This window comes from Phocoena phocoena, chromosome 2 (genome assembly GCF_963924675.1).
Source record: "Phocoena phocoena chromosome 2, mPhoPho1.1, whole genome shotgun sequence".
Taxonomy (NCBI): Eukaryota; Metazoa; Chordata; class Mammalia; order Artiodactyla; family Phocoenidae; genus Phocoena; species Phocoena phocoena.
The window spans coordinates 36,375,271-36,516,994 of NC_089220.1; the positions used below are offsets into that span (position 1 = coordinate 36,375,271).

General features: G+C 51.0%; 2 protein-coding genes across 3 annotated transcripts; one reads left to right on the forward strand and one right to left on the reverse strand.

Annotated features, from left to right (window-relative positions):
• The first annotated feature begins 8,439 nt into the window (after positions 1 to 8,439).
• SPTB (spectrin beta, erythrocytic) lies at positions 8,440 to 96,470 on the forward strand. 2 transcript variants are annotated; one of them, XM_065871388.1, is made up of 35 exons: positions 31,173 to 31,326; positions 48,932 to 49,083; positions 50,357 to 50,530; positions 51,520 to 51,611; positions 52,010 to 52,090; positions 52,388 to 52,503; positions 52,876 to 52,988; positions 53,805 to 53,992; positions 55,787 to 55,904; positions 56,542 to 56,700; positions 57,618 to 57,920; positions 58,846 to 58,996; positions 59,608 to 60,475; positions 61,536 to 61,673; positions 66,303 to 67,059; positions 67,517 to 67,719; positions 67,810 to 67,900; positions 69,387 to 69,533; positions 70,905 to 71,168; positions 71,534 to 71,740; positions 72,182 to 72,271; positions 75,830 to 76,108; positions 76,685 to 76,815; positions 77,756 to 77,960; positions 78,211 to 78,585; positions 79,986 to 80,230; positions 81,335 to 81,473; positions 81,940 to 82,024; positions 82,791 to 82,987; positions 83,299 to 83,348; positions 83,854 to 83,932; positions 93,428 to 93,690; positions 95,726 to 95,899; positions 96,116 to 96,158; positions 96,303 to 96,470. In XM_065871388.1, the coding sequence occupies exons 1-35, from the start codon at positions 31,179 to 31,181 to the stop codon at positions 96,468 to 96,470; spliced, it is 6,993 nt and encodes a 2,330-aa protein (XP_065727460.1). In that variant the 5' UTR covers positions 31,173 to 31,178. The 2 variants fall into 2 exon arrangements, with proteins under 2 accessions (XP_065727459.1, XP_065727460.1); XM_065871387.1 differs by lacking the exons at positions 93,428 to 93,690; positions 95,726 to 95,899; positions 96,116 to 96,158; positions 96,303 to 96,470 and adding an exon at positions 8,440 to 8,689 and having other exon boundaries at positions 31,128 to 31,326; positions 83,854 to 84,212.
• Positions 96,471 to 101,793: 5,323 nt separating this feature from the next.
• Positions 101,794 to 116,991, reverse strand: PLEKHG3 (pleckstrin homology and RhoGEF domain containing G3). Its single transcript, XM_065872339.1, has 16 exons — positions 116,650 to 116,991; positions 115,387 to 115,484; positions 114,136 to 114,205; positions 113,816 to 113,862; positions 113,558 to 113,708; positions 113,336 to 113,467; positions 112,930 to 113,112; positions 112,626 to 112,718; positions 112,279 to 112,365; positions 112,024 to 112,057; positions 111,584 to 111,676; positions 108,517 to 108,555; positions 108,057 to 108,076; positions 106,489 to 106,602; positions 102,982 to 104,374; positions 101,794 to 102,533 (listed from the first exon to the last, which is right to left on the reverse strand). Exons 1-16 carry the CDS (start codon positions 116,989 to 116,991, stop codon positions 101,794 to 101,796), a joined length of 3,636 nt encoding a protein of 1,211 aa, XP_065728411.1.
• Between the last annotated feature and the right edge of the window lie 24,733 nt (positions 116,992 to 141,724).

The window sequence follows — 141,724 nt, forward strand, 5'->3', positions numbered from 1 at the left end:
TCCCACGTTTCCCCAGGCTAGGTGAGGCTTCCCTGTCAACCTTTGCCTAGTACTCTGCACTTACCTCTGCAGCATTCTGCAATTTGTAAATTATAGATTAATTATTTGTAAGAATTCATTGGCTATTTGCCTCCTCTACTGGACTGAAAGCACCATGAGGCAGAAAGCCTCTCTTATCTTGTTTCATTATCGCATATCCAATACCTAACACCATGGCTAACACAGAATAAGGGCTTGATACGTATTTCTTTCTTATTTATTTATTTTTTGGCTTATTTATTTATTATTGGGTCTTTGTTGCTGCGTGCAGGCTTTCTCTAGTTGCGGTGAGCGGGGTCTACTCTTCGTTGTGGTGCGCGGGCTTCTCATTGCGGTGGCTTCTCTTGCTTTGTGGAGCACGGGCTCTGGGTGAGCAAGCTTCAGTAGTTGCAGCGCGTGGGCTCAGTAGTTGTGGTACATGGGCTTAGTCGCTCTGCGGCATGTGGGATCTCCCCCGACCAGGGCTGGAACCCGTGTCCCCTGCATTGGCAGGCGGATTCTTAACCACTGCACCCCCAGGGAAGCCCCTTGATACGTATTTCTGACCCATTGAAATCTTCACTCCTTGCCCTAAACTTCCTCTTCCTCTTGTGATCACCCTCCTGCTTGATAGACCCACTCTCCACTTAGTCTTTCAAGGTGGAGGAGTCATTCTTGACTCTTTGCTTCTTCTAACTTGTGGTTTCCACTCACCCATCAATATCCTAAATAGCTTTGTAACCTGATCTCTCCTCAGCACCTTGACTACCAAAACCCTAGTTCTTGACCCAAGGCATCTCTTGTCTCAACTGCTGCAGTTAACATCCTAATCACTTTCCCTGCCTGTAATCTTGTCTCTGCCCCTTTAAATCGATCCCTCCATGCACCTACCAAAGGGATCTTTCTAGAAGGCAAATCTAGCCATTCCATCCACTTAGAACCCTTTATTGACTCCCCCGTTACTCAAGTTCCTTAGCATGGCAATAAAGGCCTACAGTGATCGGGCCCTTGTCTGTCTCTCATTCTTCACCAGGCTCCTGGCGGTTTCCCATCAACTCCAGGCTGTTTCTTACTGCCCTCATGCATGGAGTATGTCTTCCTCTTTCTTGGAATGCCTTTGCCTGCCATGCATGACGCTTCTCCATCTCCCTCAACTGTACCTGGATAACTCCTGTTCCTCCTTAAGGATTCAGCTCTGATCCCTACCCACCCACCCTTGCAGAGGCCTCCTGTACGCTTCTACTGTGCTCCCATAAAGCCTTGGGTATTTCTCTCTCTCCACATTATATTAAGACCTAGCCTGTTTTTATGACTGTCTCACATACTCATCTGCCAGCTCCTGAGGGCAAAAACCAGGTATTAATCATCTTTGTAACCTCCATGCCTAGCAAATTGCCTGGCACATAGCATGCCTTTTAAAGAATGAATGAGCTCAAAACAATGGGATTGAGGAACAGACTACTACTGCTACTGTTAATAGGTATTTTTTTACACTCTTTCTAGGTGCCAAGCATTGTTCTAGGTATTTTACGTATTTGAAGTCCTTAATCTTTACAACCACCTCATACAGTAGATAATGTTAGTATCCTCATTTTATAGCTGAAGAAACCAAAGCACAGAGAGGTTACGTTATTTTGTCCACGGTTACACAGCTAATAAGTGGCAGAGCTGGAATTTGAATTCCTGTAGTCTGCTCCAGAGCCCTGGCTCTTAAATCCTGTCCTTGTACTGCCTTTCCACTAGCAGAGATAACATCCATGGACTTTTTAAAACTATGCATCTAACTTGTTGTGTTGCTTGGTGAGTCTGATATGGGTCTCTATCCTTGGAGGGTAAAAAAGAATCCAAAAGGGGCTGACAGGGCAAGTAATGGGTCTCTATGAGCATTTCTTTGAGAAGTGGGAAGTAGTGTCAGGTTAATGAATAGTATGACAGGTAGGTAGACAGGAATCAGACCAGATTGGGCCAGCTTAGACCCACGTTTAGCACTTCTATCTCTCATGTCTCAAAGACCACCTTCGACACTCTGGTGCTCTGTCACCCTGTTGAGTGAGGTTGGGAACACATTAAACTCTGCATGGTCAGTACTGCAGAGCAGAGTCTGAAAAGAGGAAAGGAAAGGAGGAGAGAGAGAAAGAATGATGGCATCATTGGGAAAGGAGTCATGGAGAGTAGGGAAAGCTGAGGTTCCCGTAAAATAAGTTCATTTGCTTCGCAGTTCACACAGACAGGCAACTTAAAGAATGAGAAGAAAATACGAATTGCTGGTGTTCTACCTGTTTGGCTTCCCCCCCAAACTGGAACCTACGTTTAGGGGAGGGGATGCAAGTGCCTTAGCCCAGGTGACAGTGCAGGTCTGGGCTTGTGAGCGGGCCCTGGGTGAGGGGCCTGCAACCTGACGGAGTTTGCCAATGTGTCTATTTTGGTTATTTGGGGGAAATTAAGGGAAAAGTGGGCCTTTTTAAAAACAAAACTGAGGTGGAATCAATTAGTTCTAAAATCCTGCTGGAAAGTTCCAAGGTGGGATTGGAAAGAAATCATCCACAGGTAAATGTGGCCAGGGTCTGGGGCGGCCTTTATCTTGTCACACATCCTTTGCCCTGCCCTCTTCACAGGTGAGAAAGCAGGAGTCGGCAAACTTTTTCTGTAAATGGCAAAAATTTTCTGTAAACATTTTTTACTTTGGGGGCCACATAAGTCTCTGTCGCATACTTTTGTTTGTTTTACAATCCTTTAAAAATGTACAATCTACTCGGTTCATGCGCTGTACAAAAACAGGCTGAGGCTGTCGTTGGATTTCTCCTGTCTAGCGCGTAACTCAGCTGTAGCTTCAGGCTCTGCCACGGGCAGAGTGAGTGCCCCAGAGATCCCAGGATATGCTAAATAAACTTTGTCTTTGAGTAATGAGCCCTCATGGCAGGAGACGGGTTAATACTCTACACCAGGGGTCTGCAAACTCCACACCGTGGGTCCAATCTAGAACTCAGTTAGGGGTTTCTGGTTATTGGTGAAGGTGTGCAGGAGGGTGTTGACCACAAAGCCCCTCTTCCAGGACTCCTGATGACAAGGGCAACAGAGGTGAGTTTTGGTTAAGGAAAAGGGCAAATGTCTGACTCTACTCTGAGGGTGACTTCGTACTAGGAATGGCCCTCATCTTAATGACTATGATGGGAATCCCTGACATTGGAGCTGGAGAAGGATCTGAAATGAGGAAGGTTCCATTCAGTAGCCAACAATGCAAAATGTTCTGCTCTTAGAGAGGAGATGCACAAATACTGCTCTGTCAAGATTGAGTTAGGTTTAAGTGTCCAAGTTTTAATAAAATGGGGCCCCAAATTCCAATTATATTGTTGCCATTGTCCTTATCTTTTTTCAAGGGACTAAGGTAATTTAAATATTGCTGTGACACTCATTCGTCACTTATAGAGTAGATTTTTAGAATTATTGAGAATGAAGAGAGTAACAGGGCTAACCCACCTTTTGCCTAATCCCCCACTCAATGGATGGGGTAACTTTGGTTTCTGTAGTTTTCTTTTTCATGTCAATCTTTGGGTCCATGGCCAACTTATTTGAAGCCGGTAAGAGATATGTATTTGGAATTCAGATTTCTTTTTTATTTTTCTCCTTCTTCCCCTTCCTCTTGCCCTTCCCCTTCCCCTCTCCTTCTCCTCCTCTTTGTTCTTCTTTTTTTTTTTTTACGAGCTATAACCAAGGACTCAATCATGTGGGAAGAAGTATGGTAGAGCCCTTAAGAGCATGGGTTTAGAATTAACCTGGAATTCAGAATTTAGATTTAGAAACATTATACCGTGTGTGGGGTGGCATCCTATAATTGAGCATGTTATTTTGGCAGCAAAACTTATATTTACATGAAAGCAGATAAATAAAGAATATAAATTAGCTGACTTCAGGGCAGATTTTGCCATCAGATGAATGACGAAATTCTTTCTGCTTTCAGAGCTTTTGGAATTTCAGAATTGTTGTGGATGAGGGATTATGATGCGTGTGATGTCTCTTAAGTAAGACTGGAAGCTTTGGGAGTGCAGGGGGTGTGTCCTGGCATGGTGCATGTACATGGTAGGTACTCATTAAAAGTCAGTTGATTTTCTTATTACCATAAGTGTAATGATGTAAGTCAAGAGTGTTATGCTGCTGTTAAACAACCAGCCCTTATTTATTTTTCTAATTTCAAAATGTATTTTCAAAAATGTTGGAATTCCCCTATAAGCTGTAACTAAACTGAAAGCTGCCCTGGGGGATCACAGATTGAAAAGTAGTAAAGTAAAAGCAGTTGGACTCTGTGTGTTGGTGGGTGAGTTGGTGATAGATTGGCTAATTTGTGGAGGTGTCTTGCAGTTTCGTAATTCAGTAACTATAATATGCACAAGAATCGACTTATTAATAGCATTGATGAAAACTGAATATCAGAGAAGGCTTATTGGGCTGTGGCCTTAACTACTTATCTAAACCATGAACTGAAAATGACTGTGATGTACTAACAATACTGAAAAGTTTTCAACAACAGGAGAGGAGCAATGAGGTCGCACGCTCAGAACATCTGGCCAGCTCTTCACACAGGGCTGAGTCTCGTTGGGGAGCTCCTAGTGAGAGAAAAATGGGGGGGGCATTGGAGTGGGTATTAATGAGAGCAAAGAAAATGAATGTGATTTTTAAGGCTCTTCAATTAAAGGTGGAAGGGATTTAGATCATGATATTAGAAAGCAAGCAGAGTGAGAGTGACTTTTCTTTGAATGTGTGTCTATAATCAGATTTCTGTCTCTGTATTGAAGGTAAAATAGGAACCATCATTCGGTTGTTATTTTTTTTAAAGGTAGATTTAAATGGTAGTAAAAGAATTAAAGCAAAGCATAAAACTTATAAATGTGATGGTTGTGAAGCATTAGAAGAGATCATCAAAAAGCATCGTGAAAAAAAAAAAAAAAGCATCGTGGATGCCTCTATTCTCAGAGCATATTTAAGGGTGGCCTTACTATCTTGATCAGGATCAGTAGATGAGAGGGATGACAGCACTTTACAGGGAAAGGCGTGTGTGGTCACCTGGTCAGAAATTAGGGAGGAAGTGGAGGTGTAGGTTTATGTGGAGCGCCTCCTTTTGTCTCACCCACTGACAGGGTGGTGTTGAGGGAAATGGGCAGCTTCTTTTCTTTTTTTTCACTTTTTTATAATTGAAGTGTAGTTGATTTACAATGTTGTGTTAGTTTCTGGTGTACAGAGTGATTCAATTATACATATATATATATATTCTTTTTTATATTTTTTCCATTATGTTTTATTAAGGATACTGAATATAGTTCTCTGTGCTATACAGTAAGACCTTGTTGTTTATCTATTCTATATATAGTAGTTTGTATTTGCTAATCCCAAACTCCTGATTTGTCCCTCCCCCACCCCCTTTCCCCTTTGATAACCATAAGTTTGTTTTCTATGTCAGTGAGTCTGTTTCTGTTTCGTAGATTAGTTCATTTGTATCATATTTTAGATACCACGTGTAAGTGATATCACATGGTATTTGTCTTTGTCTGACTTACTTCACTTAGTGTGATAATCTCTAGGTCTATCCATGTTGCTGCAAATGGCATTATTTCATTCTTTTTTATGGCTGAGTAATATTCCATTGTATGTATATACCACGTCTTCTTTATCCATTCATCTGTCGATGGACATTTAGGTTGTTTCCATGTCTTGGCTATTGTAAATAGCGCAAAGCAGCTTCTTTTCAAGAGTTGGTCTGTGCTGGCCAACACAGCGGCAAACGGTGGATGCCTTGTTATGCATGATCTCCACGGTGAATTTCAAGCGGTTCTAGACTCTGGCTGGAAAAGGAAGGGAATATACTGGTAAGCATTTCCCAACAGCTGGCGTGGTGTCGCATGGTAGTAAATGCTCTCTCTTCAGACTCTGAGTCCTGCGTGCTGTTTTAACTTAGGAGTCCAGTGGTTCCTCCCAGTCCAGGATTTACACTTCTGAGTCGATGTTCTGATTCAAAGCCAGTGTGGCTTGAAGGAGCCAAGCCGCTCTGTCAAGGTAACTGAAGGGTAGATGAATAGGCTTTTCCCTCTCATCCACCCATCCCCCAATGCCCACTGGACCCAGCTTGGAAAAGTCTCCCTAGATGCCCACATGAGGGTCGTCTTAGCCTGAGCTCTGGTCTGTACTTGGAAGAGAGCTGTCTGCAGATATGTTCTGCCCATTCTCCTTCATCTGGATAGACCACACCTTCTTATGTGGCCAGGATTTTGGTCTTTGATGTTTTTTGGGAGAAGACCGGCAGCCATGTTGGGTTCTCTGAACAGGTCTGTTGAATCATTGTTTTCTAGTGAAATTCTATTTCAGTTTCCTGGGGCTCTAAGGACTAAATGCCTATCCAAAAAGTAACTAGGCTTGATGCTGCAAAGCTTGTGGGAAACAGGGGAAATCACACCTTGAGGTGATTCTACACATAGACAAGTGGCTTTTATGGCTGTTAAGACATATGGCGAAGAGGAGCTGCTGATGGATGATGCGCTCCTGGTAGCTGAATGGCCTGCTGCAGACCACCCTGGATCTTGATAGCCATGCTTTCGAGGAGTGCTTCTACACACACACATACATGCACTTCCTCTGCCCAGAGGCTGTGGCCAGAGCTCCTGATGTCCTCTTTCACCTTATCAACAAAACTTGAGCAGATTGGAATTTGATTGTTGAGATGACTTCTTTCTTGCTGTCAGCCATCAAGAATGTGAAGGATCAGTGAGACAAAGGCCTTTTCCGACAGATATTTAGACCCAATTTAAACATACAGTTCTATCATCTCCTTGTCATTGTCTTATTGTAAGGAGATCATCAGTTCCTTGAAGGCAGGAGACACCGTCTTTCTTTCCCCACAGTAAGCTGTCATGAGCCCTGCAGGTGCTCAATAAATATTAATTGAATTAATCAGCTGCCACAACACAGGTGCACACATTTATCTCCTTTGTGCTTTCATTCTGCTACAAATACAACGTGTGCATTCAGCAACCCTAGGAGCATGGGTTCCCCCCAGCCCTGTATCTGCACAGGTTTTCTGCCGCTGGGCATCATCTAGACCCCTGTAGCCAAACATGTTCTACAAAGCGTGAGGCCCCGCCAGTCCTTTTACACACAGCTCGAGTAATACATACACCAGCTTTGAGGGTCTTTACAACTCCCCCTTTTCTCTCCCACCCCCAATGTTTCCTGACCCTTCAAAGGGTTTTAAGGAGAATGAGGTCCACCCCCTACTCCACTTCTGGGACTGAGTTTTTAATTACTGTGTAGGCTTTTGTTCTGTTGTTGCGATCAGGCTTCTCAGTGTAGGGAGAAGGGAATTCCAGTCATCCTGATGCATTATAATCAAATTACTTACCACAAGTCAGGAGTAACAGTTCTCTGCTTTCATTTTGATCACAGCAGGTGATACAGGAACGAAGCATCTCACATTTCACTAGGCGCTTTAGGCTGTGGCTGCAACAGTGCTTTCCGGTGGTGGTTTCTTTTAAGAACCATGCAGCTAGTAAACATTTTATCTCAACTCCATGATCTACCAACTTTATGCATAAAATGCAGTCTGTATTTAAAAAAAATCAGTACTGGCCCCAAATACCTGACCACGAAATATACTTAACAAATAACAAGTACACATTGAAAACCAAAATGATAAACTTTAAAAAGAGTCAAAAATAATTTGACTCAGAAATGAAGGGAGTAGATGAGGCTGTCGCTGAGTCATTATTTCCCAATGTTGGAGACACACGTGGGACCCCCTGACCCCTGAGAAGTGATATTTTCATATTGTCAAAGGCTGTTACCTCTTGGCAAGTCTGATGCTGGATGATCCTGCTGTCTGGTGAAACCAGTCACAAAAGGAACAGAGGACAACCTTCTCATCTCTAGAATCCTATAGTTTGGTAAAACTTTCAGTCTGAGAGCACAACACAATGCTCAGAAAATATTTGTGGAACAAATGAATTATTCAGAGAGCTGCAAGTTTTGTTCTTCTCATTTCCTAGTTGATGGGGAAGAGGAGAGTGGCAGGTATTTTGTAATAGGTTGGCAGTTTCCAAAGACACATGGCCACTTGTGCCCTGTAGTGGGTGTCTGTTCTGTATTTGCGAGCTTTATGCACGTGTTCACAATATATGTACCAACAGGTATACAGAGTTATTGATGTTTGGCAGGCTAAACAGCTACTTCTGTTCAAAGGCAAACGCTTGTCATGTGGATATTTTCTGATAAGGATGCCCACATGCAGTGGGTGTAGCAAGCTGTGTAGGCGCGAAGAGAGATAAGTCAGGAGAGCAGGCCAGTTCTGCAAAGCCCCGATAATGGGCCGAGGCTTAGAGGAGTTCATTTTATAAAAGCAGCCCTGGGCTGGTTCGGATACGGACTACTTTGGATCTTTCGTTTTCCAGTAGTTTTGCATGTCTGTCCGTCCCTCTGTGTCTCTCTTGAACAAGGGAGTATAATATGTAGAGAGAACAATAGCTCAAGGACTCTGGACTTCTGGGTCTCATTTCTGGTGGGGTTAGTGACCTGAAATGCTCAGGCCTTTAGAAACAGCAGCGTCCTCGCCATCTCTACAGTGGCATGCTGTGGTCACAAAGGAAACAGGAGCCAGACGGATTTCTAAACACCAAGGGAAGTCTTAGAGCAGGTGGGATCCCTGGAATGTGGTTTGAATGTATTTTGGTAATGTTTGTATATTTTGGGTAGAAATGGGATGCAGCATCTGGGAGGAGAATAGTAAACCTGACTTATACACATAGGAAGTGTTTATGGGGAGCCCTAGCATCATCTTCACGTTTCTTTTCAACTGAAGCCCTGCTAAGTGTTCATATGGATTACTGGACTGTTAACACAGTTAAAACTTACCATTAGCAGCAATTCATCCAAAAGTTATGCTGTCAGACCAGGTGTAGGTTGGACTTCGCCCCTTGCTTCTCACGGTAGTGTGACCGGGGGACGTTCCTAAACTTCTGTAAGCTTCACTTTCTTCCTTTATAAGATGGAGAAAGTGAAAAGCACTCACAGCTCATTTCATTATCAGTACACTCCTGTGTATGCCAGGCACTTAGTATATGCGTCCCGTGTGCTGAGTCCTCGCTGAATACGCTTGTCCTATTTTTGTTATTGTTGCTGTTCTGTGATGATATTCTACAGACGTTTGTTATTGAAGATGCACATTTCTATTGTGTGTTGGGACCTGTTCCCTTCACGTGAGTAGCCAGAGGTCTGGCTGCCTGAAGTGCCGGGAAAGGGTGTGGATGGGAATAGGTGTGGACAGTTCACAACTGAGGGCATTCATTCACTGGTAATCAAGGGTAACTGTAAAAATAAAGGGAGTTCGGGTCTTCTAGCCCATAATTTTTACACGGGGACTCCTGCTAAGCAGATCTTGGGAGGCACAGCTGTCACACATGCGCGTGAGGACGGTCTACTCAGCTTAGGGGCACCATTCTGAGGATGGATAGACTGCTACTGTTGGCTCTCCACTGCAACCTGTTTCGTTGGATTTTCTAAAGGCCTGGAGTACAGCACTTTTATAATTAAAAACAATCTACTAAAACATATTAGGTTGGCTACAAGGAAATACATCCAATTAAGAGTGGTCCCGTCTAGGCTGTTCTGGTTTAGTAAGCTGGTTGCTGGTGGTAGTAGAATGGTTCAGGCCAAGGCACAGGAGCTGATGCTAAGAGAGGAAGGTTAATGTTCATGCTCCCCAAGCCTGCTGACTGACCTGGGGTGGGGAAGCTGCCAAGGTGAGGCAGGCATCGTTCCCCTCTATGCAAACCCACTCTTCTCTCAGAGCTCAGCTCTTCGGGCTGGTTTGACAGCTGATGGCCTTTATCCAGAGAAGGCAGCTTGCGCAAGCCAGAAACCTGTACTAACTCTCAACAGAGTGTCACTCCCATCCCTTTTTCTAGCATGAGAAGTAGGGATTGTGATGGAATGAGGGCATTGTGATGGGGCCATGACCAAGTAGAAATGAGAAAGTAAGGAAGTTACTGCTGGGTTTGTTGTGAAGAATTGTGGCAAATATTCAAGCACTAATTTTATTTTCCCCCAGTGGACTAAAGACATCTTTCTCCTTTCATTAGAGGGAAAGAGGGGGTGTCACATGACAGATCTTGAGTGGCGACAGCATGGCTGCTCTGCATCCTTCCCGTAGCATCTCTTCTGTAGATGAGTCTCTGACAGCATGGGAGATGGCTGCTTCCTCATGTCTGCTCCTGGCACCATAAAAACCTCAAGAAGTGCAAAAGTATAGACAGCTTGTTTTTTTTTTTTTTTTTTGCGGTACGCGGACCTCTCACTGTTGTGGCCTCTCCCATTGCAGAGCACAGGCTCCGGACGCGCAGGCTCAGCGACCATGGCTCACGGGCCCAGCCGCTCCACGGCATGTGGGATCTTCCCGGACCGGGGCACGAACCCATGTCCCCTGCACCAGCAGGTGGACCCTCAACCACTGCGCCACCAGGGAAGCCCTAGACAGCTTGTTTTAATCAGAAATCTGTCATCCAACATTTAGAGGACAGATTCCCAAAAAGGGAGAGATGGCCAATCCCTGAGTAGATGCTGTGTAAACACTGGATAACATTTCTGATGATTAAAGAAACCCTCAACTTCTGCATATCCCCAGCTTTTAAGTGCCATAAACAGAGGAGGGGGGAAGAATAGTTGCTGTTTTATTACTGGAGAAACTGAGGTACAAAGAGGGGCAACAGTTCATTCTTCTGAGTTGTGGGAGCAGCCACAGACCTGGTGCAATATTTAGTGGCCCACACGTATTCAGGGCTGCACTCCGTGCCAGGCATTCTGTGAAGGACTCTTAAATACATCATCTTATCTGATCCAAACATCAGTGCTGTGAGGTGATGACTGGTTCTTTTTGTATATATCATATCACACGATACAGATACTTTATTTTTTTAATTTATTTATTTTTGGCTGCATTGGATCTTTGTTGCTGCATGCGGGCTTTCTGTAGTTGCAGCGAGCGGGGGCTACTCTTCATTGCGGTGCACAGCCTTCTCATTGCGGTGGCTTCTCTTGTTGCGGAGCATGGGCTCTAGGTGCGTGGGCTTCAGTAGTTGTGGCTCGCGGGCTCTAGAGCGCAGGCTCAGTAGTTGTGGCCCATGGGCTTAGTCGCTCTGCAGCACGTGGGATCGTCCCGGACCAGGGATTGAACCTGTGTCCCCTGCATTGGCAGGCGGATTCTTAACACGGGGCCACCAGGGAAGCCCCGGTGATGACTATTAACTCCACCTTATATATAGATGAAGAAACGGAGGCTTAAAGAGTTTAAAGAAATGGCCCAAGGCCACACAGCTAGTGAGTGGCTAAGGCCAGAGTCACCCCGGGGCTGTCTAACTCCAGATGCCCCCAACCACTGCGTGGCACTGCCTGGTTCATGTCCCCAGGTCAAAGTCGCCTTAGTCTACTATTTCTGGCACTAAATCTCTGGTTCTCTCTGGAAGCCTTTGCTGAATGGTCGAGTATTGCTACCATGTACTTGAGAATGTCGAGGCATGGCAAGCTTTCTGGAGTTGCCTGCAGACTGTTTTAGCGATGATCACTCACTTCTCCACACTCTTCAGATGACCTACCGTGGCTTACGTGTCCACCACCCTGGCCACACACACACGCCTCCCTGGGAACGGCAGGCACTTGGCACCTCTGGCTGCCCTGGCCCCGGCCAAGCTATTTGGTGTCAGGCCTCTTTAAGAGAGGAATGTGGTAGCAGTTCCTTTGCAAGCAGCTCAGTCTGATTACAGGGTGAGGCTCTGACATGCTGTCCAGTTCTGGGTAGCCCATTTCCAGTGCTCAGAACCCGGGGTACCGTGGCCTCGGGTGCTTTCAGGTGATAACATTTGCTGCACTCTTTAATAGATAGGCAGAGAGTGTTATCAAACTGTGGCACCTTGGAAAACCTGCAGAAACCCTCCTCTGGTTCCACACATTGGGGTTTCCCTTCTTCTGAAAATAGATGTGTGTTGTGTTAAAGAGGGACCCTAAAAATAGAGTGTGGCTTCAGTGAAGAGCTGGGGGGTTAAACACAGACATTTCCCTTCTGACACTGCCACTTGTTTGTCCTGGGAAAGTTACCCCACCTTGCTTTCCTATCCTCTCGGTGTCTGCGACGACTCTGGAGGAAAAGGTGCTTGGAGATCCTCAGAGGAAATGTGGGTCTGATGCCTGCTAGAGACCCAGTGTATTTGTGTTCTGCAATCTCAGGGTTGGATTAACTGTGACCTTAAAGGGCCTCTTGGCCTCCCAATGTAGATCATCTTTCTTTCCTGTTGCCTTTCTTGATGTTCTTGTTGCCTGGTGTTGAGCTGAATGTGGACGCATCTGTCCCAGATGATTTAAAAACTGTTTATAGGCACCCTGCTCCTTTGATCTCTCATTCTTCCCTGCATAGGGCTCAGGTCAGGCAGGGCTGTGATCACAGTGGTTAAGGGCAGGGGCTCTGAGCCTGACTACCTGAGGTTGAATCCTGACTCCATCACTTACTGGCCAATGGATGGGGCAAATCACCGAACTCTCTAAGCCTCAGTGTCCTCACCTTTAAAATGGGGATAATAAGAGCTATACACAAACGGACGGGGCTTCCCTGGTGACACAGTGGTTGAGAGTCAGCCTGCTGATGCAGGGGACACGGGTTCTTGCCCTGGTCCGGGAAGATCCCACATGCCGCAGAGCGGCTGGGCCCGTGAGCCATGGCCGCTGAGCCTGCGGGTCTGGAGCCTGTGCTCCACAACGGGAGAGGCCACAACAGTGAGAGGCCCGCGTACCGCCAAAAAAAAAAAAAAAACAACGGACCTAAGTAAACTTAAAATCTTTTGCACAGCAAAAGAAACCATTGACAAAACAAAAAGGCAACCTACTGAATGGGAGAAAATTTTGCAAGTGACATGACTGGTAAGGGATTAATATCCAACATATATAAACAGCTCATACAACTCAACATACAAAAAGCAAACAACTCAATTAAAAATTGGGCAGAAGACCTGAATAGACATTTTTCCAAAGAGGACATGCAGATGGCCAACAGGCACATGAAAAGGTGCTCAACGTTGCTAATCATCAGGGAAATGCAAATCAAAACCACAGTGAGATATCACCTCACACCTGTCAGAATGGCCATCATCAATAAACACAAGTAACAAATGTTGGTGAGGATGTGGAAAAAAGGGAACCCTCCTACACTGTTGCTGGGAGTGTAAATTGGTACAGCCACTGTGGAAAACAGTATAGATGTTTCTCAAAAAACTAAAAATATGACCCAGCAGTTCCACTCCTGGGTATATATCCAAAAGAAATAAAAACACTAATTTGAAAAGATACATGTACCCCAATGTTCATAGCAGCATTATTTACAGTTGCCAAAATGTAGGCAACCTAGGTGTCCATCAACAGGTGAATGGGTAAAGAAGATGTGGTGTGTCTACACAATAGACTACTACTCAGCCATAAAAAATGAATGGAATTTTGCCATTTGCAACAACATGGATGACCTTGGAGGGTATTGTGCTAAGTGAAATAAGTCAGACAGAGGATGACAAATACTGTATGATATCACTTATATGTGGAATCTTAAAAATACAGCAAACTAGTGAATATAACAAAAAAGAAACAGAGATGAGAGCAAACCTAGTGGTTACCAGTGGGGAGAGGGAAGGGGGAGGGGCAATATAGGGGTAGGGAAGTGAGAGGTACAAACTATTAGTTATAAAATAAACTACAAGGATATATTGTACAACACGGGGAATATAGCCAATATTTTATAATAACTATAAATGGAGTATAACCTTTAAAAACTGTGAATCACTATATTGTATGCCTGTAACTTATATAATATTGTATACCAACTATGCTTCAATCAGAAAAAGGAGTGGCTGCCTCAAAGGGTTGTTCTGAGGATTTCATGTGATGGTGTTTATAAGGTGCAGTGTGCCATAAATTCTCAGTAAATATTTTTGATGATAACTGCTTAATAGCTGGAGAAATTTACTCCCTAGTATCCAGATGAGAAAACTAGAACTCAGAAAGGAGAAAGAAGTTTCTCCAGTTTTGCCAATGAGAAATGTTTGAATAACCTGCATGACTGTAAGATCCTTGAGGACAGGGACCATCTCATTATGAATACATATATAGTATCCATTCAGGAAATATTTGGTTAAATTAATTTCTGCTCATAATGGCACTGTCTCATTATTTTTTTAAGTTAGCAGTGAACAAAAAGGATTGAGATAGCAGCAGCAAAATGTAGAAGCCATTTACATCTCCGTGGTACTGTTTCTTCCCCAGAGAAATGTGATCGCTAGCCTAGTGGTTGGCATGTAGACAGGCTCCAGAGCAAGGAGCTCAATGTGTGCCAGATAAACTCTCACACGTGTGAAGGAATGACGGATAAGAGGCTCAGCCAGATAAGGCATGTGAACAGGTGTCCTCCTTCAGGTCACAAGAAAGCTTCTTGGAATAGCTTCAGAGTTCTTTGGGGGAGCTGATCCCCTCCAAGAGTAATTTGCCCTATAAGGTCTGGGGTCGCGTCTTAAATAATTTCAGGGTTACGTATATGACCATGCATTCAAAGCAGTCCATATTATCCTTGTAACTTTCAAGGCTTTTGGGTTTTTTAGTATTTATAAAAGATACTTTGAGACTTTTAAACCTTGAGTTTACATGAATGCCACAGAAAGTCTCCCCTCTGCTGGCTCTCATTCCACATGCAGGAAAGACTTAAATAAGCATTTTAGCCTTGTAGGGTGTTCTCAGGGGCCAGAACGGCTAGAAGTAACCCATTCTCTTGGAGAGATCCGAAGGTGGAAATGGCACCATTAGCAGTCACTCTCGATATCATGAGAAGGAAGAGCTTTTCTTCTAGATGGGTGTACCATCTGGGAACAGAGAGTGAACTGAACTCTCAGAAGACCTGAGTTTAAACCTTAGCTTTGCCACCCAAGTGTTGGGCAAGGAACTTGATCTCAAAGTCTTAGTTTGTTTAACTGAAACTGCGATTAATAGTATCTCCCCCACTCCTACCCTGTCTCCCAGGTTGTTAGAAGGATCAAAGATAAATTATGTGAGAAAACTTTCTGATAAACACTGTTTACCTGGACAATAAAATCACCACTTCCTGTCAACAGCACCCAACTCAAATGGCATCTCTTCCGTGAAGCCTTCCCTGGTTTCTCCAACATTCAGTATTCTCTCCTGTTTCTGAATTCCTGTGATATTTTATTTATGTCTCTCTCTTCACACTTACCTAATTCTATCTTGTTGTATCATTACTTATATCCACGTCTTAGGCAACCTGAGGGCAGAATCTCCTCCATTATAGTACCTTGCTGGAGAAAACCCTCTCATTATTTTAAAATAAATTGTAATAATTATTCTATATCACTATTGTGAAAGCAGTTCATAACAATGCACCTGTACATAGTAGATACTCAATAAGTATTTGTTTTTAGTCTTTTTATTTATGTTTATGTTTTTAGTTTCAGTATTTTGTTTTTAAATTTATTGAGGAATAATTTACATACAGTAAAATTTCCACTTTTCAGTGTACGTTATTATAGGTGTTGACAAATACACACAGTGGTATAACCACCACCACAATCACCCTCCAAAATTCCCTCATGCCCCTTTGTTGTCAGCCCCTTTCTTCAACCCTAACCATTGTCAACCACGGGTTTGTTTTCTGTCCTTATAGGTTTGCCTTTTCCAAAACTTCATGTAAACTGAATCATACACTATGCAACTTTTTGTGTAAAGCTTCTTTCACTTAGCATAATGCGTTTGTGATTCATTCATGTTGTGTCTAATTTATCAGTTCTTTTTTTCATCACTGAGTAGTATTTCATTGCGTGGAGGTACCACAGTTGGTTTATCCATTCACCAGTTAATAAACAGGTTGTTTCTAATTTGGGGTCATCATGAGTAAAGCTGCTATACACATTTACACTTTGTGTGAACCTAAGTTTTTAGTTCTCTAGGGTAAAGATACCCAGGAGTAGGATTGCTGGGTCATATGGTAAACGCATGTTTAATTTTGTAAGAAACTGCCGAATTCTTTTCCAGAGTGGCTGTACTATTTTGCATTCCCACCAGCAATGTTTGAGAGTTCTAGTTGCTCTGCATCCTGACCAGCACTTGTCAGTTTTTTTAAAAGCCATTCTAATAGGCACGTAGTGATATCTTATTGTAGTTTTAATTTGCATTTCCCTAATGATGAATGAAATTGAGCTCTTCATGTGCTTATTTGCCATCTGCGTATCTTTTGATGAAACATCTGTATAAAATTTTTGCTCGGGCTTCCCTGGTGGTGCAGTGGTTAAGAATCCGCCTGCCAATGCAGGGGACACGGGTTCAAGCCCTGGTCCAGGAAGATCCCACATGCCGCGGAGCAACTAAGCCCGTGCACCACAATTACTGAGCCTGCACTCTAGAGCCTGCGAGCCACAACTACTGAGCCCCTGTGCCACAACTACTGAAGCCCGCATGCCTAGAGCCTGTGCTCTGCAACAAGAGAAACCACCACAATGAGAAGCCCACACACTGCAACGAAGAGTAGCCCCCGCTCACTGCAACTAGAGAAAGCCCGCACACAGCAACAAAGACCCAACACAGCCAAAGATAAATAAATAAATTTATTTAAAAAAAAAAAAGCTTTTGCTCATTTTTAATTGCGGCTTTTTTAAATTAATGAGTTTTTTCCTTTTTTAAAAAATTAATGAGTTTTGAGGCTTCTTTATATATTCTAGATATAAGTCCTTTATCAGACAAGTGTTTTACAAGTATTTTCTCCCAGTCTATAGCTTGTATTTTAAATATCTTTCAAAGAGCAGACATTTTTATTTTTGGTGGTCAGATTAATCAATATTTTCTTTTCTAATACTCAGTCTTCTATGGATCATACTTTCGGTGCTGTATCTAAAATATTTTGCTTAACCTAACTTTACAAAGATTTTCTTCTGTTTTTTTTTCCTAGAAGTTTCAGGTTTTACATTTAGGTCTATAATCCATTTTAGCTTAAATTCTGTATGTGGTGTAAGGTATAGGTAGAGGTTCACTTTATTTTTCATTTGATGTCTAGTTGTGCAGTACCCATTTGTTGAAAAAACCTACCCTTTCTCTGTTACATTGTTTTTGCATCTTTGACAATAATTGTTTGACTATATATATATATATGTCAGTCTATTTCTGGACTTTAGTCCATTGATCTGTGTGTCTGTCCTTTTGCCATACTATGCTATCATGATGGCTGTAGCTTTGTGGTTAAGTCTTGAAATCAGGTAATGTGAATCCTCCAGTTTTGTTCTTTTTACAAAATGGTTTTGCTATTCTATTTTCTTTGTATTTCAATAGAAAATTTAGAATCAACTTGTTGATTTCTAAAAAAAAAAAAGCCCTGTGGGTATTTTGATTGGCATTGCACTGAATTTGTAGATCAGTTTCAGGAAAATTGACATCTTAATAATATTGAATCTTCCATTCCATGGGCATGGTATATCTCTCCATTTATTAGACTTTCAAATTCTTTCATCAGTGTTTTGTAGTTTTCAGCCTACTGATCTTGGCACATATTTTGTTCTATTTATATCTAAATGTTTCATGAGTTTTGCGGGGGGTGCTTTGTTTAATAAAAAATTGTTGAATTAATGAATAAACAGTGCCAACCTACTTGTGAATGCTTGTCTTGATTCTGTAGTCAGATACAGGGTACTAGAATAATGTTGGAAAATTCATCAAAGTCCTTGGTTATGGTCAGGCCAGCAGGGAGGCTAAGAGGTCTGAGTGTAACTCTAGAAGGCAGGAAATAGGGCCTCATTCTGCACCCTTCTTGCCACATTCTTTAACTTTGGACAGTTCCTTCTCCCACCCAGGGTTTACCTCCTAGCACAGGTTGCACATAAGTTAAGGCTATACTTTTCAGGGGCTCTCTAGGCAAAGTTGGCTTTCCCTGTAGGTGCCATACACAGTTCTCTCCCTCACACAATTTGAACATGCTGAGTAACCTGTCTGACCAACCATTTCCCACCTATTTGTCTGGTTTGGGTCCTACACTGTCTCTTTCGTATCCGTCCTTTGAATAAGGTGATCTATTTCTGTAAGGTGCTTATTAAGATGTGTTCCCTGGGAGAGATACTCTGCCCCTTGGGAAAGTAGATACATCCGTTTCAGCCAATTAACATGTACTAAAATCGAGTCCCTGCAATGTGCAGAGACCTCTGAGGTGAAAATGGCATCCTTCCCTTTGAGGAGTTGACTATGATAGGGAATTAGGTTGTCAAAGTCAATTTTGTTTTGAAGTAAGGATGGAAGTAGGTCTGAAGGAGGAGTCCCACTTGGGTCATTCAACTCAGTGGAGGAACCTGGCATCAAGGGAGGTTGAGAGAGCTTGGATGCTTGAGGCAGGGGTGAAAGGGAAAGACATTTGCAGAAGGGGCAATGGGGTAATGACAGTAGACTCCTTCTACTGTGTGCTTTCCTTTTTGCTGTGAGAGTGTGTGTACTGAGCAGACCCACAAACTTGATACTAAGAAATACTGCATTTTCTTTGTAAATAACTATACCTTGGGGTTATAGGGTACTCTATGGTTTATACATCATTTTCATATAACTTCTTATAATCTGTACACAGCTTTATGTGGTAAGTGGTGGGTGTGTTGATTTCGGTATCCTAACTGCTCTAATAAGGAACTGTCAAATAAATTTTATTTCTGGCTCACATCATAGATGAGTCAATGGGTATAAATTGAGGGGGAGACTTTGTTCCCCACAGTCATCCAGGAAATCAGGTTCCTCTCATCTTGGCCCTTTAGGTCCTAGGAGTTTAGGGGAAAGAATGAGGAATTATGGGGAAGATTTTTATGGCTAAGGCCTCGAAGTGGTGTCCCTTGTGCTCATTCAATCACACAGCCACACCTAACCAGAGGGGTGACTGGAAGATGCCTGCAAGCTGCGTGTAAAAAGAGTAGAATTCGGACATTGGTAGGCCCTATCCTGTGCCGTGGAAGCACAGGGTATTTCCCTCATTTTACAGGTGGAGAAACTGAGGTACAGAGTGGTTGAGTGACTTATAGAAGAGCACACGACTACTAAGTTAAGTACAGGAGTTAGGATTTCAACCCAGGTCTGCTGTTTTGATAGAACAGGGACAATAATACTAACAGCAATAATAACAGGAATAATATCTAATAGTTTGTGAGTATAGGTGTGTGTTAAACGGGGCAATGTATATAACGCTCTTAGTAAATTCCAGGTTCCCTTCCTAGCCTTGGGCTTTGCTCACAGTTGTATAAAGAGCCAAGTCTTTTTCCTGAGGACCGTGGGCGGCAGAGTGACTGCATGAGCCAGCAGCTGGTGCGTCCCCATCAGCAGAGTCCAGGGAAGGAGGCTGAAATGGATTCTAGTGGCCGAGGGGTGCTCTCTGAGCAGACTGGGAGGTTGTGCACAGGCAGACCGGCTCTGCCAAACCTGGAAAGGCTGCATTTGCCTTTGCTGCGAGACTGGAGCCTTGCAGGCAGCTTCCTGTATGTGTCCAGAGGACAGCCCCACTGCGCCGGGCTCATGCCCTGGCCAAAGGTGGGAAAATCCTCCAGCCAGCGCCCATCCCCTCAGGAGTCCTTGTGGGCCTGAGCAACTTTTAAAAGATTAATTTTAACTGAATTATTTTAAAAGCTCTAACATGAATGAATGCTGAATTGGCACCCATAACATATATTATTTATAGGTTCAACTTTTAAAATAGATCTCTTTGTGTAGCGGAGCTGTACAGATAGAAACCGTTCTATGAGTGATGTTTCTGTGACACTTCTCAGCTAAGTGGAGTGGGGCTTCCCTGTCTAGAAGAGTTCTGGGTGAGAACGGCTGCTTTCATCAATGTTTCTGGTGAGAAAATTGAGGTGTGGGTTGAGTCGGAGCTGCTCTGAAAGGTTTCAAGATTGGTTTGTAGGCGTTGGGCCCTGTTGCCACTGCCTGTTCTTTTGCCACCACAGTCCAGCAAAAGAGGAAGAGACGGCGGCAATGTGAGATTAAGGCATAAGGACAACAGCGACACTGTCAGGGCATCGATGACCAGCCGGCATCCACAGCACTCCTGCTACGGGCCATGTTTCAAGCCCCTTCACCACCTTGACCTCCAAATTGGCCTCCAAATAGTGTGTCCTCTGCAGGAGCTGCTCTTGTCCTCTTCAGGGCAGCACTCTGCATTTCTCAGTTCTCACCCATTTGTTCAGTATTTTTTATCCCCATTTCGTGTACCTGGCATTATGCTGGGCAATTGGGACCAAAAAAATGATTAAGGATGTCCCTGGCTTCAAGTAGCTTATGGTCTATTGAGAAAGACAGAAAAATAGATTATTCTCCTATATCGTGGCTAAGTGCTTTGATGACAATGAGCACTGAGTGTGATGGGAGCCTGGAAGAAGTGCTCCCACCTCCCACTGCTGCAGGGGATGGGGGTGAAGATGGGGAGCTTTCTCGAAGAAAGCAAAGGCTAAGACGAGTTCTGAAGGATAAGAAATTATTCTGAAAAAGAGGGAGTGTGTTCCAGGCTTAGGGAACAGCATGTGCAAAGAGCGTGTCCAGAGAGAGCTGGGGACCTGAATAGAGTTCGTTATGGCTGGAAAGTAGGGTTGCGGAAGTAGGGAGGGTTGGATAGAATAGTGTTCAGGGAGGGGATAGATCACAAAGGGCTCTGACTCTGATTTATGATGGGTTTTAAACTTTCTTCTGAGATAGAGAGGAGCTATTAAAGTATAGAAGTGACCTCATATTTATATTCTAAGATGATCTTTCTGGCCACAGTGTAGAGGATAGGTCAGGATGGTAGGCAAAAGAGCAAATATGGGTGCAAAGAAATCAGCAGGAAGCCACTAGACTTGAGATGACAGTGGTGAGAAGTGAAGGGGAGCAGTGGAGACAGAGAAGAATGGAGATTTGAGAGATATCGAGGGGACTGAGTTGATGAGATACTGGGTTCTATCACCCCAGGTTTGGGTTTGGGCCATTGGGATATTAGTGGACTAGGAACATGGCAGGAAGGACTGGGACTGGGTTGGTGATAGAGTCAACTGGGAATAATGCTGAGTGTGAGAGGCCTGTGGGCCTTCCAGGTGGATGTTCAGAAGGCAGTTGGATATGATGGATGGGAGTTGCAGAGAGGTCATGCAAGGTGAAGGTCACGAAGTCATTCACACGAGGTGGTCATTCAGGTCATGGGAGTGCAGGAGATTGTCTAGAAACAGCGAGTAGACAGAGGAAGAATGGAAGGGGCCCAGGACAGAACTCTGGGGAACATCACCATTCAAGGGACAGGTAGAGGAAGAGTAGCCCCCAGAGCAGGCCAAGGAGAAAGGCCAGAGAGTTAAAGGAGAACAAGGAGCATGTCCTGGAAGACAAAGGAAGTGGTTTCAGGAAATGTTGGAATGGCTAACAGAGCTTAAGGCTTCTGAGGAGTCAAGATAAGACCTGAAAAGCATCTGTTGTTTTAAGGAACAAGGAAGGGAGCTGTCAGTGAATAGCTTCAAGAATAGTTCAAGAATAGCCTCATGAACTAATAGGGAAGCCAACTTTCAGTGCAGTAAGGAGTGAGTTGTTATGGGATGAGGAAGTTCTCATGAATATGGTTAAATATACTGTATCTATTTTTACTTTAGGAGCAGAGGCCTCATCATACCTCTCAGTTCATCGTCATCACTTTCTAGGCAGGGCATCTCCCGTGGTTGGTTGGTTGGTTTCCTTTTATCTCCATTTCCCTTTTCCATTTCCCTAAGTCCACCTAGAGACAACCATTTTCATGTGGTTAAGAGTTTTTCTTTTGTTTATATCCTTATAATATGTATACTGTTTTATGTGCATATGTTTTGAAATTATTCAGTGGTGTGTTATAGATCTCATTCTGTTTCTTTATTTTCTCCACTATTTTTTAAGATCCTCCAGTGCTGCCATGTGTCCTGCATGTGTCCATTCACCACATTTTACTGTCCATCTCCCAGCGATGGACACACAGGTTATCTTCACCTCCCCACCACCACAGTCAATGCTGCAGTGAACTTCCTTGCATATGTCCCCTTTTTGACTTGTGTGAGAGTTTCTTTGGTCTGTATGCCTACGAACAGGGTTGTAGATACGTAACCTGCCTGAGAACTGCAGACTGCCTTCCAGAATGGCTGGGCCACTCCGTACTCCCACCAGTACACAAGGTACCCATGCTGCACACCACCATCTACACCTCGTGTTACCCAGCTTGATAATGTTTGCCTCTGATGTCTCCGTATTTTAATCAGCACTTGTTGGTTAGCTAATGAACTGGAGTATCTCTTTTTAGGGTCTTAACCTTTTGGATTTCCTCTTCTGTAAATCACCTGTTCTTATTCTTGGCAACTTTGTCAAGAAATTTGGCTTTGAAAGGGAGGAAGGAGGGGATGGAAAGGAGGAGTTTTACTTAAGATGAGAAAGACTTGAACATATTAAAATGAAGATGGAAGGGAGAAGAAGCTAAAGATTCATCTTCTTCCCAGGATTGGAAGGATGGCCAGAAGGAAGGGTAGTGAGGATCTGGCCCCACCCAGCAATAAACATGAGACTGGGGGAGGGAGCAGGACTGAGGAGGGAGAGTCGGTGCACAGACCATCAGCTTTCCCTGAGCCCACCGTGACTGCCCCCTCCACTTGCTGGTCATAGAAGCAGTGGAGGATCCATGGAGTTGAATAGGAGGGGTAAGGTGATCTCCTTCCTATTCTAGGAAAATGTTATATTGTATTTCTAAATGTTTGAAAGTTATATTTGTTTTAAATTGCAAGGAGAGGTGCCTAAATTTCAGCATACGGGATGTGGCACAAATAAAGTTGTAGAGGCACATGGCACAAAGGTGGGGGGTACAGGACACGTGGACCCTCTTGGTTGGAGCAGAAATGGCGTAAGAGAGAGTATGAACTCAGCACCAACTGGTGTAGGACCCTGGATTAGACTGTGCGTTAGAGAGTTGCTGAAAGCTATGGAGTAGAGGTGAGTCATTAATGAGAAGGGCTGTGTAGGATGGATTGAAGAGGCCCAAAACAGACAAAGTTGGACCATTACCCAAGTCCAGGCGGGAAACGGTAAGGGCCTGGAGTGAAGTGGAAGCCTTAGAACGTAAGGGAGCGATGGATGGAAGACACTTTACAGAGGCTTAATGACTGGCCGTGGTGATGAATCAATATTGAATAAGTGCTCAATGCACATAAGTGGGCTATGTGAATGAGTACTGCATGGATCAAGGAATAAGGTGGGATAGAGGCTCCAGAGTTTGTGCTTAGGTCTCTAGGAGGAGGAGAATATTTACTGAGCACCTGTATGTCCCAAGCACAGTGCTAGGCACTGGAATACAATAATGAATCAGACAGGCTTGCAGCTGCCTGCAAGGAACCTCTACAGTCTAGGCAGGGAGAGGGAAAAACAAAAGTAAACCAACAGATGTATGAGTAATTGCAATTATGATGAGGGCTATGAAGGGGTCAAGCAAAGTGCCTAGACTGAGGATGACAAAGGACTTAGCTTAGATGTGGTACCTGGGGAGGACTTCCACAGGAAGTGATACCTAAGAGGAGACTTGAGGAAGGAGGAGGAGCCAGACATGCAAAGATGCTCCAGGAAGTGTTCCAGGCCAAAGGCACAGTGTGCACAAGAGCCGGGGTGGGGTGAGGAGGGGGCGGCCTGGGGCGTGGATGCTGGTTGAGAACTGAAAGGAGACTTGCAGGATGCACGTAGGGCATGTGGTGAAGGATAAGCTTGGACTGGGAGGAAGAAGCCAGACCATACTAGGCGCTAGGGCCATGGTAACATAACCTCAAAGCCATGATCACACCTAACATAATTGACTATAATTCCTGGTCATTATCCACTATTGAGTCTATAATTCAGATACCACTGGTTGTCTAACAAATGTGTTTTGGTGTTGTTTGATTCAAATTCCAAACAAAATACATGTTACATTCGCTATTATATCTCCTAAGTCTCTTTTCATCTACAGCAGTCCCTACCCTCTGCCTCTTTTTCAGTCTGTTTGTTTTAATGCCGTTGACTTGTTGAAAAAGTGGAGTCGGTTGTCTGCAAAAAGACCCGCCTTCCGGGTCTGCCTCTTTGCTTCCTCATGTTGTCATTTAACTTGTCTGTCAATCTCCTGTAATTCCTGTAAATGGGAACTTAGCTCTACAGACTCGATCAGATTGAGGTTCAACTTTTTTGGCAAGAATGTCATAGGCCATGATGTCCTTCATATTGCATCATATCTGGAGACACACAGTATTTCGTTGTCTTATTCTTAGTGATGCTAAAACTCATCAGTGAATTCAGGTGTTGGGAACTTGATTCCATTGTATAATTCTCCATCAATCTGTTATCTAATGGTTTTATTTTTTGATTATCTTTTCTGAATCAATTGTTTCATGAGAAATATCTCACCTTTTATTTCAAATTAATTATTTCAACCTATTCTTTTTTTAGAATTTATTTTATTGAAGTATAGTTGATTTTACAATGTTGTGTTAGTTTCTGGTGTACAGCGAAGTGATTCCATTATGCATATACATTCTTTTTCATATTCTTTTCCATTATGGTTTATTACAGGATATTGAATACAGTTCTCTGTGCTATACAGTAGGACCTTGTTGTTTACCTATTTTATATATATATATATATATATATATATATATATATATATAGGACCTATATATATATATATATATAGGACCTTGTTGTTTACCTATTTTATATATATAGTTTGTATTTGCTAATCCCAAACTCTTAATTTACCCCTCCCCCACCCCTTTCCCCTTTGATAACCATAAGTTTGTTTTCTATGTCAGTGAGTCTGTTTCTGTTTTGTAGGTAAGTTCATTTGTGTCATATTTTAGACTCCACATATAAGTGATATCATATATTTTTCTCTGTCTAACTTACTTCACTTAGTATGATAATCTCTAGGTCCATCCATGTTGCTGCAAATGGCATTATTTCATTCTTTTTTATGGCTGGGTAATATTCCATTGTATATATGTACCACATCTTCTTTATCCATTCATCTGTCGATGGACAGTTAGGCTGTTTCCATGCCTTGGCTATTGTGAATAGTGCATGCATCTTTTTGAATTATAGCTTTGTCCGGATATATGCCCAGGAGTGGGATTGCTGGATCATATGGCAACTCTATTTTTAGTATTTTGAGGAACTTCCATACTGTTCTCCATAGTGGCTGCACCAATTTACATTCCCAGCAGCAGTGTAGGAAGATTCCCTTTTCTCCACATGCTCTCCGGCATTTGTTATTTGTAGACTTTTTAATGATGGCCATTCTGACTGGTGTGAGGTGATACCTCATTGTAGTTTTGATTTGCATTTCTCTAATAATTAGTGATGTTGAGCATCTTTTCATGCGCCTGTTGGCCATCTGTATGTCTCCTTTGGAGAAATGTCTATTTAGGTCTTTTGTCCATTTTTTGATTGGGTTGTTTGTTTTTTTGTTGTTGAGTTGTATGAGCTGTTTGTATATTTTGAAAATTAAGCCCTTGTCAGTTGCATCATTTGCAAATATTTTCTCCCAGTTCATAGGTGTTTCAGCCTATTCTTGACCACTTCGAATGTTGAGGCCACACTACCTCCCTGTGCAGTTTTCATCAGAGAAGAGAGAGGTAACTGTGGGTGTTCTAGAAAAGTCTTCTTGGAAGAACAGAAATTGGGCATTCAGCTTTTCAATTCAACTATCATAGAATTACTACTTATTTTGGGGGAGGAGGCCAGCGACTATCTTGAAAGAAATGAGTCAGGAGGGATAAGAAGTAGGACTGGGTTGTAATAGCTTTCTGTACGTGTAGCTATGGAGCCCAAGAATCCCAATAGAAGATAATCTTTGAAAATTACATATATTAAGAGGACCATCTCTCCCCTCTCCTTTAATCATTCCCAGTGGACATTTGCCTCTGTGTTGGACGTGAGGTGCTGATAGGTGGTGTTAAGATAGAAGGCTGATGGGCCAATCCCTATATCAGAGCTGAGCAGCACCTGTTCCCCATTCAAATCCCTGTAAGAACTGTCGGGGCCATGATCCCTCCCCTCCTCCCCCATCCAAGCAGCTGCAGCATGACCGAAGCCATTTCTTAGTAGTAGATTTTTCCATGATGAGGGCGGACGAGTTGTGACATGCGGGCCTGAAGTCCCTGCCTGGTGACAGAAACTGGAGCAGAAGGATTAAAATGACCAAAGAGCAGTGGACTAGAACGACCAGGGTGTTGCAGATGTACAGGCATCCTTGATGGTGGCAACCATGGATAGGAATCTTGAGACTTTAAGAACCCCCAAACCGCACCCTCCTAATGATGGACTGGGAGCCAGGCTGGGTCAGAATGGGAACGGTAGAGTGTGGGGAAGCAGAATGTGCTCTGGGGAGAGGCAGCAGCTTGGCCCAGGCACTGCCGGTGATGTCCATCTGCTGGAAAGTTCACCCACAGGTGGTATGCTTGCCCGGGCCTCATTGTCACCCTATGGTCCTGAAGCTCTCCTACTCTGCTGTGCTGGGAGCCGTGTGCTCAGTCTTAGCCGTAATGAGACTGAGCCGTAATTTCTAGGTGGAGACGTCTGCTAGACGGATGGAGGTGCCAGGCTGGAGACGGGGGATGGGGAGGAAGTTGGGGCTGGCTATAGATTTAGAGTACCCTGCACTGGGCAGCTCACTGGTTCTCCTGATGTTTTAGTGAATGTTTAACTATTCTTTAAGGTGGCTGTGAATATGCAATGAGATTATGATCAAAGGGAGTAGAAGAACGTTCTGTTTTGGTAAAAGCATTGGCAGAAAATTTCCAGGGAAACTTCAGGATTTAATCTTTTGACCTGGGTTGCCATAGTACCAAAACATGTTAAAAGCAGGTTTGGGGTAGCACAAAGGGGCAGAACAAAATAGGAAGCAAGTGAGGGGGTCAAACCTTACAACTAAAGAGAAAATAAAGATAGAGAAGGTCTAAATTCTCGGTTTAAGGAAGACTGTATTTAAGCTATTGCAGTAGCCTGCACCAGTGACCCTGCTAAGGAAACACAGCATCAGCCTGTATTTCCCCCATTTCTCACTCCTGGACTTCGTTGCTGCTCACGTTTGTGTGGTACAGGAAAGAGGGGATAGGGTTGGGAGGGAAAGAAAAGAACATCCGTCCTCTGCTGCTCAGCGCTATGGGAAGGGCTGAAGTGAGCTCTACCTAGGACTCTGGCAGCACCCTGCAGGCGGGGAAAGGAGCTGCCACGGCGGCCACCTCCTGGGTTCCTACCCGCCCTGGGAATGAACTGAGCATAGCACATGGGCTTGAAATTCCGAGGCCTAACACCTGATCTCAGAAGCAGACGGGGCCCTGGGCACATGAGCGGAGGGCAGAGCTGTGGGTTGCATCAGTGATGTTGTGAAATCCATTTCCCAGGCAGGCGCTCCTTCTGCAAGTGAGTGCGCTGTGCGATCACATGAGCTTTTCAGCACTGAGCTGTGGGCAAGTCTTCTAGGCACCCATCCCACTCAAAGTGTAACCTGGGGTCAGGGGGCGGCAGAAGCTCGCCGTGTGGGGCTGAGCCTCGGACTGTGCTTTTGGAGACGGGCCTGCCCTGCTCCTGAACAGGCAGGTTGATGGACAGGGAAGGTGGGCTCTCCTGGGCGCGGAGTCCCACAGACCACAGAAGACCCACCTACAGTCTGACGAGGGTCTGGTGGGTTGTGAGAAGGGCTTCTAGGGGGCTTCAGGGTGAACTGGGGAGTAAATGGACATGGAACTTCTTCTTATACCTTTTTTCCTGGGTGGGCTGGCAGGGAAGAGAGGTGCAATTTGGGGCCTATTTTTAGCCATGGAACTGCTGTCTGCCATACTCATGGAGGGCCAGTCTGTCTGCATAGATGACTTATATCCTTAAAAACGTGACTGAATCACCTTGGCTCCAAGTTCCCCTCCAATATCAACTTAAATGTCATTTCCATGACCCCCCCCCATTTGGTTAGGTGTCCCCACCATGTGTCCCCAGCCTATGCTGTTCTTTTCAGTCATGGTGGTTTCTTTATTGCCATGCCTTTGAAGGGCCGTTGTGACAATTATGGGTGACCCTGGGTTGAACCTGGTTTTAGGCATATTTTGTTTTGTTTTATTTTCCTGGAATAACCATCTGTAGCTTTCCTGTTTTCTTATTTTCTTCTCTTCTGCCTCTCACACCTGTTTCTCCCCTTGCCGCTGAGCACACTGGCCCAGCCCCCAGCCCCTTGGCCCTGATGGGATGCCATCTGGGCAGGCTGCTGGGGTGGGCATGGTTGGAGGAGGGGGCAGGAGGAAGAGGGCCTCTCTTTAGTTTCTGAATCTCTTTCCTTGGTGTTTGTCTTCGGGGACCTGACCCTTCTAAAAAAAAAAAAAAGAAAATCACCTCGCGTTGTGTGTTCAGACGCGCACGTGTGCTTTTTTTCACGTTCCGGCACAGCCACTGCCCGGCTGCAGCCTCCTCCGAGCTGCAGTCGCAGGCGGCACGGGCGTTTTTAAGCAGGGTGACTTGCTGTCGAGTGGCTGCTCGTCTGCTCCCGGGGCCATCAGTCTTGTCTTGAACGCCCGGTCCTGCTGGTCTGCCCGCTCAGGCTCATCTTTCTGGGGCAGACTTATTTACGGAGCCGCGGCAAAGGTAATCTCACTCCCTGGGCCCCGCGGCCTGGGCCCCTCTCAGCCACGCTTAAAAATAGCCTGAGACGAGAAGGAGAGCCAGGGTCTGGTTACCTCCTGCACGCACGATCCGATCTCACCTCGCCGTCTGCATCTGGCAGCTCGGCCCTGCTCAGGGGCCAGCGGTCAGCCCGTCAGCCCCTCCCCACTCACAGCTCCAAGCTGGTGGTGGTTTCCCTTAAGGGAAGTAGGGAAGGGCGTGGTGGAGGGGGAAGGGCGTGGTGGAGGGGGGAGGGCCCTCCCAGCCACCTCTGCGGGGCCAGCCGAGTGGGACATCTCAGCCCTGGAAGCAGCGCGTCTGTGCAAGACGACAGGCTGTCAGAAGGGACGAGGGTGTGCTGGGTCCCAGGCCTGGAATCACGCGGGTACCCGGTGGGGTGATGGCTGGCTCCCCTGCCTTCCCCCACCCCACCCCTGCCTGCCGCATGAGTAGCAAACACCTTGGCCAAGCCCTGGAAGCCGGGGAGTGCCCTCTGACCCCGTGTGCCATGTTCGTTCCCCACCTGCTTTCGTAAAGTGGCCTCTTCCCAGTCTGGCCTCTTCCCGGCTGCAGCAGTGATTCCCGAGATGACCTTGGGGAGGCCTCATCCTAGGAGGCCTTGGTTTCCTCCCTTATGCAGTTAGGGTGGATAATTCTGGCTCCTCCTGTCTTACCGCAAAGGCCTGCAGTGGGATTGATTCATCAGATGGGGGGAAAAGAGCCTGAAGTGATTCAGTCTGAAAAATAAGGGCTCTGCGGCTGCAGTCACGCTTGGATTGGTGAACTGGCTTCACTTCTTCCTCAAGCGTGTGCCTGCTTGGGTGGTGAGTGTGTGTGCTGGACTGAGTGCGTGTGTGATGTGCATGTGTATGCACGCGCTCCGGGAGAGAGTGGCTTACCTCACAGCTCACTCGCTGTCGACACTTGTCATTTGTCTGCCTCACATCCTCCCCTACTCCCACTCCTTTTGTTCTCTTGGATAGGAAGGCTCTGGGCTCCCTGTTCTGTGTCGCAGACTTGATCTTGGAGTCCTGTAAGCTCCCTGGGGAGAGGACTGAAGGGCAGATACAGGGGAGGAAGTTAAGACTGAAGGGAAGCCAGTCTTTTTCCAAAGGCCCAGGACATTGAGGACCCAGCCCGGCCTCTCTAGCCTCCTGTCCCGCTTTTCTCTCTGACCTTGCCCTCACCTCCAGTTATATCGTAAGGTTCCTAAGTTTTGCCATGCCCTTTCTTGCCTTCAGAACAGTGCACCTGCTCGTTATTCCTTTTGTTTGGACCCGTTCCTTTCCACCTCTCCCTTTATAGGATGCTTCCAAGCTTCCTCTAGGAATCAGCTCAAACTCTCCTTCCCCGGATACCCAGCCTCTAGCACGAGTCCCTCACGCTCCCTCATCCTTTCCTAGTTGTGGCACAGCATCACACCTTACTGTAACTGCTTCTTCAATCCTCTGTCTTGCTGCCAGAGTAGAAGCTCCACAAGGACAGGGCCCTTCCTGTCTTACTCATAATTGCCTGGCACAGTGCCTGCCACCTCGTAGGGACTTGGCGCATCTTTGAAATAATCATGAATGAATGAGCATCGTGAATGAATGACAGGCAAGTGAGGAACCCAGTGCTCCCGATGCCCATGTTCATGGCACAGATGAACACACACAGCTCCGCTGTCGGTGGGATCCCCTCACCACCGCACACCACCATCATGCCTGGGATGCAACAGGAGAGCTTGTCCAAGCACCTGGGCGTACTTCAGAGAAAGCAAAACCAAGGGCCCAGCTTTCTGAATGTTTGCTGCAGGGAAAGAACTCGGAGGGTTCTTGGGCAGCCACTGGGAGGAGTTAACTTTCCCCAGTACAGCTGCCGGGGCTGGTGGCACCAGTGGCATCTTAAAGCTCATGCTCTCCTCTCTCCCCACTGATTCATGTTTGAGTCAGACTCAGCCAACTCCCAGCTTCTCCCCTCTCCTGCCCTGTCCCCACCTCCCCGCCAGGTTGGGTCCTGGCCCCAGTCCACAGGATGGAGCTGCTATTCCCAGCTCGTCCATGCCATGCCAGCCTCTGACTCCCAGGAGAGCCAGCCCCCTCGGTGGCCGCGGCAGCGGGTTTGGAGGCAGCGGGCCTGCCTGCGACTGACGTCTCCACCTGCTGGCTGTCCTGACCCTCGCTGCCTGCAGCTCTCCGTCCCCGCCACCACTGCCGCCGTTACCATTGCTGCTGCTGCTGCCGCGTTATTTTATACCTGACAACCTGGAGACCCTGGGTAGGAAGCATGGCCAGGCAGAGGGCACCGTGTGCTGCTCCCGCAGGATCTACTCCTGTTGGACGCTCCAAATAAGTTTCCCCTGAGACAAAGTCCAAGGGGGTGGGCACTAACCCTCTGACTATGTTGCTGTCCGCCCCCAGGGACCCTTCCATGAAGACTGAGGCAGGCGTAGCTGCTGAGAGCCTGCTGACATGACATCGGCCACGGAGGTTGAAAACGTGGGCAACCAGCCACCGTACAGCCGGATCAATGCGCGCTGGGATGCCCCGGACGATGAGCTGGATAATGACAACAGCTCAGCCAGGCTCTTTGAGAGGTCCCGGATCAAGGCCTTGGCAGGTACTCTTTGGGGCCGTGGCGGTTAGGGGAGCCGCTCGCCTAATCCCGAGGTTCACTGCCCTTCCCGCCTGTGGTGAATCCTCTGTGTGCGTTGGCGTGAGCCCTAGCAGGGCGGTGATGGAGACATGGCTGCGTGGCTCAGAGGCCAGGGCCCCTCGGGAGGGAGCACAGATCAGGCAGCCTTTCCTCCCACATGTCCCCCACTTCCTCCCAGGTGTGAGGTGCTGCAGGTGGGCCCTTGGCCTCAACCTCTGTCCTGAATGACCTATGTCCAAAGTCAGAAGTAAAAGAAAGTCTGGGCGAAAGAGTGTGTGAGGGACGGGACAGCCGGGCAGGGGTGCGTGGACCTCATTATGTACCTCGATCCCCTGCCTGGTCCTGGCTAGAGGAACTGTCGTCATCTTCTCTGTGGCCCCGAAAGGAAAGGGTGATTCGATAGGAAACTGAGAACAGATAACGTCTTCCCCACACTGCCTCAGAAAGGAGGATTTTCTGGACTAAACCTCTTATCAGACTGGAATTAGATTTTTTTTTAATAAATTTATTTATTTTTGGCTGCGTTGGGTCTTCATTGCTGCGCGTGGGCTTTCTCTACTTGCGGCGCGCGGGCTTCTCGCTATGGTGGCTTCTCTCGTGGAGCACAGGCTCTAGAGCGCAGGCTCAGTAGTTGTGGCGCAAGGGCTTAGTTGCTCCACGGCATGTGGGATCTTCCCGGAGCAGGGTTCGAACCCGTGTCCCCTGCATTGGCAGGCGGATTCTTAACCACTGCGCCACTAGGGAAGTCCCTGGAATTAGATTTTTACTTAGCAGGTTCATAATAGATTTGTGTGTGTGTGTCTGAGAGAGAGAGGGAGAAAGACAGAGAGAGAGGGAGAAAGACAGAGAGTGAGGGAGAGAGAGGGGGAATCTTTAATCTCTAGTGGAAATGGCTTCTCCTCCCCCTGCTGGCTGAGATCTGATTCTTGGGATTTTTCCCCCCTCCAACCCCTGTGACCATTGCCTCCATGGAGCCTTGCCCAGGGTAGCTATGTTCTGACCCTAAGTCCTTGACCAATAAAGGGAGTTTGGGTTACATGGGGCGGTGTATGGGTCTAAACTAGGAAAGGGGTTGGATTCCTTCACCTGCTCCACCAGTGATCGGCCCAGATCAGACTCGTTTCCCCCATCATTGATTGTTCCATCTTCTGCCTTGTTTGAAGGGCACAGCTTTCCCATAAGCACTCTCTGGGATGATTCTCCCACTGCCCCTCGCTCATGGCCCTCTCTGAGGTTCCTTGTGGCCCTCTCTGAGGTTCCTTCCACCTTCTCTCCCTCCACTCTGTTCCCAGGTGCCTGGGTCTCCAACTGACCTTGAGTCATGAGCAGGGCCCCTCTGAGGCCATGATGACATTTCACCCCAGGAGTGTCTGGGTTTCCCATCCCTGTAAAAGGGATGGGGTAGCTCATTCCCTTGCCACGGTGGAGAATCTTTTCAGGTCTCAGCCGTCATCCTTTTGGTCCTTGCTCTTTGCAGGAAACTCCCTTTCTTCTTCCTTCATCTCCTCCTCACCTTCCCTTACCCCACAAAATCCTTCCTTGGTTTTCCTAGGGGATGTATAATGGCACCAACCCCAATGTAATTTTAACCTCTTAAAATAACCAAACTTGGAACCCTTGCCTTTGCCAGTCTGGTGACCTTCTTTGTGTCTCATGCTGGCTGGGTCTGGCTGCAGTGGCCCTGGGATACAGCTGGAGGGAGAGCGGTACTGTGTTCCATAAAGTTTGCCAAAGAACAGCTTGAGGAGTGGGGCTGTCTTTCGTGTTTCATGGGTAACCTGTTTTTTAAGAAATCGAGGTAAATTCCATTTTAACAATTATCAATCACATTCCTACTATGTGTAAAGCTAAACCCCTACCCAGACATGAATGTGGAGAGGAGAGGAGCAAAGAGTTGGATTCAACCTTGTACCTGTCCCTGAGGAGTTTATGATCTATTAGGGAAATGAACAATGTTCATCATTAATTAGCATGAGTAGAATTAGAGAAGAACTGTGGGAAAGACACATAATTAAATAGCAATGAGAGAACAAAGGGGGAGATGCAGGGAGCATCAGGGACTTGTCTATGGAAGAGGTGGCCCTGGGGCCGGAGATGGAAGGGTGTGTGTGGTTCTAACAGGCCGATGGGCTAAGAGTTGGTCCAGTTGGTGGGTCTGTGTGGTAGCCTGGCCTGAGTGATGCGCAGCCTGGGAACTGGTGGAACTGGGTTGAGCAGGAAAGGGCCTCCATCAGCCTTGCCTGTTCCTCACCACGAGTGTGCATCTCATCTATCAAAGCATCTGAAAGCCCCCCAGAAGGAGAGGAACCGCAGAGTGTAGAGCTGCATGCCTGCATCTTAGTCATTTAGAACATCTGGCTAACAAGTAAACATGCAAGTTTGGGGTCCATTCAGGATTTTTTAAAACAAAGAAAACCCTAACCAGTTTACTGAATTTCCTCTCCTGAGAGCCCACTCTGAGTGACCTGTGGGAGGAACTAAAGCTTTGAGAAGGTCCAAAGTAGAGTGGTTGGGTAGGCAGAGCAGAGAAAGGGAGCGTCAGTCTCCCACACCCACCTCCCCACTGGTTTTAACTTCTTGACGTTTTTCTCTTCAGTGCCGTCTTTGGGGCTGCCTTGGCAGTCTAGGCGGGGTCAGCGTTTCCAAAGGGGCTTAGGAGGCAGAGGCTGCCTTTGGTCCCTATTATTCCAGCGTGCTCTGAGGCCACTCCCCCACTCCCAGGAGTACTACGGCAAGGAAGGTGTGCAGCCCTGTATTTCTTAGAAGATGGCGGTGATCTGCTTTGTACGTATACATGGCAGTGTTGGCGATGTTGGCCTGGTCTTTCCCATCTCAAATCGAAGGTCCTGGGGTGAGGAGGAAAATGTCACAAGACCCAGATTGAGATCCTGGTTCCACTGCTAATGCTACTGCCATGGAGGACAGTTCAGTCAATCTCCTGGGTTTTTCTTTTTATAAATTTATTTTATTTTTGGCTGCGTTGGGTCTTCGTTGCTGAATGCGGACTTTCTCTAGTTGCTGCTAGCCGGGGCTACTCTTCGTTGCGGTGCGCGGGCTTCTCATTGCGGTGGCTTCTCTTGTTGGGAGCACTGGCTCTAGGCACGTGGGCTTCAGTAGTTGTGGCACAGGGGCTCAGTAGTTGTGGCTCACGGGCTTAGTTGTTCCGCGGCATGTGGGATCTTCCCGGGCCAGGGCTCAAACCCATGTCCCCTGCATTGGCAGGTGGATTCTTAACCACTGCGCCACCAGGGAAGCCCTCAATCTCCTGTTTTACACAATGAAGACAGTAGTATTTTCCCAAGGTAGTTGTGAAGATCAAGTAAGATAAGGTTTATGAAAGTTATTTTATCAATAATATGCTAGGTGAATGTTAGTATTTATAGGAAATCTTCTTAGGAATGGTATCTTTCTTTTTGTTTTCTTTTTTTTTTTTTTGGCCTTGCAGCTTGTGGGATCTCAGTCCCCCCACCAGGGATCGAACCTGGGCCCTTGGCTGTGGAAGCGCTGAGTCCTAACCACTGGACCGCCAGGGAACTCCCAGGAATAGTATCTTTCTGTCCCTTCTCTTCTCCCAACTTCAGATATTCAAGTTCATCAGCTCAGTCAATGTCCCAGTTACCTTGGCCTGTTCCAGGGCCAGTTTCTTCCCTCTTAACCCCCACCCTCCTTCATCTTAGAAGGCTTGGGTTGGAAAAAAGAGCCAGGGACCAGCGAAATTAGGCTAATGCTTGCACTTCGAGCTCTTGGCTTGGTCCCCAGGGACCCAGGGGCCATGGGGATGAAGCCCACTGCTGTGCAGATCTTTCCAGCCTAGACCCCAGGTGTGTGTCTGCCATCAGCTGGGTGACAGGAAGGCCCAAGAAACCAGAGGACGGTGAGGCCCTGTGAGATGCTCTTCCTAGTGTGGCAGCTCCTCTTGGTCCCTCTCCTTAGTGACCTGTGGTTAGCAGACTTGCATTAGGTTAGCTGGACTCCATCTATTCTGCCTCTTAAGTCGTCTTCCTCTCAGCTCCAAAGGAAGCACTCCCTATTCAGCCTTTCAGACCATTCACGGCTCTTCCACCCAGGGCCGAAATAAACCAGCCATCTGGTTATTCTGCCTGGAAACTGCCACGTTGGTATACAAATACCTGACTCCTCTCCAGAATGAATTACTCTGGGTTCGAAACTGGATCAGCCTGACTAAAGTGAAAGGGGAGGTGGGTAAGAAGACACTGCAGGAGGCTCCTGGATGGGGATGGATTTGACCTTGGCATGCCAAGGGGAGAGTTGGGGGCCCAGCAGGAATATTTGCAGGTAGGTCCCTGGGCAGATGTTGCGCTCAGTGTCAGCCTCTAAAGCTGACAGCGCTTCCTGAGGTTCAGCGGTGGCTAAGTCCTGAGCCTTCTTCCTGAACGGGAGGCCATTCTCTGCTTCGATGACTGCCTCTGGCCCCCTCCTACTTTTCAGACTTTCTTTGAAAGTTAGAGGAAGGGGAGCAGCTGGAAAGCCCAAGTTCCTATCCCTCCAAGAGGTTCCAGCCTTCGCGTTTCAGTAAAAAAAAAAAAAAAGCTCCCAGTGTCTCCTCGAGCCATCCTCATCGTCACTCACCCCGTTTCCTGTCCTTCACACTGGGCGCCATTAGGCAAACATTTGTGGGTCTGAATGAGGGATGAAGCACTGCAGGCTGCGGGGAATTTTCGGCCAGAGCGCCTGCCCTTTGTGCCCTCTTTCCTCATCCCAGAGGAGGCCTCTGCCTGCACACACCCTCGCACCTGGTTGTGTACCCCTGTGATTTGGGTGAGGATACTGCCTCGGGGCAGATGTGGCCACACTGGGCGGGGATGGTGGTGGTGGTGGTGGAGGGTTTGGAGGAAGGCAACAGAAAGATGCCCTGAAAAGAGAAACCTTGTGCGTTAGCCTCCATCGCACATCCCCTGACTGCCTTATGCATGCACACAGCTCAGCCTCCCCGCATCCCAAGTGCTGCCCGCTGCGTGATTTCCAGCTCACTGATGCAGAGGCATCTGGAAGATTGCAGTGCAGAGAGCAGGCTGGGGCCTCCTGAGGAGGCTGTGAGGAGGGGAGGACCCGACACGTCCTTTCTCCCCTTATTTGGCTCATTGAACAATTACTAAGGGACAGACTACACAGAGCCTCCCTTTTAAGACAAAATGCACAAAATTATGTAGCCCACTCTGCTTGTGCCTTTAAATCAGAATCCAAGTCATGTTTCAAACTAGAGACGTGCTTCCTTTCCACATTCTCTCTTTGTAGCCTTCTTACTAGAAATGAGGTGAGGCCAGAGGTGAGGTTGCTTTAGGACATTTCAGAGAACGCAACAGGGCAGCGGGTGCACTGCAGGCCGTGTCCCTGTACCCTGAAGCACATGGTTGCTGCCACTCTGCACCTTGAATGTCTTCCAGACGCACTGTGCCCAGGCCCCAAGGTTAAGTTCTGCGACCGGCAGGCATTCCATCAGAGCTTTAGGACAGTGGTCCTCAGACCTGGCACTCCCTGCCCACCGGCCTGGACCCTCCGGAAACTCCCAGAGAGGGTGGTATGGGCTCCTTCCTGACTCTGGTGGCAAAAAGTGACGCTTAGTCTCACCCCACCTGCACCAGGATTACTCTGAGCCCAGGTGCCCCAGTTGTGTGAGAAGGGCTTTGTGTCTAAAGGGTGAATGATTTCTTTCAGAGAGCAGGATTCCATCACAGTTGTGCCAGGAGGGGTCAGCAGCTTCTTGGCAGCCTGTTAAGTTGACAGTTTCAAAAACAGCTGCTGGAGACCAAGGCATCAGGTGTACATGGCCCAAATGTCTCTCTTAAGCTACCTATGAGAACAAAGATGGTGTCATTAACGAGAAATTTTTAAAATGTTTTCTTCTCGGATTTCAAAACATGGAGTGGAGTTCTATTTAGAGACTAGATATTGGGAAAATGTACTATTCACAGAAATATATTTAATCATCGGCAATCATTTTAATGTGCTGTCAGAAGAAAAAAATAATTGGCTCAGCAGCTCTTGGAGGTCAGCCGTTGTGAGTTCTCCTTCTTCCCCTGAGACAGGCCACTGTGCAGAGAAACCTGCCAGTTACCTGTGTAGACCAACCTACGAGGGAGGCCAGTGTGCCACCTGCACTGTGTGGTCGGGGGCAGTTTCCCCTGCCCAGGACATAACACTTCCTCCCATTGTCCCCTCTTGATAAAAGCTGTTCCTCCTCTTTGAGAATGCTTTGCAGAACCACAGCTGTTCCCCTGTTCTGGGTGACTGCTATCTATCATCATGAAGATGCTTTATCAAATATTAATACACCGAGGTTAATAACGAGACTCTGTTCCCTCCCCATGCGGCGCAGTCTGAGTGAGCCATGTTAATAGCCTCCTCCATCTTTGGGACATTCCTATGGGCTGTCAGCTTCATTCCCAAGGGCAGGTTCTGATACCAGGCCTGGACTGTGCTTTTGGCTCCTGGGAACAGCCAGCACTCCCTCCCTTCTCCCCCCATGGGGTCCCCCCTGCGTGCTGCTTGGCTGAAGAGATGCCAAGAATGTCATTTTCAGAGCATCTGTGGCAATTGTTCATTTTCCCTTTTTATCATGTCACTGAGAAAGAATGACAGGGAGGCTAGTAGCAGCTTAGTCTCTGGGAGAATTTTGCCTCCAAACCCTTTGGCCTTCAGACTCTGGAAACTGGATCAACCAGGGCACCTTGTTCTACAGTCTAGTGAGAAATAGATCAGATAATCACACATGTGTCTTTGTACATATAGACATGTATGTCATGACAAACGATGATAAATGCTATTAACTGGGAACTGTGCGTTTATAACATAACCCACAGCTTATAACTCACCCAAGGATGAGTAGGGGCTTGTTTTAGTGAGAGTGTGGACTGGTGGGTGGAGACAGGAGGGGCAGACAGGAGCCATATCACGGGGGCCTTAAAGGCCATGGGTATCTTGGCCAAGCAGCAGGCAACTCAAAAGCGGTGGCTGAGGAGTTTAATGAGGGGATTATTTGCAAAGGAGTGGCAGAGTTGAAGGGTCAAAGGGTGGGAGCCTTTAGCAGGGAGAGCTATAGGGCCTCAGGACAGGGGCCGTGGCCTTTAGTAAAGGGCTGGATGGATGGCACTGCTCCCAACCCATAAAAGTGCTTTTCACAAAGAAGTGACATGGTTATGTTTAGCTTTGAAAGATCACTCTGGCCTCAATGGGGAGAACAGGTTGCGGAGAGGCTGAACAGAAGTCCAGGAAAGAAAAGGTGGCAATGAGGGTCAGCTTGGTGGCCACAGGGAGCAGAAAGTGGTCCATCCCCACCACGTCATTCTTCTGTCCTCCTGCGGCTATCATGGAGTTTCCCCAGTGAGGTGACCTCGGCCAACTTACTTTTCTGCTCCTCCGGGCCTCAGTTTCCTCACCTGTAACACAAGGGGCTTGACGCGGGAGGTCTTCCCAGCTCATAGACTGGGAAGAAGCTCCCTTGAGGTAGCGCTGACCACATGCTTTTACCCTGAACCGAGGAGCTTCGGTTCCTGGCTTTGGGGAAGGGAATTGATCCTTTTCAGTAAATCAGTGGGTTCTCCAGAAATTCTCTCTGTTTATTAAAGGCTAGGCTGAGGGTGGGTTCCTGGACCATCTTGACTTCGGCAGCCTTGTGTTCTCAGCGAGGGTCATCTCTCCAGGCAGCCACCACCTGTGTGCGTGACAACAATGCAGCCACCACCTGTGTGCGTGACAACAGTGCAGCCACCACCTGTGTGCGTGACAACAGTGCAGCCACCACCTGTGTGCGTGACAACAGTGCTTGGTGTTTGCACAGCTGCTTAGCGTTCTAGGTGCTCTTTAACCAGATGATCTCACTGACCCTTCAGCCACTCTGAAGTAGGCAAGGTATAGCTATCACCGTCCCCTTTATAGATGAGGGAGGTCACGTGGCAGGAAGTGCCAGGACAAGACTGGAATCCCGGGGTGCTAAAATCAGCCCTGTGCCGTTGAGGCTACAGCACTTGAGCTTTCTTGAATGTCCCTCAGACCTGCATGATCTCCCCCTCCACACCCCACCTGATACATCGGAATGGGAAAGTTTTGCTTTCACCAGCAGCCTCTAGAGGCTCTTTGATCAAAACCCTGAACTCATTTTTCCTTCTGTCTTACAGCCTCCAAATGCTGTCACCTGCCAGGGCTAGCTGACCCTTGTTCTGTGATGCTGTCCAGATCAGCTCCTATCATTTCATTTCCATAGTTCACATGTTAGTGGGGCCACGACACCTCAAACAGACTTCTGCAGCCACCTCCAAGCTGGTTTCCTGGGCTCCAGCCTCTCCCCCGTCCAACCCCATTTGTGCAGGGCACTTAGAATCTTTATCCTCCAACAAATTTTTAGTGAAATGTCACTTTATCTGGCTCTTCTTTTCCCAGAGTATAAAGTCCAGATTCCCTAGATTGTCCTTTGACTGCTTTGCTCTGATGCATTAACTGCTTTTCTCCCTCACCCCCAAAACATGTACCCGCATACCTACATGCACACACAAATACACATTTGCCAGTTTCCACCAGAGGCTTTGAACAAGACCCCCTCTCCTTCCCTGCCATTCTAAAACCATTATCATTTTCAAGCCCCAGATCAAAACTAGCCTTCTTCAAAAAAAAATTTTTTTAATTTAAACTGTTCTATGATAACTTCTCTTTTCCTATAATATATAAAAACTATTTTTTTAAAAACTAGGCTGATTGCTTTTGTATCTTTAAGCATTTTAATATACAAGGATATATATTTAGTGTAGAAAAGGTTAGAAAAGCAGATAAAAAAGAGAAAACTAGAGACATTGTTAATATCCCGTATAGATATTGTAATGCCTATGGATATGTGACTGTGCATGTATATGTATAAATATGAACATTATCTATAATCTTAGAATGTTTTTCACTGAGCAATATATTATGCATATTTTTTCATGTCTGTAAACGTGCAGGTTATAATTTTCATGGCTGTATAGTCTTCCTTTGCATTAATGTACCCAGATCTAGTTAACCAGCATCTTAGTGTCCAACTCCGATCGCTTTTAGAGTCAGTCTTGTGTGCTTCATTCTTACACATCAAAGAGTATGTATATATTCAAATATGCATTTGCATATGTAGTAGGCATCTTAAAGTTCTCTCTTAGAATCAACCCTAGTTGGATCTTAAATCCTTATGGGCAGGAGAACTATGTTCTTGCTGTTCGCAATACCAGTGTAATGAAAGTTGATTGGTTGAAAGAAAAATTCCTCTCCAAACTAAACAGGAAGAGTAGAATTTGTGCCAGCATCATCATTTATGATGTGTCCCTGAGGGTCTGCCCCATGCTAAGCTTTATAATGGATTGGCATCTGTATCATTGAGGTTTGTCACAAATTCATGGGAGTTAAAGTATCCCTTGCTCAGGTTCCCTAAGCTCTTGGCTTCCTGACATGAGAAGGAGGGAAATCCCAAGTTGTAAACCTGCAAAGGGCTCAACATTAAATGCTTGTTTCCAGGCCCAGGCTAGTGGTCCATGGCCTCCCATGGTGCCTTTTCTCCCACTTGCCTTTCTGACCACCTAGCTTTACTGATACCTTAAAGCCATGTGCTGGTAAAAATACAGACTTGCTCAAGAAGGATACCTATTTGATTTTCATCAGTCATTTATTCCTCGGGGTTTGAGTTTTATACCCTATTTTTCTTCATGACATCTGTCGTTTCTTACTATAGAAGTAATTCATGTTCATTGCAGATATTTTAGTGAACATAGATAAGCAAAAGAATGTCACCCACAGTCTTAATACCCAGCTATAACATAGCCCAACATTAGCTTTTTTCTATGCATCTATGCATATAGGTTTGCAATATTGGGTTCATATTATGCATGTGGTTTTATAATCTGAATTTTCCCTCAAAATGTATTATAATATCCTTTCTTGCCACTGAAAGGTCTTCTCCCACCTTCTTCATATATAGGCTGCTATTCTCTACTTTTGAGAGCAGATTTTTAACAGAGAAAAGAGGGAGAGGCATGAAACAGTCAAGGAATTTTACAGGAAGCCATGGCAGGAATAAATAGATGGTCCTAGAACTGGGTGACTGTTTCCAAAGATAAGATATTTCAGCTTTACCATTTAGCTCAAGAACAGCCAATGGGTAAAAGGCTCTTATTTTTATAACAGCCCCACTGGGGACTTTTAATGACAAACTTCCAGGATGTCCATGCCTTCAGGAAGTAGAGCAGGTACCAGAGTGGGCGGGGCCAGCAGCTACTGTGCTACTGGCAAGAATGGTGGAGGGAGGTTGAAGGAAGAACCAAGAGGAAGTCTGGAGAAGTGTAACGTAAGAGAAGGAAAGAGCCTTGACCCTAAGGGGAGGTGTGCGCTTTGATACCCTTGTAGGGAATATTCTAGAGGGCAAGTCCTTAGAGTGGCTGTGTGGCCACAGTGGGGCAGAGTGTACCCCGCTGCCCTCAAGACCCACAGACCTCACTCCCAGGCTCTGTCCCAGGGTGGGGAGGGTATCACAGGAGTGTTCTCAGCTCATAAACCTTCTCCCTCTCCCTCCCACCTCTCTCGTGGGCTCAGGTGGTTGACTACGTTTATGAATTTTGTCTGGTGAAAAGTCCCTGACACAGGGGTGCACAAAGGAACTAAACTATCTTGGAGAAGGGGGTGAGAAAAAGTTTAATATTTTCTTTAGAAAAAGAAAAGTGTGGGACTTCCCTGGCGGTCCATTAGCTAGGACTCTGCGCTTCCACTGCAAGGAACCCAGATTCGATCCCCGGTCGGTCGGGGAACTAAGATCCCGCAAGCTGTGCAGTGCAGCCAAAAAAAAAATGATGATTGTTAATATATTTCCATGTGTTCTACAAACAGATAAAGCCTTGGAAACCTGGCTCATTTAAAAAAAAGAAAAGTGTATTTCTGTATTGAATAAGTAATATAGACACCCAGTAGGTAAAACTCAAAAGATACAAAAGGGCAAATAATAAGTTTCATTCCCATCTCAGTCCTCCAGACCCAGTTCTTTTCCCACAGCCAGTGTTACCAGTTTTTCATGTATCTTTCCAGGAATGTTTTATGCATATATTAGCAAGTGGTCTATATTGTTTTTCTCAGCTTTTTTTTTCACCATACATTGTCCCTTATTGTTCTTTTTTCCCCACCCAATGTATCTTTTTTTGGGCTGCATTGGGTCTTCGTTGCTGCGCGCGAGCTTTCTCTAGTTGTGGCAAGCGGGGGCTACTCTTTGTTGCGGTGTGTGGGCTTCTCATTGCAGTGGCTTCTCTTGTTGCATAGCACAGGCTCTAGGCCCGTGGGCTTCAGTAGTTGCAGCACGTGGGCTCAGTAGTTGTGGCTTGCAGGCTGTAGAGGACAGGCTCAGTAGTTGTGGCACACGGGCTTAGTTGCTCCACGGCATATGGGATTTTCCCGGACCAGGGCTTGACCCGTGTCCCCTACATTCTTAACGATTGCGCCACCAGGAAAGTCCCCCCACCCAATGTATCTAGAAGATTGTTTTATATTAGTACACAAGTAGCCTTCTCATTCTTTTTACAGATATAGTATTCCATTGTATGGACATATAATTTTAACTTAACCAGTCCTCTATTGGTGGACATTTAGGCTGTTTTCAATCTCCTGCTATTTCCAAAAATGCAATGAATAAACTCGTATGTAGATCATTTTGTAAATGTATGTCTATCTGAAGGATAAATTCTTAGAAGTGGAATTACTGGGTCTAAAAGTACATATAGTTGTAATTCTGATCCGTCTTGCCAAATTGCCTTTTATACCCTCTCCAGCAACGTGTGAATGTTTTTTCCCCTGCATCCTTGCCAATGTGTTATTTTATCACACTTTTGGATCTTTGTGCATCTGATAAGTGAAACATAGCGTCTTGATGTACTTTCATTTCGCTTTTGGACCTTTAGTATCAAAATTTTAAAACATGCAAGAAAGTAGAGAAAAAGTACAAAGAATCATCACCTTGATTTAACTGTTAATATTTGGCCATATTTGCTTGTCCATTTTGGGGTAGAGGTATTTTTAAAGTAAATTGAAGATTTATCATGACGTTTTACTAGAATACTTAATTTATCAGAATACTTTAGTATGAATATCTGAATAGCAAGAGCATTTCCCACCTAGCTATAATTCTGTTATTACACCTAATATGATTAAGAATTTCATAATATAATTTAATACCCACTTAATATTCAAATTTTCCCAGTTGTCTCAAAGATGTCTTTTATGATTAGTTTGTTCAAACTAATTCAGGACTGTATATTAAGTTTGTGTGTATATGTATACTTGTAATTTGTACTTCTATTATAAATAGCTTGGACAACTTTTTATACATTTAAGAGACTTTTATAATTTTTTTCTATTAACTCTTTGTTCACATTCTTAGTCCATTTTGCTATTGGATTATTGGTCTTTTCCTCATTAATCTGTACATGTTCTTTACATACTAGGTAAGTTAACCCTTTGTGATATGAGTTACAGATAATTTTCCTTGCTTGTTTGACTTTGCTTATGGTGTTTTATCTCACACAGAACTTTTTTTGATGCAGTTGAACTTTGAATCTTTTATTTTATTTTATGGCTTTTGGATTTTGTTTCAGAGTTAGAAGGCCCTTCTCTACACTAACATTATAAAATACGTTCTATCATGATTGATTTTGGTATTTTTATGGTTTTATTTTTTACATTTCTGTTTTTGACCACAGTGAAATTTATCCTGGAGTGTGAGATATGAATTTAACTTAATTTTTCCTGGATGGTCATCTAGTTTTGTCAACACCCTGTACCCAATAATCCATCTTTCCCCTTCATATTTGACATGCCACCTTTATCAGATATTAAATGCCTATATATACTTGGGACTATTTCTCTTCCATTGATGTGTCTATATATTCATATGCTAGTACCACACAGTTTCATCATTATAACTTTTTACTATACTTTAATATTTGTTAGAAAAAACACCTGGGAACGTGGGTTACCCTTTATTACTCTTCTTTTCTGAAACTTTCCTAGCTATTTTATTTTATTTTATTTATTTAATAAATTTACTTATTTTATTTATTTTTGGCTGTGTTGGGTCTTCGTTGCTGTGCACAGGCTTTCTCTAGTTGCAGCGAGTGGAGGCTACTCTTTGTTGCAGTGTGCGGGCTTTTCATTGCAGTGGCTTCTCTTGTTGTGGAGCATGGGCTCTAGGTGCGCAGGCTTCAGTAGTTGCAGCACGCAGGCTCAGTAGTTGTGGCGCACGGGCTTTGTTGCTCTGTGGCATGTGGGATCTTCTCAGACCAGGGCTCGAACCCATATCCCCTGCATTGGCAGGCAGATTCTCAACCACTGTGCCAGCAGGGAAGCCTGTTTTTGTTTATTTTTATAATGAGTTTTCTAATCATTTGTCTATTTCCCCCCCAAATTTAAATTATATAAATATTTTAAAAATAATATTAAATATATAACTTTAGGGTAAATTGACATCTTTATGATATTGAGTTTTCCTATTCAAGAATTGGGTGTGATTTTTCCAATTGTTCAAATCTTTGGTGCGCCTTGGGAGACTTTATAGATTTATATGGATTTTACACAATTGTTTTAAAATTTAAGCTGAAATATTTTGTCTTTTTATCATCACTGGGGGTTTTCCAAATTCCTATTTCAGGAAAGGATCCTGCCACCCCTTTAGTGTCTCCTTTTACCTCTAGAATTAAATCTAAACTTCTTAGCTTTTCCTTCAAGGCTTTCCACATCCGATATAAAACCTATTTTCCACATGTTTTCTTCTTACCTGTAGCTAGTCAGCAACCCCTGAACAAGCTCCATCCTTTTATGCATTCCGTCTTGTGGCTCCTCTCCTTCCCCTTCTGCCTGTGCAAAGTGGTTTTCTTCACGAGCCCCGCCTTGAGTGTCCCAACTGGAAATGACCTCTCTCCTCTTTCACCCCGACCATTTATTGTATGTGCCATTTATCTGGTAACTAATCCAATATTACCTTGCGACAGCCTTTGTATTATTAAATGAACTGCCCTTTATCTCTTGTGTGGTTGCAAAACTATTTGTGGGTCTGTGTCTCGTTTCCTCAACTAGATTGTGAGGCCCTTGGGGAGAGTGAGCCTGCCTCGTGCTCCCTGCAGCATCTGGGCGCTATAGGCAGTAACGGTAGTAGCAGCAATGATAACAGTGATAGTTAATGTTTACCTCAAGCTTGCTTTCTGTGTGCTGGCTATGGTTTGAAGTGCTTTCCATGTATGAACTCATTAGTGGGTAAACACTTGAGTTTTGCTGGCATTATCTGACCTTAAATTAAACCTTTGAAGGGGGGACATAAAAGAAAGGGCACTTGGTCACAATATCCAGACAGTGACTCTAGCTAGCTGGTCAGAGAGGAAGGGGAGTTTTGTAGGGAAGAAGGAGGCTGGCCACAGCCGAGGAAGGAAAGGGGAGAGGAACAGGCAGCAATGGAGAGGCCCCGAGCTTGATGGTTGCAGAGATGTGAGTATTTTCTGAGGTTCTGGTAGCTTTGATTCAGGCCGTGCTGGTGGACTTGCCCGCTTCCCCTTCACTGGCAGGGTTAGGGCTCTGGAAATAAGGCCTGGCCCGTGGCAGGGCCTTGCTGAGGCCTCTTTTCCATGGCGGTTCCCTGAAGGATGGCCCAGGTCTCCTGGGGACAGCAGGCCCAATGCTCAGCTGCCTCCGCGGCCTGTCCACACACTCCAGGCCTCCCACCTCTCCTGCACTCAGAAGGCTCCACTGAGTGCCTGCTGGGAGTGGATGCACTGAGCGAGCCGATGCAGAGCAGCCAGGGCTATGAGCTGATGGAAATTAATCCCCACCCCTGGGCCTTCCTCTCCTTATGACCACCATGAGCCTCGCAGAATCTTTCCCCTGTCTCAACACTGCAGACTGTTTTAGGGTACTGGGGTTCCTGGGCAATTGCACCCCAGCCTTCAAGTAAAATGCAGCCAGGAGGCCTCCTACCTGAGCTCTAAACCTGCAGCTCCAGCATTTTGGGGCCCAGGGAGCATTATTTGTGTGTTGAGAACTGGAGAGATCTAAGGGTGATTTACATCTGCACCGATGTGTGTGCCAGCCCAGCAGCCTAGAATTAAATTCCACAGCCCAGCTCTTCCTTACACTTTGCTGAGGTCTCAGCACCCACATAATGAACTCTTTAGATTCTTAAAGACAAGAAAAGGAGATGGGAAGAAAGGACTTTGACTTTTTGAGACACTTACCTCTAAAGGGGCAACAAATTTCAGCCCCTTAGACAAAGCTCCACCACCGGTTGGAAGGGTTAGCCTCTTACAGCACAGATCCGGTCTCTAGGGAGAGCATCGTGGGACTGAGGCTGGCTCTGTTGAATCTAAACATGCTCCAGCATAAATGCAATTGCTTTCCATCCAATATCTCATCAGAACTTTAGTTACATTTTGCTGAAGCAGTCCTTGAAATCCGGGAAGTGGTCCAACAGAGTAAGGGGGCTTTTCCCCCTGAAACGTTGCCCAGAGGCCCAGAACAAACAAGTGGCATTTTAATTTTATATTTATTACAGATTTGTATAGTCACTAGTGGTATTTTTGCTCTTCTTGGAAGTCTTATTTAGATGGCTTCCATAGAATTCTTTACATGTGACTCCAGCACTCATCATATTTATAACGGAGTTTGCGTCAAGGATGGGGGCGCCTTCCTGTCCTTGGCTGCCTCCCCCTCCACCCAGAGCCTGGCACCTAACAGCTGTACAGTGAACAATTGCTGAATGAATGAATAAGCGAATAAAGGGTCTGAGTTCCTAACACCAAAATAGCCATGAAGTAGGAAGGAATTTGATGCTGTGAGCCTCAGAAACTGCCAGGCTTGTACCCTCGAGGCCATGCTGGCTGGGCTCCTCTTTTTGTTGTTATTAAGTCAGACATTTAATAATTTAAGAAGCCAACCCTTCCACAGTTTGGGCTCAGCTGAGCAGACATTTAGCCTGTTCCCACGGCACCTACAGTTTCCCCTGGCTGGACAGCTCGGAGTCTGCCCTGGCTGTGACCAACCTGAACACACTCTCCCCAGGGACCCTCCATGGCCCCCCCCCCAAGGACCAGGCCCATGACCACATGGCCTGGTCATCTCCTGCCTAGAATCCTCCGCAAGAGTGCCCAGAAGCAGGTTGCCACAGACCGTTCACTAAAGCAAACTTCTCTTCCTGTTTCTATCTTTTCTGCCCTCTTCTCTCTCTCTTTCACCCTGTCCCCATTCTTTCTGCTATCCCAGCCTCTGTCCTCTCTCCAGCATCTTGATCAAGCTTCCCAGCCCTAACCATATAGATACCAGCATTTATTTTACAGTACCCTGTATATATTTTAACAGAGGTGTTAAAAGGTAGCCCAGGCCTTCCCTGGTGGTGCAGTGGTTGAGAGTCCGCCTGCCGATGCAGGGGACACGGGTTCGTGCCCCGGTCCGGGAGGATCCCACATGCCGCGGAGCGGCTGGGCCCGTGAGCCATGGCCGCTGAGCCTGCGCGTCCGGAGCCTGTGCTCCGCAACGGGAGAGGCCACAGCAGTGAGAGGCCCGCGTACCGCAAAAAAAAAAAAAAAAAAGGTTTGGGCTGAGGCTGATTTAGGCTGGGGGTGGCATGTCAGCTTCCCGGGTCTGAAGATGGAAAATCCTGCCTGCCACTCTGCGGGAGCGAAGGAGAGCTTAGTGCCATGCACAGCCCCCAGCCCAAGCCCCCACTACCCTTCACCCTACATGGATCACACATTCCACATGATCTCACTGTTGCCATGCACATCTTTCTCCTCCACCTGCCAGCAGCTCCTTGAGGGCAGGCAGTTTGTTCTTTTATGTATCAGCAGGCCTGGCGTAGGAGCTGAATAAACCTCTGCATGGTAAGCTACAGTGCAGCTCTGGAGACCTACTGTGTGCCAGACTCCAGGCCTTGGGGATTTAGAAGTGAACAAGACAGACAGATTTTGCTGGGCTCAAGGAGCCTGCAGTCTTGCAGGAAAGACAGACTTTCAACTAATCTGAATATAAGGAGAGAGAAATGAGAAATGCAGATGCAGGGGTCAGGGCACACAAGGAGAGACAGAACCTAGGCGAGAGGTCACAAAATCTTCCCGGAGAAGCACTGTTTCCACTGACTCCTAAAGGATGACTAGGAGTTAGGTGAATGGGGTGAGGGCTGGAGCGTCCGAGAGAGAGCATTCTAGGCAGAGGGAATATTTGTTGGCTGGATGGACGGGTGAACTTGGCATTGAATTCTGAGCTCGCTGGCCCAGTGGTCCAGAGCATTCAGATGCGCACAGGGAAGCAGGTGACTGGATTAGGGGTATGTTGATACAGTGGTGGTGGAAGTTACCTCTTCATTGCCCCAGTCATGGCACGTGGACCTGTGAAGCCAAAAGGCTACGCTCTGGTCAGAAATGCTCCTCAGAAGGGGATGGAATAGATACATCAACCTCCTCTGCCAGGGATGGGGCAACTCTGGGGTTAAGGTGAAAAACCCTTCAGCCCCATGTCACATTGCAAATGGACCCTGCCAACCTCAGGCACCTCACCCAAGGCTCTTCTCCCCACCCAGATGAGCGGGAAGTCGTTCAGAAGAAAACCTTCACAAAATGGGTGAACTCGCACCTGGCGCGCGTGTCCTGCCGCATCACTGACCTCTACAAGGACCTGCGGGATGGGAGGATGCTCATCAGGCTGTTGGAAGTGCTCTCTGGAGAGATGCTGGTAAAGCCCCTTTCCCCAGGCCCTGTGGCTGGTACTCTGTCCCCTCTTCAGGACAGACATGGTCTGGGGGCCTCTCCAGTTCTCATGGCCTTCCAAGATTTCTCCCTGTTCTTTTGGGAGGTTTCAGTACTAATGATGTGAGGTGTCCGTGTGGCTGACTGGGTTCTCTGAACGTGTTCATCTAAATATGTCCCAGCATAAATGCCTGGCTTTCCATCTAATATATCATCAAAACTTTTGTTAATTTTGCTGAAGCATTTCAGAATTTCTTGCCTCCTTCTGGCCACTCCCACCCCTTCATGCTCCTCCCAGAAGACGTGCAGAGGTCTTGACTGTCTCCTCTTGGCATCTGGTTATCTGTGACTGGCCTGCAGTGGGCCCACCCTCAGCCTCCTTGCGCAGGCTAAGACATATCCCATTACCCAGCTGGAAAAATTTGCCTCCTTCCTGGAACGAGGAGGAAAGTGTGAAAGATATTTTCCTGTGTATCCATCACTCTAACAAATGGAAATTTATCACAGGCCCTCTTAGTTGTAACCCACCCGGTGGTAACGTTGCCCCTGCAGGAGAACCAGATCAAGGCTCATGTTTTGCTCAGTTACTTCCATTATGACCTTGGGCCTATCAGGCAGGACCTTCTTTGCCTCATTTCCCCCATGTGTAAACCAATACCTGTACCTGATGTAGTAGCCTAAGACCTCAGGGTTTAAATGAAAGGTACCACATTCATCAGTTGCCTTTTCAACTCCAGGCTGAAGTTGAAGAATGCCTCTTACCCCACTAGAGAGAGTTACCACTAAGAAACCTTCAGGTGGTGCAGTTACTCATCAATGGCGGTCCCCTTGAGCTTTGGCTGAGGCCGTTTGGGGGTGGGGAGGGAGGAGGTTGGATGGCAGAATGGACCCATTATCAGTCACCACACTAAAAGCCACTCTTATCACCAATCAGCAGTAAACAGTTCCTAGAACTGTGCCTAGCACATAGTAAGTGCTCAACAAACTACCTGTTGTGTTACTATATTTGAATGCCACTTATCACCCACTCAGAAGCCTTTGTTTAGACCCAGGAACAGTACTGATGCAGGACACTTGCAGAGCTCTGGGTGCTCAAGAGAGGGAGCCTCTGAACTTTGCCGAAAGGATGGGGTTGAAAAGTGTCAAGGAGTGAGCATGGGAGTTGGAGTTTGGCATGGAGGGTGGATGCTGATGACTGGAGTTGGTCCAGGCGTGACCATGAGGTTCTTCCATGCCCACGGGGCAATGCTGTCCCTCAGCCAAAGCCCACGAAGGGGAAGATGCGCATCCACTGCCTGGAGAATGTGGACAAGGCCCTGCAGTTCCTGAAGGAGCAGCGTGTGCACCTGGAGAACATGGGCTCCCACGACATTGTGGATGGCAACCACCGCCTGGTCCTGGGCCTCATCTGGACCATCATCCTCCGCTTCCAGGTGGGTTCCCGGGGGGCAGAGGGGGTGGAGGGAGCATCCCTGGGCCAGACTGGGTTTGGGAATCTTATAAAATGGTGAATAAATGCAAGTGTTTGCACATTCTGGGAGGCTAGAAGCCCGTCCTGTGGGACAATGCTTGTAGGAAGGAGAAACCATCCTGTGCATCACCAAGTTGCTGAAGCTCAGGACGAGCTGTTCAGTCAGTAGTGTAGTCTTTTGGGAGAGAGGATAGAAATTAGTAGCTGGGCTGAGATCTGGCTTGGAAGACCTACTTTCATCCCCTTCCCCCGACACGTGTCACTTTTTGGTTTTTAAATAGTTTGATTCAGAAATTACAAGAGTGTAGAAGATCTGCTTTTATGTTTTTCACTCAGAAGCTTTTCTCTTCCCACCCTGAAATTCAAGGTTGCTTATTTGTAAGGAATTTAGAAAGCACGAGGGGAGGAAAGCAGAGCCTTCCACCTGCTGGTCTGGGGACAGAAAGAACCTAGTTGGAGGAGGGAAGGGCAGGGAGAAGGAAGATAACACACAGCTCCCGGCCTGAAGATCTCACCCAAGTGGTCTTGGGTGTCCAATCTCACTCTCTGAGGGTGTGTACGATGAAACGGTATTAACAGCAGAATTGGAGAGGATGAAAAGGCAAGAGGAGCTGCTATCATCAAAATATAGTACCTTCCAACGTTCATGCCGTTCCATGGCCCAGGTGGCATCGTACCTCCTGAGGAGGAATGAGGGCATCCTGCTGTTTATTCTTGGCCTCCCCTTAGAGTTTCAAGTTGGAGCGGTCTCCTCTGACGTGGAGAAGCTGACCAAGGCAGGGAAACAGGCCTCCAGGACCCGGGGCCTCAGGCTGCAGGGCAGCTGCGGGGCTGGTGACCGGATGGACGGCTACAGAGGAGGAAGGACGGAGGAGGCCTTCCAGGGACAGCAGGGAGACTCTGGGCCAGATGCAAATCTAAGTCTTCCCTCTCTTGTTCCTGTGCCCACAGATTCAGGACATCGTTGTCCAAACTCAGGAAGGTCGTGAGACACGCTCAGCCAAGGACGCATTGCTGTTATGGTGTCAGATGAAGACGGCAGGGTATGCCCTGGGGACCAGCCACTACCACGTTCCTCACCACCCCCTGTGCCTCCCAAACATTGCCGTCCCCAAGGGATATAGACGCCATCACCCAGAACTACATCCATTTGGGCATAGTTGATGCACAGTCTATCCGGACCTGATTCTTACAGGCCCGGAATACAGGATTCTATCCCCAAATTGCCTGGGTCAGACCATGGGGTCTGTTGGGGGCGAGAGTCTCTTGGGCCCACCTGATGAGGGAGCCTCTTTGTGTGACTTAACGGCTGCCCTCTTGTTGAAGGGGCTCAAGAAGGGTCCAGTCCACTCCTCTCCTGAGGTGTTGGCCCTGGGTTCACACACTTGTAGGGACCCCAGAAGAATCTGTTTCTTAGCTCTTAATCTTTTCTTGGATGCAGCTACCCCCATGTCAATGTCACCAACTTCACCTCCAGCTGGAAGGATGGCCTAGCCTTTAACGCCCTGATCCACAAGCACCGGTAAGAGGGGGAGCGGAGCAGGAACCCCTGTGGGAGCCAGGGAGCCCTGGGGGGATTGGGACACCTTGCACTTAACATGTAGGCGTCACAGGAATGGTACAGCCGTGACGCCTTCTCCTCTCACCCTCGGCATCCTGCCTCCCTTAAATCCCCCTTCCTCACACAGCTCCCTCCTCTGTTCCATCTCCTCCTCTCACTTCTCCTGCTCAGCCACCTGCCTGCATCTGCCCAGGGGCTTTGCCCTTTTGGTGGGGATGCCATGCCCCCTGCCCTCTAACAGTCTGGCTTCGTCCCCAGGCCCGACCTGATTGATTTTGATAAGCTGAAGGACTCCAACGCCCGGCACAACCTGGAGCACGCGTTCGACGTGGCTGAGCGACAGCTGGGCATCATCCCGCTCCTCGACCCTGAAGGTGAGCCAGCGCCCACGAGACCGTCAGGGCGCCTGGAGGAGTGTGGGCCGTGCTGGGAGAGCCGTGGGCATGGTGGCCGGGCCAGGGCTCCGCTCCGGCCTGCTCTTCAGACCCAGGCTGGTTCCTGACACCTCCCCTGCCTGATTGGGGGCCCACTGTAGTCTTTCCATCCTTGTCCCCTCTTTCATTCTTTGTGGTCCTAATATGGATTTCATCCTCTCACTAAAATCGCAGGCGATTCCTCTTCCACTCTTGCCTGTCACTTGGTGCCTATAGTTGGACTTCGTGCTGGAGACACAGGGAGATGAACCCCCTGAGCTTGACATTTCCAACTTCCAATTGGTCCTGAGAGCCCACCCTTTCCCCTTGCAGATGTCTTCACAGAAAACCCTGACGAGAAATCCATCATCACCTACGTGGTGGCGTTTTACCACTACTTCTCCAAGATGAAGGTGCTGGCAGTGGAGGGCAAGCGCGTTGGCAAGGTACGGAGCTGCTGCGTAACCAGAGTGTCACCATTTCCTCACTTGCCACGCACAGGTCTTGACTGAGATGCTCCCTTTCTACCCTAAGAGCTTTGTGTCTGGACCCCAGCTGTGGGAGAGGGTGCAGATCACCCCCCACCAACTTCCTCTGAAACCAAGCATTGCCAGGTTAATGGCTGAATTCCAACACAGGTTGATGGTCTGTCCCAAACAAGGTCATAGCCCGTAGCTCTGAGCCGACCTTCCACCTGCAGACCCATGTCTCGTGAGCATTCCCACAGGAACAAAACAGGCTCTTTACTTGTTAGTTTATTGTGATTTCATGCCTCTTAGGCTTCGCAGCCTACTGTACAGGGGAGCCACCCCACTGTCCGGACCCTCGTGCCGGAGTCCTTTCCCCGGCTGGGTCTTTTGCCCATCCAGGGCAGGGACCATTTCTCATTCATCTTCATGCACTGGTGTTTAGCAAAGACAATGCCAGGAAGCCTTCGATGCCTAGTACCCACTCTTAAATAAACAGGACCTTGGTCTCTCTGGCGGCTGGATTGGAAAGCACAGACAGCTTTCCAGTCTTTTACAGGGTTGGGGATGGGGGAGCTGCTCCCGTTCCGAGCACAGCCAGGTCCCTCCTGACATTGCCGGCGCACTTCCAGTCCGGCCCCCTGCTCAGCGGTGGTCTTGGGCTCAGGGAACAAACCCAACGTAAACGCTCCAGGGCTCGCAAGGAGGAGGACCACCTCGATTGTGGTCCCGGTCGGCATCCTCATTGGCGTCCTCGCCCTTCTGACAAGGATGAGTCACAAGGTGATTCCTTAGGTAATTGACCATGCCATTGAGACCGAGAAGATGATTGAAAAGTACAGCGGGCTGGCCTCAGACCTGCTCACCTGGATCGAGCAGACCATCACTGTCCTGAACAGCCGCAAGTTCGCCAACTCCCTGACCGGTGTCCAGCAGCAGCTGCAGGCCTTCAGTACCTACCGCACCGTGGAGAAGCCGCCCAAGTAAGGGCCTGGGCACTCGGGAGGGCGGGCATCACGGCCGAGAAACCACCTCCAGAAGGTTGGAGGGCCTGGAGAAGGAATCCGGGAGGCGGCTCCTGGAGGTTAGAGAGCTGTCCATCTGTCACCTTCTTCATCCTGTTTTGTCTCCCTGCTCCCAAGCCGTCAGCCTACAGGCAGTGGGCATTGAGTAACCCCTGACTCATAGCCAAAGAAATACTTTCCCAGATCCCTGAAGGGGAGCAGCAGTGAAATCTCAGACTTCAGGGTATCTTTAAAGAATGTGCTGGAAAGTTCCTCTCTCTTCTGTGCACTGAGCTGCGGGTTTGTTCTTTGGTAATGACCTCTGCATCCACAGCCCCAGAGCTCTCCACGTGAGGCCTTGTTGATCATCAAGCACATCCTTCTTTCTCTCCCATCTGTCACTGCTCATCCATTAGCAGAGCACTCAGTCTGCCTCTCGGGACCTCTGCTTCACTCCAGCGTGTGCAGGACCTACGTGCACCTATACACATGCAAACACAACTGTGCACACACGTGCACGCACACACCCGCACAGACACGGGGCAGTCCAGCTCGCCCACCCTTAGCTTGGCCAGCTCCCCAGAAACAGATTTCTAGCTCATCGGTGGTACCCTCTGCCTCGTTCCTCCCCCGCTCATTCATTCATGACTGGCACGCAGGGAAAGGCGAGACACGGAGTCTAGGATGTACTATAAACAAGTATCTGATTTCTGGCCTGACACTAACCCACTTTTAAAGTCCTAAATCCAATACAGATAACATGCCCCGTGAGTCTACCAGGCACTGCACACAGGGGTAGCATCTCCTGGCTGCGTAGACAGTGCTCAAGGCCACAGCCCTCCTGCAGGGCCTGTGAGCAGATAGATGGATTAGGCTGGCCTCAGGGTGGGGACCTTGCTTACCAGCTGATCTTTGACTACTGCGTGATGGAGGTAGAAGTCGGTAAATACTTGGCTACGGGCAGAAATGGGAAAGTACCCAGTTACCTGGAGCTTGGACCCTGGGTTCCAGAAATCCATCCTGCTGCGGGTTCTCATCTCCTACACCTAACGTCCTCCCGGAGCCTAGCCTTTCCTCCCCTCTCAGAAGCATCTGGGCTTTTGCATTGTTGTCAGGAGAGCTGACTTATTAGTACTCAGGTGAAAGTTGCTCTCGGTGCGATATGTTCTTACATGGATAATGCTGCTTCCACGTAAGAACATACATGGTTTTATTGACTCACTCAGCAAAAAACTGAGTAAAGAGCTAGTCAAAAGCCTTCAACTGTTTGCAGAACAGGGAAGAGTTTCTTTGTATGGATTAGTAAAACTTGATACCTATAGGAATTACCAGAGCAGTCCAGTTAGCCATTCCTCCGTGGAAGCAAATGACAAGCAGATGCTACAGTAGTTGTTTTCTCTGGTTTATGTTGCAAAGACTCAACCCCTATTAGATCTCAGCTGGCGAGTATGATAGATTGATAGATCTTTTAACAGGTAAGTAAACCTATGTAGATCCTCTTTACTTTTTTAAGAGAAATGTGTTTTGCTGTCCAAGCTCCAAGATGCCAGGGTTCCATGTTCTCTTAAAAAAGAACAACTGGCTGGGACTCCCCTGGTGGTCCAGTGGTTAAGACTCCACGCTTCCAGTGCAGAGGACGCGGGTTTGATCCTTGGTCGGGGAACTAAGATGCCACATGCCTCATGGCTGACCAGAAAATTAGGAAAAAAAAAAAAAAAAAAACTGGCTGTGGGAATCTCGACACTCATCTCCCTACCTCTTTTTTCTTGACAGGTTTCAGGAGAAGGGGAATCTAGAAGTCCTACTTTTTACCATCCAGTCACGGATGAGAGCCAACAATCAGAAAGTGTACACGCCCCATGATGGGAAACTCGTGTCCGACATCAACCGGGTACAGCAACGTTTTCCATTTCACGTTGCCAGTGTGTTGATTGAGTTCCTGATAAGGGCACAGGGAATGGTCCCTGGACAGGGTTAAACCAAGCCACTTTCTGTGGTGTTATTAATGACACACCTGGCTATTGAGGGTGCTATCTGAGCTTAGCCCTGAGAGGTCAGACTCCACCCACTGTCCACCGGTTCAGCCCCCTGTTCAGATGCCCAGAGTCCATTTTTCAGAGCCAGTTTTATAGCCTGTTCTCTATGGAACCTTGAGGTTTTTTGGAGAATATTGACTACTTTTAACGGAAGGGAAATGCCTTGTGACATTTCGGAGGTTTGGAGACCTACCAGCACCTGGAAGTTCCAGTGGAATGGAGGTGGCCATTTAGCCAACAGGGATTTACTGAGCACCCACAGAGGCAAATAATACTGTACTAAACCAAGAGTCTGAGGTACATTTGGGAGAAGAGGGAACTGGGCGGTCATGACCAGTGCCCTCTGAATCTTTCATCTGCCCAGACAGGAAAGCCGAAAGGCTGTCACTGAGCTTTAATCTAGGCTCTGCCTAGATTCCAAAAATCGCTCAGTGTTGGGTGAAAGAGTCGGGACCCCCAAATCCCAAGAGCTCTCCTCTGCCCCTCGTGCAGGCCTGGGAAAGCCTGGAGGAAGCTGAGTACCGGCGGGAGCTGGCTCTGAGGGAGGAGCTCATCCGGCAGGAGAAGCTAGAGCAGTTGGCCCGGCGCTTTGACCGAAAGGCTGCCATGAGAGAGACGTGGCTCAATGAAAACCAGCGGCTTGTGGCCCAGGTAAAGGGGGCCGCACTTGGGGTTGCAGGAGAGGGGGAGCTTTCCAGAGCCCCCAGTAGACAGCAGGGCTGGAGCCCACGCTGGTCGCTCGGTGGCGGCAGCAGGATAAGCCTCTCCACAGGTCTTGCAGCCCTGCTCCCTGTGACTGGGCGGATCAAGATTCACATCTGAAAAGGAACTCTCCCAGATTGACAAAGCCTCATTTTTAGGAAAGAGCCACACAGTCCAAAAACGGCCCCCAAAGTTGTCTCACGTGAGCCAGTGGCGTCACCTAGAGCCAGAGTTCAGGCTGACATTTCAGTGGTCCTCCGGGGATGTGATGAAAGCAGTGCACCTCGTACGTGTCGGACATGCCCCTTGGACTCTGGCCTCTGGGGCTGTGTCACATTTCACTAGCTGAAAACTGACCCCGGGACTGATTCTCCATGAGAGCATCTGTTCCTTCCCACTTGGAGCTTGGAATCAAATTTCCCCTTTCATCCAGAAAGCAAGCATTCTGAGAGAATTGGAGAGTGTGCATGTACCCCAGATGGCATGGGGGTAAACCATCTGTGTACAGCTGCATGGATTCCTAGTGAGAAGCCCCTTCCTGCCCAGAATCGGGCAGGTCCGCACAAGGCAGGGTGGTGAGTGCTAGCAGGTGGTGAAAGAGCTCTGTTAGTAATATTCACCCAGTGTTACCCACAAGGATGGCACAGTGGGTAAAATCACAAGCTTCTTGTAAAGGTTCTTGTGAGACACTTAGTCTTTGGAGTTTGGCTCTGATAAGATAGGCTGAAAAAGATGGCAGAAGTAACTCGTTGGGAAAGGGCTTTCCTGTCTGGCAGTTGTTCCGGAGGGACCCGCTGTTTCTCTGCATTTGGGGACCAGCCAGGGGGAGCCTGATTGAGCTGCCTGTTTTCTTCCCTGGGGGACAGGATAATTTCGGGTACGACCTGGCAGCTGTGGAGGCCGCCAAGAAGAAGCATGAGGCCATTGAGACGGACACAGCTGCCTACGAGGAGCGGGTGAGGGCCCTGGAGGACCTGGCCCAGGAGCTGGAGCGGGAGAATTACCACGACCAGAAGCGCATCACGGCCCGCAAGGACAACGTCCTGCGCCTGTGGAACTACCTGCAGGAGCTGCTGCAGTCCCGGCGCCAGAGGCTTGAGAAGACGCTGGCCCTGCAGAAGCTCTTCCAGGACATGCTGCACAGCATCGACTGGATGGACGAGATCAAGGTGGGTTCAGGCACCCCCATCCCCCGCCCCCGTGTCCGCCTGGGGCTTCAGCACCCGCCCTGCAATGGGAGTGTGCTTCCATAGGCACCTCCCAGCCCCACCTCCCTGAGTCAGAGTGGAGAATCCGAGGCAGCACAGCACCGGGCTGCATCCGCCTCTCAACGGCTTAGCTCACACTGCTCCAGCCCAGATCTTCTGTATTCCCCGTGATCGAGAAATCTGGGGTTCATGGTAGCGCAGGTGCCAACCTGCAGGGCCTAGAAGACGCAGACATCCATCAGGAGCCTGGAGAATCAGGCTCTGGGTAATCACGATTTGACTCTGGTGGGAACCCAGACCTGCCGGCACAGAGCCACCAAGAAGTCTGTCTCCTCTCCCTCTACCGCAGTGGCTGTCAACTGACTGACCACGGAGCTTTCTAAAAATACACATGCCCAGGCCCCAAGTCAGGGACACACATAGGAGATTGAGTGTAGGGCTTGAGCTCCTGAAAGGTGCTCCCTGAATGATTTTTTTTTTTTTTTTTTTGTGGTACGCGGGCCTCTCACTGTTGTGGCCTCTCCCGTTGCGGAGCACAGGCTCCGGACGCGCAGGCTCAGCGGCCACGGCTCACGGGACCAACCGCTCCGCGGCACGTGGGATCCTCCCGGACTGGGGCACAAAACCATGTCCCCTGCATCGGCAGGCGGACTCTCAACCACTGCGCCACCAGGGAAGCCCTCCCTGAATGATTTTAATGGGCACCCCCGGTGGGAACTCCTGCTCTGTAGCTTCTTTCCCGCTGAGCAGCAGCCGTTTTCCAGCTGCATCTGACTCATCCTGGCCTCAGCACGCCACGGACGCTCCCTTCAGAGGGGTCTTCTCCTAGCATGTGGGTGTCTTCACCTCTCCTCGCTCCCTCTACCTTATTTGTCCTCTTTGCCAGGCTCACCTCTTGTCTGCCGAGTTCGGGAAGCACTTGTTGGAGGTCGAGGACTTGCTCCAAAAACACAAGTTGATGGAGGCCGACATCGCCATCCAAGGGGACAAAGTGAAGGCGATCACCACAGCCACTCTTCAGTTCGCTGAGGAGCCAGGTGAGGCCACAGGTGTTCTCCTGTTGAGGCCTCTGGCTCAGCACTCCAGCACCCCAGCTTGGATAAATCTAGTTGTACAATTCTGCCTCTTTCATCAACTAATGGTGCAAGAAAGAAGTTTGAGGGATAGCAAAATCCTTCAGAGGGCAGGCAACTGCTTTGCCCATCTATAATCAGAAGGATTTATAAGAACCAAGAAGGCATGCTCCGTCTTTCATTGTCTCTGCTAGTTCAAGTTATGGCAGAGACAATTTAGGTTTACAGCTTCTGGTCTCAGATAGGTGACCCCCCACTGCCTCTTTGAAGAATCATCTTGAAATTTGTGCCTGGTTCTTCTTAAAAATAATTTTACATTGTGCATTTCTAGTGAGAGTTGACCCAACTTTTAACCTCTCTTATTCCTGAATTTTTTGTGGGAATTCATTAAAAAGAACTAATTAAAAGCCCGTCCTCTAAGCAACTGGGAACTGGGACCCCCCGCGTCCAATCCCAAAGCCCCAGTGAGATGGCAGGTTCTAGACGACATGGTCCTAGCCTGGCACCTGATCTGAAGGTTGCCCTTCAGATGAAGCCCTTACCCTTTTTGTCCTCCCTCCTCCCATTCCTCCCAGGGTACCAGCCTTGCGACCCCCAGGTCATCCAGGACCGTGTCAGCCACCTGGAGCAGTGCTTCGAGGAGCTGAGCAACACGGCAGCCGGACGCAAGGCCCAGCTGGAGCAGTCCAAGCGGCTCTGGAAGTTCTTCTGGGAGATGGATGAGACCGAGAGCTGGATCAAAGAGAAGGAGCAGATTTACTCCTCCCTGGACTATGGCAAGGACCTGACCAGTGTGCTCATCCTGCAGCGCAAGCACAAGGCCTTCGAGGACGAGCTGCGCGGGCTGGACGCCCACCTGGACCAGACCTTCCAGGAGGCTGAGGGCATGGTTGCACGCAAGGAGTTTGGGCACCCGCAGATCGAGGCCCAGATCAAGGAGGTGTCTGCCCAGTGGAACCAGCTGAAGGAGCTGGCTGCCTTCCGCAAGAAGAACCTCCAGGACGCTGAGAACTTCTTCCAGTTCCAGGGCGATGCGGACGATCTGAAGGCCTGGCTGCAAGACGCCCACCGGCTGCTCTCGGGAGATGTGGGGCAGGATGAAGGGGCCACACAGGCCCTGGGCAAGAAGCACAAGGACTTTCTGGAGGAGCTAGAGGAGAACCGCGTGGTGTTGGAGCATCTGGAAAAGCAGGCCAAGGGGTTCCCCCAAGAGTTTCGGGATTCCCCAGATGTGACCAACCGGCTGCAGGCCCTCCGGGATCTCCACGTGCAGGTGGTGGCCCAAGCGGACATGCGTCGGCAGAGGCTGCAGGATGCCCTGGACCTGTACACGGTGTTTGGGGAGACGGATGCCTGTGAACTGTGGATGGGCGAGAAGGGGAAGTGGCTGGCCCAGATGGACATCCCAGACACGCTGGAGGACCTGGAGGTCGTGCAGCACAGGTCAGGGCCGGCCCTTCCCTCTCGCCTCCCCCTACGCGGTCTGTGCTCCTAGTGCTGGAACAGCCTCCAGATCCACAAGGGTCTCTGAGAGGCCATAGGACGCCCTTGATCACAGAGGCCAGGCACTGAGAGTCACGAGTTCTAATCTGCCTCTGTGGCGCTTGGTACTTCACCCCCTGGGACCTTCCTCAAAATAAGACATAGGGGCTCTTTCTGGTCCAGGTGTTGGATGACTTTTCAGCTACAGCAGCCTTTGTTCAAATGAATGGTAGATGGAACCCCTGACATATAACACAGTGGAAAGTGGAGTGGTTGTGGTGAAGGGGGCGCGAGAGGCTGGATCCCACAAGCTCTAGCTTTCTTTGGCAGTCCCTAAACCACAGAACCCCGAGGGGCCACAGAGACCAGTTTGTAAATCACCAGTCTGCAAGGCCACTCTCGTTTCCATTATTGGGATTCCATCAGCACTCTGGCATGGGAGGGCGTGCCCCCAGTCTGTGCGGCATCCCATCATCCTGAGTACAGAATCCAAGGAGTTGAGGAAAAGAAGTCACTCCTCGATCATGCCAAGGTGGTCCCACGCTGATGCTGGAGGGACCTGGGCTCTTATCTCAGAAGAGTCAGCTTTCATAACCACACGGTGCCCCTCCCCTCAGCAGCTCTGCCTTCTCCTACCAGGGATGGAGCACCTGGCTGGGGAGGTATCCTTCAGGTCCAGGTGTCAAGGCAGTGGAATTAGGGTCCATGAGCAGCAGCTGGGGCAGTGGAGGCGTGGCATGTAGTCTCTGTGGCGATTAACACCTCCTACACCTCATTTTCCCATAAACCTCTCTGTTTAGCCAATTGTCTTATAAGTAACCAGTTTTCTCCCAGCCTGACCCAGGAAATGCTAAACCATGAAACTGGACCCATGAACCAGAAAATAGGGTGTGTCAGCACACCTTTCTCCCCTCTTACCTGGTCAATGTATTTAGGAGGTGGAAGGAGAAAGCAAGAGCTACACGTTCTGGAGACTGGCCACTGCTGCCTTACCAATCCTCATTTTCTCTGTCCACATCAGGTTTGATATACTGGACCAGGAGATGAAGACTTTGATGGCTCAGATTGATGGCGTGAACCTTGCTGCCAACAGCCTGTTAGAGAGTAGCCACCCACGCAGTGGGGAAGTGAAGAAGTGCCAGGACCATCTGAATACCAGGTGGGGTGTGGGTAGGGCTTGGGGCTAAGGGCTTCTTTTCCCGACACCTGACAGAGCCTTGGGGGTGTGGCCCAGTAGTCAGGATGCCTGCTGTGCACTGCCAGGTTTGTACCCTCAGAGCTCTTGCCTCACTCAGCCAGAGTCTCCTTCAGACACTGGAGCTTTAGCAGTAAGGAGGAGAGACCTGTGTGGTGACCAGCCCAGGGAGGGAGAGAGACCTGTTCACAGAGCTGCGAATGCTGTGCCTGGGGCAGGCATGTGCTGAGTGATGGAGCGACTGTCCTGAGTGCATCCATAGTTAGAATCAGGCCATGTGGTACTCATGTCGCATTTCCCTGGACGTTCTTAGGCAGGGAAGATTGCTTTCTGAGAGCTCTTAAGTACTGTCCATTAAAAAAAGCTCCTGCTGGCACCAAAATGTAGCATTGGTAATGAGACTGGCTTGAATGAAGAGGAGAATTAGCAGCAAGCCTTGAGCACGCTTCGTGGCCAGAACAAAAAACAGGCCCTAAGGAGCCTTTGGAGAGGGGCTGCTTTCAGTACAGGGTGCAATTTCCACGAGTTCCTTGAGGACCTCTGAGGACAGAGCACGCACCTGTGTCCTGTTTGTTACCCTGGGTCCTACACGCACAATGGGACGTGTTCGCCATCTCCCCACTACCCCGGTCCCTCTCCCCACACGTGTGCCTGAGCCCTGCTCTGCCCGAGGCAACCTGGGAGGTGGGGTTAGGGAAGACTCAGCTGTAAAGAAAAGGAGCAGCACAGTCGGGGCTTAAGAGGAGGCAAGGGGTGACTTTGGAGCCACTATTATCTGAGCATCCAAAGAAAGGGACTGTAGTTCAGGAGGGTCCTCCGTAATCTGAGGTTTATGCAGAGGAGGGGCACGCCTCCTTGTTCTTCTTTTAGGTTTGGAGGTAACGGGACGCATGTGCATGCATGTGCGCGACACACAGGAAGAGCTTGTCAGCTGCTTTGTTGAGTTATGGTCAGAGAATGATCTTACAGACCTCTAAGCCATACACCACCCTAAGTGTAATACACCAAGATACTTATCCTCAGGTGAGAGAGAACCTGAGGTGTGAAAAGGTAAAATGGTTTTCCATGAATTCTGAGTGCTGAAAGGTACCTGAGCCATGTACCCCAGACAGCCTGCATCCTGCACAAACATTCCAAGCATAGGGAGCTCGCCCCGTCCCCGTGGAGCACACCCCATTTGGGAGCAGCTCCTTTTGGGTAGAAAGTTTGATCTCATCATGAGTGGAAATCTGCCTCCTTGAAAATCGGGCTCTGCCCGTTAGAGATAACGGAACTTACCCTGATTCTTCTTCCACATGATAGCTCTTCAGGTTTTTTTTTGTGTGTGTGGTACGCGCGCCTCTCACTGTTGTGGCCTCTCCCGTTGCGGAGCACAGGCTCCGGACGCGCAGGCTCAGCGGCCATGGCTCACGGAGCCCAGCCGCTCCGCGGCATGTGGGATCTTACCGGACCGGGGCACGAACCCGTGTCCCCTGCATCGGCAGGCGGACCCTCAACCACTGTGCCACCAGGGAAGACCTCTTCAAGTATTTTTAGAGACAGTTGTCATTCTTCACCCCATCCACCGTCCTGCCTCCAAGTCGCTGCTGTTCTCTCTACAGAGTGCATCCTCCTCCAACTACGTAGTCTAAATCATGCTTGTTTTTAGGCCAGTCCAGGTTCCTCTCCTTCCCAGTTTCCAGGATGAAAAAGTATCTTTCCCTCCCTCGACTGGCTTAAAGCTTCACATTCTACCTTGTATTATAATTTTGTCCTGAAGAACTTTTCTACTAGACTGTAAGCGAATGAAGAGCAGTATCTTTATATATTGTCCACAGTGCTCTGAGCACCAAGCATTTTGCTGTCTGAGGTTCCCTCTGTTCAGAATATTCTTTTCCCCAATATCCACTTGCCTTAGTCCCTCGCTCAGATCTCAGCTCACGTGTCACCTTCTTGGAGCAGCCCTCACTGTCCACGCCATTCAAAGTATCACTACCTCCTTCCCATCCAGCTCCTCTGCCTCGATCCTGTTATCTTGCTTTCATTTTTTCCATTGTACTTGTCACCACCTGATGGATTAAACACTTATTTGTCTCTGCCCACTCGAATGAGAGCACTTTGCTTTGTTTGTTGCTACATGCCCAGAGCCTTGAACGGGGCCTGACACAAGGCACTTGGTAGTTGTGTGATGTAACACAGTGAATGAGTGACCGGGGACAAAACTGAAATCTCTTCTGTCAGGCTCGGCACATGTGAGTCATTCAAACACTTACTGAATGTGTGATTATCTCCCACCGCATGCATTCTAGTGGACCAACATTTTCTTAACAATCTTGGGCCCAGGACCAAACCTGGACTCCTGACATGGTCTGGCCAGTGCTGCCTAGAGCAGTTCTATCAACTGCCTCCCTTTTGGAGATGGTGCAGTGGAGAGGAAGGTGGGTTTAGGAGGTAGACTAGACCCAAAGCTCACCCTGTCCCCTGTGTGGGCTCTGCCTGGTGGCTGCAGTGAGGCCACACCAGGAAAAGTCTGGAAAATCACCACGGAGTCACTTGCCCAGGGGCACCGCCAGACCCTCTCCTGTGGCTTCTGGACGGAGCTGGGAGATCTCACAGCCCTGGAGTGCCTCGCTATCCTTTCACAGTGGTTTCAGACCACCTTGGAGGAAATCTTCTGCTCCCTTCCCTTGAGGTCCAGCCTCAGCAGCATCTGTGCACCAGGCACAGAACTACCCAGAGTTGAGGGACTTCACGTCTGGACTCTCCCTCCTCTCTTTCCTGGAATTCCCAATCCTTCCTCTGGGCTCTTTTTGCTCGCTCGCTCTCTCTCTCTCTCTCTCTCTCTCTCTCTCTCTCTCTCGGAATTCCCGATCCTTCCTGGCCCATCTCCCACCTCTGTTTGCAGGCCTGTCTTCCACCCCCAGACTAGCGGCACGGTCACCCTGGGAACGCCCACAGCGTGCTCTGCCCAGCCCATCTGCCTCCTGCCTCCACCTCCATCCCCCGGTGCTGGGACCACAAAGATGAGCGAGCTACTCAGGGCCCCATCCTTAAATAGATCACTCCCGTGGAGGCACTGGAGGTTTGCCCATTGAAATACAGCTCAGGTGACCACCATGAGATTGCTATTATCCCTCCTCACAGCTCCCTTAGTCCTCTCTGCCTGGTATGCGCTATGTACGTAGTATTTTATACTATCGTTTTTTGGTGAGTTTGTCTTAATTTCTCTCTAACCCATACACCCCGTGGAGCAAAGTCTAGCTATGACTGTATCCTCCCAAAGTCTAACATAATGCTTATACATTGTGGATATTCAAGAGAGTTAGGCTCAATTAGCGAATGTATGTTCAGCATACTATCGCGTGCATCTAGATTATGGTGATGCAGGATGAGTCAACCTGGGTCCACGGGAGGTGTCCCTGGTGGTCGGGGCCCAGGCTAATGGGCAGCTCTTCAGAAGAAGCTTACTGTGGGCTGCAGACCAACCCCAGGACATCTGCCCAACATCTGCACCCTCCCCAGTTTCATTCCAGACTGCACACTGAAGGTTAAGATGATGTTTTAATTATAATCCCGGCTTCTCCTTCCCCCTTCCTCTTCCTTTTCCTTCTCTTCACCAGGACTCTTTTATTTTAGAACCATGGTGGCTTTTCTTAGGCCCTGGGCACTTGGAACTTGGTCTTAGGCTTTCCTCTGGGGAAACTGGGACCCTGTGTCCTAAAGCATTCTTGAGGTTGATAATGGGAGGTTTCTAATTATTTTCATGACAGGTGTACCTCGGAGATATCGTGGGTTCAGTTACCGATCACCCCAGTAAAGCAACTATCAAAATAAAGAGAGTCACACAAATGTGGGGGCTTTCCCAGTGCATATAAACGTTGTTTACAGTATACTGTAGTCTGTTAAGTGTTGCAAAAGCATCATGCCTAGAAAAACAACGTACATACCTTAATTTAAAATACTTTATCACTAAAAAATGCTAATCATAGGAGCTTTCAAGGAGTCATAATCTTTTTGCAATAGTAACATCAAAGATCACCGCCCACGAGTCACCATACAAATATAATAATGCAAAAGTTTGATATTGCAATCACTACCAAAAAGTAGTACAGAGACATGAAGTGAGCAAATGTTGTTGGAAAAATGCCAGGGATGGATTTTTCAGCAGAGGGTCACCACAGACCTTCAATTTGTAAAAAACAAAAACAAAAAAACCCTGTAGTATCTGTGAAGCACAGTAAAGCGGAGCACGATAAAACAAGGTATGCTTGTATTTTTCAAACTCTGGGGAAACTGTACGTTTGCCTGAAATTCAACTACATATAGAGCTTACATACAGAGCACCGTGTTCCTTTACTGATGGTTGGAATAACATCACAGCTCACCTCCCGCTGATGGAAAGCTCTGATTGGCAGTTATGTTGTCTTGAGTAAAATTGGATAAACATATTTTACTCATGACAGTTTGTTGGATAGATGACTTGTTTCAGCGTGCAAGGCCTATCAGGAGAGACTCTGGAAGGGAAATCTGGTGTGCCTTCTAAATGTGGAAGGGACACCCTGTGGGAAGCGTTAAGGAAGACGGTGTCTCTGTGTCCCCCGTCTCCCTCGGCAGGTGGCAGGAATTCCAGACCATGGTGTTGGAACGGCGGGAGGCTGTGGACTCGGCCCTCCGGGTGCACAGCTACTGTGTGGATTGCGAGGAGACCAGCAAGTGGGTGATGGACAAGACAAAGGTGGTGGAGTCCACAAAGGACCTGGGCCGGGACCTGACAGGCGTCATCGCCATCCAGCGCAAGCTGTCGGGGCTGGAGCGTGACGTGGCCGCCATCCATGCCCGCGTGGGTGCCCTGCGGCAGGAGTCGCAGCAGCTGATGGAGTCACACCCTGAGCTGAAGAAGGACATTGGCCAGCGGCAGGCGTATGTGGAGGAGCTGTGGCAGGCCCTGCAGGAAGCCCTGAAGAGCCAGGAGGCCTCGCTGGGGGAAGCCAGCCTGCTGCAGGCCTTCCTGCAGGACCTGGATGCCTTCCAGGCCTGGCTGTCCACGGCCCAGAAGGACGTGGCCTCCAAGGACATGCCTGAGTCACTCCCAGAGGCCGAGCAGCTCCTGCAGCAGCATGCGGCCATCAAGGACGACATTGACAGGCACCAGAATAGCTACCAGCAGGTCAAGGCATCCGGAGAGAAGGTGATCCATGGCCAGACGGACCCAGAGTACCTGCTCCTGGGCCAGCGGCTGGATGGCCTGGATAAGGGCTGGGATGCCCTGCACCGCATGTGGGAGAGCCGCAGCCATGCCCTCGCCCAGTGCCTCGGCTTCCAGGAGTTCCAGAAGGACGCCAAGCAGGCTGAAGCCATCCTCAGCAACCAGGTAGGGCGAGGCATTCAGGGCCAGGGGCCAGGGGGCATCTCTCAGGGCAATAGGGAATTTATGTCGTAAGTCTGCAGCAGGGCTCAGGGACCAAATTATGCTTTTTTTGGACTCTCTCTAGCCACTAGTTCAGAGGACAGTCCTCTTCGTTCCTTATCACGTGCCCTTTCCAGCCCCGTGTCACAGACTACGTCTTGTTCTTGGGCCAGTTAGAGGCTAGTAAAGTGAATTTTTCCCTGGGTGGCTACCCTTCCGTGTGGCTTTAGGCGTCCTGTTGATCAGGTGCCCCCGAGTGGGGGTGGGGAACCAGACCCAGGGAGCTCCTTCCTTCCACAGCTCCAGGGGGTGCCATTCATGCCGTCACCTGCATGGTTGCACATGGTGGGCCTGCCTGGCGGGTGCCCTCCCCGCCTCCTCAGCTTGTCTTCATGCCTGTTCTGGAAACTTGCTTCAACAGGAATATACTCTGGCTCACTTGGAGCCCCCAGACTCCCTAGAAGCTGCAGAGGCCAGGATCCGGAAGTTTGAGGAATTCTTGGTGTCTATGGAGAACAACCGGGATAAGGTTTTGAGTCCTGTGGACTCTGGAAACAAGCTGGTAGCTGAAGGAAACCTCTACTCAGACAAGATCAAGGAGAAGGTGCAGCTGATTGAGGACAGGTACCCTCCACCCCTAGGGTCACGGGGCCCGGTAGGGTGGTGGTACAGCTCTCAGCACCATCGTGACTGTGGCTCTGGCTTCCCTTCCAGGCACAGGAAAAATGACGAGAAGGCCCAGGAGGCCTCAGTCCTTCTGAGAGACAACCTGGAGCTCCAGAACTTCCTGCAGAACTGCAAGGAGGTGAGGCTCCAGCCAGGCTGGCCACTTTGCAGGAGATTCCTTCTAGAAGCAGAGCGTCCTAGAGGTGGGAAGTCCTTTCTAGACTCAGGAGTCTAGATTCCATAAGTGGGGAGCTCTGGGCACTTGACAGCTTAAGTCCTTCATCCTCTAGAATCTTTGGTTCCACAATTTCTTTTTCAAATCTGTAAAGATGGCTTCTAATTTGTCAAGTCCAGGGCAGGCTTTCTCAAAAAGTGGCCTGAGGACTATCTGTATTAAGAGTCACCTAGGGCCCTGGTCAGGGTCGTCCTGAAAGTCATGTGACCTGTGCATTCATACAGGGCCCCGTGCTTTCAAGGGCCCCATGTTTAGTTTAATGCTCTCCTGTTGCCATCTTGAAACTCTTTTTTTTTTTTTAATAGTTTTCCTTTAGCAGATTCTACTTTCAAAAAAAAAATTTGTTTTACATCTTTCTTGGAGTATAGTTGCTTTACAATGTTGTGTTAGTTTCTGCTGTATAACAAAGTGAATCAGCTATACGTATACATGTATCCCCATATCCCCTCCCTCTCGCACCTCCCTCCCACCCTCCCTATCCCACCCTTCTAGTGGTCACAAAGCACTGAGAAATTCTTAATAATTTTGAATATTTCCATTTTGCACCAGGCCCTGCAAATTATGGAGCCAGTCTTGGCTCTGGTTAGATGCAGACTCCTGGGCCCCACTTGGGCCCAGATGAACCAGAACTTAGGGGGTGAAAAAGAGCAGCATTCTCAACCAACCTTCTGGTTGGAGAACTGCTGACTCAGAAGCTCCTCGCTCAGCCTGGGGAGAGCTGTACGGGAGGGTCTTTAACCTGCACTCCTAGGTCCTTCCGTGAACAGTCCTTCCATGTGGAATGGGGCTTCCCCTGACTTCTTTCTTGCTTCCGTCCTCATACCCCTTTCCTCTCAACCCAAATGACTTTGTTTTCACCCACCTCTGCCCTTGGTACCAGCCAGGCTTGTTATGGTGCCAGGACATCTTGGAAACATCAGAGGCTCATCACAGTCCTTCCTTCATTGGTAATTATAGGATCTGCCTTGGCTTCTTCCTCAGAGAACATTTTCTCCGTGTTTATTAATGATTTCTCCCCCTACTGCCAAAGGGTTGATTTTTGATTTATCCATCCATTCAGTAAACACTTGTTGAGTTCCTGCAGTAGGCCAGGCCCTGTCCTCGGTCCTGGAAATGTGGAGAGAAGTATAAATATACCTGGTGTCGTACTGCACACACTCTAGAGGGGAAGACACAGTAGTGCCTGTATTTTAACGCTGAGACAACGCGGGTTAAGTTTCCTGTGCTGGGAGTTAGGGATCCAGAGTTGGAGGGGAGTACTCTGCTGTGCGCATACTTCCTCCCCTTGGTCCTCTTCTTCCGCAGCCAGAGCTAGGCGGCAGTCCTGCCCTGGGCCCCTGGCCAAAGAAGGACACTCGGGGACCATTGAACCCACTCTTTCTGCCCACAGCTCACTCTCTGGATCAATGACAAGCTGCTGACATCCCAGGATGTCTCCTATGATGAAGCTCGAAACCTTCACAACAAATGGCTGAAGCACCAGGCGTTCGTGGCAGAGCTGGCTTCCCACCAGGGGTGGCTAGAGAACATTGATGCAGTGAGTAGAGCGAGCATTTGGGCTCTCTGCTCCGGGTGCTTCCCTGAGCAGCGCTTCACACAGGGCATGGACACTGGCCCGCAGCTTGCTGGACGGTGTAGAACCTGAGCGTGAAAAACTTCTCCAAATAGTAGTTAGACCTTCAGAGCTCCTGATACGTCCAGTCTTATAAAACCCGGTCAGAATGGGTGCCTCCTCTGGGTCACCTGAGTCTGGGGACAGTCCTGGACACTGAGGACACAGAGTCAGAGCCTCAGCTTTCAGTGCTAGGACGGCAGTAACCTCTGTCTGCCTTCCATCATCCACGCCAGGGCCCCGCGCTGTCCTGCCCAGGGGCAGGGGAATATGTGAGATGAGCAGAATGGGCCAGGGACTACTGACCCTCACTGTTTGGATGGGCAAAGCACCAGGGAGTGGTCATTCGTACCAAGGGTCCCCCCTGTAACCAGCTTGCCCAGGGGCCCAAGTCAGAATGTGGCCGGAGTTAGATCTGGGAATAGGAAGGGAGGTACCTCTGCCCCTCCCTGCTGTGGCTATCTGGAAAAAGCGGGCCTAGGGCCACACAAGGCTGTGTCCATCGTGGCTAAGGGTGCAAGCTCCGAGCCAGGCTGTCTGACTTCTCAACCTCCCTGCGCCTCAGTTTCTTCATCTGTAAAATGAGGATAATAACGGTACCCACCCGAGGGAGTTGTGAGCATTAAAGCACTTAGAATATTACTTGGCAATTATTAGGCACTCAATAAATATTAACTATTATTAGCAAGTAGGTATTCCTAGGCCCAAATCATCTGTAACCTTCCGAAAAAGATACATTTATGTGGGTGAAAACCAGACAAGGCAAACTCAGCAACTAAAAGATACCACTGAAGGTCAGTGCGCAGCTTCTGGCAAGACAATTAAGAGAGGGTGAAGGATTTCCCTGGCAGTCCAGTGGTTAGGACTCTGCCCTTTCACTGCTGAGGGCCCAGGGTCAATCCCTGGTCTAGGAGCTAAGATCCCGCAAACTGCGCGGCACGATAGATAAACAAACAAACAAACTCACAGAGAGGTTTCCATGGTGGTTGTACCTGGGTGGATCTTGAATCTTTTTTTTTTTTTAAATAACTAAAAAAAAAGTTTAGTACTAGCTGGTTCTTGTCTGCAGCTCCCTATGCTACAGTCTCCCTGAGTCATTTGCCCCAGACACGCTCTCCCTGTCCCACCTTCTACTGCAAATAACTCTGGGGGTGCAGAGTCTTTCAGCCGAGCCTCACCTGAGTTCTAGGCAGATCCTTTGCCTCACTGACCTCCCCTCGGTTAGCCCTTTGCAACCACCTGGAACAAGGCGGCTCTCCAAGGTCAGAGGGTGAACTCTCCTGCTTCCCCACACAGGAAGGAAAGCAGCTGATGGAGGAGAAGCCCCAGTTTGCGGCCCTGGTGTCCCAGAGGCTGGAAGCCTTGCACCGGCTCTGGGATGAGCTTCAGGCCACCACACAGGAGACGACCCAGCACCTCTCAGCCGCCAGGAGCTCTGACCTGCGCTCGCAGACCCAGGCCGACCTCAACAAGTGGATCAGGGCCATGGAGGACCAGCTGCGGTCGGACGACCTGGGCAAGGACCTGACCAGCGTCAACAGGATGCTGGCTAAGCTGAAGGCAAGTGAGCAGGTTGTAGACTGAGGGGGTCTTGGAAGCAAATCTGCAACCTGAAAGGGAGTACCCTCCTGTGCCCTTAGCTGGGCTGGCTTTTATCAGGTCTCCCGGTTCACAGCCCAGCTCCTACCCTTTTGCAATGGGTGAGACAGGGAGGGATCCAGACGGGGTAATAAAAGTGTGCGTGAGAAGTATAGGACAGACGCTCAGAGGGGCAAAAGATGAGGTGGGGGCAATCCAAGGAGACTTCTTAGGGGAGGCTGAGCTCAAACCAGGCCTTTGAGGATGGGTGGGATTTGCACGATGAAGTGGACGAGGGGTTGCCCGGGTGCCAGGGCTGGTGCCGACGCTGTCCCCTTGTGTCCCAGCGTGTGGAGGACCAAGTGAACGTGCGGAAGGTGGAACTGGAGGAGCTGTTTGCCCAGATGCCCTCGCTGGGAGAGGAGGCGGGGCATGAAGACTTGAGCATCGAGAAGCGGTTCCTGGACCTTCTGGAGCCCTTGGGGAGGAGGAAGAAGCAGCTGGAATCATCCAGAGCCAGGCTGCAGATCAGCCGGGACTTAGAGGATGAGACGGTGGGTGGGCCGCAGCTCCCCCCTCCCCCAGCGGCTGAGCCGGCAGCTGTCACCGGGATAGCTGGCGGCTGCCCGGGGCAGTTCTTGGTAGCAGACGTCTGGTCATCTCACCGCCTTGTCTCAGAGGGTGGTCGTGATGACTACATGAAACGTCAGTGTAAGCCAGTGCCTTTTGAATGGTAGCTCGCTCGTGGACTTTGGGGCCAGGCAGACCTGGGTTCGAGATCCAGCTACGTTGCCTTCCCTCCAAGTGACCAGGAGCAAGTTATTTGGAACCTCAGTTCAAAATAGCAAGATGCCCCCATTTTACAAAACCCTGATGGGGTGTTGGGAAGAGCTGGGCAGACACAGTAAGCAGAGCTCTGTCTGGCCCGCGGTGAGTGATGGGGAAAGGGTGGCTGTGATTGTCGTCAGCTGTCCCCCGCCTTCTGGTCTCCGCAGCTCTGGGTGGAGGAGAGGCTGCCTCTGGCCCAGTCGACTGACCATGGCACGAACCTGCAAACCGTGCAGCTGTTCATGAAGAAGAACCAGGTGAGTCCTGCCACCTCGTCAGTCCCACCCGCCCCGCGGAGGAAGCCCCAGCCCTGATCTGCACAAGGTCCCCAGCAGCACATAACAGATTATTGTTCTTTTTTTTTTTTTTTATAATTTATTTATTTTTGGCTGTGTTGGGTCTTCGTTGCGGTGCACAGGCTTCTCATCGCGGTGGCTTCTCTCGTCGAGCACGGGCTCTAGGCGTGCGGGCTTCAGTAGTTGTGGCACATGGGCTTAGTTGCTCCACGGCATGTGGGATCTTCCTGGACCAGGGCTCGAACCCGTGTCCTCTGCATTGGCAGGCGGATTCTTAACCACTGCACCACCAGGGAAGCCCCAGGTTATTGTTGTTGTTGATAGCTACAGGGTCCCCAGTCTGTGTTTGTACTCTCACAGCCGAAGGAGCAGCTCTGATGATGGCAGAGAGAATTCTGGGAGGACCACAGAGTGGGGCGGAGGTGAATGGGGCCGGGGGGTCCAGGTGCTTTGGGATTTGGGGCCATTCAGACCCATCAGGGCACAGGTGCGTGCAGGACCTGGAGGCCCTGGCCTGGGGTTTCATGTGCTTTACAGCTTCTGTATCCCGTGACCTCCCTGAGAGGAGGCTCTTAGCTCCTGGCGTCTCTCCCATCACTGCCTTGTCCCTCTTCCAGGGCTAAGCTTGGCCTATTGAGTCTCCTCGGGATAAGTGGCCCCTGTTCTCTAGACACATGAGCATACTCGTGGGGCTGCAACGCCACGAAGAAGCTGCTAAACTTGGACTCTGAGCCATCAGAGGAAACCTCCGTTGGCTGTTCTGCTCTCCCAGGCTGGATTGGGAATCTCTGCAGCCCTGGTCAGAATCCTGGAAGTGAGCAGATGCACTTCCTCTGTGTCAGGGCTGCAGGGGAAGCCTGCGTCCTCCAGGAAGGCCAGCTGCATGGGGTCATGGTCTGGCCGCGTGGTCTAGCCAGTAGCTGGCCGTACCCCTGCTCTTGGGCAGAGAGTCCCTCCTGCCTGGTCTGCTCTCTGCTTCAGGAAGTGGCGGCAGCCACAGTCTTGAGCAAGGAGCATCTAGGAACTTATCTCAGAGAAGAGCAGTGTGTCCCAGAGTGCCAGTCGAGTCGGTACGGCAGCTCATTGGGGAAGGAAGGTCATGGCAGACAGTACGTCCTTCTCCCCAGATATCAGCAGCCAACATCTGCTCACAGAACCCAGCAACTGTGCAGAGGCCTGAATGAATTATATTCAAAGACGTTCCTTAAAAGCTCCCTCGAACGCTTTGCTTCTAGTTGGCATGATCAAATCACAGAGGTTCCGGTGGCAACACGTAGGGACCTGAATTAGAAGGTGGTGGAGGCGGGGCTTCTGCTAACGTCACACCCTCCAGTTAAAGTGGGGAAGACCGGTAGAAGACTATTCTCGGGGCCTCAGTTTCCTCAACTATAAATTGAGCCAACTCTAGTCCTTCCAGTACTCAAGACTTTAGCCTCAATAAGTGTTATTGCCAATGATTTTCAACTCCCCTGGCTGAAGGTTGCTATTTCAGGAGAAGGGCAAGACTAATATGGATGGGGTTCCCCTTAACAAGAAGGGAAAGATAATCTCGTGGGAGAGCATGGCTGCCCCAGTAAAGACTATTTTAGGCTAAAGCCAAAATCCCATTTTATCATTTCTTCTGCAGTGGTCAGTGTGCATCAGGCTCACCCGGAGGGCTTTTTAAAACACAGTTGACCAGGCTCCACCCTAGATTTACTGCGTCAGACTCTGGGAGCAGAGCCTGATAATTTGCATTTCTATCAAGATCCTAGGCGATGCTGCTGCTGCTGGCCTGGAACCCCACTTTGAGAACCACCACTGTAATGGCTGTCATTGCAACTAGAACAGAACCTGCAAGGTGCCGCACGAAGGGTTCTCAACTCTGGCTGCACATTAGAATCACCCGGGGGAACCTGAGAACCTATGAGTACCCAGGTCCCACCTCAGATCAATTAATAAGGACCTCTGGGGATGGGGCCCTGGCTGTGTCTGTTTTCCCCGATGATTCAACCTGCAGCCAGGGTTAAAAAGCAGTGTCCTGCCTGGTCTGGCCCCTGCCTCCTCCCGAATCTCCTCCCTTATCACTTTCGCCCTCCTTCACAGTATTCTAGCTTGCCTGACCCTTTGGACCGTCCAGGCTTGCTTCCACCCCAGGGACTTTCTTGGCACTCACTCTTCCCTCCTGCCAGCAACACTCATCCCCCAGATCTTTGTGGGGTTGCCCTCTCCTCATCATTCATATCTTACTCAGATGTCAGCTACACAGAAAACCCTTCCCGACTCCCCCAGTTAAAGTGGCCACCACCACGCCTTGGAAGACAATCCTCATCTCAGTGGTGTCTGTTCCTCGTGGTACCTGTTACGTGCATTCATTCATTTATTTACACGCTTACCATCTCCTCTTCTAGAGTGTAAGCTTTATGAGGGCAGGGGTTTTGTTTATCTTGTTCCCATATCGTCCCTAGAACCTAGAACAGGGCCTGATACATCAGAAATAATAACTGTGGGTTGAATGAATGAAGTCAGGGAAGGAGATGTTCTAAGTAAGCATACTGCACAGGAGCCTGGAAAGGAATTGCTTAAAAGGAGAGAAAGAAATACCTTCGTAGGATATAAGATCTCAGGGAAAGTAAAGAGGCAAGCGGAGCTGACATCACGGGTCGTTTGACTACAATTGCAGAGACCACGGGAAATTGTCAGAATCGAGATTCTGAGCATCAGGTGTAAAGATGCATTTCGGCAAGTTAGGTGACTTGTGGGTATTGCTAGTTCTATGTGTTTTAAATGCTGACAGTCATAGCACAGCCTGTGTGTACTTCTCTTACCCGCCGCCCTCTAGACAGTTTTCGAGGCCATGGGAAATTGTAAAAAGGGAGGAGATGGGGGGTAAGGAGCCAAAAGCCCACATGCAAGGAGCAGCCGGGCGGGGGCCTCTAGGACCCAGAAAGCGAGTGACAACATGTCACGGCCCCCTGAAGATGAAGGTGACCCATCACCAGAGTGGGAAGAAAATGCCATCTTGGTGACCAAAGGCAGGAAATACTGAAACAGGAAAACAAAACGAAATCCTAAACTCTGACCAAGGGGCAACTGTCAACTATTGTTTTATACAGCATAAAAAAGCTGCTAAAATCAGATCTCAGAAGGCCATTTAAGAGTCGTTTTCCTCTCCTCCACCACGTACAGCTAAGAAATCAAGCTCTGCTGAGACAGGAGGTGGAGGGAGCCCCCAAGAGCACATGTGGCTCCGAGAGAGCCATGTTCAAATCCCACTCCGTCACTCGCTGTCCACAGTCACCTAACTGCTGTGCGCTGGTGTCCAGTGCTAACCTCAGGTGGTCATGGTGGGGGCCAGAGGAGGATGAGGTGGCAGGCCCAGCGCCGTGCTGGGCACCTGGTCACTAGCAGTCTTTATGGCCACATCTGCTCCGCTCAAGCTTCCCCGAGGGGTTCAGGGTGAGAGGGGCCAGGGTGTGACCCTGGGCTGCCCTGCACAGTGGGAAGACCAGCCCCTGAGCCCTTCCCCTCTGGCCGCAGACGCTGCAGAACGAGATCCTGGGCCACGCGCCGCGGGTGGAGGATGTGCTGCATAGGGGGCAGCAGCTGGTGGCCGCGGCCGAGATCGACTGCCGAGAAGTGGAGGAGTGCCTGGGGCATCTGCAGGTCTCGTGGGACACACTGCGGGAGACGGCGGCCAGGCGGCTGCAGCGCCTGCGGGACGCCAGCGAGGCGCAGCAGTACTACCTGGACGCGGGCGAGGCCGAGGCCTGGATCAGTGAGCAGGAGTTCTACGTCTTCTCCGACGAGACCCCCCAGGTCGGCTCGGGCAGGGTGCCAGGCTGGGTGTCAAGACCAGCCCAGAGGAAGAGCTGGGTGGAGGTGGGCAGTCAGTGGGGAACCTGTAAGGCCAGGTGTGTGAGGAGTGAGGGCAGGGAGAGGGTGTACGAGGTACCCTGCTTCTCAGGACGCCCCTCCTCTCAAGAACATACAGCGCACGTACTGCAGCCGGGCGCCCTGTTTGCCAATTAGATTTGCTCTAACCCAAGGGTTCTTCACCTTTTTTGTGCCATGGATTCTGTGCAGATGAACTGCTGCGGGAGTGGGTGAGAGGTGAGGGGGGTCTCTAAAAGCTGGGGTGATACAGGAAGTTTCCATGGGGATAGAGGTTGGATCTGGGCCAGGAAGGGTGGATGTCAGACGAGAATTGAGGGTGACGAACGGAAGGTAGGGTGTGGGTGTTGCCGGGCAACGGGAGGGGAGGGGAGGGGACCATGGGCAGTTCTCCTATGGGTGTCCCGCGAGCCTGGCCCTCCCCCATCTCGGGCACCTCCAGGAGCTGGGCTGTAAGCTGGGCCAGGTGAGCGCGTGCCCTGATGGTCCGCTGCCTCCTAGGATGAAGAGGGCGCCATCGTGATGTTGAAGCGGCACTTACGGCAGCAACGCACTGTAGAGGAGTACGGGAGGAGCATCAAGCAGCTGGCCGGCCGGGCCCAGAGCCTGCTGTCTTCAGGCCACCCCGAGGGGTGCGTGTGCCTCCTGGGACGACTGTGCCTGTGCCTCCAGAGCCCGGGCATCAGGCCAGGGGTCCCGCCAACCAGGATCCCTTCAGGTCCAAGGCGGAGAACAGGAACAGTTTTCCTGAAAACTGTGGGTTTGAGAAAAATGCCTTCTGGCCTGCAGATTGGCCCAATTCCCTGTTATGTTGTGGTTTTGTGTAACTTCACACAGGGCTGACTGAGGCCTGGTTTGCAAAGAGATTAGGAAATGGAACAGCAAAACTACCCTCTTGGTGAACAGAGAGCTCCAGTCTTCTCAGGAGTTAGCCTTCAGCATCTTTCAGCATAGCTTAAATTTGCTTTTCTTTCTGTGGTCCAGGAGGTACCTCAGGATCTCACAGTGTCTCGGCGAAACCCATCTACACTGTTCAGTTGTGTGGGTTTTGCATAAATGGGAGCCCACTGGGCCAGACACCTCGGGCCACCTCCAGTCACAGCCCTGTTCTCAGTCACCTTCAGGGCACGCACAGCAGCTGCCTCAGCATCTCCCAAGGAGCCCCAGGGATCGAGCCCCTGGTATGGCATGCCCCTCCCGGAAGAGCTGAGCAGGGTCTGCTGCTGGTGGAGCCAGGCTCAGCCAGCCCACGCCTCAGCCTCCCTGGAAGAATAGCGGAAGAGTTCTCCATTTGCACGTGTCTCTCTGAGCTTCCCAGAGTCAGGGGCAGGGGCGGGAGGCACCCCCTCTAGGGGAACACATTTCACTATCCCCTGAAGCATCACGGTCTAAGGGACGGTTCCTTCTCTCCCCAACTCTTCCCCATGCAAAGCCGCTCTGCCGTTTCTCTGAAGCTGTGCTCCGCCACTCGTCCCTGCCTCGGGCCTGGGGAGGAGGAGGCTGGCTCCTCTGGTCTGGCTGCTCTGGGTTCTCTGTTGCCGTCTCTGAGGGCTTTCTTGTTTTGAATTCCAGGGAACAGATCATCAGACTTCAGGGGCAGGTGGACAAGCAGTACGCGGGGCTGAAGGACATGGCAGAGGAGCGCAGGCGGAAGCTGGAGAACATGTACCACCTGTTCCAGCTGAAGCGGGAGGTGGAAGACCTGGAGCAGTGGATCACGGAGAAGGAGCTGGTGGCCTCCTCCCCAGAAATGGGGCAAGACTTTGACCACGTGACTGTGAGTACCCATGGCCACCGCTTGCTTTGTCTCCCTCTAGTGCAGTAGACCTAGTAGCTGTTGTGCCAGACACATACACACACCCGCCAGGTGCAAAGTGCCGCGAGCTCAGGTGCCCTGGGGAAGACGTGAGAGCCCAGCTCCAGGCAGTGGCAGGTGCCGCTGGGAGAGTCGGCAGCTAGTGTGATGACACCACCGCACCCCTGAGCCCTGGTAACCGGTAACCGCTTTTCTGTCTACCCCCGTCCAGCTGCTCCGGGACAAGTTCCGGGACTTTGCCCGGGAGACCGGGGCGACTGGACAGGAGCGGGTGGACAACGTGAATGCCATCATCGAGCGGCTCATCGACGTGGGCCACGCAGAGGCGGCCACCATCGCCGAGTGGAAGGACGGGCTGAACGAGATGTGGGCGGACCTGCTGGAGCTCATTGACACGCGCATGCAGCTGCTGGCCGCCTCCTATGACCTGCAGCGCTACTTCTACACTGGCGCCGAGATCCTGGGCCTCATTGACGAGAAGCACCGCGAGCTGCCTGAGGATGTGGGGCTGGACGCCAGCACCGCCGAGTCCTTCCATCGCGTGCACACAGCCTTCGAGCGGGAGCTCCACCTGCTGGGTGTGCAGGTGCCTCTCACCCCTGGCCGTCCCTCCGCGCCTTCGCCATGACTAGCTTCCCTGGGGCGCAGTGTCAGCTCCTCTCCTGGCTTCTAGAGGGGAGACTTCGCGAACAGGCATCTCCTTAGAGAAGCAACAGCTCCGGGCAGGAAGCAGAGGCTTTCAGATGTTCTTTAGCTTCAGAACTAGTTCTTTAAACTGAACCTTTCCCAAAACCCGATGCAAAAATACCTTCAAATGCAATTTCTCTGGTTGTCAAAGTGTTACAGTATCATTAGTGAACATACGTGTAGCACTTTTCTAGTACCAGGTACTGTTCTAAGCAATCTATGTGGTCACTGAATCCTCAGCCTCCCTCTGAGGAAGGGAATAATGTTATCTGCCTTTTCTAGATGAGGAAAGCAGGCACAGAAGGGTAACTAAGTTGTCCAGAAACATGCAGCTAAGCCGTGGAGCCACAATGCAGATCCAGTCTGATAGCAGACTGGCTATTCAGATAGCAGTCTGGCTATAGACTCCACACCCTTAGCCACTGAGCTGTTCAGCCTTTCCCCATGGGAGCTGGAGGGGGGCCCAAGACCAGCCTAGACTCCCTCCTCTCATCATGGGTTGCCCCCTGGGGTACCTCCACAGGCCCCTAGGGTTCTGCAGAGTTCAGCACGATGGATAGGGTGAGGGCAAGGGGCTCAGCTGTGGCGACTCACCGGGCCTCCAGTGGAGCAGGGAGAGCTGGGCCAGCTGTGCAGTCCTGCACCGACCCAGCAGGGTTTTGGGAAAGAACACCAAAGTAGGTTGGGCCCCTGGTTCACCAAGAAGGGGACAGCCTCAAGATCTGTCCTCCAGCTGGAGGTGCTTTGCGGGTACTGGAGCCCTTGTGGCAGGTACAGCCCCAACGAGGTCTCAGGAATGAGGCTTCACTGCCCTGGGGCCGGCCTCAAACAGGGGATGGCACCATGCAGAATGGTTAGGAACAGCGAGTTGAGAGCACGCCTCCAATCCCAGTTGCACCCTCTCTGAGCGTGAGTGACCTCGGGCCAGTCACTTAGCCTCCCTGTGCCTCAGTTTCCTCATCTCAAAAACAGGGATAATAATAGTACCTCTTTGACGGTGTTGTTGTAAAGATGAAGAGAGTAACAAAGAGTGTGTAGAGCAGTGCCTGGTACATAATTATTCTCATAATCATACATCAAAGGGCACAGAGCCCCTCTCACTCCCAAATCCTCATCAGAGCCCAAGGGATGCTTTGGGTCAGCAGAGGTGCCAAAGCCTTCTCTCCAGCACCCAGTGGGTGGATCCTGCTTCCAGCACTGTCCTCGGGAGGGAGACTGAGAGGAGACAGACACCCTTGCCCATCCCAGGCCCAAGTCGTGTCTGCCTGGAAAACAATGTTCAGTTTTGCCCCATCACAGGTACAGCAGTTCCAGGACGTGGCCACCCGCCTGCAGACAGCGTACGCTGGAGAGAAGGCAGACACCATCCAGAACAAGGAACAGGAGGTGTCTGCTGCATGGCAGGCGCTGCTCGATGCCTGCGCGGGGCGCCGCACCCAGCTGGTGGACACAGCGGACAAATTCCGCTTCTTCAGCATGGTCCGAGACCTCCTCTCCTGGATGGACAGCATCATCCGGCAGATCGAGACCCAGGAGAAGCCCAGGTGAGGGCAGCGTCCTCAAGGCAGCCCCGCTCCCGGCCCACTTTGTCCCAGAGGCTGGCAGAGCAGGGCGCTGCTCCGAGGGTCTGCCCCGGAGGGACGTCCTGGACTGTGGGTGCGCAAGAATCCCCAAGGGGCACCTGAGGCTGGGTCCAGGGAGAATCTGAGTGGCTCAGCTGCCACCGGGAGAACCGACTATTCCAGAGTAAGGGGAATCCTGAGAGTGCCGAGAAAGACATCTGTCGTTCAGATTCTACGGTGGGGGCAGGGGCCGTGATGGTCAGTGAACATGAGCAGTTTACACATTCAGAGCTGGGCAGGTCCAGAAGTGGTCCTGCTCTTCCCCCCAGCACGGGAATATGGGGGCCGTTTCCCTAAAACTCAGGAAAGGAGCTCATTGCGCATGAGAGGTGGGGGCAGGCACGTGGGCAGTCGTCCGGGATCAGAGCTCTCTACACGCTTTGTGCCCACCTCTGTCCCTCTGCCCCTAGGGCGCCTGTCCCGGTGGTCAAGCTTTTATATTTAACATCATTATTGAGCTATAATCCACATACCATACAATTCAGCCATTTAAAATGTACCATTCAATGTTTCGCATAGTCACAGTTGTACAGCCGTCACCACAGCATGTTTAGAACATTTTCATCACCCCAAAAAGAAACCCTGTACCCCTTAGCAGTCATCACCCCCTGCTCCTCTGGCGACACTAATCTGTCCCTATATTTGCCTGTTGTAGACTTTTCATATGAGTGGATCATATAATATGTGGTCCTTTGTGACTGGTTTCTTTCACTTACCACAATCTTTCCAAGGTTCATCCATGTATCAGTACCTCATTCCTTTTTATTGCCAAATTTAACATTCCCGGGCTTTTTTTATGGTCACTGCACCCCCGTCCATGTCCTGACCACTGAGCAAGGGAGGACACTAGGGCATCAGTGTTCCTGCTGGGGCTGGGCAGCTGGCAGGGGACTTCCTGGCTGTCCAGAGAGAGAGGAGAGAGTCAGACTCCCGGGCAGGTAGGGGTCCCCCTCTGATCGGGACTTGGTGTCAGATGGGCCAGAGTCACCCAGAGTTTCCTTTTTCACCAAACACCCGCCCCCGCAGGGACGTCTCCTCGGTGGAACTGCTCATGAAGTATCACAAGGGCATTCTGGCGGAGATGGAAACCCGAAGCAAGAACTTCAGCGCCTGCCTGGAGCTCGGCGAGTCCCTGCTGCAGCGGCAACACCAAGCCTCGGATGAGGTGTGAGGGGAAGGCGGGACAGAGACGGGCCCTCCCTGTCCTTGCCTCCGCTCCTGCTGGGCCAGACAGCTTCCTGGGAGGGAACCCATGGGCCGTGGTTTCTCTGAGGAGGCTTTCCTGGGGGGGACTGGGGCTGTGTGTAGGCCCGGGGATTATAGCTCCACCAAAACCTATTCGAGGAACTGGCCGCTACTCTGTAGGGAGAGTGGTCTCATAACCCACCTAACCCTCACATGTGTGTGTGCTTTGGTCTTGGTGACACCCACTTCCTGGGTGAGGCCCGTGGTAACCTCAGAGAGGTTAAGTAATTTACCCAAGGCTGCACAGCTGGCAAGTGGCAGGGCCAAGACTTGAAGCCAGGTCGGTGTGACAAAGCCCAGCAGGCTGTGCAGGGCCCCTCCGCACACCACCTCAGACAGGGGGAAGGGTTACCAAAGCCTGAGCCATCTTCCCTTCCTCCCCACAGATCAGGGAGAAACTGCAGCAGGTGGTGTCCAGGAGGAAGGAGATGAAGGAGAAGTGGAAGGCCCGCCAGGAGCAGCTCCACATGTGTGAGTGCAGCCTGGGAGCCAGGGAACCTGGGGGGGCGGGCCGGGGAGGGATGATGGCACGACGCGGTGGATTTCCCCCCCTGCTGGAGAAGAGCCTCCACAGCACCACTCACCAGCAAAGTTCAGGGCCGAGGGCCTTGGGGGAGAAGACCCAGCAGACATGCTGCTGGAAGCCTGCCTCTGACCAGCCAGCACCTGTTCCCTGTCCACCCTCTGCCCCACCTGTCCCGAGGCCGGTGTCCCCGTAGAGCTGTGGCCTCTCCAGGGGTCAGCGTAAGGCTCTAGCACATCCCAAAGGTTTGATCTGAGGCGTGTGGGGCACAGAAAGAACTGTTCTCCGCAGCTGGAAACAGGAGAGGTAGGGAAATTCCACCACCCAGGTAGGAGCTGCAAGCCACAAAGACCTGGACTCTCCCGTGGCTGCTTGTGCACGACTGTGTGAGTGAGACAGCCAGGGGCCGGGAAGGGAACACTCAAGACTGTTCTCAAAGGGCGATGTCAAAACCATTTTGTTTTGGAGTTTGTTCTAGTTCATGTGTTTTTCAAATACCGCTATCGGTGGAGATGAGGTAGGGGCCCAGCACGGGGATGGAGCAGCCTCGGGCAGCAGGTCGCCACTGAGCAGGGTGTCCACGCGGTTCAGGGACACCTGTGTGGGCCTCGGCCTGCCCGCCAGCTCCGCCTCTGTCTGTGAGGGGCCCCGGGGTCCCGGCAGGGTCGGACCGCTGGGTGCTAACAGACCCCTGGGCTGTGTTGTCCGTGGCAGGGCTGGAAGTGTGCCAGTTCTCTCGGGACGCCTCGGTGGCTGAAGCATGGCTGATCGCCCAGGAGCCCTACCTGGCCAGCCGGGACTTTGGACACACGGTGGACAGCGTGGAAAAGCTCATCAAGAGGCATGAGGCTTTTGAGAAATCCACGGCAGGCTGGGCAGAGCGCTTCGCCGCCCTGGAGAAGCCCACCACGGTGAGCCGGGAGGCTCGGGGCGGTGGGCAGCCACGCTTTGGGGGGGGTCCTCAAGTCAAGAAGTCTTCGGCGGTTACTGGGGACCTGCGGACAGTGTAAAGGCCGGGCAAGGCGGGAGAGTGGGAAGGAAATAGGAGTGGGAGAAAGTGCTGACTTTTGAACCCCAAAGACAAAAGGGGCTAATTCCAAAAGGAAGGAACACCAGGTGTGTCGGGTATAGGGAGCCTCTTTGGAGGAAGGTTGTCTGAGAGCAGGCTCCCCTCTGTGGCTGCTCTGACCCGACACCCACCCCCGGCCTTTGCCCCCCCTAGCTTGAGCTCAAAGAACACCAGACCCTGGAGAGAACTGACGAGGAGACTGGGTGAGTGCGGGGACTTGGCTGGAGCCCTCTGCTGAGAGGGGTGGAGGAGGGAGAGGGGAAGGGTCCTTCTAATCAGAAACCGCCCCCTGATGCCTTGACAATCCACATGTGACCTCTCACACCTGGGCCACTAGTCAGAGAAATACAGAGTGTCTGGAGCTTAAAGACAGAGAAGAGCTTTCATTCTCCCCCAGTCCTGGGTGGCCTGAAGGCCTCGTGCAGGAAGGAAATGGGTGGAGAGCAGTGGCTGCTGCACCATTGCCCCCCTGCTCTGGGAACCGGCTGAACACGTGTCCCAGAGGCCATGCTGCACGGAGCCATGGCATTTCTGAAGCCTTGCCTAACCTTTCAGGCTGAGGCAGATTGAGCAGCTCCTTGCTAAGTGTCTGCCAGGCTGCTGACTTGGCTTGTGTTCTCTGGGGACGGGGTGGGAAGCCAGGCCTTGGAGGTAGTCTCTGGCCTCTGAGAGGTGTTTGTTTCTAAAGCGGGACTATGTCTTCCATAGGCCTCAAGAAGAGGAAGGCGAGACAGCAGGGGAGGCTCCCCGAGGTCCCCACCGAGCAGCCACCGAGAGAACGTCCCCGGTCAGTTCCCTGTCCCATTTGTCTAGTTCCTGGGAGTCGTTGCTGCCAGAGCCCCCTCATCCCGACTAGGCTCAGCTGGGGCAGGAGGCCAGGATGGGCACACACTGCCCCTACCCCCCAGACTCCTTCAATCAGTCTTCCTTGTTTACTTAGCTTTTCCTAATTCCTAGAATAATTCCCCTTCTCCCTTCAACCAAGAAAAGACTGACATGCCAGCCCACTGACATGACTCTCTTAGTTTGGTTTTATCTGGTCTAATAAATTTTATTATATAAATACATTACCATCTACATCAGGAGGAACAGTTTATACAGGCAGGAATGATTCCTTTGTATACGCTGTCCTTTTACCCATTTTCCCTCTAACACCATCCTTAACTCTACCCTCTACACCCACACACACACACACACAAATATACTCACAAACGGACCATTTGGTCTTCCTGCCCTGGCCATGGCATTTGAAGCAGTGAAGTGGGCATACCCACCCTCTAGCAGGTTCCTTCCTCCTAAGCAGAGCCCCTCCCCCCTTTGCACCTTCCTGGCCTGAGGCTTGTGGGTCAGTGAGTTGGAGATAGAGCTAGCTCTGTGGCAAGAACAGACTTGACGGAGCCCTTCAGGAGGGAGGGAGAGCCCCAGGGCTTCTGGGTCACAGGCCTCCAATTTGTAGAAAAAGAGGACGCCTGGGGGAGGTGAGGGAGGGACGCAAACACTCCCACTGCCAGAGGCCTGGCAGATGGCTTCAGGACCTGGCCTGGAATAGATCCTTTAGCTAAAAGGACCCAGGAGGTCTATGCAGGAAGTCTGGGAGGCTGTGATCCAGGTTTTGGGGAAATGTGCTGGGAGCAGCTGACTGAAAAGAAAGCAAGAATCCAGCATGTGCCTTGCATGGCTTTGCCACTGCATGTCCACCACCTCTCCAGGTGCCCAGGTGAGCTTGCCTGAACCTTTAGGAGTTCTTGGTGGAAATATCTGGTATACCAGCCACCCCAGAAAAATGCACAACACTGAGCATTTCCTGTGCAGAATCCCTGTCAGGTCTATATTTCAGCCCTTCCCACCCTCTGAGACAGACACAGACACAGACACAGACACAGACACAGACACAGACACACACACACACACACACACTCTGAGCTCCCTCTGACACCTCCAGCCGGCCAGAGGTGTCCTGAGCTGCACCAGACCTTCATGTCCAGCAGAGGGCACTCCTGGGCTCCCACTGGTGGGTCTCTCCCAGGACTTCCCTCTGAAGATCCCATCGGCGCATGTGGGAGTCTCTGGTGGACTTTTTCTCAGGAACAGCCTCCACTGGAAGGAGAGAGAACTCTGGGGGCTGGCATGGACTGTGGACACGGGGGCTGGGACTGTTCCTGCCACCTGCGCTTCAGCTGTGCGTCCCTGTGTGTCTGTGCACGGTGGTGGCCTGGGTCTACGGGTTCCTTTGTGACCACTTGTGCGGTCCATCCATTGTCTGTGTCGTGTACGTCATGTGCATCAGAGCCTCCTCCGTCCACCGCCTGAATGTCGCTGGATGTGGGGGGAGTATAACCTGCTTGGACCTGAGCGTCTCTGGAAGGAGGGAGTGAGCCCACATTTGAGACCCTTCCCAGAGAGCCAGCCACCCCGCCAGATGGGGAAACTGGCCTGTGCCCGGTACCAGGAAGAAACTGGATGGCGAATCAAATGAACACCAGGGCTGAGGCCTCATGGAAACAGATTTCCTGCTGCTGCTTCTTTCCGAGCCCTTTGCTGAGTTTTCACGAGGATCCATGGGACTCCGAGGGAGAGTGGGATACCCCATTGGTCTTTGATATGAGAAGAGAGGAGAATGGGTCACATGCAGGGTTCAAAACCTTTCCAGAAACCTCAGGCCTCTCCCAGGAAGGCGGCTGTCCGCTGAGCCTTCTCTCTGGGGTAGGCCTGGGTCCAGTGGCTCTCCTGCTGTCCCATGTGTGGTCTGGTGTCGGTGCCCTATAGGATAGATCCGTGCTGTGTGTGGTCTGGTGTCGGTGCCCGATAGATCTGTACGCTGTGGCTTCACGTGAAACCCATCACTAGTGCATGCCGGCTTCCTGCATGGGAGTGGACCAGGCACCTGAATCCCTGAGTAGACTGCTGTACAGCACACGGTGGCCACCCTGCCAGCCCCGCCTGGTCCTCCGCTTCCCGGGTGTGTGCACGCACACATGTATGCACACGCAGGGACTGGAGTACCATTCCACGCATTCAGCGTTTCCATTGCCTCTATCACCTCTTACCTTTCCACATTAGAGCATGTTCTAATAAAAACAAAAAGAAAGAAAAAAACCCCATTATACGGGTAAGTGTGTAAGAGTGCATGAGGCCAGGCAGAAGACACAAGGTTTCACAAATGGCAAAATTCCTGGAGTGGAAGTCAGGACATTGGGTTCTAGTCCTTAACTGTAGAGACTTCGTGCTTGATTTTAGGCAAACCCCCTAATCCTCCTGGGTCTCCCTGCCCTCATAACGCTCTGTCTGTGGGATTACAGAAAGTCCAGAACATTCCTGTATGTGAACAATGCACCTAGATAAAGGGAGAGTTGGGAGAGACGGGTTTCCCCACTTTTGTCTCGTTCTCAACTCTGAGGAACCTGGTTCTGTGGTCAGGTGCCAGCTGGTGTGAGGCTGGAGATGAGAAAGAGATGGCAAGGGGCCAGGGTGTTTCCTGTTTGGGGACGAGAGGAAGCCAGGGTTGGACCTCTGCTCCTGCCAAGGCCAGTGCCCTGAAGGTGGTCCCCGGGCAGCGGGCTGAGCCGTCCCCCTTCCACCCCCCCCACCCTCCACCTTCTGTGTCCCTCCTCCATCCTGGGTGCGGCTCTGGGGAGGGCTTGAGGGTCCTGCTAAGAGTCCTCATCTTCTAGGCTCTGAGTGCCCCAGAATCCTCAGTGTACCATTTGCGATGAGATGCTGATTGCTAAGATGCTGAGGTTGATTTCCTGGAGAAGCAGTGGTATTGCAGAGGATCCGAGTCAACCCAGGCTTAGGGGGCCCCAGCCAACGGCTGCGGAACCTCTTCTGTGCACTGTGCCTGTTTCCCGGCCGTGGGTGGGAAGGAGGCCCTGCTCTAGGAACTCTCCCAATGGGGCTGCTGTGATGACGAGAGGGATACCCCTGAGAGGGATTGGTGCTGCGAGGGGCTATGACGAGAAAGAGTCTGCCTTCGGGGTTCCCTGTTTGGGGCAGTCGTGCTCCATCTGCCTCCAAGCCTCAAGGCTACATTCCTCTGTGGTGCAGGGATTCTGGGGTTAGGCCGCTCCGGAGGGCAGCTGCCTGGCTACCTGTCATCATCAGGCCTTCATCAGGTTGTCAGGGAAAACTCTTGCCCAAGTGCAGCTCACAGACGTCACTCGTCCCATGACCTCCCAAGACCGCCTGCAGCTGGCTTCCCCAGGAGGACTGGGCATCTCCTTCCAGCGTCTTAGAGGCTGACGTGGCTTCAGGGAAATAACCGGCACTTGAGAACGTGAGGGATGGTGCCGCAGGGCTGAGCAGGCACTGGGTTGCAGCAGGTCACCTTTTAGCCAGTGGCTGGCTGGCTCCAGCTGCTGTCACTCCCTCGGCAACTCCCCACAGCAGCAGCCTCCCCAGCAGGCAGCCTAGGGCTCTAATCAGCGGCCAGAGGCCCGGCTCTGACGTTCTTGGAGGGAAGGGATGTGGGTGTGGAGGCAGCAGCTGTGTTTCTTCTTGCCTGAGCGAGCTTTCCCCATCCTCCCTCCACTCCCCCTGCGAGGCTGAACTGAGCGGCTGATTCAGGCGTTTTACAGTGAAGGCAAATGGTGTGTTTGTCCATAATGAGCAGACCCAGCCTGGAAAGAACGTCAGTTTTCCCGTGAACCTGGGCGTGTCTGTCTCCCCAGGATGCTTGAATCAGCGTGGCAGGGCTGTGTCTGCCTACAGTCTGGCACCGCGCCCTGGCACTCCAGGCTCCGTGGAGAAGCTGGCTCTCCAGGCTCTTTGTGGACATCTGTCCGCTGCTCGGTGCGCCCAGCTCTCTGTACTATGGTCGGACGTGATCTTCCTGGCCCCGCTGCTCAAAGGCAACTCCTATGTTCATCTTCCAATCTGTGTTTTAGAGCATCCCCGATACTGATGAACCCAGGATGGGACTCAGTTAACATTGTAGGCATCTCAGAAATGAGGCTTGAAGCTGCCGACTGCTGGGTGTCAGATCTGGATGGGGGAGTCAGTGTCTTCTCTTTTGAGACTTTCTGAGCGCCTGGCTCAGAGTCACCAAGGCATCAAGGCAGCCGCCAGCACCTCCAGGGCAGGGTGCCCACACTGGTGGTGGGAATGGCAAAGACAGCTCCTGAGGAAGAGTCGTTCTCTCCCCCGGGATGGCCGTGGACCAGGTCTCCCCTCCCTGTCCAAGGGGACCCTGCACACTCCCCTCTCCTTCCCCTGTCACTTTATGTGGTGGCCTTCTGCTCTGTGTCCCCTCCTGTTGTCTTCCCTGGTTCCCGGTGGTCATCTCAGACAGACAGCTGGCCCCTGGGACACAATGCTGAGCCCCTCCGCTGCCCATCCCACTCCTCACAAGAGCCCCTCACCATCCCTGCCACCAACCCGGTGGACCCCTCGCTGCTCCAGCCTCAGCTCCTCCCATGCTCTTTCCTCTGTTCAGCAACAACGTCTCTGTTCTCCCTTTAGGCATCTGTCTCTGTTCACCCTAAGTTCCCATCTCTTCATCTCTTTGGCTGCTCTCAACTCAACCCACCATCTCTTTTTCTCCTCTTGCAAACAACTGTCTTCTGAACAACCTTCCCAACCTGTCTGCTGACAGCCTTCTCACCCAGAGGATGAGAGCCCAGACCTCAGACACTGGGGGAGGGAAAAAGTTCTCGGCTGCAGAAGTGGCCAGCTTCCCCCACCCCACCGTCTCACAGGGCTATTTGGTTGCCTAAGGTATTCAACAATAGATCTTGTCTGGCCTCAAGCCCCTCTTCTGGCCCTTTCCAAGGTGACCATGACACGACCACACTGCCTCAACCAGTCAGCCACGTGTCTTACATAAGCCAGACTCATTCCCCTTTAGACCATGAGCCCCATCGGATAGGCTCTTTTCTCTGGAGCAATAGTGCCACCGTCTTCTCTTGCAGCAGGATTTAGTAGGAAGAGCACAAGGTCTGGGACCAGAGAGACTTGCATCCTCAGACTTCTACTCACTAGCTGTGTGACTGTGGGCTAGTTACTCATTTTCCCTGACCCTCAGTTTCCCTCATCTGTAAAATAGGGGCAGTGATACTTGCCTCGCAGAAAGGGTGTGAGGATACAAAAAGAGAATATGGGTAGAACACCAAGTAGGTGATTGTGTTCATTTTTCCCTTCATTTTTTTCTCACTGCAGTCCTTCATCTCTTAAGAGAAACATCCTCCATATGAATTCTAACAACCATTGCCAACACCCTCCCAAACCAATCTTCCTGGAGTGCCTTCCCTGGAAGCACCCTACATACACACTCTAGGCTCAGTCCTTATTGTGAGGTAGGCAGGTAAGACCATTGCACGGCTAAAGTCAAAATCTCTGGGGTGCATCCTCTTGCCCTCATTCTCACTTACCAGCATTTCCTTTAGAGAGAAGCTCCCTTGTGTTTCCTTGTTTGTCGATGTGTCTGGGTTCACTGAGCATCTTCTAGAAATCTCCCAAAGACCCTGTGGTCGCACCCCTGGTTATTTTTCTCCCTGGAGCTGGAGTTAGTTGTCTGTGTGCTGTCCCCCTCCGCCACCTGCTGGCTTGGCCTGGAAGTACACCTTCAACACCTTTAGTCCAGGTAAGAAATGTACCCATGCTGCCCCTCTTCCCTTCATCTTCTTGAACCTCCTCTGGGGAAGAGACATCTGCCTGCTTCCCCCCAAGTCAGTTTCCTAACAAGGCAGGACCCTAAAAAGTCAAGCTTACAAGACTCTGCAAATACTCTGATGTGGCCATCCCCAGCCCATCAGGGGCTCAGGCCTCTCCCTGTTTGACTACAATCCTGTGGGATCCTAAAAGGCTCTATCTGTGCCCTTTCCTCCCCTGATGTTCCCACCAGCATCCAGTGCTGCCTGTCCCCTACCCTCCTCTGACATCGTGATCCCAGCAGCCAGCGCACCCACCCACCTGTCACCCAGACCTTCAAATCAGAGAACAGACGCTCCATGCTTATTCCAGGCCCCATCCCTGGGCCATTCTCCCTCCTTCTGTTACACCCACTTATGGTCTAAACTCTCCAGCAGCCCCAACCTGACGCCCAGAGTTTCTTCCAAGTAGCTGGATCCTCTTTTTTTCCGTGTCCCCCAGCTCCTCTGAGCGATTGCTCTAGGCTGGGTTACCTCTCAGCAGAGTAGGTGTAATCTCTGCACCTTCCTGATGACCCAAGGGCTAAAGCAGCTGGCCTTCTGCTTTATATCACGGAGGATCATCTTAGCTATCCAGGGCCTTTTGGCAGAACCTACCTGTCCCTACAGCCAACGAGTAGCCAGCATCCCCTTCTGGTGCTCTGCTGTCCACAGATCTCTCTGCCTGTCGGGCAAGGCACAATCTCTATCAGAGCGTGGTATGGTTCCAGGGGCAGCAGGAGAACCGCCCCTCAACCCCCAGCTCTCTTAGAAGATGGTGCAAAGCATATTCACCCCTGGGGCCTATAACAGGAGGGCCCTTTTGCCCAAACCACGCCCCCATCTTTCTCCTGTGTGTCCCTTCCCCTAACCCAGGAGGGAGAGAAGCCCTGCCAGCCCTGGGCCTGGGAGGAGCAGCTGCCACCAGACCCCTCCACCTCCCACCCTCATTCTCGACTCCTTCTCCTCAGGCCTTGGCCTTCAGGGGAGAGGGGACAGGGTGTGTTTTAAATTTTCTCCACATGAACAGTCAAGAGAACAGAAGAAATCTTTGCATACATTGGAAAACCCCCATTTCCCAAAGCCCACCCATGACCTGGCCATTTAACTTTTGGTCACACTGGCCGTGGCCTCTGACTGGCCCTGCCAGGGAACATGGGTCAGGCATCCATTAGGAAGAAACAGAAGAAAGGTGAGATTAAATTGGGACACAGTCCTGGAAAAATCATCTCTATTTTCAGAGGAGAGTTCCCGAAAGGAAGGAGCATGGAAATGAAAAGTATAGGAAGAAAATATGGACACACAGGGCTCTAGTAAAACCAGTCCCAGGAGGGAAGAGGCTGGGTGAGAGGGGTGAACATGGTTGTGAGGGTCTGCTGGGTTTTCCTCCCAGCATCGGCCACACATCTTCCCCGAGGCCCCCAGAGCAGGTGTGGGGAGGGCCTGGCCCATCACCAGGAGGAACAGCACAGCCAGCTGGAGAGATAGAGGATGAAAGGCTTCACTACCTCCCCAACAGTTATGCCCAAGTCAGAGGGTTGGCCTGACTGGGTCCATAGAAGGACCCCAAACGCAGGCTCCCAAATCCAACCCTGCCACTCCTGCCCTTCCTCCCTGCTGGAGGAGGATCCAAGCAGGGCTTTAGAGCCTTCAGATCCTTGTGGTCAATTCTGGCTCACTGCTGACACTCAAAGATATAAATACTGCCAGATGCATAAAGATGGGCATGGCCCAGCCACAACTCTCAAGAGACTCTAAGACAGGAAAAGATGAGAGCCCTACAGATGTGGTAAAAACTCAGGCCTGTCCAATTCTGGAGTGCATGCTCTTAATTGCCTCTGGTATCTATTAGCTGTGTGACCTTGGGTAAGTCACTTAACCTCTCTGAGCACAGGTTTTCTCATAGATTGAAGGTGTTAGACTAGGGTAGTGTTTTCAAACTTTTCCAGCCATATTATCCTTTCTTTAAATGAAATCTTAGGGAGCCCCAACCTAACTGTTTATTGAACAGCCCTAATTTGATGGGATACAGCCATGACCAGCTTTACCTTTCTTCCAACCACTGCCTTCAGACATCTCCGTTGAGCCTCCGCTTCCCATTCCTTAGTGCCAGCTCAGGCAGACCTTGGTCACTTTTAGCTGTTAAAAAGTCTAACCAGTCTGTTTCAGTTTGAAGCTTCAATCTGATGTCCAGTATGGTGCCCATATCTCTCATTCTCCATTTCTCTATTTTGGCTTCGACCCAAGGTCTGAAGGACCCACGATGGGGAGCACAGGGTCTGCTGTTTCCTAGCTCCTCCCCAACACTCTCCTGGGTCTCCATCTTCAGTTGGGACAGGGAGTAGAAAAGGGGGCAGTGTCTCTTTACTGCCTGGGTTGGCTCTGGTCCTCTTGGGCTGTCAGTGCCCTTGGTCCTTCAGGTGTCCAGATACCACCTGCTTGGGGGCCTACAAGACCCTTCCCACGTGGTGCTGTAAGGTCTCCAGCAGTCAGGCCTTTGAGACAGGCTTCTGGCCAGATGTCTCAAGCTAGCGTGGCCTTCCTTGGTGCTGGGCACATAGGAGACCCACCCATTCTTGCCCCAGCCGGCATTCTTGTGCTGTACTCGGAGGCTGGCTGTCCCTTGCTGCCGCAATCTGTCCTGCCCTCTCTCCTGGTGCAGTGGCACAAAGGCCTCTGCATAAGGGTGTATGTACCCAGCTGCGGAATAAGAGGTCTGCTTCCCCTTCTCATGGGCACCTGACATACCAGCACGAGGCTCCACTGGAGGCCCCTCCCTTGGCTTGGGCAGGGGCTGGGAGGATCCTGTCCTCTACGGGGAGGAGCAGGGAGGTAAAAGCCGCGGACTTTCCCTGGAGCAGTGACTCCTTACCCCTGCAGCACATTCTCTAAGTACATGAAAAGCTGATTAAGAAATTCCCGTGTGCTGACCCCACTCCAGGCTAGTTAACTCAGCATCCTGAGGATGGGTCCCGGCATCCTTTGTTAACGCTTCCCGAGGTGACTGTAAAAGGCAGCCAGGGTTAGGAACCACTGCCCTACTCCAACAAATCCCCACCAAATGACAGAGGCAGGACCTGGGGAGCAGGTCACCGTCCTGCCCCATGACCCGGGAAGGTCTGGGTCTCCCTTTAAAAGGTGGTGGGGGAGGCTTAGGGCCTGGTGCCCTTAACTTTGGGGTTTTAGACACAAGTGGAAAGTAACAGAAGGGTTCCCATACCACATCCTACCACAAATATTCTTCTGTCCTGTCTTAGCAGCAGAACCCTTTCTTCATTTGAAGTCTTGCCAGAGCCCCACGGATGACTCAGTAGGAGCTGGAGTATCTGTCTGAAGCAGGGGTGGGCCCTAGAGCCGGGCAGCATCGGAAACCCCATGGATGAGCCCCTTCAGCTCAGTCTAAGAACCTTCTATTCCTATGTTAGATTGGAGGTAGGGGGAGAGTGAGGATGGAGCCAGAGACATGGGCACAGGCTAGGGAAGCAGGCCAGGTGGAAACCCACAGCAGGTTGAGGGAGGGCCAGGGTGGGCCAGGAAGGGCACAGGAGAGAGGAACCAGACTCAGGTGGGGCCTGCTGACCTCCCAGTTCTGCCGAGAGTAGCCACCCTTGGCTCTGAACCCCCAGCAAGGTGTGCTCCTCCCATATGCCCCTGAGCAGGGGGAAGAAGAGAGGCAGTGGCCCCAGGACCTGCAGCCGCCACTGCCACCAGGGCCGCACAAGGAAGGGCAGGAGGAGAAATCCAGCACAGATGAGAAGCCCACCACAGAGCCCCTCTTTAAGGTCCTGGACACGCCTCTGAGCGAGGGTGAAGAGCCTACAACGCTGCCGGCCCAGGTGGACCACGGGCACAGCGTGCAGATGGAGGGCTACTTGGGCCGCAAGCACGACCTGGAGGGGCCCAACAAGAAGGCGTCCAACAGGTGTGTGGGGGAGGGCCGTGGGGTAGGAGGGGTGGGCAGCTCCCAGGGACTTCAACAGAGCAACATGGGTATGCTTGTGGGCGAGGATGCCCTCTGCCTCTATTCTGAGAGCTCCTGGGCATTCTCTGGGACAGCCCGGGGGCTGCTTGGCATGATGGGAAAAGCCTGTCTTCCATTGTGGTCCTGAGTTCAAATCCTATGACCTGGTACTAGTTACTCAGCCTCTCGCTTGTAAAATGGGGATGACGGGGGCAGCCCGCCTCTTCAGTGCAGATGCCATGCCTGGCGCGGAGCAGGAACTCGGTGAACGCTAGCTGTTATTATCCCAGGGCGGGGTAACAGGTAGGCCTTAGCACTAACAACACATCCTTGACCAAGCCCCACTTTTTACCCAATCTGGGCCCCAGTTTCCCCAGCTATAAAATAGGAGAGGAGAAAGAGTCGCTATGGTCCCTCCTAGCAACCATATGACTCTGAGGAATTCATTCAGAGGCTGTGTCGTTTCCTGACCCTGAGGCAGTCATGTCCTTGGGTGTGGTCTACCCAGGGATGCCTAGACCCAAGGTCTCTGGAGGCTCCTGCCTTCAGGTAGCAGTCCAGGGTCCCAGAGAAACAAGGCAGCATCAAGAGGCTGAAGCCAGCCACATTCCCAGGGCCCACTGGCAGCGTACAGAGAGAGCCTAGCCTGGGGGACATGCCAAAGTTAATTCAAATTCCAAAAATCAATTGGGGGGCCCAGCCAACCTGAAGAGGTTTACTGCTTATATGGAAAGCCTGCAGGGAAAGGGAAACTAGCATTTATAAAGTACCTACTGTGTGCCAGGCATTATGTTAGGACTGATAATAGCTTCTCAAACCTCCTATGATATTGTGGTTTCCATTCTCCAGATAGAGAAACAGTCTCAGAGAGGTTAAATCATTTGTCCATTTACTCCAAGACCAGCTCCTCCTTTGCAACTGCCTTCCTTGGGCTACAAGCTCCGAGAAGGTGGTGAGGGCCAGAGGAAAGATCCCTGAGCTGGTGTCAGAAATCTGGGCTTTGTGGAATGGCTCTGCAGCCAGCTTTGTACAGGTCAGGTTCTCTCTTTGACCTTCCAGTCCTTCCTCCCTACGTGCCCTGCTAGTTCTCCACTTTTCTGCCTTCTAAAGGGAGGGAGGAGGAAAGGAGGAAGAGGAGGAAGAAAAGCTTAATGTTTCTCAGTACTCATTACTGTGAAAGGGCAACATGTTCCCCATTTGTCAGGGAAGGAGCTCAGGTGAGCCCACACATGAGCCCATGAGCCTGCTGTTCTCACCAAACATTTCAGCTGAGATGAGCCTTGATTTACACCAATACATTTCTTTAAAAAGTGCTAGTACAGGATACCAGGCATATATCATCAACAAAACAAAATATCACTACCAGCAAAACAAAACCCTGCTCTGTTCACGTTACAGTTCTGTAGTGAGACTCAAATATGCTGGTGGCTATGGAAATGCTTTGAAAAGTTGTTTATACTATTGGTCTTAGACTCAATAATTCTACTTCTAGAAATATATCTCAAGGTAAGATCAGAGTTACAGGCAAGGATGTTTATCATACTGCTATTTAAATCATGGATAAAATTTCCAGTATTAAAAGGTCCATCAATAAAGAGATTATTTATATATGTGATAGGATACCATATAACTATTCAAAGTTATTTTCAAGAAATATTTGAGAATCCAAATATTTGAGGATGGGGAAATACTCATGATATAGTGTTAAACTTAAAAGCAGGACATAAAATTGAATATACAGTGTCATCCAATTTTAGCTATATATGTGAACAGAAAAAAGACTAGAAGGAAATACATCAAATGTTAATAATAGTTAACTTTTGGTAGTGGAATTACGTGCAGATGATTTTTATTTGCAATTTTTTAAACAGTAAAATGTATTACTATTGATCAGGGTAAAATTGGTATAATTCAGAAAAATGGTAAAGCTATGGGAACTGATTATAGAGATGCTGTATCAGGACTGTAGGTGACCTGCCTCTCTGTACCCTCACAGGTCCTGGAACAACCTGTACTGTGTGCTCAGGAATAGCGAGCTGACTTTCTACAAGGATGCCAAGAACCTGGCCCTGGGGGTGCCCTACCATGGGGAGGAGCCCCTGGCCCTGAGACATGCCATCTGTGAGATTGCTGCCAGCTACAAGAAGAAGAAGCACGTCTTCAAGCTGAGGTGAGGCCCCGCCTGTCCACTACCCCTTCCCTGGTTTGGCATAAGTGGCTGGACAGGGGCCCACTCTTTGGGACCAGCTTCAGACCTGAGCTGCCCTTCAGGGAATTTTCAAGTCAGAGAGGCTGGTGGTACTGATTTTTGCTGTCATGGGGAAGCTCAGGGGGCTGAGGGATCAGATACAGAGGTGGCCACGCAGGAAACCCTCTGTCCTCCTAGGCTGAGCAATGGCAGTGAGTGGCTTTTCCACGGCAAGGATGAGGTAAGTGCAGGGCTGCCTCGCCCAGACCCCCACCAACAAAGGGGCAGGTGGAAGGGACGCATGCCACTTGACCTCAAGGCTCACTCAGGAGGGGTTGTCCTAGAGGCACCGTCCTTGTGGGGCCCTGACCCTCCTGCCCTGTAGGAGGAGATGCTGTCCTGGCTGCAGGGCGTGAGCACCGCCATCAACGAGTCCCAGAGCATCCGTGTCAAGGCACAGAGCCTGCCCCTACCCTCCATCACCGGCCCCGACGCCAGCCTCGGCAAGAAAGACAAGGAGAAGAGATTCAGCTTCTTCCCCAAAAAGAAGTAGCCTCTCGGGCACCCCGCGGGTGAAGCCAGTGCGTCGGGCCTAGCGACGAGCGGGGACGAGTGCTTCCCTCCTCAGCCGGGTCTTCCAGCTGCCCACGGCCTGGCCGCCGCTGCCTGCCGCCTGCCTGCCCCGAGTCGCCGGCCGGGCCAGGCCCCGGGCCCCGCTGCACTGCAATAGCTGCCTTCGCGCCACCACCCGGCCCGGCCCGGCCCACGCCTGCCTCCGCGCCCTCTGCCCGCAGCCCCGGCGCCCCGCACACGGCGAGCGCGGGCTCCAGGGACGGAGCTCCCAGCTCCGCCGGCCCTCGGGGCCTCCGGAGCTGGGGTCAGGAGACGGTTTTCGAGGCCCACGCTCTCCTCTCCCCGCCCCCCTCCCGGGCTGAGGGGCGCCAGCCTGTCCCAACCCCCCTCAAACATAAGCTGGAGAAGAAGGCTGATGGGGTTCCTCAGACGCTGCCCACTCCCAAAGCAAGTCTTGCTTGGGGTCACCTCCTGCTAAGTCGCAGCCAGGGAAAGGGAAAGGGAAAGGGAAGAGGACACCGGAAATGCCCGACCTGCCCCTTAGGGGCGTGAGGAAGGAGGCTTCAGGTAGCTCTGGGCCAGGGGCTACTGGGGACTGACGGGACACGACAGCCTCCTCCCCGCTGGGCTTCCTCAGAACGGGGACTCTCACCTCAGGGGCCACCGCATCCCCTCCTCGCTCCTCCTCCCACCGAAAGTGGCGGGCACCCTGCAAGATCGATGGGTCCTAAGTGCAAAGGGGCTCCCGCGGCCTCCAGCAGCCCTTGCTGCCACCCCCGATGGTGGCAGGGAGGACCAGGAAGCTCTCAAGCCAGCCCTCTTTTAAAACTACAGTTGCAGTTTAGGGCTCAGCCCAGAAGGAGGTAGATAGGTCTCCACACTGCCTAAGGCGCTGCCTCTCCACCCTGGGGTCCTCCTGCACTCCCAGCAGCTGCCAAACCAGCAACATCCCACTCGGACACAGGGCCCTTAAGGGAGACAGCACAGGTCCCCAGGTACAGGATAGACACGGCAATGCCTGGAGTAGAGTATCCCAAAGCCAAATATCCCATGTGTTCTGTCTGCAGCTGGTACCACCTGAGGGTGCTGGCTGGACCGACAGCAAATTTCATGACCCGTCACCCTGGGGCGGCAAATGTGGCCACACCTGTGTATTTATTACGACCCACGTAACAACCCCAGACGGCTGGACAAATGCTGGGGCCAAAGCCATTAAGGTGTGGCGGGCACCCTTGCTTAGCTCCTCTGGAAGGTCCCGGCCTTAAGTCAGGGGGCCACACGGGTATCTACCCCACAATCCCAAGCACAGCCAAAAGGGGCCCTGCAACCTCTATCCCCAGGGATAGCTTTCCCTGTGCTGCTGAGGTCAGACTTCCAGACGGAAGAGACCACTAGTTCCACAGGGATTTTTCTCCACCACTCTCTGAAAGCAATACAGCTCCAGCCCAGCATCTTAACTGGGGTTAGGTCCAAAAGAGGGGTTAAGTTGCAGGCAGCAGGCATTTCCCCTGGGTAGACCAGAAAGGTCCCTGGGGCCAGCAGTTACTGTTTCCATCACCTTCCCCATGGGAAGGAGCCTTAGACACACTGAGATGATCCCCTGGAAGCGGGTGAACCTCAGGCAGAAATCACAGGCATAGGCATCCAGAGTCACTAGGCCTTCCCAGGAGCCCTTAGTGCTCGAGATCAATACCACCATGTCAAGGGAAGGCGATGTCAGCAGACGAGAACCACAGGAGGGACGTTCTCTGCTGGAGCCTGACAGGTGGTCCCACTTCTGGAGCCAGGGTCTTCATTTGGCCTCTATGCACCTAACCCTATGGCTCTCTGTGCATCCACAGGAGACCTAATCTATACCACCCACCAGCCTCCTTCGATACCTAGGGAAACTAAGGCAGGAGGCAGTGAGGTGATGACACTCACCTGGCAATAAAGAAGGCCTCTGGTGCATCTGAGGGCATGTCCTGCTCCAGGGCAGATAGTGGCAAGAGTCTCCCTCAACTGTTCCCATGGGCCAGTCTTCAGGGCACCAAGAGACTAGGGGCCACCCTCTCCCCTCCACGTGTGCCAAGGCGGCACCTGAAGTGAAGAACTTCAGCAAGCAACTCCACAGTCCCAAGAATGAAAGGGCCTCCAGGAAAAGCTAGGATTTCACCGCCCCTGGGCCCCCAGACTGGGCAAGGGCAGCAGCCGGCTGCACGTGACCCACCATCTACTGCCAGCTCCCCACGCATCCCTCCCCCACGCCACACAGGCCCCGAGACATGCAACTCACCGGACTGAGACTGCAGGGGCCCAGCTCTGGGACTCTGTGCCACGTGGGGGGCTAAGCTCCTGGTGCCCTGGCAAGGTTTCTTTTTTCCCTCCTTACGTTTTCTATTTTGTAGTTCTTTTTTTTTTTTTTTTTTTTTTTTTTGCGGTACGCGGGCCTCTCACTGTTGTGGAGCACAGGCTCCGGACGCGCAGGCTCAGCGGCCATGGCTCACGGGCCCAGCTGCTCCGCGACATGTGGGTGGGATCTTCCCAGACCGGGGCACGAACCCGTGTCCCCTGCATCGGCAGGCGGACTCTCAACCACTGCGCCACCAGGGAAGCCCTGTAGTTCTTTTCTTTAACAGTATCCCCAAACAGCTCCAGTCTACACCAGCAAACCAGGATTCCTCCCCAGGGCAGTTTAGAGGAAGCTCCTTCTGGGCATGGTCAGGTGGTCCTCCTTCCCTCTCTCCTTCCCCTTTGTCCCCTGGCCTCAACTGACTGTGGCTGAGGGAGGTAAGGAGGGTCCTCGAGCTTCCTCCCCTCCACTAGCACCCATAACAGGAGGTCTGGGGCAGGGGCGGCGGGGGCTCGGCTTCCCCGCCACCCCACTCCTTCTTCCTGCCTATCGGAGAGCAAAGAGAGTCCCCAAGGCTGGCCCTGGATCGCCCTCCTCCCTTCAGTAGGAGGGGGCAGAGATCCAGAGGACCCCATGGCTCGGTCCCTTGGACAAGTAAGCTCAGGGAGGATGCAAGGGAGGAGGTGGCTGCAGAGGACTGCCACCCTGCTGGGCACAGACCACGCAATCTGGGGCTGGCCCTGGGGCCGGCTGGGCCTTGGCCTCCACCTGCTCAAATGTGCTTCCACCAACCAGAGGAAACCCATTTACTAGTTTTTCTAATAAATCAATAATGCTCCATATTTCCGTTTCTTATTTGACTCACCTATTTCCCTTTGAACTGGACCAAAGGGGGCTGGTGGATTGAGCAAGGCAGAATCTGTGAACACAGGACCGCCGTGGAGACAAGAGGCACAGCCAGACCCTGGCCCGTCCTTGGAGTCTTATGGGAACAACTCTGCTGGCACCTACGTTCTGTGCTTCACTTGAGACCCTGAGAAAAGCTCGCTGCAGGCCCTTCCCCATGGAGCTCAGGACAGAGATCTGAAAATCAGAATCCACACACCTGGGGTTCATCTCCGGAGGCACAGTTTCAATTGGTCTGGGTGGGTGAAACCTAGACATCAGCATTTTTCAAAAAGTTCCCTCCCCTGATGATTCCAGTGGGCAGCCAGTCAGAACCACTGAGCTGGTCCAGGGTTCCCAGGTATAACCTAGAGGGCTGTGTAAGGATCACCTGGGGAAGGTGCTGACTACTACTCCCCAGGCCTCACCTCCTGAAGAGTGTGAGTCAGAGGATTTGAGAAGCAACAACTCATCCATCTTGTTTAATTTACAGAGGAGGAAAAAGCGTTGAGTTTAGGTGACCCGGCTAGTTAAACGCAGGGCTGGATCTCCTGACTCTCACTCTAGTGTGTGGCTACTAGTCACCGTCAGAGGCTTGTCTAGTAGAAGCCAGCTCTCTCAGCGACTGTGCAAGTGCCCACAGACCATTCTGACCAGCTGGCAGAACATGGGCCAGCCCTGCTCTGCTTCTGCTCGGGAAAGGCCTCCACTTGCCTCTGATATTCCCTTGACCTCATCAGACTCAGCAGACCCATCTTCAGGCTGAGTCCGTCCTCCTAGGTCAGAAGACCTGCAAGACAGCTCTACCACCTGGCCCTGCAGCCCCACTCCTCCCAGGCCCCAGCCAGAAGAAACAGGGCGAAACAAGGCTGGTCCACCCAGGGAAAAAAAGGCAGAAAACCCAGTCAGAAGTAGGGGGCATACCTACGCCTTTTGAATCAAAGACACTTTTGAGAATAAGATGAAGGATGAGGCTCCATCCCAGAAAAAATGCATCTGTGCCCCTCACCCAACACTGCCAGCCACTTCAGATATTTCTAGGCTCCAAGTTGAGAATCCTTGCCCCCTAGGATGTCTCCTGGGAACTAGCAAGGGAGAGAAGAATAAGAGGCACCAGATGTGGAAATACCTGCCTGTTAGAAAAATGTTCCACCCCTTTCAGTCCAACTTTGGCACCTGGGGAAAAGAGCTAAAGGCTGGCACGGTGCCCCCTGACATTACCCCAGACAGGACGCCAGGCTGCAGGTAGACAGAAGCCCGTGGGAACAGAAGCAGCAGAACAAGTCCCCTCCCACACATCCTGCTGCCCCAGCCTCTCCCGCCAGCACCTGGGGCCTTGTGCTTGGTGAGCACCTGTGGAAGCAACACGCCCATGTCCCGCTTCCCCTGAGACAGGCCCGAGCACGATCGCCTCTCCCCAGCCCGGCCAGACACCAGTAAGGAGACCACTCAACAGGTTGGTTGGTCAGCAGTGGTTATTACACCATTGGCAAATAACAAAATGTGTGTACATTAGTGACAACCACGGGGCCAGCAGGACAACCCACAGAAGTACCTGAACTGAGTCCACGACGTTCTTCCCAGGAGGGAAATCAACAACAGAACACACACTCACACACACACGCGCGAGCACACCAACATACCACAGGGTAGAAAGCAATAAATTATGGGCCTCGTTCCTGCCCAGATCCTAAGAAAAGGCACAGTTAAAGAACAAAGCCTCCCCAGGCCACACTCCTGTGTGTCCCCTGGGTGGGCCCTCAGTCTGGCAGCGGCCAGGCAACACTGGAGGCCTGAGCAGGGCTCGCTCTCCCTGGGAAGAGATGAGCTTAACTATCTGGCCTCTTACTAGAGAAGAACTACATACAAGGGAAGCGGCCACACTGGCCTCGGAGGGCAAAGGGGCTCGCAAGTCACTGGCGCGCCCACGGCAGGTGAAGGCCCTTGCCCGGTGCCCCAGGGCGCTCTCCCAGGGGCAGCCTTTCTGAGGGCCCTGGGTGAGCACGGTGAACCCAGGCTGTGATCGAGGATGCCACCGTTCCTCCCCGTCCCTTGGCACAGCTGCTCCCTCCCCCAGGACTCAGTGTCAACCCATGGAGTTCAAGGCCTGGAATTTCTCCCGCAGGCTCCTCACTCTGCCCTGCTGGCTTGGGTCTGCCAGGTCCCTGGGACCCTCTTCTTTAGGCCGATACTCTGCACACTCCTGGAACTCCGGGCCCTGCCCCGCCTGGGCTGCTGGTGAGCTCGGTCCCCGCCCGCTGGCTGCCTCCAGTCCCGCGTTGGGGCCGGACAGGGGCCCCTTCTCCATGATGACCATCCGCCGGCTGTCCTCCAGTGTGAGGTCTGCGGTGACGTACAGGGCCTCCCCTCCACCCGGCGCGCCTGGAGGTGACCCCGCCAGAGGCTGAGGCTGGACGACCCCTGGGCCTGCCGGAGCCCTCCTGGCGTTCAGGCTGCAGCAGCGGCCCACCTTCCCCGACAGGGGCGGCTGCGGCTGCATCATGTTCTCTGGCAGCGAGTGGCTCCGGTTGACGGGCAGGTTGTGCGGCCGGCTGCCCTTGGCCTGGAGCGCCTCGTCCTGGGAGGCGTATTTGGAGCAGAGCTCTCGCACGTCGGGCCAGTTGAAAGTCTCGGTGTCCAAGGGGCTGAGGGGGCTTCGGGGGATGTGCCAGGCCCCAGGCGAGGTGGTCCTCGGGCTGGTGGCCGAGGGGCTGAAGGAAAAACGCCGCGGCGATACCTCCCTGGCAGAGCCGGACTTGGGCGGGTTGTGTTCCTGGGCCGTGGGCTGCTCGTGGTTGAAGAGAGACAGCACTGGTTTCCTCTTACCTGTGAGGAGACAGTGAGCCGCCTGAACCCCTGTGCAGGAGGGAGCAAGAGGACATGAGGGCTCTGGACTGACCTCAAACTCCCCTTCCAGGCGAGGCTGGTTGCTGGGGGTTTGCGTGTGATGCGAGAGAAACCTCACTGACCATCCACGGCGCCCTTACCAAAGGGAAATGGGAAGAATGAAGAAAAGGGGGTGGGGTGGGGTCAGAGGTCAAAGGAAGAGACGAGAGCTTCTGCTCTCCTGGAAAACAGAGGCCTGTGGCCACAGGCCCTCTGCTCCACAGAAGGAGCTTGGTCTTGAGTGTTAGACCCGCTCCAGGACTCGCCCCAGCCCTCTTTTTGGTAGAGGTCCCTTAGGGGGGTCACTTTCCCAGAATCCAGCTGGCTCCTAAAATGTGCTTCCATCCCAGGCTTGCAGGCAGGGCCCTCCGCCCCACCCCCTTCATACCTCTGCCAGCAGATGGTGCTCCAGCCTCCGGCTGTAGGTGGGGGGTGGTAACAGCCACCTTTTCCCACGGCTGCGGTGGCCTGGCCGTCACCGACTTGCTCTTGATCCGGAGGCTGTACTGGCGAGCCAGCTGGTAGACCTTGCTCTTGACTCGCTCGCTCACGTGGCTGTCCATCATGTGGGAGAGCTGCAGGATGCGGGGGTGTAGCGGGGTCACCAGCTCCCCCTGGGTGCCGCTGCTCAGCTCCTTCACCAGCTCCTTCAGCTCCCGGGCCAGGTGGGCCGGGCTGGGGGGCTCAGTGGGGGAGGCACGCTCTGGCGAGGCAGCAGCTGACTCCTCAGTGATGGCCCCCAGCTCACGGTCCTCCAGGATGAAGAGGGGCTCGTGCAGGTCAAAGCTATTGGCCTGGCCTTGGCCTGGTCCCTTCGCAGGGCTGCCCTCAGTAGACTCCACTTCCTCCCAGATCTTCACAATTTCCGAAGACGGGCGGAACTCAGCATCTGTGATGGGAGCTGGGTCCCCAGCACAAGCCTGGCCTGGTCCTGGGTAGTCAAAGAGGGCCCACGAGGCTGCCCGCGAACCCACCTGTCTCTTATGCCCCAGCGGAGCCACTGGCTCCGGGTCTGGCCTGGGAAGGCTGTTGATTCTGGAGACTGAGTTTCTCACCAATCCTTTGGGGATGAAGGAGAGGCTCTCCCGGCGCCGGACACTGAAGCCTGCATCGTGGTGCTCTGCACTTTCATAGTAGCTCTTGATTTTGTCCAACAACAGCCGGTCTCGGGAAGAAAGCTTCGATTCCTTCGTGCAGGAAGGCCTGTCTGGCTCCGCTGGGCAGCCTGGGCTCTGGGTCTCTGTCCCGTTGACAGAAGGGTCGCTCTCTGCGGCCACCCCCATACTGATGTCCGCTTCTGGAGGGAGCTGAGAGCCCAGGGTGTCTGTGGTGCTCCCACGTCGGGCCAGGCCCTTCTCACTGTCCTCTAGGCTGACCACACTGCTGCTCCGGCTGGTCAGCCTCGGGGTCCCGAAGCCGCTGGACTTGCCGTCCTCCAGCGCCAGGCTGCTCCGCCGAGAGAAGCTGCTGACGAACCGCTCGGCAATGACGCTGGCCTGGTCCAGCACAGAGGGAGGCAGGAGGCTCTCGGGCTCGTGGGCGGCCCCCATCTCCTCCTCCTCGTCCTCACTGCTCAGGACCTTAGGGTCCTCGGTGCTGTCGGCCACGATGAAGTCCACCATGTCACCCGGGGGGTCCAGTCCCAGCAGCAGCTGGTGGGTGTCAAGCTGCATTTCTAGGACTTCTGGAGCCTCTGTGTCTGAGGGCATCTCCTCGGTCCTGGGACCTTCCATGGCAGCAGACACCTCCTGCTCTGTCCCAGACTCAGGGTCTGGCTCAACCTGGGAGAGCACAAAGAGCTCATATGAGCCAAAAACCTCCCTCATGTGACCCGGGGGGATGTGGGGACAGCACAGCCTGCTCAAAGCCTAGTGAGAGGGGCTGTGGTTTAGGACTGCAGGCAATCAGAATAAGCATGACTCAGGAGTGGGCAGCAGGCCCTGAGGGAGAGGATGTCCCTTAGTCACCCTGCAGCTGGGGTGCGGGGCCCACATTCTCAAACCCAAGAAAAATTCTAGGAACACAGATGGGGTAAAGTGGTGGCACCTCTCAGTGGCAGCCTGCCTGCAAAGTACAGGGACAAGGTGGGAACATGCAGCATGGGGTCAGAGCCACGGCACCAGGACTCCCCTGCCTGAGGGGAGGCGGCTCCCTCAAGCCCCAGTAGCTCCCCACATGGGGGCTGTTCTGGGTTGAAACCCGGGCCTAAACAACTTCCCTGAGGGGCCAGGGTCTCCCGTGTGGATCAGGATCCAGAGGGCAGTAGAACCACGTGCTGGAATCCTGCCAGAGGGTAAAGACGGGGATGTGGCTCCTGCCAGCCAGCCCCCGCCCCTGTGCAGGACTCTGCATGTGCGCAGCAGATGGCAAGGAAGGGAGCAAAGTTGGCAGCTCTCTCTTGACCACCTTGAAGGTCATTTGAATCATAAAACCAGCCAGTACAGGCAGCTTTCCAGAGGAATCTTTAAGGAGAACACAGGATAACACTCTATAACCCGAGGAATCAGACCCAATTCCAATCGTTCTAGTCTAGAACCTGCACAGTGGGACCCAGGAGCCAGGCCTGTAATGTCCAACACAATGGCTGCCAGCCACACGTGACTCCTGAGCATCTGAAATGTAGCCAGTCCACGCTGCAAAAACCTCATACCAAAGAATGCAGCGTACCTCATTAACAGCTTTTTAACACACTACATGTTGACATGATAGTAGTTTGGAAAAACTGGGTTAAATAATTCTTTAATGTGACTATTAGAATATTTAAAAGTACACATGAGGGGACTTCCCTGGTGGCGCAGTGGTTAGGAATCCACCTGCCAATGCAGGGAACATGGGTTCCAGCCCTGGTCCAGGAAGATCCCACATGCTGCGGAACAACTAAGCCCGTGGGCCACAACTACTGAGCCTGCGCTCTAGATAGAGCCCAGGAGCCACAACTCCTGAAGCCCGCGCACCTAGAGCCCGTGCTCCGCAACAAGAGAGGCCACCGCTACGAGAGGCCCACACACTGCAACGAAGAGTAGCCCCTGCTCGCCACAACTAGAGAAAGCCCGCGCACAGCAACGAAGACCCAACGCAGCCAAAATAAGTAAATAAAATTTTTAAATAAATAAAAATTTTATAAATAAAGAAAATTACACAAGGCTCACATTCTATTGTCACCGGACAGCACCATTCTGAACTCTTTTCCAATGTCACCCAGGCTTCTCAACGTCCTGGCTGTGAGGCCCACCCCGGGTTTGTCTAAGCCTCATGAACTTTTCCTTGGAACTCTGCGAGCGCGAAGGACTCCATTCCACATAACCCCCAGATAGCGTGGGGTGGCGGGAAAAAGAGTGCAGGCTTCTGGGTCACAGACCCAAGGCTAATCTGAGCTCTGTCCCTTAGAAGCTGCGCAATGCCAGGCACGTCACCCTAACCTGAGTCTTGTTCTCCCTGGTAGAGCTGGCTCAGGAAACAGAAGGAAGAAACAAAACATCAGGCACGCAGGAGGTGCCCAGTAGACATCGACACCTTACTCCTTTGCCAGGTGGGACAGGCATGATTTAAGTGTCTGGCACACTAGCAGGGCAGGGCTTTATGCTCTATGCAAGGAGCCCTGGCCAAGGGGACCTATAATCTGGTCACTTCCAATAACTGTGCCCCTTGGCCAGAGACTGCATCTGCCCAAAGGAAGAGGCACCTTTTCTAATTCAGAGTAAGAGGCTGTCGGTCGCCAAGCCACATGCCCACAGGCCAGACAGGCTTCCTGAGGGCCCGAGAGTCCTAGGGAGTGGGATTCCCTGTCCCCGTGGGCCCAGCGGGACAGCCCATGCCTGAAAGCCCCATCTGCAGAGCTGGAGATCTGGGCTCAGGCGCCTCTTCACTATCCCCCTTCCGCCTGCTGGCCACTCACCTCCGGCAGGGAAGACACAGACTCAAAGCTCAGGCACTTCTCAGCGGTGGTTGGAGATCGGCTGCTGGGCCTTCGGCAGCTCTTGGGGTCTTCGGGCTCCCTGCGCCCCTTCCCCTGCAGCAAGCAGAGGGTAGTCGTCAGCTCCCAGGACAACGGGGAGCTGGTCCCTTCTGCATCCCAACCCTGGCAGCATCTCCTGAGCCCCAAAGGGGCTGGGCTGCGTTGAGATCCAGTGTTGGACCTGAGCCATTCCAGAGTCAGCCTGAACTGCCAGGTCTGGGGACTCAGAAATTCCTGCCAGGGGCTTCCCTGGTGGCGCAGTGGTTGTGAGTCTGCCTGCCGATGCAGGGGACACGGGTTCGTGCCCCGGTCCAGGAGGATCCCACATGCCACAGAGCGGCTGGGCCCGTGAGCTATGGCCGCTGAGCCTGCGTGTCCGGAGCCTGTGCTCCGCAACGGGAGAGGTCGCAACAGTGAGAGGCCTGCGTACCGCCAAAAAAAAAAGAAATCCCTGCCAGGCATGCAGCTCCCTGTGTGCTGGCCTCTCCCCCTCCCCCCACTGCGCCCCATTAGTCATGCCCATTGAGTAGCATGCTGGTTAGCACCCAGTGTTGGAACAACGAATGCCAGGGGCTCACCAGGGCGTGACAGTGAGCAAGGTGTTAAGAAGTGCTGATGGCAGGAAGGAAGGAACAAGGACGGAGGGATGAGAAGGGCAGGGGAGGGGACTCTTGGACGGGCATGCGCGTGCCAGGGGGCATGCAAGGAGGAGGGGGAGATCGAAGAGACACCTCACCATAGCGCCCCGGGAGAAAAGTAAAGCGTTGGCCCGATAGTGCCAGCAGTGGAGGGCGGCCAGCAGGGAGCTGGCAAAGTCGGCTACCTGCTCCGCCACTGCCAGGCTCTCCTCCTCCTCCTCCTCCTCCTCCTCGCCTGGGGGCTCTGGCCCAGCCCCCTGCTCGCAGCCTTCATGCCCTGCCAGGTCCTCCAGGGAGACCTGAAAGGCCTGTTCTTCCTCCTCCTCCTCCCGGGCAGCCCCTTCAGCCTCCGACTGCAGGCCCCGAGCACAGGGGGGCTGTTCAAAGTCCAGGAGCATGCCAACACTGCCCGCATGCTGTTCAGAGCACAAGGCCCCCTCGTGACAGGCCTCGGGGCAGCCCCCCTCCTCCTGCAGCAGCTGGGGCTGGGGAGGCTTCACAGAGAAAGCCACATCTAGACCCCCCCACCCCTGGTCTCCACTAGGCTCCCACGTGAAGCAGGGGGTTCTCGAGGTGGGAAGCTGGGACTGGGGTCTGCTCAGGAACTCAGGATCCAGAGAGGCCTGCCTGCCCCAGGGAGAGGGCAAAATGAGAGGATCCCGGCCGGGCCGGCCACCACCAGGGTGCCACTCCAGGAAAAGGGTACAGAAGGGTCCCCTGGGCAAGGGCCACGGCTTATTCATCTCCGTGACCCTCATGACAGAGCCTGGTGCACAGCAGGTGCTCGACAGGTGTTTGTTGAGTGAAGGAAGATGATGGGGGCTGACCTGGGCTGTCCCCCAAGGCTGTCCCGTGTGCCCCTGGCCTTACCTTCATTCCTGCTGCTCTGGCTGCTCCGCCACCACCGGGTCCCGGCACAGCGGTGAGGGGGAGGGGGAGCGGAGATCAGTAACCCGGAGAAAGAGCCCCCTCACAGAGGCCTGAGGCCCAGAGCCCCTGGGTGAGAGCGCGTCAGGGGCTCTGCTCCCAGAACCTTCACCAGGTCTCCCGGGCTTTCAAAGGAATGACTGACAGACCGGGAGCCGAGGGTGCAGAATGGCACGGTCACTCGCTCCTGCTGTCACCCAAGGGCAGAGTGACAGGGTGCAAGGTGTGCAGGGGGAGCCCGGACAGCAAGGGGTGAGGCCCACTTCCAGGGCAGAACGAGGCAGAATCCCCTCTGAACTGTCCGCAACGACCACACCCTGCTGGTCGCCAGCTTCACCCTCCCACCCCCGCCCTAGAGCGCACCTTAAAGGGGGTGGTGCCTGTCCACCCCTCACTCACTCACCTTTCTCGCTGTGTTGCCTGAGCAGATGTCTGGATGGCTCTGATGAGGAAAGCGAACGGGCAGTCAGAGCAGGCCTGAAGCAGCCCGGCCTGGCCCTGGTCCCACGCTCACAGCGCCACACACCCATCATCAGCTCAAAGTCCACTCCAGCGGGGGCCCCCCACAGCCCGAGGGCCTGAAGGAGGCTGCCCTCGCGACCAGCCCACAGGGAGACAGGGCCCGGGCCGCTGCCCCCACCCGCCTGGGGACTCTGCTGTGACCCACAGCCAAGAAGCAGCCCCGCCCTCCATCCTTGCGTTAGCACACAGCCCGGGGCCCTCAGCTCCAGGGCCACAGCCCCCTGCTGCCCCCTTCAGAATGACGAGCCTCTCTTGAGGGCCCTGGCTCCACCGCAAGCCCCACCTTCCTTCCCTGCACGGAGCACATCAGCGCCTTAGCTACACCCAACGCCAAGCCCCTTCACAGCACCCCAGCTGGAAAGCAGAGGTCGCACCCGACTTTCTATGGCCCTTAAGGCCTGGCACCGTGAAGCCTCGCTGCCTGCTGGGGAGTGTTGCCCGGTTGTACAGGAGCTGACCAGGCTCTGAGGACAGAATACAAAACACATCCATTAGGCTTGATGGTGTCAGCACCTCGCAACCCACCTTTTTTGGGGACAGACCTGAGATAGGGAGGCATGTCTCAAGGAACCTGTCTACAGAACCTTGCCCTTAGCCCATATTGCCCTTGACGAACTGGCATTCAGTGGGAGGCCCACTATAAATTTGGAGCCACAAGGAAAGTCTATTGAGGTCTCTCAGCTGTTCCTGGACAGGAGAGCAAACTGAAGAACTTTTTTCTAAATGTGCATGGGCACACACATACCTACACTCTATCTGCACCGAGGTAAGTAGATATCCAATTGTTTTTAGAGTGAGAAATACAAAATGCTCTTCTCTTTCACTTTAAAACTTGTAATCAAGAATATTTAATAAGCGGACTTCCCTGGTGGCACAGTGGTTAAGAATCCGCCTGCCAATGTAGGGGACACGGGTTCGAGCCCTGGTCCAGGAAGAGCTCACATGCCACGGAGCAACTAAGCCCGTGCACCACAGCTACTGAGCCCACGCGCCTAGAGCCCGTGCTCTCCAACGAGAAGCCGTGAAAAGCCCGCGCACCACAACGAAGAGTAGCCCCCGCTCGCCACAACTAGAGAAAGCCCACGTGCAGCAACAAAGACCCAACGCAGCCAATAAATAAATAAACAAAAGAATATTTAATAATGACAACACCACCTTACTTATCCATATAGTGTACTTATCTGTCCATCCCAGCTCTCTGGAAGTAGGAAGCAGAAAAGGTCCAGAGGCAGTCAGAGTAGATGGCTGAGAGCAGGCCCTAAAGCACTTCCACTGGCCTGTATCCTCCCTCTCATCCACTCACTGGCCTGCTTTTACACACGCTTCCCGCACATTAAATCGATTAACTTCTAACAGAAGAGGGAAGAAGGAAGGGCTACTAAAGAAAAGCATGCCAAGACTGATAAGGAGAACTCTTCAGTGTAAAGATGGACACAACACCTCAATGCCAGCTGTCTCTATGGCAATCCACAGCCCCGCCTCCCCCCAAGGCCCCAGAGAACGGAGCTGTTCACACACCACAAAGATGCTGCTACACTGACCCCAGAAAGGGAAAAGTTCGACTGTGTGGGCCTCCTCTATTTTATAAGGCTCAAGCGTATGAAGCATGTTTTAGAAAGATGTCTGTTTCATGACGATTAAAACTAAAACATGAAAACAAACAAAACCCAACTCTTAGCGTTTACAGGCTAAAATCTCAGCCTTGTGGAAACTTGAGCTCTGAAACAGATCATTTCCTGAGTGCCTTGCTTGCTGCAGTTTGGAAGCTGACGTTATGACAGGTAGTGTTACTATTACCACCATCACCACAGTCACTTACTGACTACCTCCATGTGTCAGAAGCTTCCAGTTCAAAGCTATGGCAAGTTAAGGGGGAATGTTGGACAGGAGAATTATAGGAGAAGAAAGGAAAGGGGGGAATTCCCTGGCAGTCCAGGGGTTAGGACTCCGTGCTTTCACTGCCAAGGGCCTGGGTTTGATCCCTGGTCGGGGAACTAAGATCCTGCAAGCCAACTTGGGGCTTCTAACACATGGCACCGTAGAACTTTTGCAACCATGGCAAGTTTGCCTAGGGTTCGAGATCCATCAGCAGTAATACCAAACAAAACAAAAACACAAAAGCTTTCCAAAGACCGCTCAGCTCCACCCTCCAGAAGACCAAAGCCCGAACATCAATCCACACAGCTGCTCTGAGGACCCGTGAGTCATGCCAATCAAACCCAACTCACTGCGGGGATCCCAGTCAGGACACATCTCCCATCACTCCTGAATCTTTCTCTCTAGGGGTCTCTGAGATGGTTCTCACCCCAACTCCCACCTCATGTGTAAGTTTGACAAGTGCCTGGCTGAAGCCAAATCCATCCCTGGGCCTCGACTGAAGGCGAGGGTAAAAACCGAGGCAGAAAACACACACGTTCACCACTACAAGAGCCGAGAATAAAAGCAAGGTTTTCTCTTTTCAACAGACGGTTCACTCCAATACCTCCAAGTACACAGCAGCAAGCCGTCATGAAAGAAAACCCAGGAAAGCAGAACTTTTCCCTGAGACCCAAAGTAAATATTTCCTGTCTGGATTCGGTGCCACTTGAAATCTAACTCATTTTCCCCACGTCCTGCCTCTGCTCTGTTCCAGAACTGGGCTGGGGACCATCCATGACGTCTGCGCGTTACTCTGGCTGACTCCCAGTATTCTAAGGTTTTGATCGCAGAGGAGCTAAGAAGGGGGGCCTTGGAAAAGGAGGGCTGTCCAGCCCTGGGTAGGCAGGAAGGGCCCAGAGGGGCCTGGTGGAAGGCAGGATGCTACAGACACACCCCATTTACCCTCCTTCCTGCCCTTTCCCAGGATTTCCGGAGGGTGAGAGCCAGCCCCAAATGCTGCTGCAGAAGGTTCCCCGCATGGTCAAGGGTCCTGGAAAGAAGCCTCTCTGCCCGCACAGCCCCTGCCTTACCAGACTGCCGGCGCCCCTGGTGCACATGGGTGGACGCCTCATCCTGGGAGGCCTTCTTCAGGCGCTCTGGGCTGTGGCGGTACCGATTGGGATCTGCACCGAAGAGAGACAACCAGGCCTTTGGGATACCATCAGCCTTGGCGTGGACTCTGCCCATTCCTGACCACAACTCTGCTGCCCAGCCGAGCTCCAGGAGCCACAAGACTCCAGAGCTCCCCCCTCTTCCATTTTCCGTCCTCTTCCATCCAGGAGCACAAGGCACAGAGTCCCAGCCACCAGCAGCACTGAGCCCTAGTCTTGCAGTAGACCCCCAGTCCTGACAGAAGGAGCCTCCCCACCCTCCCTGCTCTCTGGAATGTAAGTATCAGGCAAAGCTTCCTCAGGTCTGACCTAGAGATGTGCACCATTAGGGACAAGGCAGGCAGAAAGGGTACACTTACAATAGGAATCCATTTCCAAGATGGCTTCTTTGGCCTGGAAGGGAAAGGAAACCCACCTCGTTGCTACCCTGGTACGTGCCGTTTTCTCCCTCGGCCCAAAGACTTACTCTTGCTGCACCGAGGACCGTGGCATCCGCTGAACTGATCCCCACTGTCCAGCGGGGCCAACGTCCAGAAGGTGAGGCCCCAGTGGACCCCGGAGCTGGTTCTGAGGGACCCTCTCCCTGTACCCCATCAGGAGCCCTGGGAACTCACCTTCTGGGGGATGGTGGTATGGTGGTTCTCCAGGATGAGCCTCTTGATGTGGTGAGTCCAGCTCCGTTTCTCCTCCACAGTTTTGGCCTGGGAGGACCCGAGGGAGAGGGTGCGGGGGTTATCATGACAGGCCTGAAGCCAACCAGCGTGCGCTGGGCTTCTGCCGAGGAGGGCAGAGGCCAAAGAGGGCCTGTGCTGGGGGCTCTGTGAGGTTACCTTGACTCCTCAGCACAAGCCTGAGAGGTGCCCACAACGACCTCTCCCTTCCAGAGGGAGGCTCTGAGGCTCGCGCCGCAGCGCGAGGGGGCGGGTTCTGTGCCCAGCCCGCGCCCCAGCCCGCCCCTCACCTGGATGTTGTACTGCTGTTTGCTGTGCTTGTAGTGTGTGACGGTGAAGCACGGGGATTCTCTGGTGCTCTCAATCAGCATCAGGGAGGAGCACTGGGGCAGAGGGAGAGGGCAGTCAAGCACGAGGCGGGGAGCTGACCTGGGGCCCCAGCCCCTCAAGACCATCTGGGGAGGCAGGGAGAGTAATCTTTAAGGGTGGAGCTGCGTCCACACCAACCCGGGGCCCGGTGAAGGCGACACGGAGTGGAGCCCGGCCGTCGGGAAGGTGGGAAGGGGGCAGGGGAGATGGCGGTGGCCTCGTTACCGGGATGTGACCCTTGTAGACAAAGTGATCTCCCCGCTTCTTGGTGATGAGCAGTGCTTTGTCAAAGAGGAAAAAGGTCTTCTCGTTGCGCACACGGTGCACGCGGAACGTGCCCTCCAGGACGAGCTCCCCGTAGGTGGTCAGGTCTGGCCCCTTCCAGTTGATGAGCAGAGACTGAATCTCCTGCAGCAGCGAATCCCCGACCCCCAGGGTCAGGGTGCCCGAGACCCTGCTGGGAACCACACAGGGCCCCGGGAGCCACCGCCTGGGTTCTGCAGAGACACACTGCACCAAGGGCTCCCCCCAGAGAAGCCCATCCTCCCCGACACCACCCCTCAGCTCGCATTCCCTCTTCCAAACCCCGCCCCACCCCTGCCTGTCCCTCCAGATACCGGCCCCAGAGCACCTGGAGCCGGACTGCGTGCTCATGTCTCCTCTTCATGTCGTTGATGTACCAGGCCACGCAAGTCATGGTGTCAATGGCATCCTCTACCACCTCAAAGCCGTCCTCTTCTTCATCAAAATGTTTGGCGATTTCCTGGGCGGGAGACAGGGGCTTAGGTAGCCCAGGCTCGAGGGCCCTGCCCCTCCCTCAGGCCCTGTGTACTCGGGAGCACCCTGGGGTTACCTGGAGTAGCAGGTGGTACTTGAGGATGCGCTGGACTGGCTTCAGGAGGTAGGAGCCCAAGGGCAGTGAGTGCTGCAGCAGCTCCTGCCGGTCCCGAAAGAACTTGGCCTGCTGCTTGTCCTGCATGCACTCGGTGAGGGCAGCCACTGAGCTGGGAGTGGAGGAAGGGGCCGTCACCAGGGAAGGCCTGCGTGGGGAGGTGGGGTGCTCTGGACTCGCCAAATGGCTCTGCTTCCCCTCTCCACCCTAATTACTCACTTGGGGTAGTTGTTGCAATACTGGGTGTAGATATCAAACTCTTGGCTCTAAAGAAAGACCAAAATTAGTAATTTCAGGGAGACTCCCGTTTGACTATAAACCTGGGTGTATCACACACATGCAACTGGCCCCCAGAGCACACTCTCCCCGGGCATCTGCAGATCCATCTCTGTACCCATCTGTCTCGGACATGCCATCCACCCAGCAGCCTGTGGCTCCACCCCAAATGCCCTTCCTCTCTGAGGCCGGGCACTCAGCACTTCCCCTGGAGAGAGGCCCCCAGCAAGGCAGGATGGAGGCAAGGACCCCGCCCTTCTTACCCTTTCCACAAAGCAGCTGGCCACAGCCACCGGGTCACTATTGCAGCTGTCCAGGTCTCTGAGTAGCTGGCTGGGTAAGGGGAGAAGGGTCATCAGACACCGGACCGCCCGCAGCCTCCAGTCACCACTACACTCCCTCCCCACCCTCCTGGTGCCCACACACACGCCAGCCCTGGTGTCAGCGAGCCCTGCCCGGGGCAGCCAACACAGAAAGTATCCAGCACCACTGCAAAGGTGGGGGACGAAAAAGAGCCATGCGTTCCACAAGCAGGAGAGGGAGAAGGGACACCAGTACCCACCTTGGGAGGGGACACAGCTCCTCTGCAGGCAGGGGTCAAACACACAAAAGCAGACATTAAAGGGGGGAAGGAGAGAGGGGGAACTCGCAAAGAAACCAAGGCCCCCAGTTCAGAAGGATGCAGGAAAGCGGAGAGACAGGGTGAGTCTCCCAGCACTGCTTGTTCTTAAATGGGGGCTCTAGAGGAAACCTCAGTGCTCCCCCTGCCTTCCCCTCCTGTGCTCCTCTTTGCCCAACCCCCCCCACCCCACCCCCCCACCTAAGTCTCGCCTCCGTCTGCCCTCCCAGCTTGACCAGCAGGAAGTCCCTCTGCCCATCTTAAGGCGCCTGGGGTAAGGTTCCTCCTGTCCTGTCAATGCTGTCCCCACAAGCTCTGCTCCTCCGGACCAGTGCCCTCTCTCTGGAGAGTCTGGGGGCCCCGGGAGCCACTCATGTGTGATCTTCGTGGAGCCCCTTTGCCCTGAAGCAGCCCCTCACCAGGCCTCGCTCGGCCTCCCTCATCCCTCTTTGCCCGGCTTGTGTGTTCCCCTAATGGGTCAGATCACCTCCAGGGAGCCCCGACTTCCCACGGAATCAGTGGGAAGGAGGAGGAAGAGATCTGCACTGGGCGACCAAGATGAGAAGGACAAAGGGGCCACGAACGGACAGGGGAGAGCACATCACGTGCAAGGGTTCAGCAGTCCCCTGAGGGGCGCTGGCCCAGGCTGGACCCAACATGAACACAGCCTCAAATGAGCACATCAGCCCCAGGGCACACGGTCCCACAGGCCCCCTCTCCTGCAGGGAGCTAACTATACCACTGTACAGGGATAGACCACCCTTCCCCACCCTCAGGGATCAGACCCTGGCCCACGTGTCACAGCCCACGAGACCAGGGACATCCGGGGCTCCTCCCTAGGCCCTGAGATGGGCCTCACAGGCAGAACATGGTGCGTGTCAGGCCCGCTCCATACCTGTTCAGTGCATAGATGCTTTCTATGTTCCCAAAAAGGGCACTGACTTGCTCCGGGTTCAGGAGCCCAGGCGTGTCAATGATCTTCAAGAGGTAGTCCTGCGTGGAGTGAGGCGTCAGGGCCCAGCCCCCCCAGGCACGATCCTGTCCCTGCCCGTCTTCCCTCTTCTCCCCCAGCCACACCTCATTTCTGTACTGCATGTTACAGCTATGACACAATTTCACAGACATCACCTACTGTACTGGGTTGGATAATTCCCCCTCAAAATTAATATCCACTTGGAACCTCAGAATGTGACCTTATTTGGAAATAGGGTCTTTGCAGATGTAACGATTAAGGACCTTGAGATGATACCATACTGGATTTAGGGTGGGCCCTAAATTCAGTGACTGGTGTCCTTATAAGAGGACACAGAGAGACACAGAGAAAGCCATGTGAAGACGGAGGTGGAAACCGGGGTGATACATCTGCAGGCCAAGGAACACCAAGGGTTGCCAGCAACCTCCAGGAGCTAGGAGAGCCCTGGCACGCACTCCCCCCCTCAGAGCTTCCGGAAGGAACCAACCCTGCCAGCATCTTGATTTTTGACTTCTGGCCTCATAAACTAGGACAGGATAAACTAATGTGCCTTAAGCCCCAGTTTGTGGTTGTCTGCTAGGCAGGCCTAGGAAATGAATACACCTCCCTCTGAAGGGCAGAGAGCTCCCTCACACGGTCACCTCGCCCAGTGTGAAGCACCCGTACATGGCCCTGCGAAGCCCCGCATCTTCAATTTATGGATGAGGAACCTGAGGCTGGGCGCTGTGGGGGTGGTTTACGCAGGTGCCCAAGACCCCATAAGCAGGAAACAACAGGGCAGGAATCTGGGCGCGGGCCGGGTGGGGTCCAGAGCCAGTTTCTTCACTGCGGTTCAGTCTCCGCTAGGCACAGTTGTCCCCGCTCCCTATCAGGGGTGCCTACGCCCCGAGCATCTGCAGGAAGTTCTGCTGGCCCAAGCTACTGATCGGACCCCAAGTCATAAGGCAGCGTGAGCAGCCAGTGGCTTCCCGGGGCCAGAGCCGTGAGGCCTCCCCACTACGCCATGGGAAGCAGCTCCTGGAGACAAACATGTCAGGGACAACTTTCCTTCCCTGGGTGGAAGTGGGTTTATGCGCGAGAGCTGGGCCACCCGAAGCCAGAGGCCAGCCCCAGCCCCAGAGGAGAGGGGGATCCCCTCCCAACCTTAGCTCCAAAGTCCCGCCGGGGGCGAGGGGTGAGCCTCACCTCTACGATGCTGCGCAGGTCCTGCACGTACGTGCGCTCCGTTTCCACGATTTCCCGCACTACTCGACCCACGTAGCTGAGCTTGTGCGCAGGCGCCACCGACGCCCGGCTGTTGAAAGGGGACAGGGAGCCCCTCACGCTCAGCCAGCTGCTGGAGTTGTTGTTGGGGAGACGCCGGCCGCGCGGGGAGCCGGCCCCGTTCTCGGCCGAAGCCTCGGAGCCGCTGGGCTCCTCCATGGCCCCGCGGCTGTCACGGGAGGAGCCTGACGAGGAGGTGGTGGAGGTCAGGCTCACGGGCCGCTCCTGGCTGCCATCTTGGTGGAGCGAGGCAGAGACGGGCATCCTTGCATTGCTGCCTGGTGGGGGCGCTCCAGGGAGGTTCTGCGCGGGACAGACAAAGGGCAAACCTCTGGAATCCTTGCAGAAACAGAAAGTAAAAGGGTGGCTGCCAGGGGCTGGGGGAGGAGGGAATGGGGAGTTACTGTTCAATGGATACAGAGTTTCAGTTTTGCAAGATAATCAAAGTTCTACGGATGGCTGGAGGCGATGGATGCACAACGATGGGAACACTTAAAAATGAGAATTTTATGTTATGTGTATTTTACCACAATTATAAAAGCAACAGCTCGGAATCTCAAGGAGGCCCCTGCCTTCAGACTGTATGAGCATCTGCAAGGATGCCCAAGTGACATTCCTGCCTGACTGCAACAGCTTCACCTCCATCTTTCCCACGGTGGACCACATCCAGTAACAATAAAGGGCTCAGAAAGCTGAGGCCCCAGAAAAGCAGAGAGGGCATCTCTGCCAGAGCAACGGTCCGGGGTGCCTTGTGATGGAATCTGAAGCCCAGTGCCTCCGCTCCAGCAAAGTACCGAGCTTCCCAGAGCCTCAGCTTCGGCCGTGCCCCCGAAGATGCAGTGACCTGCTGGATGTACAGCTCTGAGCCTGATGCCCAGCACAGAGCAACGGCTCCATAAACCATCAAAACAGTGATAATAATGGCAGTTGTCAAAAAGCACTTCCCAAGTGTCCACCTGTCAAGGATCCGGCTCTTAACAATCGACGTGCCAGAGGCTAAGATGCTCCCCTGGATCGCAGAATCTCTGGGGCCACCAGCGGCTTCACCATGAACCTGAAACCTTCTGGATACTGACGGAGAAGGCAGAGGAGATGATACAAAGGCTGAACCCACATTACCCCCCCTGCCCCCAGCTCCAGCCCCCTGTACAGGTCCCTGACTCACCCTGGCTCCAGGGGCACAGGAAATTCCCCAGGGCTGAGCCACCGGTGAGTCTCCCTAAGTTCCCTTCAGCACAGCTAGATCTAGATCAGGGCAGCACAGCAAGCAGGAAACGGTTCCCAGGTGAGGCAAACATAGCCTCAGGTGGACTTTATTCCCTAAGCAGATGGTGTGGCTCACAGGCAGGCCAGCCTGGAGCAGCAAGTCTGTGGAGGTGGGGTGGTGGCTGTGGGCTTTGGGAAGGTCAAGGACACTCCAGCCCCATCCCAGAGCACCAGAGCTCACCAACACCACTTTCCAGAATGTTCATTTGATTGCTGTTTCCATAGGAAAAATGTTCTAGAGCATCCCTCTCACCGCTACTGCCCCAAAGACTTCCACCTCTAGTTCTAAGGATCAGAAGCTACTAGATCACAGGCTAGAGCTATGAGGAGAAGGGTCTAGAAGGTACCATCACTCTGGCAGCCTTGAATTTGCCCCCTGGTTTTCTGTGCCTGTGCCCCAACCTGGAACCAGTGTCCCTACCTGTGCCAGCGCCCTTGGGCTCTGGCTTTGGCAAATGTTCTCTCTGCCTGGCCATTACTTCCTCCCTATCCACCCCACACCATACGGCGGCCCCCCAACCTGTGTCACTTATACCAACCCTTGGGTCCCAGAAGCCACCCCCATACATCCCCAGAAACCAAACCTGGGGGCCCCTTCTGTGTACTCTTACAGCACCCCAGGGGTACCCCTATTGTAGCACTCTCTGCGTAAGACCCCCTGCCCTAGGCTGTAAGTGACCTAAGGGCAGGGGCCTTAAAAGGTGATCAGGCAAGTGGAGGATGTACAACTACTGAGCTAAAGTCTGGAGCGTTGAGACCTGTTTGCCATGCACGCTAGCCCAGCAAGGACCCTCTCAAGCACAGCAATTTCTCACTGCATGTCTCAGCTGGGGGACGGGGTCACCTCCGAGGTGCTCTGTGTGAGCCTCTCATTTTGCAGATGAGGACACAGTGGCGGCACTGGGGCCAGTCCAGAGTGCTCCCTCCCTCCAGGTGCAATGAAAGGATTAATTAACAGGATCATCTTGGTGAAACTGAGCATCTCAGAGGAGAGCCCGTTGGGAAATGCAGCACCACTGCTTTCTCCTACCTCCTCAAAAGAGCCTTTAAGATTAACCAGCTAGTCATTTCTACCCACCTGTGGCGTGTCATTTCAGTACAAAGAGAGACAAAGACCCAAACTCCGCCCCAGCCCTTAACCCCAGCCCTGTGGGACTCTGGTGTCCTTCAAGTCACGTGCACTGTCAGGCACACCACAGCCCCTCCACCCCTTCTCCCCCTCAGCCCCCCAGGCCTGTCAATCCCAACTAGAACAACGGGGTAGGGACTTACGACCTAAGACCTTTCCCAGATCAAACCTGGGATCAGTCAGCCCCTATGGGGATGCTAAACCGAAAAGGCCCAAGTCCCTAATGGATTTCACAGCTGGTCAGGTCACGGCCTTAAAGTGAAGGATTAGTCACAGCCACACACCCCACACACACACATACTCTCAGGGAGATTTATCTCTAAAGGGTACCTTCTGAGGGTCACTCTTTAGGGGCCCCGTTGCCATAGGGTGCAACATAAGCACACTTCAAAAGCCCAGGAACTAAAACATCTTTTCTATTTGGAGAACTTTTCTCTGGTTGCACACAGACATCTGCCTGCAAACCAAGATCATGTTTTCAAAGTAGTGCCCATGCCCAAATCCTCCTGGGGTTAAAAGAAAGCATAATGACTAACAGCTAAAAATGTTCCAAGTGCTGTAGACATTAACAAGACCTTTTCATCTCATAACATTTCTATGAGGTCAGTACTATTATTATCCCCATTTTACAGATGCAGAAACTGAGGCCACAGAAGAAGCATGCGGTAGAGCCTGGATTTGGACTCAGGCTTCAGTGTGCATGCTCTCCTGCCCCTGCCCGCTGCTGGCTGCCTCCCTGATGGATTTCACACCAGCTAGAACCACAGCAAAGGATTAGTCACAGCCCTGGATGCCATGGCTTTGCCTCAGCATAAGCCACGGGGGACATATTAAGACATAAAGGTCAGGGCTTTTAACGTGACATTTCACTTACCCCACAAAGGCCAATGGAGGTTAAAAAAAAAAGAGAGAGTTAAGATTCCTTAAGGCTATTTCTAGACCTCCTACTATGTGACATTTGCCCATTTACCCTTTCCTTGGAACAACGTAGAAAAATACAGATTCCAGGTCAAAGGACTACAGGTCATGGAGAGGGGAAGAAGCACGAGGGCATAGGGATCGGACTGTAACTGCTCGGATGATAAGAGAAGCCCTACAGTGACCAGGAGACCTAGGATCATGAAGCTCGCTCTGTCTCTCTCTCTCTCTCTCTCTCTCTCTCTCTCTCTGGAAAGGAACACAGAGACCCAGAAAGGGAGGGATGAACAGCAAATGGGGCAGTGAGAGCAGACAAGGCAGAGTCCAAGTGGGACTGTTAGCAGACACCATTAGATAGAGAGGGAAAAGGGACATCACACCTAATGTGAGTGCACTCTGGTCCTAAAAGCCCAATCCAACCATTACTGTGTGTGTAGTTCAGGCTCCCACAGAGACGGCGGAAGCACCGGCCCACGTGTTCCTGGGCGGAGGCAATCTTTCCTTCCTCTCCACGGAGCATCACCCCATATGGTAAGATTCACCCCAAAGCCAAGATTAGAACTCAGGTCTTCAAACTCATCTTGGAAGACACCGTCCGCTGGGGCAGTGCGCACGGAGAGAAAGTTAACAGACAGCAGTCAGATGTCCACGCCCACCCCGTTCCGTCACACTAGTCTCCAGTTCCCTAAGTATCGCTCCGCAGTGACCTCTTCCATCTTTCAACACAAATCAATCCAGTCAATCATCAGTCAGTGAGTCAGTCTTCTAGAAAACTCTGTATCTCCCACACCTGGGAAGCTCTCTTTGAAAGGGTCCTGTAAGACCTTTCTGATGGTCCCAATAAGCTGCTCAAACACGCACCTTTAAGCGTCGGGGCACAGGAGAGGAAGGGAGATCAGTTTCCTTCTTTTTTTCAATAACTTTTTCTAAGTTTAATCCACACCCTTCCTCCACCCACACCTCTCCAGGTTATTGGCTCCACCAACGGGGACCTTCCCTGAACATCCCCGGGCAGGAACGCAAGCAGGCTGCAGCAGGCCCCTTGGATTCCCAGCACAGCTGACCGGGGCCAAGTCCCACATCCTCCTCCGCCCCGCGAGGACTAAGCACCGTGCCCCCGATCTGACCTAGCCTCCTGCCTCCAACAGAAAAAAGTGACCATCCAAACCCCACCATAGCCCCCATGTTCTGTCTTCAGGCCTCTTGTCACTAAGGCAGTAGGACCCTGCTCCCTGAGCTCACCCCCAGCTTGAGAAAGAACGGTCCCAGAGGGGAACTCACCTGGAACCTTCGGAGAACCTCTGCTTCTCTGGTCCTAGGGAGTCCCCCGGACTCAGCAACACTCCCTTCCGGCCCTCCCTCGGGGGCTAGTGGGCTGAGAAGGCAGGAGACCGGGAGGAGGCTGTGCAGGCTGGCGCTCTGGAGACGCCCCAGAAAACATTTTGGTTTGGAGAGGCTGGGTCCAGGTGCGGAGGCGGCTGACGTCATCCTTTCACCTACCCCGCTTTGCCCCACACCCGAGAGGCGGAGCGCCACACCTGCTCTGGAGGCGGGCGGGGACCGAGAGAGGGGTCTCCCCCAAAGGCAGCTGCTCCAAAGTCCAGGGAATCACCGGGTACCGGCAAGCGGGCCAAGTCCTTCCCTGCTCGGGGGGCTGCATGCTGCGTGGCCCTCCTTCCTGACCTTCTTTCATCTCCCAACTACCGACACCTGCTAGATAGTCCAAAGGCTCTCCAAACAGGGGCAGCCACAGGCCTCTGGCTTTCCCCCTAACCCCTCAACTGCACTGTCAGGATGTGCTCAGAGAGCGTACCAGAAGGAAGCAACAGAGAAAAGCTACAGCTTTTCCAGACAAACAAGGCGGGAGCAATGTGAACTTCCACAGAGATCTCACCCTGAGATCCTGTGCCCAGCTGTGCTCTACACACACACACACACACACACACACACACACATACACACACACACAGAGACACACATGCATCCAGCTCAGCACCACTCCAGACACACTGCTGCCCAGCGCTGTCCCCAGAGAAGCTGGGCTCTCTGGGGTCTGTTCCTACGGCTCCCCCGGCCAGCAGATGGTGAGTAGAGCTGGCTGAGGTCATACCAGCTGAGGACACCTCTCACCACATCATCGAGGCTTTCCTGGGGATGGGGAGGATCCCTGAGAGGGTCTGGCCTTTGCCCTCTCCTTCTGACCCTCCTGTCCCTGCCCAGAGACTCAGGGGCCCTAAGCACCCTAAGGGAGGGCAAAGGAAGGCTCCCTAGGGACTGACTGTGTTCAATGTGAGCAACGTGACTGCCACAGAGGCTGTGCGAAGTGTGACCAGGGTTTCTGGGCCACCCAAACCCAGGCCAGCTGGCTCAAATTCATTTTCCCTCGTGAATTCCTTTTCCCACCACCCAGGAATAGCAGGGGCCACCAAGTGTGGCTGAGCCAGCTGCTAGGAAGGAAAGGCTCTGGTTGCCAATGGAGCCTTCCCACCTGAATTCTGGGAGGGGGTCTGGACACACAGACTGAAGTCCAAAAAACTCCCTCGGCCTAGCCTTGGAAGGAAAGGAAAGCCCCTGGCATCTCGTTTCAGTGGGAGGACCACTCACCCACACCTCGCTGTCCCCACCACCCACAAGCTCAACAGCTGCTCATGTTGCTTCTCAAACCTGGAAGGTGTCCTAGACATTCTCTCCCTACACAAATTTGGTCAAATCATCTCCCTCAGAAAGGCCTCCCCAACCATCACCAACCCATCCGACACACACACCATTGCAGACTGAATAATGCTTCTCCCCCAAGAATATGCACATCCTAATTCCTGGATATAAGGAGCCTATGCACGTTACCTTATATGGCAAATAAGACTTTGCAGATGTGATCAAGTTAAGGATCTTGAGATGGGGAAGATTGTCCTAGATTACGTGGGTAGGTCTGATGTAATCACAAGGGTCCTTATGAGAGGGAGGCAGCAGGAGTCAGAAGCTGATGTGACAGCAAAAGCAGAGGGACAGAGAGTGAGAAGTTGGTAGATGCTAGGCTGCTGGCTTTGTAGATGGAGAAAAGGGACCCCAAGTCAAAGGATCTAGGCATCCTCAGGAAGCTGGAAAGGACAAGAGAACAGATTTTCCCCTGGAACCTCCAGAAGGAACATAGCCATGCAGACCCAGACTGACGTCTGACCTCTAGAACTATAAGATAATAAACGTGTGCTGTTTTAAGCCACTAAGTTTGCAGTTTGTTACAGCAGCCATGGGACGCTAATACACATGCACTTCTTTGAACTCTAATGAACCTGAGTATCACATAAAGCACTGGTCCTTGGGGGCTCTTATGTGCAAGTTTTCCTTCCAGACGAGATAATAAAACCCAGTGGGCTGGGCCTTCTTTCACCCCCAGAAGGCAATGCACACACTAGATGCTCAATAAATTCCTACGGGATTGTGCCTAGAGCACTTCACCACTCCCACAGTCAGGTGAAAGATAAACAGTAGTCAAAGTCAAGACCTGAGCCAGTTCCTCCTAGTCTAATGAGTTTCCACATCAGTCACTGCCAGCAAGTTTCCGATCCACCAAGAGGCACGCAGGAGCAGTGACCGCTCGTTCAGCCCAGCAGTCCCGTACCCTAGGCCCCAGACAAGGGACTGGAGCAGGGGTACCGCTGCCCTGCCATGCCACATATTAAATGACCAGCCACAAAAACTGGGAGAAGGGGAAAGTGGCCAAGGGACCACTTTACAGTTTGGAGAAGGGACTACAATAAAGTGATGGCCCTACAGATGCCCCAGGAAAAGCAGTCCACCAGGAGGTTTCACAGAAACACGTACCGAAGGCAAATGAGAATAATTACTGTTGATTAGAAATTGCTTTTGCTCTCAGCCAGGGTAGGTCAGCTTGCTCCCAGCACAACTTGTAACTAAGAAGGAAAACGACACAGACAGAATGTCCCCAGAAGATGGAGGAGCTAAAGACTGTGCTAGAAATCAGACAGCTCCAGTGTTCCCAGAGACCCTACCTCTCTCATCTCTAGGTCAAAAAGGCTCACAGGACCACCCCTCCTTATCAGCAAAATTCAGGGACCCAACGCTAAAAATTAGCCATCTAGTTGCCCCCCCTATGCCCACTGTAGGGGCTGCTTGTTTGGAGTCCTCTCGGCTTGAACCACACTTTCAAGAGTTGCAGCATTTACTGTTGCAACAGGTTCAAAGGCATTGGAGAATCTCAGCTGGAAGCAAGTGGGAACAGAGGGGCCCACTAGATCTGAGTTTGAGTACGTAGGAGTCCAGAGCAGAGGTTAAACGCACTAAACGGATTCACAGGCATTGCAGTCAGGCAATGTGGTTTGAACCTCAGCTCCTCCGTTTTGCTGGCTGTGTGTGGCCTTGGGCAGGTCACTTGACCCGACCAAGCTTCAAGTTCCTCACCTGTAAAATGAGCACAGCAGTACTACCAACCTCACTGGTCTCCAAGATTGAGATGATACAAGTAGAGCAATTTGTACAACTGACACACAGTAAACCCTCCATAAATGGTAGCAATGAGGATGATGGATGAATTACTATTTGCTCCACAGCACCAGGACAAGAGATTTTTCTGATGTGTGCCTAGAAAAGTTGACCTACATCTCAAATCAATAGTAAAGATATGGGTTAAACCTGGTGAACCAGCATGACCTAACCCTCCCCTCCCCACTCACCTCACCAATCATCCATCATCTATGATCCCAACATACATTCGGACCATGATATTATAAGGGCAAACATAAAGCAATTCGGCTGGAAAGGAAAAAGTCTGATATCTATGCCCCACAGAAGGTCAAACCAGAAGATGAAGTATGAATGAGTCACAGTCCTTTGCTGTAGCAGGCAGGGCACATTCCTCAGGGTTCCACAGGTAGAGACCGGCATGTTCAGCTAGGAGAGGAACAAAGCCATGGGGCACAACAGGCCTGAGGAGGAACAGAATTGAAGGTGATGTGAGGCGGCAAAAGCACAAAGAAGTGATCAGTAGAAACCATCCTTGACACTGGTCCTTGGGTTTTAAAGAAAAAACACAATCCATCTCCAGGGTGGACATATGGGAGAGCCATAAGGTACTGGGGAAAGCCCCATTTCCTAAGTCACAGGGAATATCAAAGAGGGGAAAGCCGCAGAATGTGTATGAACAGCCCTGGGACTCCAGCCGGCACAGCTCAAAACCAGTGCTAGCTCTGCTCCTAACTCGCTGGACGACAGGGAGCAGGGCAGTGAGCCACCTGTGCCACAGGGTCTGCCGCTCATTTAGGGATTAACACTGCTGGCCCGTCCCAAGTCATGAGCTTCAGAATTCACTGAACCATATATTCAAGCATCTACTTTGCACAAGGACATTGCAGCCTTGTGGGTGACACAAAGATGAATCACCCACAGAGCCCGCTCCCAAGAGCTGATATTCTACCAGGAGAAACGAGACAAGCACATCAATAACAAAAGAAAGCAGGGACTACCCTGCTGGTCCAGTGGTTAAGACTCTGTGCTTCCACTGCAGGGGGCACGGGGTTCAATCCACGGTTGGGGAACTAAGATCCCACATAATAATAACAAAAGGAAGTAGAGGGTGGTGTTGGAGCCACGTGGGAGGTCAAGACAGCCTCCAGTCTGGGAATCGCTCAGCACTTCCAAGCATGATGCTAGGCCCTAGGGATATTGAAAGGAATAAGACACTGCCCCTCTGTCTTTGAGGAAGAGAATTCTAGAAGGAAACATAGTCATATCTGGGGAATTCCCTGGCAGTCCAGTGGTTAGGACTCTGCACTCTCACTGCCCAGCTTCAATCCCTGGTCAGGGAACTAAAATCCCACAAGCCACACAGTACCAAAAAAAGTAATAATAACAAAATCATAATTTAAAAACTAGTTATATCAACAGATTATCCACAAAGCAGTGCCTCAAGTGCTTGTACGGGAGTACACGTAAACTCTGCTGACAGAAGCGGGAGTAGCAAATGCGGCCTGGGGGACCCGGCAGCTTTAAAGAAGGTGAGGTTTTAGCTGAGTCTTGACTGATGAGTAAGCTTCTGCCGGGTGAAGAACAGCTCTGAGGGCATCTGGTGCAAGGGTGGCAGCATGGGACAGTGGAGTCCCGAAAGGACCTGGACCGCTCGAGGATCTGGGGCATCTGGCAGCAAGTGGCGAGGCTGGAAGGTAGGCCGAGGACAGACCGAAGGAACTGTGGGGAAGGGCACACCCAGGCCAGGCCTGGAAGAACCATCACCGAGACTCCAGGAGACAAGGTGTGAGAAACTGCCCTAAAAAGGTACAGACCGCCAGGTGGGGCTATGGCCTCAGGGATCTATACAGCCAGAGTGTTCATGAAGAATCCCGAGGCCCAGGAAGGTGCTGACTGTTTACAGAGAGCTTCAAGGAGGAAAGAGACAGTCAGGGAACATATGCTAGAAAGAAGTATGACACCTATCCCAACCCCTGTGAAGGGGGAAGAAACGAGGCCCCCAATAAATGTGGAGATATGAACCTACACATAAATGCAATGCTCCTAAAAACAGGGGGAGAACACCAAGTCTAGGAACTGAGATACCAGGGCTTAACCAGAAGGGAATCTCCCACTGTGATTCTATAACAGCAGCTCCCAGCTGGCCTGGGGGAGCAGTCAGTATACATCTTACCACCTGAGGGTTTTTCCCTTCCCCAAAGTCTCACTTTCCCTCCCCAAGCAAATTAGAATTAGGGAGGCTCCCCCAAACGCACCTTGGTCTCCAATTCCAAGCAAGAGCACCCAGACCCGGAAAAGTGCGTAAATGTGAGCAGCCCCCTTTTAGTGAACTGCTACCATCAGTCATGCACCCTGGTCCTCCCTGGCCCTCGGGCACAACAGCAAGAGAAGAGCTCCGACCAACACCTCCTCTTTGCCCTGGATGCTGACCTTGGGCCTGGCACCCGACCCAGACATGTTAGGAAAGTGGATTTTCCAAGTCAGAGCTTATAGTCTCACACAAGGTCAATTCTCAAAGGCAGCCAGCCCTTTGGAGAGCAGGGCCTCCTGCACCACCCTGTCCCCCAGGGATCCCTATCCCACTGCAGGAGAGAGGGAGAGGAGAGGGCCCCTCTCCACACCACAACACCTGCCCCCACCCCCCAGGTCCCTGCCTTCCCTTCTAAGGGGCCTCAACCAGGGAGGCCCGGATGAGAAAACTCATCCAACCAGTTCCCTGGTGGGAGGAGAGCAGCTTTCTCCCTCAGCTGAGAGGTTACACAGACCAGACTTCAGACAGGGGGGGCAGCTGTCTCCAAACCCCAGATTCTGGGACGAGCGGGTACACACATGGCATGGCGTGGCATGGCCCAGGCAGCAGAGTCCTGCTCCTGGAAAATCAAGGCCTTGACTCAGGGTTGAAAGTCAAGCCAAAGCAGAGTGGCAATCTGCCCCCTGACCTCCCTGCTCCTGCAGCCCAGAGCTCTGCAAGTGGTGGGCACCGCCCCGGCCTGGGCACCAGGGAAAAGACAGGGTGGGTGGGGAAGAACTTCCTTTCACCTGCTCCACTGCCACCCCTTGATTTTATCCAAAATAACCACCCTCTGTGGATTTTGAGAAAAGGAAACTTCAGGAAGAAATGGGAGATCAACTCTGCTTTTCCCAGTACGTGCTGGGTCCCTCTAGGAACAGCCCCGTTCTCTCATCACACAACTCCGAGGGTTCAGAGATCAGAAGCCCCTCAGAAGCCCCTCCGAAGCCCCTCGCAGAACCACTTGCAATCGCCTCTAAGAGGAACACAGGATTATCTTGCTCTTACCTGGCCTCGATGGACAAATGCACTGGAAGAAGCCAGGACAGGACTAAAAAGAGACCAACTCTCCTACACCCATCCTTAGTTTCTGAAGCCCCAAGGGAGACATTTACCTTTTGCCCCAAAGCCTGTGGCCAGCCAGATTTTTCACAAGACAGTTTGGCAAGACTTGGAGGCCTGGAGTCGGGATAGTCCTGGTCATGCCCCACGCACACCCCCTGGCCTGGCCCAGCCCGGCACCTACCGCTTTTCTCAAAAGGGCTCCCATCCGAGCACCAGGAGAGCCGCGTGGGGCCGGGGAGCTCCATTCTCCCTAAGCACCAGGAGCCAAGCAGTTAACAGGCTTGGGGCGAGCAGAGAGCTGCCACCAACAGCCTTGGGAATTAAAGTGCCCGCCGCCTCCTGCAAAACCTCTTCAATAAACGTCCTATTCAGAATCGGTTGCGCGTGTGGGTCATACTTTCTGCATTTCTTTCATTCCTGACTCCTGGGGGGCCCCTAACAGAGGAAATGGAGCTTCCCACCCCAACTCAGCAGGTCCCTGGCTGGGTGAGGACCCAGGTCACAGCCGGGCAGGTGAGAGCCGCCAGCCGTTGAGCACATGCAAATATCTATAGCAATTAAAGTCAGGGGACATTAACTGCAGGAAGTCAAATACTGAAGACACTTGAACAAAGCCAGATCATTCAGCAGCACGACAATGACCCATTTATGCAGCTCCTCCCTCACCCCAGGACCTCAGAGCCTGAGGATATTAACCCTTACAACAGCCAGGGGCAGAGGGGAGGGGCGGCAGGCAAGGATTGGGTATTATTTCCCCGTTTTACAGATCAGGAAACTGAGGCACAAGTGGCTCCCAAGGTGCCGGACTGGAATAATATCTACTAGCATTTTAATAGGGTGTAGCAGGCATTGTGCTAATAAACACATTCTCTAGGAACTCTCCTTACCATAACCATATGAGGCAGAGCCATTTACTCACTCACCGAAAGCTGTGCAGCAAGGCAAGTGGGAAAGCCAGGGTTTGCTGGAATTCCAGTGCTTGTCACCATTCCCCAACCCCAAAACCAATGGGGCCAAGAGATACAGCCAAAGACGAATGGAAAGGTGCCATCCTTAGCCCACATCATGGGAACGCCCACAGGCACTTTCTGCCCTTTTACAAGCAACACTACGCTCAGACCAAGTTCCTACAGCATGGGGCAACCTCAGAAGGAGGCCAAAATGGAGTCACCTGGGAATTCGTAACTTGCCCATAGATCCCTCCAGAAACCACTTATGTGACGGCATGTGACCCAGGGGCCAGCACGCAGATTGCCTTCTCTACCGAAAGCTATAGCAGGAGCGCTAATCTACACAGCAGACTCACTGAGTGGGCAAGCGTCCTAACCTATTTTCTGTGTGTGATGTCTTCTTAACTCAATCACAGCCTCCTAAAGGTAAGGACCAGATCTTCCCAGGGTTTTGTGCATTTTCTTCCCCCAGGGCTTCTGGCACTCAAATCCCTATTACTGATTGATTTTAGCAGCTGTGGAACTCATGCCAGAAGAAGGCTGAAGCACACAGGATGGATTGTATTTTCTGGGCTCTTATAATGGGAGAAGAAGACATCTCCAGTGGAAGTCCAGAAAAAGGTTTGGGGATGAAGAGGCAAACTGTTCACCTCTGCTGCCTGGTCAGACTCAGCCCAGCTGAAAGTTGCAGCATCGGGGCTCAGATGACTTCCATCTAAAAACAGGACTACTCAAACTCACTCAAATTTATGGACAGTATAAACCACATGCCAGTTGCTGGGGACGTAGCAGTGAATAAGACAAATCCTTACTGGGGACTTCCCCAGCAGTCCAGTGGTTAAGACTCTGGTGCTTCCAATGCAGAGGGCACGGGTTCAATTCCTGGTTAGGGAACTAGGATCCCACATGCCACGTGGGGTGGCCAAAAAAAAAAAAAAAAGACAAATCCTTACATTCCAATATGGAGGAAGGTCACAAAAGATAGACAAATAGCTAATATATTTCTGAATAGCAATGCGTTAACAGTGATAAGATAAAACAGAAGAAAGGCAGTAGGACTGGGGGGGGTGGAGACATTTAGGGAGGCCTGGGAAGGCTCTGAAAAGGTGACTCTTAGGCAGAGATCTGTATGACAGGAAGCAGCCAGACATGCAAAGTTCCTCTGCCAGTCTTTTCCTCTACCCCACCTCAGCCACTCACCCACACATTTGATATGTCCTAGACCTCATCATCACAATAAGTGCAGACTTCCAAAATACCTTGCTTTTAAGCATCCCACTCTTTGCAACCCAATGAAGAGGAGATCAGTATAAAAATTACAAACCACACAATAAAACAAACCATGACAAGCGAGTCAGAAGATGGAAAAAACTGGTACTCCAAAAGCTAGAAATAAAAGAAAAATCTGAAAAAGACTTTGAAAAAGTACTGAATGGAAATAAAATACAGTTGACCTTTGAACAACACGGGGCTTAGGGGCACCAACCCCTCACACAGTAGAAAATCCGCATATAACTTTACAGTCAGCCCTCTGTATCCACAGTTCTGCATCCGTGGATTCAACAAGCTGCAGATTGTGTAGTATTGTACATATTTATTGAAAAAGATCCACATATAAGTGGACCCACGCAGTTGAAACCCAGATTTTCCACAGGTGAATTGTATACCATATTGACATTTCAAACCCAATAGGTACGTTCAACAGAAAATCAAATACAGCTAAAGAAAGAATTAGTGAAATGGAAAAAAAAAACTGAAGAAATTATCCTGAAGTAGATGCAAAGAATAAGAAAATATAAACATTAAGAGACAGAGGTCCAAAAAAAAAAAAAACCAAAGAGACAGAGGTCCATAGAGTTCTATAGGAAGAAAAAGGAAAGAATAGGGGAGAGGCAATTTTCAAAGACAGAATGTATATGAATTTTCCAGAACTGAACATAAAACATTTGTCCTCATATTGAAAGCACGACTAAGTTAAATTTAAAAGAAGTTCACATTTAGACACATCATCCGTAGTATAAACGCAAAACATCAAAGATAAAAAAGAACTTCTTAAAGGATTATAAGGAAATACCATGAACAACTCTATGCCAATGAATTAGATAAGTTAGATGAAATTCCTAGACAAATCCTTAGAATGTCATAAGCCAATGACTGACTCGGGAAGAAACAGAAAATCTGAAGAGATCTGTTAATAAGTAAAGAGACTGAATTAATAATTTTTAAACTTCCAATAAAGAAAAGCTCAGGACTAGATGGCTTCACTAGTGAATTTACCAAACATTTAAAGAATTAATAGCAATTCTTCACAAACTCCTCCAAAAAACAGTAGAGAAAGGGACACTTAACCCATTCTATGAGGCCTGTTATCAAGACCAAACAAGATATCACAAGAAAAAAAACCAGCTACAGTCCAACATCCCTTATAAGTGTGGCTGTAAAAATCCTCAACAAAATACTAACAAACTGAATCCAGCAACATATAAAAAGGAGCATACACTATGACCATGTGAATTTATCCCAGAAATACAAGATTGGGTTAACATCCAAAAATCAATTAATATAATTTTAAATATTAATAGAATAAAATATAAAAACCACCTGATCACCTCAATAGACCCAGAAAAAACATTTGACAAAATCTGACACCCTTCCATGATAAAAACACCACACAAACTAGGAACAGAAGGGAACATCCCCAGTCTTACAAAGAACATATACAAAAAACCACACAGGTGTTTCATCTTAATGGAGAAAGAAGGAATGCTTTCCCCCTAAGATTAGGAATAAGACAAGAATGTCCCCTCATGATACTTCTATTCAACACTGTACTGGATTCTAGCCATGAAAATTAGGCAAGAAAAAGAAATAAAAGACATTCAGATTGAAAAAAAAGAAGTAAAACTATCTCTATTCACAAATGACATGATCTTATATATAGCAAATCCTAAGGAATCCACTAACAAAATGATTAGAACTAATGAAAGAGTCCAGTAAGATGGCAGGATACAAGATCAATACACAAAAAATCATTTCTACTCCTATATACTAGTAGTGCACAATCCAAAAAATGCAATTAAGGGGAATTCCCTGGCAGTCCAGTAGTTGGGACTCCACGCTTTCACTGCCAAGGGAGCAGGTTCAATCCCTGGTTGGGGAACTAGGATCCTGCAAACTGCATGGTACAGCCCACCCCACCCCCCAAATGCAATTAAGAAACAAAACAATCCCATTTATAACATCAGCAAAAGCATTAAAAACTTTGGAATATATTTAACAAGAGGAGTGTTAAGACTTGTATACTGGAAACTATTGAAAGAAACTAAAGACCTGAATAAATGGAAGGACATCCCATGTACATGGATCAGAACACTTAACATTCTTAAAGTTAGCAAAATTGATCTACAGACTCAATCCAATCTCTTTCAAAATTCTAGCTGGTATTTTTGTAGAAATTGACAAGCTAATCATAAAATTTGTATGGAAAAGCAAGGGAGCCAGAAAAACAATCTTGAAAAAGAACAAAGTTGGAAGACTCACAGTTCCCAATTTCAAAACCGACTACAGGGCTTCCCTGGTGGCGCAGTGGTTGAGAGTCCGCCTGCCGATGCAGGGGACACGGGTTCGGGCCCCGGTCCGGGAAGATCCCACATGCCGCGGAGCGGCTGGGCCCGTGAGCCATGGCCACTGAGCCTGCGTGTCCGGAGCCTGTGCTCCGCAATGGGAGAAGCCACAACAGTGAGAGGTCCGTGTAACACACACACACACACACACACACACACACAAAGAGTACAAAGCTATAGTTACCAAGGCATAAAGATACACATATAGATTAATGCAACAGAATTGAGAGTACAGAAATAAAACCTCACATTTACAGTCAATTGATTTTCATTAAGGGTACCAAAACCATTCAATAGGAAAACAATCGTCTTTTCAACAAATGGTGCTAGGACAACTCTATATTCACATGCAAAAGAATGAATTTGGATATCTAGTTCATACCATACACAAAAATTAAGTCAGGGCTTCCCTGGTGGCGCAGTGGTTGAGAGTCTGCCTGCCGATGCAGGGGACACAGGTTCGTGCCCTGGTCCGGGAAGATCCCACATGCCGTGGAGCGGCTGGGCCCGTGAGCCATGGCCGCTGAGCCTGCGCGTCCGGAGCCTGTGCTCCACAACAGGAGAGGCCACAACAGTGAGAGGCCCGGGTACCGTAAAAAAAAAAAAAAAAAAAATTAAGTCAAAATGAATCATAGACCTGAATATAAGAGCTAAAACTATAAAACTCTTAGAAGAAAATATAGGGGTAAATTTTTGTGAACTTGGATGAGCAATGGTTTCTCAGATACAACAGCAAAAGCACAAGCAACAAAACAAAACAAAAATAGATAATTGGACTTCATCAAAATTTAAAACTTGTGTTTCAAAGGGCACTATAAAGAAAGTGGACTAGATCATTTCACAATGTATACGAATATTGATTGAATCATTAAGTTGTACACCTGAAACCAATAATGACATATCAATTACACCTCGATTTTTTTAAATTTTTAAATTAAAATTTTTAAAAGAGAGAAAAAGGAAAGTGAAAAGACAAACCACAGAATGGGAGAAAATATTTGTAAATCTGATAATAGACTTGTATCCAGACTATATAAAGAACCCTTACAACAATAAAAAAAAAAGATTTTTTTAATCAGCAAAATTTGAATAGATATTTCTCCAAAAAACATATACAAATGGCCAATAAGCACAAGAAAAGATGCTCAATATCATTAATCATTAGGGAAATGCAAACCAAGACCACAACTAAATCTACTTCCTACTCACTCTAGGATGGTTAAAATTAAAACCATGTTCAATAACAAGTAATGGTGAGGATGAGGAGAAATTAGAACCCTTGCTCATTGCTGGTAAGAATGTACAATAGGGCTTCCCTGGTGGCGCAGTGGTTGAGAGTCCGCCTGCCGATGCAGGGGACACCGGTTCGTGCCCCGGTCCGGGAAGATCCCACATGCCGCAGAGCGGCTGGGCCCATGAGCCATGGCCGCTGAGTCTGCGCTCCGCAAAGGGAGAGGCCACAACAGTGAGAGGCTGGCATACCGCAAAAAAAAAAAAAAGAATGTAAAATAGTGTAGCCTATTTGGAAAACAATTTAGCAATTCCTCAAAAAGTTAACTTGTAAATAATCATCGCCCCATAGGTCATATAGAAGCTAGGGGATCTATATGCTGCGTACAAAAAGTTGTACACAACTGTTCATAGCAGCATTATTTATAATACCAAAAAGTGGAAACAGCTAGAATGTCCATCAACTGATGAATGGATAAACAAAATGTAGCATACCCATACAATGGAATATTATTTGGCAATAAAAAATAATGAAGAACTGATAACATGCCACGACACGGATGACTCGAAAACATTACATTAAATGAAAAAGGCTGGTCAATACAGCTACATATTGTATGAACTCATTACATAAAATGTCCAGAATAGGCAAATCTAGAGAGATAAAAGTAGATTAGTGATTGCCTGGGGCTAGGGGATGGAGGAAATAGGAAATGATTACTAAAGATACAGGGCTTCTTATAGGGGTAATAAAAATGGTTTAAGATTACATAGTGGAGAGAATTCCCTGGTGGTCCAGGGGTTAGGACTCGGAGCTCTCACCCAGGTTTGATCCCCGGTTGGGGAACAAGGATCCCACAAGCCAAGCAACAGGGCCCCCCGGCCAAAAAAAAAAAGATGCGGGGATAGCGGGGGTGGTTGCACAACTCTGAATATATACTAAAAACCACTCTACATGGGTGAATTTAAGATATGTGAAATATATCTCAATAAAGTTATCAATCAAATCTTAACAGTAACAAGTCAGCAGGAAAAGCATACTGTTCAATAACAAGTACTGGAAAAACTGGCTATTGCTCTGGAAAAAATAAAATCAGTTCCATCTTACAGGGTTGAGTGGTTCTCAACCTTGGCTGGACATAAAAGTCACCTGGGGCATTTCATAGCCACGCCTAGGCTCCACCCTGAGATATTTTAATTTTATTGGTCTGATCTGAAATGAGGCTCAGACAATCGTACTTTCTTAAAAAGCTCCTCATGAGGCTTTACTATGTAGCCAGAGTTGAGAACCATTGTCACATAAAAGAAATACATTCCAGATGAATTTAAAATGTAAGTGTGGAAGCAAAATTTAAAAAGAAAATAGACTAAATATGTTTCTGTAAAATCAGAGTAGGAAAAGATTTCTTGAATAAGATGCAGAAAGTATGAAGAAAAGACTGGCAAATCTGGCCACATTAAAATTAAAACTTCCCTATGAAAAATGACATTAATAAAGTTAAGACAATCCAGAGCTATATGTAATGAATATAACCTACAAAAGATTATTTATTATCATTTATTTAGCATACCTACATATATATATATATATATATATATATATATATATATATATATATATATATACTTTTTAACTCCTAAAAATCAACAAGAAAAAGAAAATGGCAATTAAAACTCTGAAAAAGTACCAAGAACCTCTAACTTGTCACAGGGTGGGGAGCTGGGAGCAAGGGAACAGATGTTGGAGACTTTTCACTGTATTACCTTTCAAGGTTTGAATCATATGGATACATTACCTGGTTAAAAATTATTTTTTTAACGTAAAGGGCAAAGCCTCACAGAATAATAAACGTGGCTAGCCAATAAACATGAAAAGTGCTCATCCCTATCTTTAATCAAAAGCGCTTATTTAAAAAAACAATTTATAAATTAATTTTAAAATACCGTTTTACATCTACCAGATTGCAAGAACACAATCCCATGTTTCTGGTAAGAACAATCTCATGTTTCTGGTAAGAACATAAATTGGTTACAAATCACTCAGGGACATTATTTGACCGTATCTTGAAAAGCAAAATTTATAACCCAGTAATCCCACCACTGGTACATATGGTAGAGAAGACTGGCACATGGATGATAAATACAGTTATTACTTATAGTGGTGAGAAAATGGAATCAACCTAAATGTCAGTCCATAAGGGAACTGTAATATGCAATAGAAACCATATAATAGTTCACCGAATAAACTAGATTTAAATATTTCAACATGGGTAAATCTAGACAACAATGTTCATTCAACATGATGCTATACAAGTCAAAATTAAAACGACATGAAACTATAAATTACTTACAGACAACAGTAAAAAGTATAAAAACATTCATAGAAATGATAAACACCATATTCAAGAGAATGTTACTTCTGGGGCGGGAGGGAGGGAAGAGAAAGCTATCAGGAAGAAAAAGAAAGCTTCAGTTGCATCTGTAACATTCTATCTCTATAATAAATGAGAAGTAAATAGGATAAAATTACTATCTGCCAGATCTGGATGGTGGGAACATGGGGGTAGGGGTTCCTACACAGGGGCGGGCCCCGCCACCCTGGAGACAGACTGGAACAACCGGCACCGAGACTGCACAGCACAGCATCTTTCAGCAGCGTCCAGAACCAAAACAAAGGAACAAAAGCTCCTGACGGAAAGGGGCCTGGGATTTTTGAAATTGCAGCTCCTCCCTATCATTTTCTGGCCTCAGCAAGTGTTGTGTGGCACCCGGGTAGGTGCTTAAAATGTAAATGTATTAAAGGCGTTCTTGTTTCCACTGAGGCAAGCGTCCTTTAGGATAACTGGCAGTCTGCTATGGGTGGAGCTGAATTAAGTTTGGGCCCATCCTGGCTCCACAGTAACACAGTAAAACCTTGACTAGCCGGAACCCCTGAAGAGAGTTGTCCAAGAGCCATGTTTTCAAGAGTGTGCCCGGTTTCCAGTCTGGGGTAGAGTTCAGTGTACGTGCTCCAGAGTCATTTAGAAGTTCAGACCTCATCCCTGCCAAGGCTTAGCTGAGAGAACTCAGAAAAGTTACCTACCTTGTGTGGGTGGACTCAGTTTCCTTATCTGTAGTTGAGGGCACCACCACTTATTTTTTGCCTTGTTGAGAGAACCAGTGATATTACCTAAGTGTCAACACTTTTAAAACTTTTAGTCTATCTGACTGGGACATCTTTTAAAAACATGTTACACGCTTCCTTCCCTGCCTTCCTAAACAGTCAAGGGAATATCATTTAACCTTTTCTTGCTGACTCAGGGTCACAATTACCAGCAAAGCATCAATTATCAAAATAATGATCCCCCCAAGGGCCAAGGCGTGACAAGCCATTCCCCCTAAATAAATGACTCCCAGCTCTTATGCTCGTGCTTGCTTTGCATAGTGTCTTGATCTCTGTCCACTCTCAGTTGCACTGTGGTCATTTTTCCTCTCTATGCTGGTCTCTTTACTCTCTCCTTTGCTGCTTCCTTTCAGTTGTGGGCTTGGAAATAGGATGACACAACTCCTATATAAGAGTTAAACAGGGCTTCCCTGGTGGCACAGTGGTTAAGAATCCACCCGTCAAGGCAGGTGACACAGGTTCGGGCCCTGGTCCAGGAAGATCCCACATGCCACGGAGCAACTAAGCCCGTGCGCCACAACTACTGAGCCCACGCGCCACAGGTACTGAAGCCCATGCACCTAGCGCCCATGCTCCGCAACGAGAAGCCCGCGCACCACAACGAAGAGTAGCCCCCACTCACCGCAACTAGAGAAAGCCCGTGCTCAGCAACAAAGATCCAAGGCAGCCAAAAATAAATAAATAAAATAAATTTATTTTTTTTAAAAAAAGAGTTATACAGGGTCTTAGGGAGCTGGTGTGAAAAAAGTGCAGGAACTTGAGTCCTGGCTGATCTGGAGACCTTCTTGGCTCCATGCAGATAAGCAAGGCTACTGGGTGGCCATGTCCTGAATAGGGTAGGAGAGGTGTTATGGGATATTATAGGACATATTATGGGATGAACTATATTCTAGACTATAAGCACACCCTACCATCCACTTTGGACACAACATTCATGGGGGCAAACTCTCAGCAGGCCCAGGAGGACTGGTCCCAGTGACCCCAGGCACCCTTTCACTTGCCCAGGCTGGAGGAATACAGAGCTGCCTACCCCTGGGCCAGAGCAGCTGACCACAGGTTCAACTTCTTAGAATGTTATACTCGATCCTAGATACTTCCAGACAGGATTAGAACATTTGTGAAGAGCATGAAAATTTCTCTAATTCCTAAAGGTTCATCACACAGTAGGGTTTTACTTATTCAACAAATATTTATTGAATCCTACTATGCATCAAGCACTGGGGATGTAGCGGCGCACAGGATAGAGACCACAAGAATACTGGTTCTCTTTTCCTTTCAATAAACACTTGACATCTATCGGTCAAGAACCTCTGATTTATGTGCAGACACACACATACACACACACACACACACACACACACACACACACAGTCTTGTGGCCTGGAGAGCAAAGGATATGACTTTTTAAGAGCTTCCAGTACCTGTAGAACCCATCTTCCCTCCCGAGATCCCATTACCATAGTGAAATAGACTTCACTCCTGCAGCACCTCTCCCTCCAGTCTCAGCCAAACTCCAGCAACAATCAGAGCAACCCCTAGTACCCTCAAACTCTATCTCCCAAAAGGCTACATGCACAGTTACCATTATGCCCATCTGTACCTCATTCAGGTCCTGTGGTTGGCCCAGAGTCTGCTCAGCACGAAACAGAATTTGAGAGTCCTTAAAAATCCACTCCTTGAGCTTAAGCCAGGAGGGCTCCCTCCCCAAAGGCCAGCAAGAGAACTATAAAAAGCCCCATTCTCCCTTGGCTGGCATTCCCAGATGGCAACAGCCCACCAAGGGCTAGGCTTGACCCCCACCACTGACTTCTTCCTCTAACTCCATGGAACAAAAACTGGAGCAGATGAGATCACCGAGCCCAGATTGCCCTCAGGGTGGGACCCCAGCACAAGTTCATCATGCCCTGTTGATTACACTTTACACTGTTCTCCATGCAATGTGGGAACAAAGATGACTCAGAGTCCCTGCCTTCAGAGAGCTGCTAATCAAAATAAGAACAGAGCAGAGACCCTGTTGACAAAGCCAGCCTATATCCCAGACAGCCAGCACCCAGAGGGATGCCGGCATCTCTGGATGTACCTCCTCCTTCTGATCACAGGTTCGTTGACCCTACCCAGTTTTCATTCCCCTCTGACTTGAGGTCACCCAACATCATAAAAATGCCTGAGGCTGTTTGGACCTTCCCAACCACTTCCTCTGAAGCCATATTATATCTAGCTTTACCTGGTTTCCTCTAGGCACCAGGAAGCTCCTTCACCACAGGGCCCGCTGGGCTGTCCAGCTCCTGCAGGATGGTGACAGGGCTCTTAGAGGGAGTGGTCTGGCTGATGACCACTCCCCCAGGACCCGCCCTCCACCACCCACCCGTTTCCTGAGCCAGGGCCAGGCCCCCAGGAAACCGCTCACCGCAGCTTTTGACCGCAGGCTTTGCGATCAGGTCCCTCCCTTTAAGGTCCTGGTTCCAGCAGAGAGGGGAAGAGACTCCTCAGAAAGCCTGGGTGGAAGCAGTGCAGAGCTGAGCAAGTCCAGCCAGACTCTGAGCACTCACAGTGCCTGTCCATTCTGTTACTCTGCTCCATGGTGGACACTTCTTGAAACTTTTTCTGGGGCTGCCTCTAGGCCTTCATCAGAATCCTCTTGCACCTTTGCAGGCTCTCCTAAAACAGCTCCACCCATCTGCCCAGCTTTCCCCTGCCCCTCCCTCGTTTTCACCATCCCTTTCTCTCCCTCTCTGGGCGTAATTTATCTACAGGACGTTGGGGGAGGAGCAGATAGTCTTCCCAGCTGTGAGACAGAGAGGCCAGGAACGAAGGTGTGATTCATCAGGGCTGCTTGGAAGCAAGGGGAATTCCAGAGCAAGGGAGAAGAATCACGGCTGCCCCCAGTTCACCCTGTCAGCAGGGGAAGCAGCACACACACCTGGGAGACCCACATCCTCAACCCCCGAGAATCTAGGATATGGCTGCAAAGTCCCACCAACTAGAAAGTCTGCACTAACTAGGGTTTCGATTTTCACCTGCCTCTAATTCCCCACTTGCCTAATTCTTCAAACGGAAAGCTTTTCATTTAGCAATGGCATTAAATATCTTGGGCTACCCCTGCAGAATTTGGTTGGAGAAATAACAAAATAAAAGACTATCACTTACTGATGACCTCTATAGGTTCTGCTAAGCCTTTAACACACGTTAGCTCATTGTTCAGTCTCACAAAACTGTATGTGGTAGGTATGATGACTAACTCCATTTTACTGGTGAGAAACACAGGCTCAAAGGAGTTTAGCACCGCAGGGCTAGTAAGCTGTCAAGCCCTGCAGTGAGTTGCATGAACTGGGTTACAAAAGGAAACCAGAGGGGCTTCCCTGGTGGCCCAGTGGTTGAGAGTCCGCCTGCCGATGCAGGGGACATGGGTTCGTGCCCCGGTCCGGTAAGATCCCACATGCCGCGGAGCGGCTAGGCCCGTGAGCCATGGCCACTGAGCCTGTGCGTCTGGAGCCTGTGCTCCGCAATGGGAGAGGCCACAACAGCCAGAGGCCCGCGTACCGCAGGAAAAAAAAAAAAAAAGAAAAGGAAACCAGAGATGAAGGGAAACTCCTCCTTCAGGTATTATCAAATAGCCCTTCCTCGGGATGCGCCCCAGACCACCCCATCTAAAATGCCATCTCACCCCCTCCATGACAATTCACATCCACCTTCCCTATCATGTTGCTCTGCTTATCATTAACTTGCTTTCCACTATCTGTCTTGCTTATTGACAGCTTCCCCCCACCAGAAGCCAGCTCCATGAAGTCAATGACTATCATATATTTTGTTCACTGCTGTGTCCTCTGCGTCCAGCATTCATATATAGTAGATGCCAAAAAAACTGTTGAATGAATGAATGAATCCTTTAAAATAGAACTAAGAAGTGTGAGTGTAGGAAGAAAAAGAGCATGATCCATCCATTCAGGGGAGGAAAGAGAAAAGATGGTGAGAGAATCTGGCCAGGGGCAAGTTGGGGTCTCCAGATGGGACCTACAAGAGGAAATGAAGGTCTGCCAGGTCCCCTGTGGACTCCAGCAAAGCCTTCCTGCTGGCAGTAGTGATTTCCAGCTGCCAGGGCCCCAACCTGAGGGCTTCTGCTGGGGAGGGCGGGCTTGCAACCCTGAAACAAAGGCCTATGGACATGCAGCTGGCCAGAGAGGCAGGACTGAGCAGCGGCCTGGGCCAGAGTGGCAGCCTGGGATGGGGAGAGGGGGGCAAATGAGGAGCTGAACACAGCCCTCAGTGCAGCTGCAAAGGCAGCACCCTCCCAATGCCCAGAGTCCCCTCAACCCTCAACACAACAGGGAATAGCTAGTTGGTCTCCCGATTAACCCTCCAAAGTCAGTGCTCAGCCTGGGCTTGTAGCAACCCCCAGACTTGGAACCAGAGCCTTCACAAGGTTTTGAGAGGAGAGTGGAGGTGAAGGGGCAAGCCATACATCTGGAACACAGCTCCTTTTCCCCTCCTGCCCTGGCCATCCCTCAGGCCATGGCCTTTGGTCACCTCCAGGGTAAACACAGTGACCCTGGGAGAGCTGTGGATTTGGTAAGGCAAATGTTTACCCTGGAGCTATTACAGGCCAGGGGTGTAAACATCCACCATTGGCTCCTGGTATCTACCGTCTCCTTGTGGCACACATGGGACATATCCAGTAAATTGTAAAGCTCTTGAGGGCCCCTCCTAGCCACAGTGAGCCCCTCATTTTGTATAGGAGTTTATGCAGCACTTTCCACGTATGTGGCTTCCTTTGATCCTTACCACAGCCTCTGTGAAGAAAAGCAGGCAAGTCCCCAACTCTACTCATGTGGAAGCTGAGTCAGAAAAAAGTATGTGACTTGCTCAGGTCACGTTGGGAAAAGC

Bases quoted from the DNA above. Each gene is read 5' to 3' on its own strand.
- SPTB (XM_065871388.1), top strand. From the start codon at position 31,179: ATGACATCGGCCACGGAGGTTGAAAACGTGGGCAACCAGCCACCGTAC. The intron at 50,531-51,519 runs GTGGGTTCCCGG...CTGTGCCCACAG, and splicing joins CCATCATCCTCCGCTTCCAG to ATTCAGGACATCGTTGTCCA. The intron at 53,993-55,786 runs GTAAGGGCCTGG...TTTTCTTGACAG, and splicing joins ACCGTGGAGAAGCCGCCCAA to GTTTCAGGAGAAGGGGAATC.
- PLEKHG3 (XM_065872339.1), bottom strand. From the start codon at position 116,991: ATGCCCGTCTCTGCCTCGCTCCACCAAGATGGCAGCCAGGAGCGGCCC. The intron at 114,206-115,386 runs GTATGGAGCGGG...CCCCTTACCCAG, and splicing joins AGCATCTATGCACTGAACAG to CCAGCTACTCAGAGACCTGG. The intron at 104,375-106,488 runs GTGAGTGGCCAG...GTGCTCTCCCAG, and splicing joins CTGTGTCTTCCCTGCCGGAG to GTTGAGCCAGACCCTGAGTC.